A 140,536-nucleotide genomic window follows, 5' to 3' on the forward strand; every position below is an offset into this window, starting at 1 on the left:
AGAATAATTAACATTGTTAAAATGTCTCTACTACCCAAAGCAATCTACAGATTCAATACAATTCCTTTCAAAATTTCAATGACATTTTTCACAGAAATAGAACAAACCATCCTAAAATGTGTAAGGAATCACAAAAGGCCCCAAATAGCCAAATCTTGATCATCTTGAGAAAGAGGAACAAAGCTAGAAATATGACACTTTCTGATTTCACACTATTACAAAGCCATAGTAATCAAAGCACTATAGTATTGGCATACAGATACATACATCAATGGAACAGAATTGAGTGCCCAGAAATAAATCCTTGTATGTACTGTCAATTAATTTACAACAAAGGCACCAAGAATATGCAATGAGAAAGGACAGTCTCTTCAATGAACTGTGCTGGGAAAACTGCACTTCCACATGCAAATAAATAAAACTGTTCACTATCTAACACCATACACAAAAATTAACTCAGAATGGATTAAACGCTTGAATGTAAGACCTGAAGACTTAAAACTCCTAGAAGAAAATATAGGAGGTAAGCTCCTTTACAATGATTTTTTGGATTTCATGCCAAGAGAAAAGGCAACAAAAGTAAAAATAAACAAGTGGGACCACATCAAACTAAAAAGCTTCTGCACATCAGAGGAAGCCATTAACAAAATGAGGAAACCTACTAAATGGAAGAAAATACTTGCATATTATATATTCAATAAGTAATTAACACACAAAATACAAAAAACAAAAAAACTCATACAACTTAACCTAATTTAAAAATGGGCACAGGAGCTGGACAGACATTTTTCCAAGAAGAACTACAAAGGGCCACCAATCATCAGAGAAATACAAGTTCAAACTACAGTGAGATATCACCTCACACCTGTTAGAATGGCTACTATCAAAAAGACAAGAAATAACAAGTGTTGGCCAAAATGTGGAGAAAAAGGAACACTTTTGCACTGCTGATGGGAATGCGAATTGGTGTAGCCACTATGAAAAACAATATGGAGGTTCCTCAAAAATTAAAATAGGACTACCCTATGATCCATCGGTTTGTTTACTGGGTATTTATCCAAAGGAAACAAAATCACTCTTGTAAGATCTATGCCTTCTTCCTATATCATGTTCATTGCAGCATTACTTATATTTCCCAGGACATGGAAGCAATATGAGTATGTAAGTGTCCATCAATAGACGGACGAATAGATACAGAAAATGTGAGATATATGTGTATGTGTGCATCCATATATATGAACACAACATACTCAGTCACAAAAAAGAAGGAAATCTTGCCATTCGCAACAATGTGGATGGACCTTGAGGGCATTATGCTAAGTGAAATAAGTCAGACAGAGAAAGACGGACAATGAATGGTCTCACTTTTATGTGGAATCTTCAAAAAACAAAACAAGACGAACTCATAGAAAGAACAGATTGGTGGTTGCCAGAGGCAGGGAGTCGGAGGTGGAAAAATGGGTGAAGGTGGTCAAAAGGTGCAAATTTCCAGTTACAAAATAAGTAAGTCCTTGGCATGTGATGTACAGCATAGTGACTATAGTTAATAATACTGTATTGTATATTTGAAAGTTGTTACGAAAGTAGATCTTAAAAAGTTTGCATAACAAGAGAAAAGAAGTTTGGGACTTCCCATGGCTAAGACTCCACACTCCCAATTCAGGGGGTCTGGGTTCAATCTCTGGCTGGGAAACTAGATTCCACATGCCACAACTAAAGTTTTGCATGCCACAACTAAAGATCCCACATGCTGTCATGCAGATCAGAGATCCTGCATGCCGCAACTAAGACCTGAAATGAAGAACAAAGATCCTACACGCGGCAACTAAGACCCAGCACAGCTGAATATATGAGTGTTAGTCAATCAGTCATGTCAAACTCTTTGTGACCCCACAAACTGTAATTCTCCAGGCTTCTCTGTCGATGGGATTCTCCAAGAAAGAATACTGGAATGGACTGCCATTCCCTTCTCCAAAGGATCTTCCTGACCCAGGGATTAAACCTGGGTCTCCTGCATTACAAGCAGATTCTTTAATATTTGAGCTACAGGGAAGTCCACAGCTGAATATATATATATATATATATGCATGCATGCCCAGTTGCTCAGTCGTGTCCAACTCTTTATAATCCCATGGACTTTAGCCCACCAGGCTCTTCTCTCCATGGGATTATTCAGGCAAGAATACTGGAGTGGGTTGCCATTTCCTCCTCCAGGGAATCTTCTCAACCCAGGGATCAAACTTTCATCTCTTAAGTCTCCTGCATTGGCAGTATATATACATACTACCAAAAAAAAGAAATTTGTAATTATTGTGTTGAAGGATGTTAACTAGGCTTATTGTGGTGATCATTTCATGATATATACAAATGTTAAATCATTATGTTGTATACCTAAAACTAATATAATGTTATATGTCAATTAGTTCTTGGTTAAAAAAAAAAAAAACTCCTGAGTATCCCCAGGCAACTGATAGATACAAACCATCCCTAGAGAAAATCACTTTTACAAGAAAACTCAGTTTCCACAGCTAAAATTTCAGTAATTATGAGGTCATAATAAAAATATCATTTAATATCAAGGAAATAAGTCTCCATGCTGCTGTTGCTGCTAAGTCACTTTAGTCGTGTCCAACTCTGTGCGACCCCATAGACAGCAGCCCACCAGGATCCTCTGTCCCTGGGATTCTCCAAGCGAGAATACTGGAGTGGGTTGCCATTTCCTTCTCCAATCCATGCATGCATGCTCAGTCGCTTCAGTCGTGTTCAACTCTGTGCAACCCTATGGACAGCAGCCCACCATGCTCCTCTGTCCACAGGATTCTCTAGGCAAGAATACTGGAGTGGGTTGCCATTTCCTTCTCCAAAGTCTCCATGAGACAGACCCAGAAAAAAAGACAGCAGAATCAGATCCACAAAATCTTGAAAAATTGGAACTCTTTTTAGACAGAATATAAAAGCATTTATATAATATGTTTAAAGCATAAAAGTTTTAAATGAGGTTTTTGTTGTTATTGTGTAGTTGCTAGGTCATGTCTGACTCTTTTTGCAATCCCATGATTATAGCCCACCAGACTCCTCTGTCCATGAGGTTTCCCAGGCAAGAATACTGGAATGAGTAAACATTTCCTTCTCCAGGGAATCTTCCCAACCCAGGGATTGAACCCGTGTCTTGTACATTTTAAGAGCTTACTCTTGTAAGATCTATGCCCTCTTCCCAAAACATATTCATTGCAGCATTACTAATTTCCAAGGACGTGGAAGCAAGTAAGGACGTAAGTGTCCATCAATGGATGGATGAATGGATACCAAAATATGAGATATATGTTCATGTGTGTATACATATATATGAACACAACATACTCAGACATAAAAAAGAAGGAAATATTGCTATCTGCAACAATGTGGATGGAACTTGAGGGCATTATGCTAAGTGAAAAGAGAAAGAAAAATGATGAATGGTCTCAGTTACATCTCTTGCATTGGCAGGCAGCTTCTTAACCACTGAGCCTCCAGGGAAGCCATATATGAGGTTTAGAAACTTTAAAAACACAATAACTGAAATTTAAAACTCCATGTTGAGCTTAACAGTGATGAGATACAGATGAAGAGAAAATTAGAGAATGGAAAATAAATCTGAAGATAGTATGTAGAATGAGGTATAAAGAACAAGAGAGAGAAAATTTAAAAGAAAGATTAAGAGAAATGGTAAAAGAGTTCAGCTCAGTTCAGCCGCTCAGTCGTGTCCGACTCTCTGCGACCCCATGAATTGCAGCACACCAGGCCTCCCTGTCCATCACCAACTCCCGGAGTCTACCCAAACCCATGTCCATCAAGTCGGTGATGCCATCCAACCATCTCATCTTCTGTCGTCCCCTTCTCCTCCCGCCCCTAATCCTACCCAGCATTAGGGTCTTTTCCAATGAGTCAACCCTTTGCATGAGGTGGCCAAAGTATTGGAGTTTCACCTTCAACATCAGACCTTCCAATGAACACCCAGGATTGATCTCTTTTAGGATGGATTGATTGGATCTCCTTGCAGTCCGAGGGACTCTCAAGAGTCTTCTCCAACACCACAGTTTAAAAGCATCAATTCTGCGGCGCTCAGCTTTCTTCACCGTCCAACTCTCACATCCATACATGACCACTGGAAAAACCATAGCCTTGACTAGACGGACTTTTGTTGGCAAAGTAATGTCACTCCTTTTAAATATGCTATCTAGGTTCGTCATAACCTTCCTTCCAAGGAGTAAGCGTCTTTTAATTTCATGGCTGCAATCACCATCAGCAATGATTCTGGAGCCCAAAAAAATAAAGTCTGACACTGGTTCCACTGTTTCCCCATCTATTTCCCATGAAGTGATGGGACCAGATGCCATGATCTTAGTTTTCTGAACGTTGAGCTTTAAGCCAACTTTTTCACTCTCCTCCTTCACCTTCATCAAGAGGCTCTTTAGTTCTTCACTCTCTGCCATAAGGGTGGTGTCATCCGCATATCTGAGGTTATTGATATTTCTCCCGGCAATCTTGATTCCAGCTTGTGTTTCTTCCAGCTCAGCGTTTCTCATGATGTACTCTGCATATAAGTTAAATAAGCAGGGTGACAATATACAGCCTTGACGTACTCCTTGTCCTATTTGGAACCAGTCTGTTGTTCCATGTCCAGTTCTAACTGTTGCTTCCTGACCTGCATACAGGTTTCTCAAGAGACAGGTCAGATGGTCTGGTATTCCCATCTCTTTCAGAATTTTCCACAGTTTATTGTGATCCACACAGTCAAAGGCTTTGGCATAGTCAATAAAGCAGAAATAGATGTTTTTCTGGAACTCTCTTGCTTTTTCGATGATCCAGCGGATATTGGCAATTTGATCTCTGGTTCCTCTGCCTTTTCTAAAACCATTTTGAACATCTGAAAGTTCACGGTTCACGTATTGCTGAAGCCTGGCTTGGAGAATTTTGAGCATTACTTTACTAGCATGTGAGATGAGTGCAATTGTGCGGTAGTTTGAGCATTCTTTGGCATTGCCTTTCTTTGGGATTGGAATGAAAACTGACCTTTTCCAGTCCTGTGGCCACTGCTGAGTTTTCCAAATTTGCTGGCATATCGAGTGCAGCACTTTCACAGCATCACCTTTGAGGATTTGAAATAGCTCAACTGGAATTCCATCACCTCCACTAGCTTTGTTCGTAGTGATGCTTTCTAAGGCCCACTTGACTTCACATTTCAGGATGTCTGGCTCTAGGTGAGTGATCACACCATCGTGATTATCTGGGTCATGAAGATCTTTTTTGTACAGTTCTTCTGTGTATTCTTGCCACCTCTTCTTAATATCTTCTGCTTCTGTTAAGTCCATACCATTTCTGTCCTTTATCGAGCCTATCTTTGCATGAAATGTTCCTTTGGTATCTCTAATTTTCTTGTAGAGATCTCTAGTCTTTCCCAATCTGTTGTTTTCCTCTATTTGTTTGCACTGATCTCTGAGGAAGGCTTTCTTATCTCTCCTTGCTATTCTTTGGAACTCTGCATTGAGATGGGAATATCTTTCTTTTTCTCCTTTGCTTTTCGCTTGTCTTCTCTTCCCAGCTATCTGTAAGTCCTCCTCAGACAGCCATTTTGCTTTTTTGCATTTCTTTTCCATGGGGATTTTCTTGATCCCTGCCTCCTGTACAATGTCACGAACCTCTGTCCATAGTTCATCAGGCACTCTGTCTATCAGGTCTAGTCCCTTAAATCTATTTGTTACTTCCACTGTATACTCATAAGGGATTTGATCTAGGTCATACCTGAATGGTCTAGTGGTTTTTCCTACTTTCTTCAATTTAAGTCTGAATTTGGCAATAAGCAGTTCATGATCTGGTAAAAGAGTAAGAAGGATTAATAAATGAATATTGTAATTCCAAAAGAAGAAACAGATACATAGTTTCAGAGACAGTATTTAAAGTAACAATAGCTGAGAGTTTTATAAAACTTATAAAAGATAAAAATCGTTAGATTCAAGTATCCCAAAGAATCCTAAGCACGATAAAAAAAAGACAATTCAAATTGCAAAATACCATAGACCCAGGGTCAGCAAACTTTTTCTGAAAAGGGTCAGTTAGGTAAAAGCTTAGGTTTTGCAGACCAAACTCTTGGCATTACCTCTACTCAATTCTGCTGTTGAAGAACAAAAGCAGCTACAGTATGGAAAAGAGTGAGCCAGGCTGTAGTCCAACAAAACCTTATTTACAAAAATCATTGGTGCATCAGATTTGGTATGCAGGCTGTTTGTTGATTCCTGGCATGGACGAAACACCTTAAAAGCAATTAGAGAGAAAAGACAAACTGTCTACAGAGGAATGACAAATAGATTTGCATCTGACTTCTTAATAGCAAAATGGAGACAGTGGAATAATGTGCTAAGAAAAGAACCACCAACCCAAAATTACATCAGTCAAAATAACTTTCACAGATGGAAGAGGTAAAAAAGTTATTTCTTATAAATAAAAATTGTAAATTAAGCACAAACAGACCCTTAGTTTTTAGAAATAAATTCTGATGAATATATTTCAAACACCAGGAAATATATCCCAGGTGGGAGGTCTAATTAAAAAAGAAGAAGAAAGAAAATAGGGACTTGCCTGACAGTCTAGTGGTTAAAAGACTCCATGCTTGTACTACAGAGAACATGGGTTCAATCCCTGGTCAGGGAACTAAGATCCTGCATATCATGTGGTACAGTCAAGACAAACAAATGAAAATTCAAAAACCAAAGGAAAAAAAAAAAAGAAAAGAAATGATGAGAAACAAATTTGAAAAAAATTAAATTATGAGCATATGTGATGAGATTTGTTTTATGGTTCAGCATATTATCTATTTTAGAGAAATTTCTTTGGGTAATTGAAAAGAACGTATATTCTGCTCTTTTTAGGTGTAGTAGGCTATAATCACAATTATACCAAATCTTGGCAGTTGTATTATCTATTGCTGTATGACAAATTACCCCAAAATAATAAAGTTTCTGAGAGTCGGGAATCTGGGAGTGGCTTAGGTAAGTAGTTCTGACTCAGAGTCTCTCGTAGGGTTGCAGCCAATCTGTCCGCCAGAGTTGCTGAAAATTTGGTTGGAGCTGGAGCATTCAGTGCCAAGCTCTGTTATGAGGCTATCGGCAGAAGGCCTCGAGGCCTCAGTTCCCTGCCATGCTGTCCTCTCTCTAGGGCTGATCACACACTGGCTTCCCCCACTGCGTGAGTTGACCTAGAGAGAGCATGTGAGCCACAAGATAGAAGTCACTGTCTTTTAAAACCTAACCTTACATGTGACATACCACCACTTCTGCCACTATGATATAGGCCACAGATCAGCACTGAGTGATGTGGAGAGGATGACACAGAGGTATAAATACCAGATCCCACAATTGCATTATTCAAATTTCTGTATCCATACTGCCATGTTGCTGACTGGTTCTATCAGTTACTGAGAGAGGAATGCTGACATTTCCAACTGAAATTGTGAATATGACTCTCCTTTCAGTTCTGTCATTTTTTGTTTATGCATTTTGGAGTTGTGTTTTTAGATGCATACACATTTAGAGCTATTACATCTTCTTAGGGCATGGATTCTTTTGTCATAAGAAGACTTGCCTTAACCCTGGTGAGATTCTGGGCTTAAGAATTGGTTTTGTCTGATAGTAATAACCATTCCATCTTTCTCTTGTTTACTGTTCTCATCAACTGACTTTTACCTTACATACGATTTGCTATTTAATAAAAGTGGGGTCACCCATGTTCCTTGGCTTGTGATCCTCCTCCTCCGTTTTTAAAGCCAGGAACGGAGGGCAGAGTCTTTCTCGTGCTGCCATTTCTCTGTGGCCAGGAAAACCTCTCCACTTCCAAGGACTTGTGTGATTACATTGGACTCACCTGCATAATCCAGGATCAATCTCCCCATCGCAAGGCCCTTAACCTTGAGTACTTTCATCTCCTCAAGGTGCTTTTGTGTGACTGACACTCTTGCATTTGATCTGTCTGAGGTACTAGCAAACCATTGCACAGCTGCTCCCTTTGTTTACCTTCGTTAGGAACTCAACAGCCTCAGCTCTAGGTAGGCCTTTAAAAAGTTAAAATTTTGCAGATTGTTTAGATCTTTCTCATCAGGTAGCTGCAATGTGATCTTGCAGCTTTCTGCATCATAAGTAGCAGTGAAAATTCTACTTAATAGCTAACAAAATATTTAACTAGATATTTAATAAAAACATTTTTAGAGAAACAAGGGAAAGGGGAGAAATGATATTGATTGTGAGATGAGCCAGGTAAATGCTAATCATATAACTGAGAAGTTGGTTACAAGACATCTAAATGAGTAAGGAAAAAAAGATTAGATTTTTCTGCAGTAGATTTTTCTACTTTTGATTTTTAAAATTTAAGGCTAATATACAAATATGTAATTCCTGGTTAAACCATTCCAATGCCCTCTCAAAGACTGGCATATTTGATACCATCTGGTAAGCAAGATAAATGGTCTCTGGAGTACCCTTAGCTTAGTGGATCTTCATTATCAGAATTAGCACCATATGATCATAGATTAACATACATATCCTTCCACCCACATTCAAAGCTGGGGGACAACATGACTCCAGCATTTACAATAAAGGACAATATGTGCTGGCAGCTGGCAAAATCTATCCTAAGTCTAGAAACCAAAGAATGTATCTTCCCCAAATCCTGATTCTTGCCCCTAAAAGCAGATAAATATAACTTTCTAACCTAGAAAGGGCAGATATGTCAGTCACAGAAATAGAGCAGCACCCGAAATGTATCTCCTTGCCCCAAGCAAAGCGAACATAATTTGATTTGTGGATTTATCAAGACTGGGAACAGTGCTTTCTATACATATAGGATGAATATGTGTGTGGGCAAAACTAGTCATTTTTATGGCATCTTTTCCTGTTATTTTTTGACATATTTAATGGAAATTACTAAGACTTATCTAAAAGATTTAAATTATTACATGACTTCAAGTCATTTCTACATAATGGAGACTTTTTTCTTTCAGAACTTCTGAGGCACTGTTGGGTCAAGACAGGGAACAAAGAAACAGCATAGAAAAACTAAAGAGAGTTTAATCTCTTCCAAGCACACTTCTCTCCTACAAGTCACAAACGGGGGCCCAGCTGTCTCTCATTGGTGTGGAAATATTTCCTGGGCATTTATGCTCCTGGGGAAACTATGTAGCAAGGTTCTCTGAGGGATAAGCCTCTGAGCGGTGTGTGTTTACAAATAGAGGTCAGCCAAGGGTGGGTGTATTTGAGGTCACTTATGTCTGTGGACAGTAATATTGGGTGAGCCAAAAAGTTCGTTCAAGTTTTCCCTAACATCTTACAGAAAAATCCAAATGAACATTTTGATCAACCCCAAAATTTGGAGAATGTCTTTGATTCCACAGTTGTACCTGTTTAAGTCGCTTTGCACAGGGAGTCCCAAAGGAGCAGGGGTGGGGGCGGGGGAGCAAGAAGATACAAAAAAGAACATAGCATCATTGTATCCCTGTGCTACCACTTAGGGTCAGCCTACTGCTGCCAGAGTACTTGGCTTAGCTGTTTGACCCTGTGACTGTCATGTGTCGTCTAGGGCTGTGAAAGAATGTGGCCATGTGGATGAGTAAAAGCAGAGCACCAGAGCTGCCTGTTCCATGCTGGGCAAGATCCAGACATGTCTGAAGTTTATTCTAACTCAACTTAGCAAGACTTACATCGTATTCCCACTGGATCAATGCAGAGGCCAGCTTAGTGAGGCTAAGTAACTTATGCAAGGTTGCATAGCTAATAAGTGGCCAAACCAGAATTCAATCCTGTTAAAGCCCTACCTTCCTTCAAGGCACTGGCTGCCTCCGTCCTGAAGTACATTTCCACTTGCACTCCAGGAAGTAGCTCTGCCTGGCAGGAGGGACAGCAGCCTATAATCCTGGATCAGCCTCACTGAGCTGGCCAAGCTTTGCCAGGGCTATTTTTGGGGGGTTCTCTAACTGTGGTCTTCATCTGTCCTGTTCGAGACACTCTGTCAGCCAATGATTCAATGATTCTTCAGAAGATGTGAAGTGCCAGTTTGTCCAAACCCCCAGGTAGGAAGTGAAGTTTGAAGGCTTTGCCCAAGGTAACCCTGCTCTTAGTGAGAGCTCTGCCTGGGACTGAGACGCCTGGGCCCTCGGCGCAGCTCCTTCTGTGTACCTGTGGCCCATCTGAAGAGAGTCAGAGGCTTGTTTTGGCCTGACTCCCAAGGGATGTCAGATGTTCATCCAAGATTGAGTTAGAAAACAATGTCCCTTCCATCTGAGGACATTGCGTGGTCCCTGCTTGGAAGTTCTCTGCGGTGGCAGAGCTGCTTGGATGCTGGTGGGGAGCCAGGGCTGCTGACCCAGGACTGTACCTCCCTGGGCTGTGGGAATTTTGTGTGTCAGTGGCACCCAGCTCCACAGCATGGACCAAACTCTGAGGGTGACCAGGGAAGTACCTCTCTGCTTATCTGAATCCCACCCCTCCCTCAAGGCCAAGGTCAAATTTTATCCCCTCCTCATGTCCTCATGTGCTAGCTAGGCTAGTGCCTAGCTCAGAGTGAGTCCTTCACCTGTAAAGTGTACATCCTCTCGTGGTACCTACCATCCATTTGGCAATACACCAGGCTCTTTCGTGGTTGTGGGCTCTCTATCACCTGCAACCATTACATGGTCACAGCACCCCTTCTGGGTCTGGGTCAGTGTTACATATTTGGGGCCCACGGTTTCTCACAAAGTACTCCCACAGAGAGGACCTTGCTCACTAGCTCCTCACCACTTCTCTTGGGCATCTAATCCAGTATAGTAAGTCCCCTAAATACAAGCCTTCACCTTGCAAACTTTCCGTCAACGTCAGGCATGAGTGAAGTTGCAGCTTGCCCTCCTTCTCCTATTGCTGATGACCCTTCAGCTCTTCTATGTCCCACCTCATCTCCCTCCTCCAGTAAGTAACTCTTCCTGCCTGTTCACTCAATGCCAGCACCTGTATGACAGCTGTTCTATTGCACTACTGTGTTTTTCAAGGTACTGTACTGTAAGGTTTAAAGTGTTGGGGTTTTTTTGCTTTGTGTTTATGTTTTATGTATTACTTGTGTGAAAAGTATTGCAAACCTATTACAGTACAGTACTATATAACTAATTGTTTAGCTGGGTCCCTGGCCTAATTTGTTGGACTTACAAATTGGACTTATGAATGCACTCTCAGGACAGAACTTGTTCATATGTAGGGACTTACTGTATATCAGCTCCCAAACATCAGGCATAAGAGGAGGGGCAAACAGTGTAATGACACTTTGGCATGGCTCCTTCAGCCTGAGGAGCCTGTTATATCTCAGAGTCAGTGGCTTGGCGAGATTTTGGCAGCATGGGGAGGGTGCAGTGAGGATGATTCTGGCTCTGCCTCTCTGGCTGCACAACTTTGGGGCAAGGCCTCCTTTCCATGTCCTCATGTGCTGAATGTTGATACCCAGACACCTAACAGGCCTTCTGAAGCAGGTCACTCATGATTGTGACCTGCACAGAGCAAGTTAGCTGCTGGCACTTGTCATCATTTGCTATTGCATGGTCATGGGTGTGATTACTTGATTAAGAACTGTCTTATCCACTAACAGACACACTTGGTGAAGCCAAAAGCTCTATCTTGCTGTCTCCGCACTTTAGTGGCTCACAGCACACTCTCTAGCACACGGCACGTAACTGGTAAGTAGTTGGTGAGTGTGTGATTGTCTGAGTCAGAGAAGAGCACTCAGTACCTGTTGGATCACAAAAGAGCAAGGTGTGTGGAAGGGCTGCTGACATCGATTCTTGACCCAGGTGCTGGTGACATCCATCGGCAATACATTCAAGTTTCAAAATGCAGATTTCATTCTTGTTCAGATGTGGCCAGTCCAACAGATCAGGAGATAACTACTATTATAAAGACAGTTCATTAGTCACAGTTCCCAAGAGGAAGGGGTGCACTGTGCCACAGGGGGAAGGGTAGGTAAAGGGAGGTACCAGGGCATCAAGAGGGAGGGAGAATCATGGGCAGGAGCCTGGACTGTGGCTTCCATGGAAAGGAACCAATGAGGCAGGGTCAGCAGGCCCAGGACAGGCTGACTTGAATAATTTCAGGGCTCCAGCAAGTAAGGTCTTGTCTGGTACCTGGCCCTGGGTGATCAGGGCAGGGGACAGTGGCCCCGAGTAAGACTCTCATAGGGGAGGTGGTTAGGATGTGGGCTCTGGATTGGTTGGTTTGTATATGAAAGGAGTTTATTGTCTTTGGGAATCAGCCAACCTCAGGAGGGGCAGGCCCTCCAGAGCCATGAAGATCTCAAGATGTTGAAACATCAGAAATACAGAAAATAAAAAGATGTGATGAATACAACATGTAATCTGGTCACCCCCTTGTATGTATATTATACATCAATAAAAAGTGCACAACTACAATTAAGTAGTTGTTTATAAAGCCATTCCGACATCCTCCATTTCTCAGGATGCTACACAGGCACACAGGGACAGCAGGGCTCAATTTCTAGTGGGGAGAGAAAGGTTCCCTCGGGAGGGCTGGTGGCTGAGGCCAAAGCAGATCCTGGAGGGGTCTTCTCACTCCTTATTGTGTGGAGGGGACCCCTTTGATGCCCCTTCTTCAGCTCTGTTCTCCATGCCCAGCCCCTCTACCCCCACATCTCCCTGCCCCTGCCATCTTTCTGAGCTTCCCATTTTGAGGGGCTCCATCTGGGGCTGTGTACATAGTTGGAATATAAAAGCAAAGCTGTGTTTCTCTGGAGGATGCTCATCCCATCCAAGACCAAAGACCACCCACCTCTGGTCTGAAAAGGTCTGAGCCACAGGGGCCCTCTTTCACTTGGGTGGGTTCCATGTGTGGCTTATCATGGTGGAGTCTGGCAAGGGTGCTGCAGCATCATGTTGGGCCACACGGCCAAAGTTCTGGCTGTGCTGCCTGAACTTAGGATGAGTTTACTAACCCTGCCCTGTCCCAGCCTCCTCATCTATAAATGCAAATTATTATATTAAAATTAATAAGGCCCCAGGTGATGCTAGTGGTAAAGAATCTCCCTGCTAATGCAGGAGAACTGGGTTCAATCCCTGGGTGGGGAAGATCCCCTGGAGAAGGAAACGGCTACCCATGCCAGTATCCTTGCCTGGAGAATTCCATGGGTAGAGGAGCCTGGTGGGCTACAGTCCATGGGACTGCAAAGAGTCAGACATGACTGAGTGACTGAACACCCTTTATAGGATTACTGTGAGTCTCAAAGGAGTTACTATACCTAAAACATGTCCAGAACATAGAAAGTGTAATGGAAGTGCTTGTTAAGTTTGTAGAGCAATTTATTGTACTGTCTAGTAATTAGGCATAAATGACCATTAGTTCAAAAAATGGTTATAATCACCATTAATTTTACAGACTGACATGGTTCTTAGATGCTCTGTCTTGTCCAACTCTTTGCAACCCCATAGACTATAGTCCGCCAGGCTCCTCTGTCCATGGAATTCTCCAGGCAAGAAATACTAGAGTAGGTAGCCATTTCCTTCTCCAGGGGATCTTCCCAACCTAGGGATCGAACCCAGTTCTGCCTGCATTGCAGGCAGATTCTTTACCATCTGAGCCACTAGTTTTTCTTTCTTCTTTTTAAATTTATTTATTTATTTTCAATTGAAGGACAATTGCTTTACAGTATTGCATTGGTTTCTACCAAACAGCAACATGAATCAGCCATAGGTTTACCCATGTCCCCTCCCACCTGAACACCCCACCATCTTCCCTCCCCATCCCACCCCACTAGGCTGTTACCTTCTCAAGCCTCAAACATTCATTTTCAGACCCTTACTGAGTAGCCCCTCAGTGCCAGGATCTGAACTACTCTCTGGACATTTCTAACCCAATGTGTCAATAAGAGACAGCGGTAGTCATTTGTTGAAAATTTACTAAGCATCAGATCATGCATTAAATGCTTGGCACAGGTGAGCTGGCATAACCCTGCCACATGATCACAGGATGCCTTTAGTCCCATTTTACACACAAGGGACTTGGGGCTGGCAGGGCATCGCACTTGCCCACATCAACATTGATGTGGTCTGACCGACGCTGACGCAGGCACACACAGCGTGGTGAATTTTACCCAGATGGGGAGACAAAACCTTCAAGGTTTCCAGGAAACGTGACTCCTGACCTGAGATTTGAAGAAGGCACTGGTGTTATTCCAGTCAGCGAGGATAAAAGCGGTCTGGGCAGAGGAAAATTGTGGGCACAAAGTGAAGTCCTGGGCAGCTGCACACCTGGATGACCCCAATGTACCTGTGAAACCTGAGGGATGTTGCTGAGAGGAGCCAGGGGGCAGGCCATTCTCTAGAAGTTACCAGAAGAGTCCAGAATTCATTCTCAGGAGCCAAATTCTGTATACCTTGGTCATTTTAAATGGCCAGAATTCCAACCACAAACATGAGACAATTTCCCAACACCTGCCTTCCAGGTGACATAGGCCAAATCTTGAAATAAAGGCTGCCTTTGGTTTAATGGAAAAATACCAAGTGCTCTGTCTCCATAGGACCAGATGTTCTTTGAATCTGAATGCCTCTCCCAACTTCACTGCTCAAGGGACAGGTTCAGCTGGGGATGCAGGGGGACCACAGGTGGCAAGGTGGCCCTGACCCAGCAGGAGAGTCCTGCTGCAGATTAATTCCGGCCTCACAGCCTGTGGGGCCACACCCGTCAGCTGCAGCTGGTTAGCCAGGATGGCATCTTCCCAGTGTGATCAGCAAAGGGAAGGATGAGCTGGGGTCTGTGCCAGTTGGGTGAGGTGGTTCCCATTGCCTCTTCCTCCAGCTCTGATCTCACCATCCACCCGGAGCCAACATAGGCCTGCCTCCCACAAGCCCTGCCCCCAGCAGAAAAGGGCCCCAGATGAGCTCTCAGCTCTGGCTGCCCAGTATTACCCAGAAACTTCTGATTCAGAGAGTCTGGGTAGGCCATGCCCCTCAGATTCGCAGAGCTCCACTGCAGTCGGAAGTGCAGTCTGGACTCTCCTCCATCTGCCCTGCCTCAATCTCTGACAGGACACACAGGAGGAAGCCAGCCCCTCTCAGCCCCTGCGAGCCAAATGCAGTTCTCACATGTCTCAGGATGACACACCTGGTAAGAAGCACAGCAAGGAGTGTAACCACATTTGCAAACTGGTCTAGACATACTCCCTCTAGCCTAATCCCACATCCTTGGAAGAGATATTTGAGGACAAGTATTTACCCATCAATTCCTCAACTATGGCCTAAGTAAAGAACAGTAATTGGCCTATATTAGCTGTCTTTTTCTGGTCCAGTGACTGTAACAAGGGAGACATGATCACACACTGGAGGTAGCTACAGGAGGCCAACATCATTACAGTGTGGATTTGAGGGACAAAAGAGAGAGAGAAAAAAAAGAGAGACAAGAGGTGTCCGCTATGGTGAGTGGGAAGCATCAGAATATAAACAATCACACTGTACCAACCACACATCGTTGGTAAGCACAGAGGACCATGCAGAGGGGCCCCAACGCCTACACAGTGGGACAGACAGCGGCACACCATTTTGAGTACTCCTTTAAAGCAGCTGCACACAAGCTTGGGCTATATACATTTGTATGTTTGTTCATTCATTGGTTCATTTGTTTGTTTTCTAAAGCCAAAACCAAGTAAGACAGTCCTAGCAAGGCAGTGATTGGAAACTCAGGACCTGAGGGTGGTCCAAGGGAACCAGAAAGATTCACAGTTCAAGTTCACACAGCCAACTTGCAGATTGAGTGCTGAGGCCAACTCTATCCAATTTCAAAGCCCATGCTCTTTCCTCTGCTCATCACTATAGCTCTTTAGTTAGAAAAATATTTTGCCAGTCTAAGCAAGTATGAAAAAAAGCTCATAAAGCTATTCATTGGTTTGTTTGCTGACATGATGGCTTGGTTTTATAAGGTTTCTGAGAGGCATACAAAAATATATAATTTTCAAAAATTACTTATTAAGCATTTACATGCAGCAGGCATATGCTAGAGCTTTTACCTACACCATTACATTTTATCTACAATAACCCTTTGGTAGGCAGTATTATTATCTCCATTTTTTTTGGATGAAAAAAATGGGATTTAAAGAGACTTTAATTTGCACAATGTGATACAGTTAGTATGCTGTAAAGCTAGAATTCAAGTCAGGTCCAAGGCCTTATGCTCTTAACTGTTAGATTAAATAGCTGAAAAGTCAAGGTAAAGGAAAAACATAAGTAAGAAATTGCAGGGACCTAATTAAAATTAAAAGATTTTGCACAACAAAGGAAACTATAAGCAAGGTGAAAAGACAGCCTTCAGAATTGGAGAAAATAATAGCAAACGAAGCAACAGACAAACAATTAATCTCAAAAAATACAAGCTACTCCTGCAGCTCAATTCCAGAAAAATAAACGACTCAATCAAAAAATGGGCCAAAGAACTAAACAGACATTTCTCCAAAGAAGACATACAGATGGCTAACAAACACATGAAAAGATGCTCAACATCACTCATTATTGCTGCTGCTGCTGCTGCTGCTGCTAAGTCGCTTCAGTCGTGTCTGACTCTGTGCGACCCCACAGACGGCAGCCCACCAGGCTCCGCCATCCCTGGGATTCTCCAGGCAAGAATACTGGAGTGGGTTGCCATTTCCTTCTCCAGTGCATGAAAGGGAAAAGTGAAAGTGAAGTCACTCAGTCATTATTAGACAAATGCAAATCAAAACCACAATGAGGTACCATTTCACACCAGTCAGAATGGCTGCTATCCAAAAGTCTACAAGCAATAAATGCTGGAGAGGGTGTGGAGAAAAGGGAACCCTCTTACACTGTTGGTGGGAATGCAAACTAGTACAGCCACTATGGAGAACAGTGTGGAGATTCCTTAAAAAACTGGGAATAGAACTGCCATATGACCCAGCAATCCCACTGCTGGGCATACACACTGAGGAAACCAGAATTGAAAGAGACACGTGTACGCCAATGTTCATCGCAGCACTGTTTACAATAGCCAGGACTTGGAAGCAATCTAGATGTCCATCAGCAGACGAATGGATAAGGAAGCTGTGGAACATATACACAATGGAATATTACTCAGCCATTAAAAAGAATGCATTTGAATCAGTTCTATTGAGATGGATGAAACTGGAGCCCATTATACAGAGTGAAGTAAGCCAGAAAGAAAAACACCAATACAGTATACTAATGCATATATATGGAATTTGAAAGATGGTAATGATAACCCTATATGTGAGACAGAATAAGAGACACAGATGCATAGAACAGTCTTATGGACTCTGAGGGAGAAGGTGAGGGTGGGAGTTCTGAGAGAATAGCACTGAAACATGTATATCATCATATGTGAAACAGAACACCATTCCAGGTTCGATGCATGAGACAAATGCTCAGGGCTGGGGCAATGGGATGACCCAGAGAGATGGGATGGGGAGGGAGGCAGGAGGGGTGTTCAGGATGGGGAACACATGTAAACCCATGGCTGATTCATGTCAATGTATGGCAAAAATCACAACAATATTGTAAAGTAATTAGCCCCCAACTAAAATAAATAAATTTATTAAAAAAAAAAAAAAAGAAACTAAAAACAAAAGCAACAACAAAAACCCAAACTTGTATTTTTATAAATGGGGAAAAGAAAATTAAAAAAAAAAAAGAAGAAATTGCAGCCTGATTATACCCTAGAATTGCATTCCATATCATCCTGATTGGAAGTCAGGAATGAGCCAAAAATACTAGATTCCCAGCAGACAAAGCAAAAACGAATACTGATTATGAGTCACAATATCCTTAAGATGAAAACAAATTTAGGACAGCCCAACTTTTCTGATATTGTGAATTTTACCCACGAGTCTTCACAAAGAGAATAATTCAGTATGATGTCATGGATAATGTCCTGACCACACCTTTACAATAAATACAATGATGAGCTTTATACAGCTTACACTTGCAATTCACACACTTCATCACAGTTAGGATAAAACAAAAGAATGTGTGAGTTTGAGAAGTTCTGTGTAAGGCCAAACCATTGCAATCCAATTCACAGCTCTCTGAGGAACTGATCTGAGCCAGGGTATGTGTGTATGTGTGTGTGTGTTCAGCCTGCACTTCATTCAAGGGATCCTCTGTACATATTTGATTGGGAATTATACAGGGAGCCCTCGTTGTGATTTCTGTTAAAATTAAGGCACTAAGGAGGGTGAACCCAGGTGGATGATTGCCCTGTCTACATGGAATAATCTGGTTTTGATCACTGTTATTCGCTGGTGGCTCAGCGGTAAAGAATCTGCCTGCAGTGTAGGAGTCTCAGGAAGATTGCCTGAAGAAAGAAATGGCAACTCACTCAAGTATTCTTGCCTGGGAAATCCCATGGACAGAGGAGCCTGGCGGGTTACAGTCCATGAGGTCTCAAAAGAGTCAGAAACGACTTAGCAACTAAACAATAACAATTTTATAAATATTGTTTCTAAATGTCAATAAGCAATGTAAAGTCATTCACAGGAGACCAAATTTAAGACAGCAGTCACTGCCTGCTACTTCAGTAAAAGGCCCCCTGGGAGTCCACTTCTTGAATGTTTGTCAGAATGTCTTCTGATCCCTCGTCCATCATTTTCCATTGAGAATATAGAAAAGTTCTCGAAGAATGAAAGTATTTCAAGAGGGGAGCTGCTATTGCATGTGTAGCTTCAAGCCTCAAATATCTCAGAGTAAATCACTTTCCTTTTTTGCCTTCACCCCTACCTAAATGGGGCTTCCCCAGTAGCTCAGTGGTAAAGAGTCCACCTGCAATGCAGGAGGCCTGGGTTTAGTCCCTGGGTCAGGAAGATCCCACGAAGAAGGGAATGGCAGCCCACTCCAGTATTTTTGCCTGGAGAATCCCATGGACAGAGGAACCTGGCCGGCTATAGTTCATGGGGTCGCAAAGAGTCAGACACAACTGAAGTGACTAAGCAAGCAAGCAAAATTCTCTGAATTTTGAATTAATATGAAATTTTTTAAATTCTATGAAATTCTATGAATTGTTCTTTTAAGAACAATATATGAAATACAAATCATATGCCAATGCTACTTTGTGTTCTCTCAATTGTTTTGAAAATAAAGTAGTGATTCTTACTGTTTAATTCTAAATAGAAAAGTAGTTTAGGACTTCCCTGGTAGTCCAGTGGTTGAGAATCTGCCTGCCAGTGCAGGGTCACGGGCTCAATCCCTGGTCCAGGAAGATCTCACATACTGCAGGGCAACTAAGCCTGTATGCCACAGCTGCTGAGCCTGAGCTCTACAGTCCATGCATGACAACTAGAGAAAGCCCATGCAGAGCAACAAAGACCCAGTAAAACCAAAAATAATAAATAAAAAAAAAGAAAAGAATAGCATTTTAACAATCTAATAAACAATGGCCAGTGTGAGCAGTTGAATTATAGATGGAAGCAAATGAGGCAGCTCCCTTTAAAGTATAGCTTTGATTATGCAATAAAGAATTGTTTGAAAGATTTTCCTCTCTTCTTTATAAAGGAAATAAAGTGCCTTATAAATGAAGTTTTTATTAAGAATTGAAAGAAAGCAATGAGAACAAAAGGAACTTGGAATGAGGTGGAATTGGTGAGGAAGACTTATTAGTAGACAGTACATCAAAATATATGAAAATGTCAAATAAAATATGACTTGGAATGTCAGCTAGGTAGTATTCAGCATACAGCTTAAAACTGGAAACAAAATATTCTGATGTTTCTGTTTAAGTCAGGAATGAAACGAAAAACTAGTAGGCCTATTACCATGAAGTGAAGAATTCACAATTTGGCTCATCAAAAAGAATTCCTGGATTTCAACGTAAAAGAAAACTATTAAATTCATTTTAAAATCATCTGTGATAGTTTTTGCTCAAGAAATGGTTTTCATAATACAGACTGAATTTAATAGTGGCTAAGATCCAAGGCCTCTGCAGAAAATGAATAATGGCATGTATATTTAATGAGAAAAAATAGGATAATGATTAGTGAAAATGGGCTGATGTCTTTATGACACCAATTATAGAAACTAGAAAAAATTCACTGAAGAAAAATGTGGAACTTATAAACATCTTTACTGCTGTGACATACAGTTATATATTGATGTTTAAATTAGGATGCAGATTTTAGGTGAATTCATCCATTTTTTAGTTTTAGTTTTAACTAGAATGAAAATAAGTTGGTTAAATACTTTCTTTTTCTTTTTTTTTTATAAATTTATTTATTTTAGTTGGGGGCTAATTACTTTACAATATTGTAATAGTTTTTGCCATACATTGACATGAATCAGCCATGGGTTTACATGTGTTCCCCTTCCTGGATCCCCCACCCACCTCCCTCCCCATCCCATCCCTCTGGGTCATCCCATTGCCCCGGCCCTGAGCCCTTGTCTCATGCATCGAACATGGAATGGTGTTCTGTTTCACATATGAAAATAAGTTGGTTAAATACTTTCTTTTTCTTTTGGCCTCACTCACATATGCCCTTGTGGTCACAACCAAATGGTATGATTCTCCCAGTTGCATCACTGATAAGACTTGTCTGTCTGATTTTCTCTTATACCCCCAGCACCTAGAACAGTGCACACAATTGTTGCTTAAGAAGCATTTGTTAAAAGAAAAAATCCTTTTGAATGAGTGAATGAATGTCATTTAGTTCAGTTCAGTTCAGTTGCTCAGTCATGTCCGACTCTTTGCAACCCTATGAAACACAGCACGCCAGGCCTCCCTGTCCATCACCAGCTCCCGGAGTCCACCCAAACCCATATCCACTGAGTCGATGATGCCATTCAACCATCTCATCCTCTGCTGTCTCTTTCTCCTCCTTCCCTCAATCTTTCCCAGCATCAGGGTCTTTTCAAATGGGTCAGCTCTTCCCATCAGGTGGCCAACGTATTGGAGTTTCAGCTTCAACATCAGTCCTTCCAATGAACACCCAGGACTGATCTCCTTTAGGATGGACTGGTTGGATCTCCTTGCAGTCCAACGGACTCTCAAGAGTCTTCTCCAACACCACAGTTCAAAAGCATCAATTCTTTGGTGCTCAGCTTTCTTTATAGTCCAACTCTCACATCCATACATGATCACTGGAAAAACCATAGCCCTGATTAGACGGACCTTTGTTGGCAAAGTAATGTCTCTGCTTTTTAAAATGCTGTCTAGGTTGGTCATAACTTTCCTTCCAAGGAGTAAGTATCTTTTAATTTCATGGCTGCAAGCACCATATGCAGTGATTTTGGAGCCCCCAAAAATAAAGTCAGCCACTGTTTCCACTGTTTGCCCATCTATCTGCCATGAAATGATGGCACCAGATGCCATGATCTTAGTTTTCGGAATATTGAGTTTTAAGACAACTTGTTCACTCTCCTCTTTCACTTTCATCAAGAGGCTCTTTAGTTCTTCTTCACTTTCTCCCATAAGGGTGGTGTCATCTGCATATGTGAGTTTATTGATATTTCTCCCAGCAACCTTGATTCCAGCTTGTGCTTCATCCAGCCCAGCTTTTCTCATGATGTACACTGCATATAAGTTAAATAAGCAGGGTGACAATATACAGCCTTGATGTACTCCTTTTCCTATTTGGAACCAGTCTGTTGTTCCATGTCCAGTTCTAACTGTTGCTTCCTGACCTGCATACAGGTTTCTCAAGAGGCAGGTCAGGTGCTCATCTCTTTAAGAATTTTCCACAGTTTATTGTGATCCACACAGTCAAAGGCTTTGGCATAGTCAATAAAGCAGAAATAGACGTTTTTCTGGAACTCTCTTGCGTTTTTGATGATCCAGCAGATGTTGGCAATTTGATCTCTGGTTTCTCTGCCTTTTCTAAAACCAGCTGAACATCTGGAAGTTCATGGTTCACGTATTGCTGAAGCCTGGCTTGGAGAATGTTGAGCATTACTTTACTAGCGTGTGAGATGAGTGCAATTGTGCAGTAGTTTGAGCATTCTTTGGCATTGCCTTTCTTTGGGATTGGAGTGAAAACTGACCTTTTCCAGGCCTGTGGTCACTGTTGAGTTTTCCATATTTGCTGACATATTGAGTGCAGCACTTTCACAGCATCATCTTTCAGGATTTGAAATAGTTCAACTGGAATTCCATCACCTCCACTAGCTTTGTTCATAGTGGTGTTTTCTAAGGCCCACTTGACTTCACATGCAAGGATGTCTGGCTCTAGGTGCATGGTCACACCATCGTGATTATCTGGGTCATGAAGATCTTTTTTGTACAGTTCTTCTGTGTTTTCTTGCCACCTCTTCTTAGTATCTTCTGCTTCTGTTCGGTCCATACCATTTCTGTCCTTTATTGAGCCCATCTTTGCATGAAATGTTCCCTTGGTATCTCTAATTTTCTTGAAGAGATCTCTAGTCTTTCCCATTCTATTGTTTTCCTCTATTTCTTTGCATTGATCACTGAGGAAGGCTTTCTTCTCTCTCCTTGCTATTCTTTGGAACTCTGCATTGAGATGGGTATATCTTTCCTTTTCTCCTTTGCTTTTCGCTTCCCGTCTTTTCACAGCTATTTGTAAGGCCTCCTCAGACAGTCATTTAGACACAGAAGTAAATACCTCAAAAACTTGGAAACAAATTGACTCTCTGAAAATGACATTAATAAGCTATACAGTGGTAAAGAATGTGCCTACCAATGCAGGAGATGTGGGTTTGATCCCTGGGTCAGGAAGATGAAGGAAATGGCAACCCACTCCAGTATTCTTGCCTGGGAAATCCCATAGAGAGAGAAGCCTGGCAGGTTACGGTCCATGGGGTCAAAAATAGTTGGACATGACTTAGCAACTAAACAAAAACAACAAAATATAATCAAGACATGGGTTATAGTACTAGGGAGTTATGACATAACATGATGGCAGCCAAGAAAATAAAAGACTAATTTTTTATATGTTGCTGGAAAAAATTAAGTAACAGAATGGGATCTGGTAAATAGTGGCGGGGTCAATGATTAAGAATTTTTTTTCCGTCTGGCTACCTTAATAGTAAGAAAATAAGCTCCATGAGGGCAGAGACATTTTTTTGGTTTGGATGGATGGATGGATGAAGGGATATATGGGTGGGTGGGTTGATGGATGGGTGGATGAAGGAATGGAGGGATCGACAGATTATTCATTTATCCATGTAGTAAAGAATTGTACGGGTTTCCCTAGGGGCTCAGACAGTAAAGAATCTTCCTGCAATGCAGGAGACCTGGGTTCGATCCCTCAGTTGGGAGTTGGCAAGATCCCCTGGAGAAGGGAATGGCTACCCACTCCAGTATTCTTGCCTGGAGAATTCCATGGACAGAGGAGCATGGCGGGCCACAGTCCATGACATCACAAAGAGTCAGACACACTTGAGCGACTAACACTTTGACTTTTCAAAGAATTGTCCACACTAATCCAAATAGTAAGAGACTCACTGCATCTCAAGCCCCCATACCTGTATGGGGAATCTGTTCCCCATACCTGCATCTCCACCAGCTTCAGGGGCTTCAGAGGAGAGGTGCACATCCTGGAAGGCTGAGCATGGCTGTGTCTTGCTGCCAGGGAAAGGCAGGCATGAGAACATGAGATGAACTGTGATCCCCACCCTCCGGGTCTGCAAGAACAGACAGATGCTCACGGCATAACCCCGCTCTTCTGCCTGGTCACCTGCCAACACCCAGGTATTTCTCTTGTCTACTTGGCTGCACTCCAGGTAACAGGAAGAAGACCCCAATCTACTTTCTCCTGGAGAATGACCAGGCAGATGCACACACAACTTCAGTTCATGAGTCAGTAGCCACATGGCCACACCAGGTAGGCTGGGAAGCACAGTCTTTATGCTCTGTGGCCACATCCCTGGTGAATCTCTTCCTCTGCAAAGGGAAGATGGACACAGAAGGACAGCGTCAGTCCTTTACTGGTGTGGTGGGGCTATTTGTAGGCTATTTTGCAGGGGAGGGTAATCTGGCACCAGTAAAATTAAAATGTTGATGTTTGTAAATGAGTTGTTGCAGTTTACAAATTATATCTCTCCTTGATTGTCTTTCATTTCAACAGGACTCTGAGTGAAGATCAAGGCAGAGAGCTGTGGTTGGCACACCTGTGTAAACGAGCAAGGCTTTGGTGGCCCATGGACTCCATCAGACAAGCATGTGACAGCAGGGATGGGGAGGGGGAGAAAGTCACAGACCATATTTTAATGCTGGGAGTTGGGGGTAGTGCAGCAGCCTGGGCTAGACAGCCAGGTGAGAGCCCAGGATCAAGCTGGCACTGTCAGCATTTGAAGCTCAGAGGGATGATGTAAAGACCCATGTGAAGGACCTTGCAGATCCCTTTACACAAACATCAACCACAAAGAATGAGAACAAGCTTCCCAAGGACTCTGAAACTGGGTAGGGCTTGGTACATTCGGTAAGAATCACCATCAACTGATCTGTCCCCTGTAAACCTCTTCCAAGTTTGGGTATCATAATATTGTGAGTTAACTCAGAAACTAGCTGACACTGGGCTCATTGATACAGTGAAGGTTCCCAAACTAGCATGAATGTATGTCACCAGATCACAGGGGCCCCTGGGTGAGGGGTCCGATCCACTGCAAGCCCTGCCCATATGGGTGGCCTGCTTGTACCACCTCAGCATTTCTATCACTGGCATGATTCATGGCAACAGAATTAGCCTAATGCCAAGCATGTGACCTCATGGCTTAAATGTGTGTGTTTATACCAGGATGACTGCCTACCAACTAGAAGATGCGACAGAATGGGCACACCTATCCATACAGCCATCCATGTGGGACAAAGGTGTGACTCTGGTCACCAAGAATCACAGAAATTCTCAGGGCAAATAAGCACAGAAAATCCCCAAATACCTTTTCCCAGCACTAAAAAATTAGACTATTCCAATATTTCTGATTTAACATGGCTGATTTGAGATTCACATCTCAGGAAAGGTTTTGTGACAGATCTCTTGCCAACAGTTACAATGGAAATAAAATAACAAAACTTTACAAAAATATCCAAATCAGAAATACACTGTAAATGTAATCAAAGGTACATAGTCCCCTGCCTATCAATTTGCTTAAGTGATCTTTTCATTTTCAGTGAAAATTATAGACATAGCTATCAACAAATGTGTAATTTGGATAGAGGAAAGCCCAGAGCTAGTGTAAAATTAACCAGTGTAACATCTCCATCAGTTGGTGTTTAGCTATTTCTAAAATGAAATAGAGCAGAAACAGTTTTTCAAAGCTCCCTGAAAGTGACTGGATTCAAAGAAGTAGCAAATAAAAAGGAAACACGTGCAAAACCCCCAGCATCCAGCTACCTCAGAGGATGTTCTGATTCCGGTAGATTGTGTCCACTTTAGGACCCAAATGTCTTTCTATCTACATATTAAAATATTTTGCATTGCCTGGAGTAAAGGCTATCAGTTCAAGTCTATGATCTAAGGGCAAGGACCACAAAGATAGTAATGGCTAAGAAGAACAAGGCTTTTCTTAAATTTTGCATTTTCTTCTTCTGGTTCTGTTATTAAAATCTAATTTCTGATACTTCCAAGAGCAACTTCAGTGTCCAAAAAGAAAACCCACCAAACCCCAACTTCATGCAAGGGGATCCCTCAACATAAACATCCTTTCCCTGTGCCTCTCTGGCCCAGGGATGGGATGCATCTTGTCTGGTCAACTCTAGGTGACCAAACCTCAATATATTAAAATGTCAGCATCCCAGTTTCCAGTGGAAAAATTCAAAAGAGCCACAACTAATAACAAGCTGCTCTTAAGCTCCCTATGTTATCCTCATCAAATACAGAGCATGCCCTTCACTACCCAGTTCCTGTTTATCTTTAATAATCACGTTTTCTAATAATGTTTCTTGTGACCTTCTGTTTGGTTATAGGAGCACAGAGCTGTTTGGTTGCTTTTGTCATGGGACCTAATCCAGGTTCAAGGATTGCTTGTTTTATCTCAGTAATTTCTTAATCTAGAATATCCTCTCACACTTTTTCTTTTTTCAGGACATTGACTTTCTGATGAGTTTTCTAGAATGTCCCAAATTCTTGTTCTGTCAGACTGTTTTCTTGCAGTGTCACTTAAGTTGTTCCTCTAATCTTCAACTTTCTGAAAGTTAGATCTAGAACAGTGCTGACCAGTAGAAGTATGATGTGTATCATACATGATTCTAAATTTGCCTTTGGGGGGCGGTCCTAAGATGGCAGAGGAATAGGACAGGGAGACCACTTTCTCCCCCACAAATTCATTGAAAGATCATTTGAACGCTGAGCAAATTCCACAAAACAACTTCTGAACGCTGGCAGAGAACATCAGGCACCCAAAAAGGCAGCCCATTGTCTTCGAAAGGAGGTAGGACAAAAGATAAAAAGAGAGACAAAAGAGTTAAGAAGGGAGACCCACTCTGGGGAGTGAGTCTTTAAAGAGGAGAAGTTTCCAAACACCAGGAAACCCTCTCGCTGGTGGGTCTGTGGGGAGTTTTGGAATCTCAGAGGGCAACATAACTGGGAGGGAAAAATTAACAAATAAATAAATAAATACACCCCACAGATTATGTGCCTAACAGCAACTCCCAGCAGAGAGGTAGCCCAGACACTCGTGTCCACCACCAGCGAGCAGGGGCTGAACAGGGAGGAGCGGGTTGCATTGCTTATGGTAGGGACTGGGCCTGAATGCCCTGAGGGCAATCTGAGGGAGCTAACGTGAGATAGCAAACAAAACTGTGGGATAGACAGAGAGAGAGAGAGAGAGAAGAGAGAGAGAGAGAGAGAACTATTCCACGAAAAGCCCTAACCTAAGGCACTGCCGGCCTGCTCACAGAACAAAGGACTGAACAAATACCAGAGGAGAGCTAGCAGGCTGCGGACCAGCCCATCCCCAGCCGGAGGCAGGGAGGCAGGCAGGTGACAGTCAGAGCCGGAAAGGGGCAAACTCGGCCCCAGAGACGGCATCCTCTACCAAACTGCAAGCAGGCTCCCAGTTGCTACCCAAGTCTTCTTGGGATACTGGACGGTTGACATACACTGGGAGGGTCGCAGCCAGAGATCAGCTCCCCAGAAGAGACACACACACTTGCTGCCACCCAGGAAAATGAGCGGCTGGGACCGGGGAGGTGATAAGATGCACCTACCACCTGGGGAGATTGCGCTTGCCAAGCACCTGGTTGCCTGAGCTGCTCAGACCTGGGAAAGGCACAAAATACAGGCCCAACTGAGTCTGCACCTTTGGAGAGTACCTGAGAACCTGAACCTGAGTGGCTTAGACCTGGGAAGTGTAGGCAACCCAGAGCCCACTTTAGACAGTTCCCCTGCAGAGCAACCTGGAGCCTGAGCAGTGTAGACCATGAAAGCACACACGCCATGAGCAGGGGCAAACCCAGTGTGGCTGAGAAACTGCGACCACTCCCCACACATGCCAGTGTTGTTTCTTTGCTGTGTTCCTCCCTCCCCACAGCAGGACTGAACAAGTGAGCCTAAATAAGTGACCACCTACGCCCCCTTGTGTCACGGCAGAAATTAGACACTGAAGAGACCAGCAAACGGAAGAAGCTAAAATTAACAGAGGGAACTGCTTTGAAAGTGACACGTGCAACAGATTAAAACCCTGTAGTTAGCACCGACTACACTGGAAGGTGCATATAGATCTTGAAAAGTATAAGCTGGAACAAGGAACTATCTGAAACTGAACTGACCCCACATTGCCCACAACAACTCCAGAGAAATTCCTAGATATATTATTACTATTATCATTAAAAATTTTATTTTTTAATTTTTAAGTCTGCTATTACTCCTTTAATTTTCATTTTTATAACCTATGATTATCTTGCAAAAAAATCCTATTTTTAAAGCAAACTTCATATATATTTTTTATAATTTTTGTGATTTTTTTTAATTGTATTTTTGAGAGTCACATCTCTACTCTAGATTTTTAATCTTTGCTTTTTGGTATTTGTTATCAATTTTGTACCTTTAAGAATCCAATCTTCAATACCCATTTTTACTTAGGAGGGTGATTACTGGCTTGATTACTCTCTCCTGCTTTTGACTCTCCTTTTTCTCCCCCAGGTCACCTCTATCTCCTCCCTCCCCCTTCTCTTCTCTACCTAACCGTGTGAATCTCTGTGTGTGTTCCAGGCTGTGGAGAACACTTAGGAAACATAGTACTGCCTAGATCTGTCTATCTCCTTTTGATCCCCACTTTTCTCCTCCTGGCCACCACTATCTCCTTCCTCCCTCCTCTCTTTTCTGTGTAACTCCATGAACATCTCTGAGGGATCCAGACTGTGGAGAGCACATAGGGAATTGATTACTGGCTAGATTGCTCTCTCCCCTTTTGATTACCCCTCTTCTCCTCCTGGTCACCTCTATCTCCCTCCTCCCTCTTCTCCATGTAACTCTGGGAACCTCCGGGGGTCCCTCACTGTGGAGAATCTTTTCACCATTAACCTAGAAGTTTTATCATCAGTGCTGTATGGATGGCTACTGTAAAAATAAGACTGAAAGCCAGAGGCAGAAGGCTTAAGCCCAAAACCGGAGAACATCAGAGAACTCCTGACACCAGGGAACATTAACCAACAAGAGCTCATCCAAAAGCATCCATACCTACACTGAAACCAAGCACCACCCAAGGGCCAACAAGTGCCAGAGTAAGACATACCATGAAAATTCTCCAGCAACACAGGAACATAGCCCTGAGCTTCAATATACAGGCTGCCCAAAGTTACACCAAACACATAGACATCTCAAAACTCACTACTGGACACTTCATTGCACTCTGGAGAGAGACATCCAGCTCCACCCACCAGAACACCTAACCAGGAAACCTTGACAAGCCACTCGTCAAACCCCACCCACAGGGAGGAACCTCCACAATAAAGAAGAACCACAAACTGCCAGAATACAGAAAGGCCACCCCAAACACAGCAATCTAAACAAGATGAAAAGGCAGAGAAATACTCAGCAGGTAAAGGAACATGATAAATGCCCACCAAATCAAACAAAAGAGGACGAGATAGGGACTCAACCTGAAAAGAATTCAGAATAATGATAGCGAAAATGATTCAAAATCTTGAAAACAAAATGGAGTTACAGATAAATAGCCTGGAGACAAGGATTTAGAAAATTTAAGAAAGGATTAACAAGGACCTATAAGAAATAAAAAAGAGTCAATCAATAATGAATAATGCAATAAATGAGACCCAAAACACCCTGGAGGGAACCAACAGTAGAATAACAGAGGCAGAAGATAGGATAAGCAAGGTAGAAGATAGAATGGCAGAAATAAATGAAGCAGACAGGAAAAAAGAATTAAAAGAAATGAGAACAACCTCAGGGACCTCTGGGACAATGTTAAATGCCCCAACATTCGAATCATAGGAATCCCAGAAGAAGAAGATAAAAAGAAAGGCCATAGAAAATACTTGAGGAGATAATAGTTGAAAACTTCCCTAAAATGGGGAAGGAAATAGTCAGCCAAGTCCAAGAAGCCCAGAGAGTCCCAAACAGGATAAACCCTAGGTGAAACACCCCAAGACACATATTAATCAAATTAACAAAGATCAAACATAAAGAACAAATATTAAAAGCAGCAAGGGAAAAACAACAAATAACACACAAGGGGAGTCCCATAAGGATAACAGCTGATCTTTCAATAGCAACTCTCAGGCCAGAAGGGAATGGCAGGACATATTTAAAGCGATGAAAGGGGAAAACTTACAACCCAGATTACTGTACCCAGCAAGGATCTCATTCAAATATGAAGGTGAAATCAAAAGCTTAACAGACCAGCAAAAGCTGAGAGAATTCAGCACCACCAAACCAGCTCTTCAACAAATGCTAAAGGACCTTCTCTAGATAGGAAACACAGAAAGGGTGTATAAACTTCAACCCAAAACAACAAAGTAAATGGCAACAGGATCATACTTATCAATAATTACCTTAAATGTAAATAGGTTGCATACCCCAACCAAAAGACAAAGACTGGATGAATGGATACAAAAACAAGACCCCTATATATGCTGTCTACAAGAGACCCACCTCGAAACAAGGGACACATACAGACTGAGGGTGAACGGCTGGAAAAAGATATTTCACGCAAATGGAGACCAAAAGAAAGCAGGAGTTGTAATACTCATATCAGATAAAATAGACTTTGAAATAAAGGCTGTGAAAAGAGTCAAAGAAGGACACCATATAGTGATCAAAGGATCAACCCAAGAAAAAGATATAACAATTATAAACATATATGCACCCAACATAGGAGCACCACAATATGTAAGGCAAATATTAACAAGTATGAAAGAGGAAATTAACAATAACACAATAGTAGTGGGAGACTTTAATACCCCACTCACACCTATGGATAGATCAACTAAACAGAAAATTAACAAGGAAACACAAACTTTAAATGATACAATGGACCAGTTAGACCTAATTGGTATCCACAGGACATTGCACCCCCAAACAATGAATTTCACCTTTTTCTCAAGTGCACACAGAACCTTCTCCAAGATAGATCACACCCTGGGCCATAAATCTAGCCTTGGTAAATTCAAAAAAACTTAAATCATTCCAAGCATATTTTCTGACCACAATGCAGTAAGATTAGATGTCAATTACAGGAAAAAAACTGTTAAAAATTCCAACATATGGAGGCTGAACAACACGCTTCTGAATAACCAACAAATCACAGAAGAAATCAAAAAAAGAAATCAAAATATGCATAGAAACAAATGAAAATGAAAATACAACAACCCAAAACTTATGGGACACTGTAAAAGTAGTGCTAAAGGGAAGGTTCATAGCAATACAGGCTTACCTCAAGAAACAAGAAAAAAAGTCAAATAAATAACCTAACTCTACAACAAAAGCAACTAGAAAAGGAAGAAATGAAGAACCCCAGGGTTAGTAGGAGGAGAGAAATCTTAAAAATTAGGGCAGAAATAAATGCAAAAGAAACAAAAGAGACCATGGCAAAAATCAACAAAGCTAAAAGCTGGTTCTTTGAGAAAATAAATAAAATTGACAATTCATTAGCCAGACTCATCAAGAAACAAAGGGAGAAGAATCAAATCACCAAACTTAGAAATGAAAATGGAGACATCACAACAGACAACACAGAAATACAAAGGATCATAAGAGACTACTATCAGCAACCATATGCCAATAAAATGGACAACTTGGAAGAAATGGACAAATTCTTAGAAAAGTATAACTTTCCAAAACTGAACCAGGAGGAAATAGATAATCTTCACAGACCCATCACAAGCATGGAAATCGAAACTGTAATCAGAAATCTTCCAGCAAACAAAACCTGAGGAACTGACGGCTTCACCGCTGAATTCTACCAAAAATTTAGAGAAGAGCTAACACCTATCCTACTCAAACTCTTCCAGAAAATTGCAGAGGAAGGTAAACTTCCAAACTCATTCTATGAGGCCAACATCACCCTAATGCCAAAACCAGAGAAAGATGCCACAAAAAAAAGAAAGTGACAGGCCAATATCACTGATGAACATAGATGCAAAAATCCTTAACAAAATTCTGGCAAACAGAATCCAATAACATATTAAAAAGATCATACATCATGACCAAGTGGGCTTTACCCCAGGAATGCAAGGATTCTTCAATATTCGCAAATCAATCAGTGTAATACACCACATTAACAAATTGAAAGATAAAAACCATATGATTATCTCAATAGATGCAGAGAAAGCCTTTGACAAAATTCAACATCCATTTATGATAAAAACCCTCCATAAAGTAGGAATAGAAGGAACATATCTCAACATAATAAAGGCTATATATGACAAACCCACAGCAAACATTATTCTCAATGGTAAAAAATTGAAAGCATTTCCCCTAAAGTCAGGAACAAGACAACGGTGCCCACTCTCATCACTACTATTCAACATAGTTCTGGAAGTTTTGGCCACAGCAATCAGAGCAGAAAAAGAAATAAAAGGAATCCAGATTGGAAAAGAAGAAGTAAAACTCTCACTGTTTGCAGATGACATGATCCTCTACATAGAAAACCCTAAAGACTCCACCAGAAAATTACTAGAGCTAATCAATGAATATAGTAAAGTTGCAGGATATAAAATCAACACACAGAAATCCCTTGCATTCCAATACACTAACAATGAGAAAACAGAAAGAGAAATTAAGGAACAATTCCATTCACCATTGAAACGAAAAGAATAAAATACTTAGGACTATATCTACCTATATATAGAAAACTATAAAACACTGATGAAAGAAATCAAAGAGGACACAAATAGATGGAGAAATATACCATGTTCATGGGCTGGAAGAATCAATATAGTGAAAATGAGTATACTACCCAAAGCAATCTATAGATTCAATGCAATCCCTATCAAGCTACCAACAGTATTTTTCACAGAGCTAGATCAAATACTTTCACAATTTGTATGGAAATACAAAAAAACCTCGAATAGCCAAAGCAATCTTGAGAAAGAAGAATGGAACTGGAGGAATCAACCTGCCTGACTTCAGGCTCTACTACAAAGCCACAGTCATCAAGACAGTATGGTACTGGCACAAAGACAGAAACATAGATCAATGGAACAAAATAGAAAGCCCAGATATAAACCCACACACCTAAGGACACGTTTTCTTTGACAAAGGAGGCAAGAATATACAATGGAGAAAAGACAATCTCTTTAACAAGTGGTGCTGGGAAAACTGGTCAACCACTTGTAAAAGAATGAAACTAGAACATTTTCTAACACCATACACAAAAATAAACTCAAAATGGATTAAAGATCTAAATGTAACACCAGAAACTATAAAACTCCTAGAGGAAAACATAGGCAAATCACTCTCTGACACAAATCACAGCAGGATCCTCTATGACCAATCTCCCAGAGTAATGGAAATAAAAGCAAAAATAAACAAATGGGACTTAATTAAACTTAAAAGCTTTTGCACAACGAAGGAAACTATAAGCAAGGTGAAAAAACAGCCTTCAGAATGGGAGAAAATAATAGCAAATGAAGCAACTGACAAACAATGTATCTCAAAAATATACAAGCAGCTCGATTCCAGAAAAATAAACGACCCAATCAAAAAATTGGCCAAAGAACTAAACAGACATTTCTCCAAAGAAGACATACAGATGGCTAACAAACACATGAAAAGATGCTCAACATCACTCATTATCAGAGAAATGCAAATCAAAACCACAATGAGGTACCACCTCATGCCGGTCAGAATGGCTGCTATCCTAAAATCTACAAACAATAAATGCTGGAGAGGGTGTGGAGAAAAGGAACCCTCTTCCACTGTTGGTGGGAATGCAAAGTAGTACAGCCACTATAAAGAACAGTGTGGAGATTCCTTAAAAAACTGGAACTAGAATTGCCATATGGCCCAGAAATCCCACTGCTGGGCATACACACTGAGGAAACCAGAATTGAAAGAGACACTTGTACCCCAATGTTCATCGCAGCACTGTTAATAATAGCCAGGACATGGAAGCAACCTAGATGTTCATCAGCAGACAAAGGGATAAGAAAGCTGTGGTACATATACACAATGGAATATTACTCGGCCATTAAAAAAAACATATTTGAATCAGTTCTAATGAGGTGGATGAAACTGGAGCCTGTTATACAGAGTGAAGTAAGTCAGAAAGAAAAACACCAATACAGTATATTAATGCATATAAATGGAATTTAGATAGATGGTAACAATAACCCTATATGCGAGACAGCAAAAGAGACACAGATGTATAGAACAGTGTTTTGGGCTCTGTGGGAGAAGATGAGGGTGGGATGATCTGATAGAATAGCACTGAAACATGTATGTTATCATATGTGAAACAGATCACCAGTCCAGGTTTGATGCATGAGACAGGGTGCTCAGGGCTGGTGCACTGGGATGACCTAGAGGAATGGGATGGGGAGGGAGGTGGGTGGGGGGTTCAGGATGAGGAACACATGGCTGACTCATGTCAATGTATGGCAACAACCACTACAATATTGTAAAGTTATTAAAATAAATTAAAATTAAAAAATAATAAAAAAAAACAAATAAATGTGCCTGTTCCCCCACTAAAACATTTTTAAAAACAGGGGAAGTTAATGTTAATAACATACTGAAGTCCCATAACTAAATTTTTTTCATAAGTAAACATCATTTCAACACTTAGTATTTTTTAGATTAATAATGAAATATTTTATATTATTTTTTCATACAAAATCTTCAAAACGTGAAACGCTTTTTATTTTTTTAAGTAATTTATTTATTTTAATTGGAGGCTAATTACTTTACAATATTGTAGTGGTTTTTGCCATACATTGAATGAATCAGCCATGGGTGTACATTACATGTGTTTTTTTACACTTAAAGCACATCTCAAGCACATATGACTGGCTGGTGGCTACCATATTAAATAGTACAGGTCTGGAGACTTGATTGGATTCTGGCAGCAATATTTCTCAGGAGATAATGTGTAAGCAGATCACTACTTAGTGGTGATATGTTAACATGACCAGATCTCTCTTTTACCAAAGACTTTTTTACCAGATCTCTTTACCAAAGATTCCTTCCTCCCTCCTTGTACTCAGCAAGTAGTCCTTGGGATGATACTTCTCACCATTCTTGGGACAATGGGAAAAATTTTAATATAGACTGACATTAAATGATTTTATAGAATTATTTTAACTTTTATTAGGTGTGATAAGGGGATTGTGGCTATGTAGAAGAATGTCCTTATTATTAGGAGTAGGATAAAGTTTTTAGGAGTAAAACATCATGATGTTGGCAACTTCCTTTTCCACTATATTAGCAAAAGTTTTATATATGCAGAAAAAGATAAATTTGACACATTTACAGAGAGATAAAGCAAATATGTCTAAATATTTACATTTTTCAATCCAGGTGCAGAGCATATGAGTGCTTATGTACAATACTTTGATCTTTCTATAATTCTGAAATTTTTTACAAGAAAAATTTGAGGGCAAGTTTTTTGAAATAATGATAATAGTATTTATTCTCTTCTGGGGACTATGCTAAAATGTACTAAAAGTCCATTATCACATTTACTCTCTGAAACAACTAGACAAGGTAGGGGCTATTATTATCCCACTTTTCCTGACAGGAGAACCAGGGAACAGAGAAGTTAGGTGATTTGCACAAACTCACTCAGTTTAATAAATGACAAGAAAGATTCTAATTTGAACTCTGTGTTCTGAACTAGAAAAATGTATTGTCTCCTCAGCATTCACAACAAAGAATCGACATTCAGAAAAGGCATTTTCCTAGGTATTTTTTCTGAGGACCCAGCAGTAGTGGGATATGAACTTAGAAAAACTCAAACCTTGATTCAGGTTTGACTGCAGCCTGATGTTGACAGCAGCCAAGGGCAGACCTGCTCACAGCACCAGAGCTGCCTTGTCCCCTGACATCAACAGGGCTTTGCATTTGCTTGGTCTATTGTCTCCAAGAACTATGATGATCTTCTCCATCATAGAGCCAACACAAGTTAATTCAAATACTACTGGTTCTAAAGCTAAATTGGATTTCAGCTCATTTCTCTTTCATCGGTAATAGAATAGTGACAATATTGAGAACAGTTATTGCTTACTGAACACTTGCTGGGTGCCAGTCACTCTCACATACTACCTAACTCAATCCTCCAACCACTCTGTGAGCTTTGTTCTGGGAGGAAAATGAGGCACCAAAGCCACAGGCAGTAAGCAAAGCCTTGGAGCATAGTTTCAGAACATGTTTTTCACCACTGCAGGGCAGGGTGGGAGGTACCGTCCCCAGAGAGCTTGTTACATGGGAACAGGGTAAAGGCAGGGGTGGCTGTGAGTACCCTGGCAATGGCCACGGCATCATATTACTCTCTGAGGAGACAGGGCATTGGCAGGGGAGAATACCCACACCTGTTGAACTCCTTCCACAGCTGATAGTGGGTGTAGTCCTTTAATCCCCATTATCCTGCTTAAGATGCAGGACCTGTCTGGGGTAAATAACTATTATCTCCATGTCACAGAGGAGAAAATGAAACTTGGGAAATTAAGTCACTTCCCCAGAATCTGACCACTAAGAAATGGTTCTTGCTACACAAAATTAACAAGTATTTGCTGAATGAAAGCACAAATATATATTTTCATAATTTAAAAATAAAAACACAGAAGCTGTCAGATTCCATAAGCTAGATGTATTGACAACCCTACCACGGGCACACTGGAAAGGTATGGTGGATGGAGGGAAAGAACCCAGGGCCAAATTCTCACATCTAAACAGTCACAGGAAACCCAAGGCAACACCAGCTGACTCTGAGAAGCAGGTTCTAGAACCAAACTTGGAGCAGTTGGTGCACATCCATGAGCACTGAGTGCATAGTCTACTCACGAGGAGGTGTCTGAGCTGTACTCGGGGTGCCCGAGCTGGAGCACAAGGCACAGGTGGTATGGGTGACCCCATTGGTCACTCGGGAAAAGCAGGTGAGCAGGATCCCCTCAGAGCTGAGAGAAAAAGGCTTTTAGCTTTGGGTGGGCACAGGTCCCTGGACACAAAGCTCAGCAAACAGAACTCAGGTCAGGAAATTTGGGGCAGTGCACCAACTGTACACCTGTACAGGTAGCCCTGAAGGTAGGCAGATAGTTGGAAAATCTCCTTCAGAGCCTCTGGACCCCAGTCACTACCTGTCTCCTGGTCCAGCTCCGTGTGGACAATGACCTCCTGCTGACACAAGCTGGCCTCACTGAGTATCCTACCCCTGAGCTTCTCTGGACAGAGGCCTCCCCCCCACCATCTCCCACCTGAAGCCTAACAAAGCAGGTACAGCCCAAGGGACAGGAGCAGAACACAACTTCCTTTCTAATCTCTCTCTCTGCTTCACGGTCCTGCCCTCGCTCCTGCTCCCTGGATCATATTCCAGAAATAAAGTAAGATCACACATGCCCTCTGTCCCACACTCTGCTTTCTAGTGAGCCCAGGCTAAGAGAGAATCAACAGAAGCCCCCTTCCCCAGAAAAATGCACATGCACACAAACTGAGGCGTGGCATCTCCGTGGGTTCATGGCTCCCCTGTAGGCCAGGTTAAGACCTTCCATCTTAGGGAGGGAGGTAGTAGTTTCAGTGTCTAAGTAGACACATACTTTGCTTCTCTTATTCATGTAGACACCTCAGGATTTCTGACACCGGGAAAGCTCAAGAGTTGATCATGGGGAGGGGAGCTCAACAAAGCACAGAGAAGCCTCAAAACAGCACAAGAAGCAGAAAGCAGATGGGAGTGAGGCAGCTATCAGAGGCTCCCGAAGAGCTGGAGGGAGGTTTGAAATGAATCTGAGATAGGAAAATGTGTTCCTGTCCCACTGCTCAGCCCTTGACCAATCTCAGCTCACATGGTCTTTTCCCAAAATGCCCTTTGTATCAGCAAGAAGCATCAACATTGTTCAATAAGATGAAAATTTCATTACAAAACTTTTCATGGTCCAAAAGCCCACCAACGGGAAGAGCTACTTGCCCAGACCACAGCTCCTCCAGCCATCCCACATGACCAGACACCTAAACCACTTCACCCCTCCCCCAACACCCTGCATCCACGCCCTACCACCCAGGATTTGGATGTGTTTTGTTATTAGATGTGGCTCTTTTGGAGATTTCCACTGGAAATTGGGATGCTGACATTTTAAGATATTGAGGTTTGGTCACCTAGAGTTGACCAGAGACATTGAGAGACCTGAAGGTTCTCGTCTCCTCTAAGGAGGGAAGAAGCAGCCCCATGGCCAGGCGCCCGCCTCTAGGAGGATGTGCTTGGAAGGAGCTGGAGGAAATCATCAGCAATCGCTGGACACACAGCTAATGGACATGCACGCTAATCATTTCGAGAGCCTGTCAACTGACAACCAGCAGCGACATCCAAAAGCTACCCAGAGAACCTCTAAGGGGCAAGTAAGCATTCAGATCTGCCCAGTGCACCTACTTTGTGCAAAGTTGCTACAGACAGACAGACAAGCTGGCTGCTTTTAACCCACTTCAGCTCCTCTAGATACTTTCTCCGCTTTTCACATTCCCATTGCAAAGGGAGCCACCAGCCCCTGCATTTCCAGCCCTGCAAGGTGATGAGCCAGCAGCAGGACATGTGGCCAGGAGCCTCTTTGGAATTCAAATTCAGCACTCCTGTCTTTTGCCTGGTCTCAAATCTAAATAACAGCAAAAAGTAGGCACCTGGCAAACAGGTTCAGAAAACCTCAACCTCTGCAGCTGAAAGCACCCTCCTGACATGTGGCAAATTAGGGATGATGGATCTGGAAATTGTAACAATTAAGAAGGTAAAAAATACAATGCTGACATCACATTTCCAGATGTGACTAAAATGTAAGCTGTGGGTGGGCTTAAGTGGAAGGAGGCTGCAGTAAAGCTTCCCTGTCGTAAATAGCAACCTCAGAGGTTCAGGCCATACAGCATCAGCCCACTCGCTCATTCTCTCAAATATTTATTCTACAAAGACACTTTCATTGACATTTGTGGAAGCAGGAAGGGGGAGAGCAGGATTTTAAACTGCTCTGCTAAAAGCCCAGAATATCCAAGGGGCTTTCATTAGCAAACATGAACCAAGCACCTACTATGTGCTGGCGCTGTCCCTGGTGCTGAAACAGCAGCAAACAGCACAGTTCCTGTTCAAGTGGAGTTCAACTTCTACTGGGAGAGGGGACACCAGGCAGAATTAGCAAGTAAAATACATATAAATTGGGAGTAATAAACACTGAGGGAAAAGGGATAATGCAGCAAAGGGAACAGGACATTCAAAGTGGGGAGTCTGGAGCTCTAGTTTGGGTTTCTAGAGAAGGCTTGCCAGAGAAAGAGACTTTCGAGTAAAGCTCTGAAAGAAAAGGAGACCCTAGTGGTCCAACAAGGGCAGCAGGAGGAGAAGGAGGCAGAGCCAGGAAAACTATGGGGGAGAGGAAGCTTAGAGGAGGAAGAGGGAGGGGAGGAAAGAACTGGAAAGGAAGGGCAGAGCCTAGGAAGGCAAAGGAGGCTGAGCCAAAAGAAGCAGGGAATTAGGAAGGGAAGAGAGGGCAAAGCAAGGTGTGCCAGGCACCCAGGCACTTCACTGTGGTAGCCCTATTTTCATCTGTTAAAATTACTGATGATTTTGCATTTGAAAATCATTCACTGTTAAAAGGAAGGGAGGAACAGTTTGAAAACACCTTTCAGTCGTGTGGTATGAAAGCCTTTGGAATAAGATGGTGCTGGGTTCAATTCCCAGGTCGGTCATTTGTGGCCTTAGTGTCCTGGAGCTCTGACTTACATCTGACCCTCCCTTTCTGCCCACCCAGTCGAGGAGGCTTGGAGAAAGAGCACCTGACGTAGAGTTTGCAACTTATCAGAGCTCAGAGGAGTGTTTCCCTGATCCTTCTCTACCACAGTCAGGCTGGGCTTGAGAGATGCACAGACTGGGACCTGCCTTCAAGGAACCATAGCCAGGAAGTGAAGTGACGGAGCATACACGGGACATGGTAAAAGGCAGCATCAGGCTGCTGCTGAGCTAGAGATCTAACCACAGAAGCCTGTTTTCAACTACAGGGACTAGGGGGAGGCAATGAATTAGGGAGGGCACTGGGGTGGAGGGAACGAGGTGCAGGTTTAATAAGTAGGGTGTGCTGGAGGACCACAGGGAGACACCTTGGTGAAGGTCCATCCTTGACAGCTAGAAGGCTGTCGATGGACTGTAGTCAGATCACAGAGAACCTCTGGTGCCAGGATATGACAGTGACTTTTAGAAAAAAAGGGGTTCTTAAAGGTTTTTAAGGTTTGAACCATTTAGACACAATGTATGGGATGGATGACCAGAGGAGCATGAAATAGAGGGAAGACGGGGCTGGCGTGTAGTGACGGATGCTGGTGGTGGGTGCTCGGGGCCCATTAGGGTTAGATAACAGTCCAGGCAGCCAATCGGCCGCCCCGTCCTCTACGGTCATCAACTCCAGAGAAAAGGCAATTCAAGGAGTAGAAACTGGAAATTTTGAAAGGGACTTTGCTCAGAGGAAATTGGTGATAGAGCAGGGATGGAAAGGAAGCAGCTGAGACTGGGAGTGACCCCTGGGGACATGGGGTCTGAGGGAGAGTGAGCACCTGGGACCCTGGAGTTGAAGGAGGTAGAAAAGCCAAAGGTACCTGGAGATGAGGAAGAGAGAGGGCCAACCCAAGAGCCCCAAAGCTGGGTGGTTCAAACTGGCCCCAGGATTTTCTCAAGAGCAGCTTCAGCAGGAAGGATGTCAAGGTAAATAGGAACCACAAGCATAGACTACTCTTTATATCTGGTTGGTGATCAAGAAAAGAGGCTGGGGTGATTTGGGTGATTATACAGGATCAATAATCAAGTTTATTAAATTAAGGATATTCTGGGTACATTGGTAAACAGAAAGGAAAATGGTGAGAAGAGAGACAGAAGATGTGGTGAGAAGATTGGGAAAAGGCTTGTTTGACTCATTTGTATGTGTGTGTGCTCGGTCATTCAGTCATGTCCAACTTGCTGCAACCCTATGGACTGTAGCCCGCCAGGCTCCTCTGTCCATGGGATTTTTCAGGCAGGAATACCAGAGCAGGTTGCCATTTCCTCCCCCAGGGCACATTTCTGACTCAGGGATCAAATCCATGTTTCCTGCACTGCAGGTCAATTCTTTACCACTGACTCATTGGAGAAGCCCGTTTGACTAATTTAATCTGTGATAAAAGCTCAGAATACAGAAGATAGAGAAGATACCAGTCAGAGAAGATACCAGCCAGAGACCCAGGACACTGCATGCTGTGGGCACCCACATCTGAACACTCAAGGGCAGTCACCCCAGTCCTGATAGTGGCCTCAGTGGCCAGTTTAGTGTGGCCACGTCCTACACACTGACTGGCATGTTTGCCCTCGTGCTTGCTCTAGGGTTCATCACCACTGTGGCATCCACCAGGCATTCTCTGCTGGGAACTTCATGGTTCTTCTATTTTCCTGAATATGTTTCTCATCCCAAAGCCCGTGGAGCCTGGCCCCGCTGCCTGAAGCACATCCGGTGCCCATCCCGATGAGTCGCACCCTTGGCGCTCCTTTGTAACAAGAACCCTTTCCCGCTCATCTCAGCTGCATTCAGGATGAACGTTTTTCAAACCTCTTTCTCTCATCCATGACATCAACCAGCCACAACCTCATACAAAATCATTACCACAGTCCAGTCATCATTAATTCAGACCACTGCAAAGCTGTGCTGCCTCAGATGCACATCTCCCTCTGAGGAAGACAGACATTTTTGTCCAAACAGGTGGGCCCAGATGAGGATTGAGAATAGGATTTTGTGGAGAATCACTGTGGTTGTTACTTCCTCTTGCCACAGTTTGCTGCCCCCTGGAGTGGGAGTGGGCATAGGACAACCAGAGAACAACAAAGGAGAGGATGTTTGTGAGAGTACGGTGGGCACGTGGGTGGAAGGACGACAGGCAGGCCGAGACAGGGCAGTGTGGAGGGGAGGTGACACCGAGGACAAGCCCCTTGGCATGTGGAGGCCTCTGAGGGAGGGCTAACTGTTGGTGCATGGTGGCCGAGTGGGAACAGACGTGGTGACCGCAGGAAGTGGGGCCAGGGGCTGGGGAGGATCCTCAGCTACAAAGAACAGTGGCAGGAGACAGGGGGGACTGGACACAGAGCCACATCACCAGCAAGTGGGAGGGCTTGGAGGGAGCGGGAGTGGACAGGGGGGCAGAGTCCATAACAACCCAGTCAACCAGGGTACTCCAGCCCAGGGCCCAGGATGACACAAGTGACCCCCGTCAGAGAGACAATTTCCCACACAGGGTGAGGAGGAGGGAGGCTGAAACCCTCAGAGAGGAAAGTGAAATGAGAAAGAGAAACAAGAGTGTTAGAAACACACAGGAGGGAACAAAGACTCAAAAGTGATCTAGCCCTGGCCTCTACAGTAGACATAAACCTCAAAGCATAAAGCTGATTAGACAGAAAAGGCAGGGTTACAGCTGAATTATTTTGAAGATAACATGAGAAACCAGGCAAATGAAACTTTCAACCCAAATCCCTCCCAGGAAAGCATGAGCCTTTCTTGACCTGATGCTGGGAGGCTGTGGAGGAAGAAGACAGGTCATGAAGGCCCAGCTGCTTTGGTCCATGGGGTATGGTACAGCCAGGGCTTTGCTCCCCAGGACAGCCAGAGCAGCCCCACAAAATCACATCCCAGGCAGAGCCCCCATGTTAATCCCTCTCTCTACCCAACTTCCAACACCTCTGTCTCACCCTTCAGGTGCCTGTCCTTGGTCAAACCAGTGTGACAGGTGACGTCTCTGCAGCCTCCTGAAAGGCCCCTGTTGGCTCCTCGTCATTCAGGTAGGTCTCAACTCAGACATCACCTGCCCAGGGCAGCCTTGCCCTCACCCAGTGCCTGCACTCATGCCCCCTGCAATGATCCTGCTTACCTGGTGGTGGGCTCAGTCAGCATCCCCAGAAGGCAGCCAGCTCCACAAAGAGCAGCACCACCTGGCACAGATGCACTGATGCCCACTTGTTGGGGCCACCTCTCTCCCCACGAGGTCTAATCTGTTGCTGTTTAGTCGCTGAGTCATGTCCAACTCTTCTGCAACCCCATGTACTGTAGCCCACCAGGTTCCTCTGTCCATGGGATTTCCCAGGCAAGAATACTAGAGTAGGTTGCTATTTCCTACTCCAGGAGAGCTTACTGACCCAGAGATCAAACCTGAGTCTCCTGCATTGGCAGGCAGATTCTTTACCACTGGGCCACCAGTGAGGCCCAGAAGTCTAGTCTAATAAAGTAAAAATGAGCACAGCTGAGCCTCCATGATTATCACTAAGAATGCGGTTTCCTCTTCCCTGTTATAACCAACACAGAGTGGAAAATTTTTCCTCCTCCAAGGAAGATTTAGAGTTCAAGCAGAGACTGACTGCTGAAATGACTGAGGAAATGATGGGGTGGGGAGGGGGGGGTCATTCGCTGCAGGGACACCTGGATCCACAGCCCCCCCATCCACTCTCCCAGGCAGCAGGCACCTCTGAGCCTGGAGTGTGGCACTACAGTGCCACCACCAGGACGCCCATGGAACTGCTCCAGGCCTGCGCCCTCAGATGGTCCCAAAGCAGGGGATTCCTGAACTTCTGGCAGAGAAAAAACAGGCGCAAACCTGTGAGGGCCTTGAAGACCAGTGACTCTCCTGCCGGGGTATGTGACCAGGAGGCTAAGCCAAAACTATGGTTTTAATTCCAGCTCTGTTTATAATCTGTGTCCTTGAAAGTTCCCCCACTGGCTCTAGCACACTATCTCCAGGTGTGAAGAGATGTAACATCATCAACCCCTCAGAGGATGATGCAGAGAATCAGACACATGGACAGATTCCGCCAACACAGAGCATGAAGTAAAAATTGTGAGAGCCCTGGACCCACCTCCACTAAAGCACTACACAGGCTCAGTCACCCAACACAAGAAATACAATCAAATCTGAGGCCTGAAAATGGGGTATTTCCATTAGGCAGCCAAAAAATCCATTTTATATTGTCTGCTACAATTATAGGTGCTTGAAAAATTATCACTAAAAAAAAAAAAAAAGCCTTTTGCTTAGTGATGATCCTTCAAATAATTCAAGTTTATATTTTGCCTGACTAAAAAAGGGGTATCAAGAGAATTCCAACATAAATTCCAAAAAGATAATGTGTAAGAAAAAAAGCAAATATCCCAGTTGAGAAACAGGCTAATATTACATAAGAAACATAATTGCATAATTTATTTAAGAAATAAAATGGTAGATATAAAAGATGAAAAATCTCTTAGTAATTAGAGAAAACAAAACAACATTTAACCATCAAAGAGGCATTAAAACAAAGAAAATCAATAATAATTAAAGTTGATTCACTGGAGGGAAAATAAATTTGTACACTTTCTGGAGGGCAATCTGCCAATATTTATATAAATCCTTAAAAACCAACAGGATTTTCTGACAAACAATACAACTTATGGGAACTTATCTTATAGAAATAATTAAAGACAGAAGTAAAGAGTTGGCTGCAAGCATCATCTGTAAAAGAAAACTTGGAAATAATCTGACATGTATCATGGGGGATTTATTAAATAAAACAGCTGCATCTGCTGAGCAGATTACTATGTAGCCAATACAAAGTGTGTCTAGTATCTGTATAGTCCTCAAGATGTTACTAAAATATTACCCAGGAAAAAAGCCAGGTAACTACAACAAAAAAATACATTTATGATCCAATTCGGCAACTACACATTTACTTAAACACACATCTACATATATATATATATATATATACGCGTGGATGGAAAGATGATTGTGGCTGTCTGGGCAGCTAAGACAGGGGATATTTCTACATTTTTTCCTTTATTTTTATTTTCTGAGGTTGCTACAATGGAATATATTGCTTAGGCAATATGAGAAAAACAAGAGTATTTAATATTAAATTTTAAAAAAGAAGAAAATAAAATTCCAAAATAAACTTCTGTGTGCGGAAGCAGGAAGGACATGGAACCCCAGGCCTAGAATCTTCTCACCAAGCGTCCACCTGCACAACAGGGGCCACTGTCCCCGCCTGGAGCAGCCACCCGGCTGACACCAACCACGTCTCAATGCTCCAATGTGCCCAGCTCCGTCCACAGGTGCAAGAGGAGCGCGCCTCCTTGGAAGGAGGGCAGAAAAGCAGTGTTTCAATAACATGCCCCATGTTTCTTGAAGAACATAAAAGGCAAAGAGATTTAAATTGGGCTTCATTATATAACCATGTACCTGAAGTGAAAAAAACAAGTTCTACATAATTCCTAGGAACTTCCCAGGTAGCACAGTGATTAAGAATCCGCCTGCCAATGAGAGAGACACAGGAGACGTGGGTTCGATCTCTGGGCTGGGAAGAGCCCCTGGAGTGGGAAATGACAACCCACTTCAGTATTCTTGCCTGGAAAAATCCATGGACAGAGAAGCCTGGAGGGCTACAGTCCATAGGGTTGCAAAGAGTTTGACATGACTGAGCAACTGAGCATATAGTTCCTAGCAGGGAGAGGGGACCTTAAACCACCGGACTGAGACAAAGAACCACATTCAGAACAGCCAAAAGGGAGATCTGGCAATTTCTATTCAATTTATCAGGACCTATTTTCAGGATGCTATTGTAATGTTTACTGCATTTAAAAAAATACGTTAAAAAATATTTGGTGTGAAAAAATAACTGTAAAAGGCAATACATATTATATAAACCCCAAAGGATTTTGCACATATTTCAATGCTGTGAATTCAAGCATCTGAAGTCCTACATCCTCTAGCTCTCCCAGGCCTGGGGCCACGGTGGCATGTCCTAGTGCAGCTTAGACAGCATATCTTTTCTCTCCCTCGTGCTTGGCCTTATGGTACTTCACATAGTCACTGTGCAGCTCCTTGAAGACGTCTCTCACCCCCAGTTGCAGTGAGGCCCGCAGGAACTGGATGTCGGACTCAATGCACAGGTCCAGGATGAGGTAGATACCCTCTTGCAGGAGGACTTTCACCGCCGGATACAAAGTGACCTGGGATGAGGGGATACACTTGTCTGTGAGAGTGAACAGGCAGATGCCAGGCCCTAGAATACCTGATAAGGGAGTCCAACTTTGGCCGCCAATTTGAGAAAAGCTGCTCCTTTTAAAATGTCATTTTGCATGTAACTTAATTGAATATTCATATCTTAAAAGTTTATATTTGGAGGAAATAGAGGTCAACTCAAGCCAACAAAAACCTGGACTAAAACATCATGAAATCAGAGGTAGCACTGCTATTCAGTAAATGATGTTTCTGTGCTTACCAAGGGTATTTAAAAACTGGAAGCTTTAGATGTAAAAATCGTATAGTAAGAGTCACCTTATGGGTCACATTCTTCCATGTGGCCAATCTTACTGGAAGCTATCCTACCTGTGGGATGAGGGCAGCAAAGTCACCACTTTCCCCAGAGCAGGGCAGGTGGGCAGCATTCTCCAAGCAGATCCCTGATAGATCTCGTCACAGGACCCAATGTCAGATGTGATTTCTAATTACCATTTAATAGGTATTTTTAGTTCTTTCAACAATAACACAATGGACCCGAAATGCCTAAATGCCCCAGAATAATTTAATCGGTCCCTGTGTCCAACAAGGCAATCCTTCCAAAGAATCTGGGTTAACCAAAATCTGGGCCACAGCAGGAGAAGTGGGCAGTCCAGCTCTGGTGTGACTACATCTGCTACTGGCACAAACTTTCAGATCAGAGATTCAGACTGGTATCTGGACAAAAACGCCAAGACAGCAGGCACTGCTCACCCTGCCGGGGCCTCCCGGGCTTCAGCTGGACCTGGGCTGCACAGAGTCTGCACACCGCAGCAGGTGCAACCAGAAGCAGCAAGAAGGTTCGGGCCAACAAGCCTGGGGTGTGGCCGGTTCTTTATTAGTGTCCTGATGACCTAGCAGTCCATGCCTCTCTGCAAACATGCAGCTTCTAGTGAGGATACAGTTTATTTACTAGAAGAAGTATGATTCACCAAGGTAACCTCTGGGAAGGCATAGTCCTAAAGAGGCAATTTGTTTCTACTGCTAATGATGCTATTCTTCACAGTTATGGTTATTTTCACATGATAGCTCAAAAAGCATTTGACAGATGATCACCTTAATTAAATTTTACTATTTTATAGATGATAAGAACATTCAAGGACAGCAGGAGGAATGACTGGTCTGTGATTCCATACTAAGGTATTAGGGAAGGAAAGAAAAAATGAAACAGACAAACTAAAAACAGAAGTCCTTAACCTCACCAGCTGGGGTAAGAACTTGCTCACTCATTCACTAAATCATCACTCACTAAACAAATAATCCCCCTTCCAAAGGCAAGTAGAGGCACAGTAATTTCCCCAGGGGCAGAACAGATATCTGAACTGAGTGTTGGAGTTCAGATATCGCAATCCTTTTACCTGGCATCTCCTGGTGAAGGCAAAGCCCAGAGCACGGGATGGGGTGGGGTGGGGTGGGGGAACAGGAAGGCAGTAGGATCAGGACAGCACAGGCACTATACGTCTTTACATTAGACAACTTATTTAGAAAACAAGGCGGGGAAAGTCAGTTTTTACAACACTAGCCAATGAATGTAAACACTTCTAGGTAACTTTTAAAAGGACCCTAGGCCAGGTGAGTAGTGCAAACTATTTACCCAAAGCTATCAATAAAGAGGGAAAATTGTAAATCTGATCCATGGGTAAAAGAGAAGATAAAAGTGACCATAATTTCCCTGACACATACCCAGGGTAACACAACACTGCATGGAAGGAACAAGGTCTTTAGCAGTGGCTGCCTCTCCCTGACCGAGACTGTCTCACTGTCATCAGCCCTGATCACTGATACACCTTCCCCCATGGCACCTGCCTCCAAAGCGAGGGGAAAGCGAGCTAACAAACTTGAGGGGAAGGCAAGCTACCCCTGCCATCCAGCCTGTAATTAAAACTCAACACATCTTCCTGGTCTCGACAGATTTACGGTTCTCTCAGTAGAAGTTGCTAATACACATGGAATACTTCCTTCATTACCAATTTTAAAAACAAATAAAAGGTAAAACATAGACTGTCCTGCCAATGGATTCTGGGACACAACAGCCTGAGATAATTCCCCAAGCCTTTGGCCTTCAAGATTAAAAATCAAAAAATAACTGATAAGCATAAATTAGACATGTATAATGAGGCTGGGATGCGAAAGACTTTTCATACAGTAAATCTCAGGATGATAATCAGTGACTTCACACTTCAAATTACAGACTCCCCTCTTGTCCTTAGGTAAGTGATACTGTGGTGTGTCATCCTGTTCTTCACCTTGTGTTCCAACAAAAGCGCACACATTAATGACTGCTTGGGAAATATCAAGAGTCTATAAAAATGCTAAATAATTGCAAGGAAACCAAACTCCAAGCCCACATCTCATTCAAAGGATGACTTCAAGGGGCTCTTGCATGCGGCTCTGGCTCCCACACACCTGCCTCCCACCCACCCTACCACCTGCCCACATGATGGGCATCTCCACTGACTGAGGGAGCAGGGTCGGGGCTGAGGAAATGCCCTGAAACAGGGTCAGGACAGAAGCCAAGACCATGCCAGGCTTTCTGAGGAATCCCATTCAGATGACCCTCCTTTGAGGAAATGCTGACTCCTCTAATGTAACACTTTACCAGAGGCTCACCACCGTTCTTACAAGATTTACGACAGGATATTCTATCGAGAGCAAGATATACTACACAAGTAGAGAGATATACCCCTGAACACACTGTACTTTAAGCCTCTGACTTTCCATTTAAACAAATCAGACATGAAGTCTTATAATGAACTTACTACATAGGTCACAGGGGGTCTTGTGGAATTACAAAAATAGCACACTGACACTCCAAAGTGAGATTACTGTTGAAGAATGAATGAATTATCCAGAAGCCTAAAGTCAGATGAACTGGGACTACAGCCTTTAATCTGACTGAACAAGTCTACCAGGATCTTCCCCAGGTCACCTATTTGAGTGAGAGCAGCTGAGTCACATGCACAACAAACCCTTGAGCCCCCTGCTGCTGAGGGACCCTAGGACCCCTCTTTCTGTCTCCTGCTCTAGGACTTGGGTAATATTTCATCTCCCTCATGACCCAAGAGACCAAGTAAACTAGGCCTAGGGTTTGTGCTAAAGCAAGAAAAGACTTAACGGTGGCTGCAGGAGCCCACAGTCCCCGCGCTACCAGCCTCTGCATCTCTGTATGGCCCTCTCAGTGACCCTGCAGGGCTGCTGCACTCGCAGGACAGCTGCCACCAGGGAGGACCACCAGGCCCCACGGGTCACACTGCCAGAGGAGCCTGAGATCGTGGGCTGTGAACAGAAGTGCCTGGGGAGGCAGGCGGCTCAGCTTACCTTCTGTGCCTCCATCACATACTGGGCCACCATAAAGGGAGAAAACACCCGGAACTCCTCGGCCCGCGCTGTCATGTGGCTGTACATCCTTTCCACTAGGCGGGCACACTCCAGCACCACTGGCAGGTCCTCTGCACTTCCTATGGAAGCAAAGTATTTCCAAACCGATTAATTCAGAAACCGTGCATTTTAACTCTTCTAATTTTACACTTTCAACATAGCCCAAATTATTCAAACCTTCTGTTTTTTTTTTTCTAGACTCTTTAATAAATTTGAAGACAGAATTAGGGGGAGACAATGCATCCAAATATTTATCTATATTACAAAGAGAAGAACACTTAGAATACTCAAGAGTCCATGATTGTTTATTTAAGAGATGAACTAGAATAACCAAGATTTTAGGATCAATCTAGGATTGCTATTGTATTTAAAAAGGAGATGGATATCTAAAAGAAAAATTTAAATGGGAAGAAAAAAAACTATCTTAAAAAAAGGCTTTTGATATTAAATGATTCTAAAGATAAGATGGCCTAATTGTGTCTTTGCCTCGTTAAGTTTCAAAAGTTGTCTAGGATTTTTCTTTCATAGTCGGATATATATACATATATATATATATATATATATGACTCAACTAACATTACTAGATCTACCCAGTTTCCCAGATTTATTTCAGACTCCTAGTTCTTCCCACCCTAGAGTGCCAAGATCTCCCAGGCCTTAACAAACTCCTCCTTGGAATTCTAACAGTCTGAAATGTACCACAACCCAGGATACACATGCCCCCCCAACGTCTGTCACAGTAGGGTGGGCCAGGCACCCTGGCACAGTAGAGCAACCTCCCTGGTTTTCCCTCAGCATAGTAATACACTGTTTTTATTAAATTCTAGAAAATGCAAACAAGCCTGCAAGGACAAAAAGCACATTCGTTGCTGCCAGGGGCTGGGGCTGGACCCCAAGAGGGCTCTTCTGGGGATGAAACAAATGCTGTTTTAACTGTCGTGGTGCTTTCCTGCATGAATTTATCCATCAAAACTCACTGAAGTATACTTCAAATGGATGCAGTTTCTCACACATATATTATGCAACAATGAGCTTGATTTTTGGAATGCACAATGCTTTTTTTAGACATTGAATATACATACAAATATCTTACACATATGCAGTTTTTATAGGAGAATGCTATTTTATGAAAGTACATAAACTGTTAACATCACTCCACTGAACATTTCAATAAGTAATACTTATGAGCGAGTCTCTTTAGTTTCTAATCTATACCACATCTTCTCTCTTGAAACTCTGAAGACACATGCAGTTCACACAGGAATTCCTGGCACCTGTTATTTCAGTCCAAGTTCAACATGTGGTCATTAAAGAGTATAACCACCCACAAAAATAAATAAATAAATAACCAGCTAAGATCCTCTGCAATTAAGCCATGAACACATCAGAGAGCCCAGTCTGGCCTGACGGGAGGTGACTGGGCCATAACAGCAACAATCAAGGCAGAACTCAGAGCCCAAGATCAAATTTAAGGGCATGCTGATGACCACATGCTGCACACACCCAATCCACCCTGACTGCCAGGCCAGGACCAGGTCTTCTGCCGCAGTGGATGGCATAGCCAGAACCAGGCTCTTGCTCATGAGTTCAGAAGTGATCTCAGTGGCCTGGGGTCACGCCCACGGCCAGCACAGGGGCAGGAACCTGTTTCCAAATTCTGTTGCCAGACAGATTCACAAAGTCACATGAGAATGCGAAATACCTAACTGTGCTACTAGCTGACCCCAAAATTAGGCAGAATAATTTGGGAATTACAGTCAGTATTAACTCTACCTTTTCTCTTTCTGCAAAAGGTAATTGGTTAAGTAGCTTAAATCTCCAAGTCTAAACCCATTAACCTGATTCACAAGTGGGGATTACCACCATCTACTTGGGTGATTACCACCCATATATTTCTAGTCCAGAACTACTGCCTTGGGGTTTCCCCCCTGATGCCCTCCAAGCTGAGCTCTCAGGCCCTCCTTTGTAGTCCCAAGCACCCAGCACACCCACCTTTGTGCCAGGCACATCACACAGTATGTTCATGCTACACAAATTTGAAACAGCACAGTATAGAGAACCTCACTTTATATGCAAATTTCTAAATAATGAGAATCTCCTACTAATTAGAAGTTTAGCAAGAATCAACCAACTTCAAGGCTGGAAAACCAGCTGTACACATAATTTATGCAACTGCCATATGGCAGTTTGCTTCACTGTTAAACAAACACAACCTTGCTGAGATACAGCAGGAATGGTGAGCTGCAGAGACTCCACCCTTTTATAAGATGAGTGATGAGTTGGCTCGATCACTGCCTGCTCCCCTTTAATCTCCCCAGTGACCTACGAGCTCCAGAAATAGTTCTTGAATCCACACACTTTTTTGCCTCCAGAAAATAACTATTTCAATTAGGGGAAGTCAAATGCATTCACTGCGGTAGATACGGTAAAAACTGTGACAGTTTTTTTTTTTTAATGTGACATTTTAAAAAACTGTTCTGAGTATTCCTTTAATGATCTGAATATATATCTTATTTAAACTTCACTGGGTTGTTTAAGTTGGGTGGTTTTTTACCTTCGGTAACATGTGTGACCAGAGACACCTGTAAAATAAACACATTTGAAATTGTACATAATACCGTTTCTCTGAATTACCTTTGTCTTTCTGCCGTCCTTCATGTATAACTGAACACACCAATCTATGAAAACAGTTCAGGAAAGAAGGGATGGTTTTCAGCATTACCTGCAATAAGAGGCAAAAGAATATAAAAATATGTAGGCAACTGTTTATTTCAAGTTCTACTTCAAAGGAAATTGTATTTATTTCTTTCTTAACTTTACCTATCAGGATACTCAAAACAGTTACGGCAACTCCTTCTAGCCAGGACTTTCTAGGGAAATGCTCACTCTACTTACTTAACTGCTTTACATCCTGTTTTCATGGTTGGAGTAGGGCTCCCACACTGCATAACTTTAGGAATCTAATGAAGCCATCCTGGTTTAGAATTTGCTGAATCTGTCCTTTACTCTAAGTTGTTTCTGGTGCATTCTTGATATGGGTAGAAATAAATAACAAAAAGTACAGTAGCCAATGTATTCAAGTATAATAGCCACTAGAGAAAAAGATTTCATAAAGCAAACCCATTTAAAATGAGAAACAAAATTTCTCATTTTTTAGCAATGAAAAGGTCTGGGTGGGACTTTATCTTGAAAAATGATATCTAAGTTATAAACAGGATTCTTTTATACTCAACCGTTCTGAGATCTCAAGATTGCCAGGAGAAATATCAATAACCTCAGATACGCAGGTGACACCACCCTTATTGCAGAAAGCGAAGAACTAGAGAGCCTCTTGATGAAAGTGAAAAGAGGAGTGTGAAAAAGCTGGCTTAAAACTCAACATTCAGAAAACAAAGATCATGGCATTCGGTCCCATTACTTCATGGCAAATAGATGGGGAAACAATGGAAACAGTGACAGACTTTATTTTGGGGGGCTCCCAAATCACTGCAGATGGTGACTGCAGCCATGAAATTAAAAGATGCTTACTCCTTGGAAGAAAAGCTATGACCAACCTAGAGAGCATATTAAAAAGCAGCAACATTACTTTGCTGACAAACGTCTGTCTAGTCAAAGCTATGGTTTTTCCAGTAGTCATGTATGAATGTGAGAGTTGGATTATAAAGAAAGCTGAGTGCCGAAGAACCGATGCTTTTGAACTGTGGTGTTCAAGAAGACTCTTGAGAGTCCCTTGGACTGCAAGAAGATCCAACCAGTCCATCCTAAAGGAAATCAGTCCTGAATATTCATTGGAAGGACTGATGAGGAAGCTGAAACTCCAATTCTTTGGCCACCTGATGTGAAAAATTGACTCATTGGAAAAGACCCTGATGCTGGGAAAGATTGAGGGCAGGAGGAGAAGGGGACAACAGAGGATGAGATGGTTGGATGGCATCACTGATTCAATGGACATGAGTTTGAGTAAGCTCTGGGAGTTGGTGATGGACAGGGAAGCCTGGTGTGCTGCAGTCCATGAGGTCACAAAGAGTCAGACACAACTGAGCAACTGAACTGAACTGATCCTGAGATCATAATCAAAGAAGGACACTGTCAAATAAAGCAGCCACAGCCACACATGGTTACTAAAATTTAAATTAAGTTAAAATTCAATTTCTAGTCATACAATTTCTAGCCCACATTTCACATGCTCAAGACATGGCCAACGGTTCCTGTGGGAGACGCAGGTACAAACAGCCCCAGCCCAGGAGAAGTCCTATTGGGCAGCACTGCTCTAAGGCTTAGGGTGAGCAAGGAGTGAGTCAAGTGCTAGGACTCTTTCCTTTGGTACAGTTTATTCAAGCAAGGTCTGGAGAGCATAATATATCATTCTTTATGTCAAATCATCAACTTCAGCAACATGTTCAGAAAGAGGTCATTTTGCCAAGTATATCAGTGTGTCACCGTGTTTCCTGAGGCCCTTGCTTCATCCTAAACATCACAGTGATGAAAACTACACAAATCCAAGGTCAGATCATCTGAGTTCACACCCTGCTTAACATGCAGTCCTAGACAGAACACTGAATCTTTCTGTGCCTATTTCTTCATTTGCAAAATGAGGATAATAACCGGTTGTCATGAAGGTTAAATAAGGTAAAAGATATCAAAAGCTCAGAATGGCACCAGCTGCTGTACTGCTGGGTACCCTGGCTGGGCTCACTTTGTGTTGTTCCCTTCAGATTTACCCGAGCAGATTCTACCCTGGGGTTTGCATCAACCCTTTGTATCACCTACTATGCACATAACCCAACGCATGGGCCCTGCTCCCCTCAATGTTCCCCACAGGCTGTCACAGGTCCCAGCCTTCTTTATTGCAATACCATGTTGTTATCCTTGTCAATTCTCTCCTATCATTAAACGGTCTAATTCTGCTCAATGGTTATTCATCATTGGTTTTGCAGGAGATGCACACAGCTTTCCAATGTTACTTTCAAAAACTGCATGAAATCCCACAGCTTTTGCAAGATCTGCAGTTTACAGTCACACAGTAATCTAAGAATCAGCAGGGATCTAACAAACAAAGATGCTGACAAGATGGGCAGGGCCAAAGGCGATTGTTAAGTGGGGAGGACATTGGATGGAGTGCTTAGTTTACCAGAAAATAAATTTTTCAAAAACTACACTATTGACAGGTCTCCAAACTTAGAGCATTAAAACATTTAAAAATATTTGAATGTGCCTATGTATATGTGTATCTGTCCTATTTAGAAGTTCCCATGCATCACGTAGAGCAGTGGCACAGCAAAATGAACGTTGGTCAAGGAAATCTAGTCTTCTAGCTAAAATTCAGACTCAGCGGGGTGACACTGATCAAATCATTCAGCACCTGTGAGCATCAGTTTCTCTACCAATGAAATGGAATTGTCGCTGACTACAGAGTTGCTGTAGGGGTGAAACGAGACACACAGTACATGTTCAGTAAATGTTAGCTGAACTGAAATCTTTTCTATGAAGCATTTGTTCCTAGTCTCATTTTATTTAAAAAGCGGCATACTATAAAACTGGAACTCAGGATGCCTCACTCACTATATCCAACTGAACTGTAAACCCGAGATGAGATCTAAGCCAATGAGTGACATTTAAATATATGATCCCCGTGTCTCACCAGTTAAGAATCTGCCTGCAATGCAGGAGATGCAGGTTCAATCCCTGGGTTGGGAAGATCCCCTGGAGAAGGAAATGGCAATCTACTCTAGTATTCTTGTCTGGGAAATCTCATGGACAGAAAAGCCTGGTGGGCCACAGTCCAAGGGGTCTCAAAGAGTCAGACACATCTTAGTGACTAAACAACAACTTCAAAAACAGAATAATTTCTAATGGGCTTCCAGAAAGACCTACTACACAGATATGTTTCAAGTGTCAGATTCAACACAGCCTGATGTGAAGGTCACGCACTTGTGTGCATGAGAAACCACTTGAGCCTTAGAAACCACTGGAACCAAAAAGTTTGTCTTGCAAATCCTTATGCTCCTCCTGCTGCTGTTCTTCTGAAGGTTGCATTTCCCTGCCCACCTGCACCCTGCCCTCCTCACCTTCGGGTGACACTGCAGGATTGAAAAGAGCACGTTGTGTGCCTTCGAGAAGATACACTCATACTCAAGGGGCTTCAGGTGGTCCAAGGGCACGGTCAGTAGGACGCTGAAGGCCAGGCTGACGTGGTGCGGGTTGCTGATGGTCCCTTCTCCCTGCCTCAGCAGCACGGCCAGGATGTCCAAAACAGGTCCCACCAGAGCCAGGGCCGAGGGCTGCTCCTGACAAGCCTCTCGGGCCTGCAGCTACAGGGCAAGGAACAAGGGACAGAAAATGAAGACAATTCTCCAAGGAAATAGCCCCAAGCCCGAAGTGACAGAGGTAAGAAAGGCCAGACTCCAGCACTGACCAGGTCCCACCCTGATCCCCCTCCACAGCCCCGACCCCCTTCCTCCTGATGCTCCCCCTACCCACACCTAAGACAAATGGGCTTTGCCCACTAATGCAGATTCCCAGTAAAACAACAAAGCAACAAAACAAAAGATCAGAGAGAAGGCTTAGACCCTATGCCCTGAGAATGTGCTAATCCAGGGCAATGCTCACGTAGCACAAGTTAGACTCAGAGCTGATAATGACATAAGCACAAGCTGTAAGCACAGTGCTTACAGCTGACTTCAGGACGCAGCCCCAGAAACACGCTCTGCATAATAAAACCAGAGCATGACAGAAGCAGAAGAAGCAACTGAAAGGCAGGGACAGGGGTATGCACAACCCAGAGGTACTTACTGTCAGAGCCGTGACCATCTGCGGGCACACGCGCCAGAATAAACTGGCCTTCTCTTCACTGCATGGACAGTTCAGGAGTAACTTAACCAATGTCGCAGCTGACAACACAGCCTAGGGGACAAGGGAGAACACTAGCAGTGGAAGGAGCTAGCTCTGGAAGGAGGCTCATCTCAGGAAGCAGGCCAGTCACAGTGCTGTGACAAAGCAGAGCCCATTATAGTCCTATGCTGGGGTGGGAAGGAGACTTAGCTCGGGTCAAGTCCTGAGAGTGACGCCCATTACACCACCTGAGGGAATAAATGAACTAGATGGGCAGAATTGTGGCAAAGGAAGAGCCTTCTCTGTAGTATCTCACTAAACCAAACAGATAAACATGCCAGGACAGTGAAACAGAAGAGGCTGCAGAGATCTTAATCAGACACCCAGTTCATCAAGGTGGTGTCAAAAGAGGAGGCCACTGTACCTTACCCATGAGATCCATCTGTGCTTAGGGATAAAAAGCAGGGCCAGAAGGAAACATGGACAAAGTGTGACAATTAGACCAGGTGCCATGATGACAGGTGATGGTTTTAAACCATGAGAAGGGAAGGAAAGTAACTATGACGCATGTGGGTGTCTCACACCATGAACTCGAGCCTCATGGAGGCCCTTCCTCCTCTCCTAATGTTGTAGCCTCCACCACCATGAAATCCTAGCTTCTGCGCTTTGCTCTTGCTCCTTCTGACCAGACATCCCCACTCTCTCTGCTGAAATCCACTCCCCTCTCCACCTCCTTGCAGGCTGTCTCCCCATCAAGGGTCTGCTCACTGCCCACCCCCTGCCATCCATCTCCCCACTCACTCACCCATTCTACCTCTTCCTGTTTCCACAGCAACACCCCCAGTTCCATTCAAATCCACTTTATCTCTGAACTCGGCTCAGTCTCACCTCCACGACGTTCCTCTGAGTAGCTGATAGGTATCTTTCTTTCTCTTTAATAAATAAATACTGCATGCAAGATCTGTTTCTTGACCAGGGATCAAACCTGAGCTCCCTGTAGTGAAGCATGGGGTCTTAACCACTGAACTGTCAGTTCATGGGTTGTATTTGCTGGTTTGCTGAAGGGAAGCCCAGAGGCCTTCTTAAAGCTAGGCCTTCGGTGCTGCAGACACACAGTGAGAACTCCCAGAAAGGCAAGCATGTGCTGTGGGGGGTGGGGCTCACATGCAGGAGAAGCAAGCTTCCCCTGTCGCCCCCAATCTGCCCCCCACCAGCTCTCCTCCCACTCACATTAAAAGCCAGCTCTGGGCGCCAATTCTAACCAGGAGTCAAGAAAGCCCTCATGAAGCAGAGAAAGCCTGGGACCCAGTGAGCCCCTAGCTTTCCTCCTCCTGTGCAAGCAACAGCCTCCAGCCGATCTGGTGCGCAGGCTGGTTAGGGGGCCAAACTCGAGCACTTTGGCTCTGCACAGAGGCTCCCCAGACACACAGACCTAGTGTGAAGTCAAGGCTTCATCAGCAATGACTGAGTAGGCTGGGGGCAGAGGGCCCAAGGGCAGCTTGCTACCCTGAGCAATTCTCAAATGGGAGCCGGCTATGTGATCAAACCAAGTAACATTTTCAAAAGTATGATGTGAGTGATCTCAAACAATGGAGAGCAGAACTTAACTTCTTATGTGTCAATATTATGAGTGTGTGCATGCTACACTTGCTAAGTCTCTTTAGTTGTGTCTGACTCTATGCAACCCTGTGAACTGTAGCTTGCCAGACTCCTCTGTCCATGGGATTCTCCAGGCAAGAATACTGGAGTGGGTTGCCATTTCCTTCTTCAGGGGATTTTCCCAACCCAGGGATCAAACCCACATCTCTTACATCGTCTCCTCCACTGGCAGGCAGGTTCTTTACCACTAGCACTACCTGGAAAGCCCAATAGTACTCCATATGATAAGAACACAGTTGTAATTTGAAAGAGTTCCCCTTTGGAAAATATGGCCTCTGTGCATTGAGGACCTGGGCTCCCGAGTCCACAGCTCCCTCCCAAACTCCCTCGGTGCCTATAGTCTCTGTCAGATTGATACCGCACATTTGTTTTGTTTCAGCACTGACACAGGCATTTTTAACTTTTCCCATTGAAGCCAAAGGAGCAACCCACCTGCAGATCTGCTTTCCACAGGTTACTGATGTCCAGTCCCTGGAGGATACACTGCAGCCACCTGCGGAAGTCCTCTGTCGTCCCAGCCTCTAACATTTGGGTGACCAAGGCTCCCAAGTGAGGCTCAATCTCCTCAACTATCTGAACTGGAATCGCAGGATCTGTGAGGGAAACAAGACTGCTAAGATATGACAGACATGGGGCAGGTTAAATAAACCATTTCAATAAGGTGAAATGGTGTGCAGTCACTAAAGGCCAGCATCTCGGAGACATGGAGAGAGTCATGGTACAAGTGAAAAAGCAGGGCACACTCACAGCCTGACACCACCCTCTCACACCCAGCCCCTGTGCCCTGCCCACAGCACCTGTGCACCCAGTGTAGGGAGTCCGAGAGGATGATGATGATGATGTTTAGCAGGGCTTATCTCTGGACCGTGGGAGACAGGTGACTGACAATTGCTTTATACTTTTTTCTACTTTTCTTATATTCTTTTATAAAATCAGTAGGGGCTCAGGGGTGGGGTGGTACTTTTACATAGATGGGGAGGTTGAAGGGATGGAAAGAACCCCAAGCTCATGGAGACTGCCTGCTGCAGTCACCCAGGTGATCCTATTTAATGCAGGACAGTCTTATGAAGTAAACCCAGGGTCCAGTCCACAGGTTTCATCATAGAGCCCACAGTTAGCGAGCTCTTGGACCTTTACGATCCGATCCCAGCACAACTGTTCCAGCCAGCAGATGAGCCCACCCTGAGCAAGTCCCTCCTGTGCCCCAATCTTTGTTTCCTACAGGCAGCACTGGGGGTGGGTGGACAGGCCCAAAGCTCTGAGAGAGAACATCCAGGTCCAAGTGTCCCAGAGCTGCAGGATCCTGGAGGTGCAACCTCCCTGAGCCTCAACTCTCTCATCTGTGAAATGGGTGGGACAGCACCAACTCCCAGAGTTGGTCAAACACTGGACGGCTGAATGTCAGCACCATGACCTCACTGCCCTCCCCTCACTCATCTCCCCCGAGAGGCCTTGCCTGCCAGAGTCCACTGTGCTGGTCACTTCAAAGCCTTTCCTCACCCTGTGACTCAGGTAATTTGTGTGAATGTCTGTTTACTAAATTAGGTCAAAACCAACACCTCATTCATATCCAGAGGAGGACACAGTTACATATATATAGGAAGCATTTTTAAAAGTGATGGTTTTTTATAACTGAATCGAGGTAGTCAATTCTGTCAGACAGCATTTCTTACAAATGCTCATTTTTCTGAGCTGAGACCTACTTGAATCACCCCCAAGGACCAAGGTGGTCACCTTAACCCTCCCTCTCCCAGCCCAAAGCCCCGGGCCACCCTCCCTCAGCCTTTCCTCCATACCTCTCACCTCCCTGGTCCCTTCTAGAGGTGAGTCTAGCAGCTCAGGTGTGTGAGGCCTGCCCCCAAGGCAACATGGCAATACTCAGGCCTGTGATTTGGGGGTGCAGTGGGGTATGAGACTTCAACCCCCGACCCAGCTCTGTCTCTGGGGTAAAAGGCACCACAAGTCCAGGGACACATAGTTAGGACTCAGAGGCTGCCTCTAATCACAGGGGTCTCAGGGATAAAGGAGGACACTCCATTCTGTTTAACAAAGGGGAAGGGAGCCAGAGCTTTAGACCATCAGGGGCTATTTCTTAGGACACTGGTTTTAAATGCTCTAACAGAATATGTTGAATGAGTTAACAGAAGACTGAATTTTATCCATTAAGAACGTGACACCATTCCCTAAGAGAGTCCCTGACAGAGTGAAACAGAACACAGAACACGTGACCAAGGCCCACCAGTCAGTCCACACCCAGAGCAGATCAGGAAGGGAGGCAGCAGCCCTCCGCCCTGGCCGTGGCCCAAGAGGCCTCTCTCCCTACAAAGCCAAGAACATCTGGGTGTGTGAGCAAACCACAGCCCCAGCTCGCCACCACAGCCTCCCCACCAGGAAATAGAGAGGTCAGTGTTCACTGTGAGGGCTGGGCTAGGGGGCGGGCTCCCTGCCCCACCTCAGAGGATCCTAACTAGCCTCCACCTCAATAACAAGCAAATAAGAAGAAAACAGGCCCACAGCAACTGGGAACAGTGCTACCTTGATGAGATCAAGTTGGGGATGCACTCTGGTCTGCTAACCTCTGACCTAGAGGACAGCAGGGAGTGAATTCTGCATGAAGACACTGGCTGGGTTTTTGGTCCTGATTAGCTGGCCTGCAACGGTGACATCCAGCTAAAACACTGCAATGACCTCATGGGCCGAGCTGCTGTCCAATCAGTACCCACGGCCCTACAATGGCCAGTGCCACTGAGACCTGGGGGATGACATCCACCCTCAAGGAATTTCATGGGGTTCCCTATAAATTAAGTCACTTGCAATTTTAAAAAGTTGGCAGGTTTAATCTTTCTTAAATCCACTGGTGGTGCTGAAGATCTCATACTGGAGGGCCTACAAATAAGGATGAAGCTATCTACGTTGACTTCTGGGGCCAGGACAGAAAGACTCAATCAGAGAAGAGTGATTCAAAACTATAAACCAGAACAACCTCCAAAATAACTGAAGAACTAAAGTGTGAAACAGTATATCTAGAAGGCTATTTGTGTAAAAAGCAGGGAAAGAACTGTGAGTAACTGCTCACGTGCACAAAGAAGGGAGACGCTGGAAATGAACATGAGGGAGGGCTTCCACCAGCTCCCGGTGCAGTACCCTCTGAAATGCACACCTGTTTCAAAAAAGGGGGTGGGCAGAAACTCACCTGGCTATCACTCAATGACCTTTCACCAAAAGCTCTACAGTACGAAAGTAGCTCAAGAGAAAATGTCTCACCTGCAAGGACTTTTCTCACAGAATGAAACACGGAGGTACACACAGAATCCTGAGGATGTAGTTCTGGGACCAAAAAGAACAGAGTTAAAAACTGCACAGCTGCCTGGAAAGATGGGGGATCTCCCACTAGGGCTGGCAACTCTAACAGGATCTGAGCATAGACGGTCTGGTAGAGGGCGCTGTAAGCGGACAGCGCTTTGTCTGTCCCTTTGTAAACATCTGTCCGACTGTGCCTGGAGCACAGGGCCATATCGGCCTCCAAGAGCGAGCCCACGGACGAGATGACAGCAGGCGGGAGGCGGCCCTGGGCCCCAGGGGCCATGCAGTGCTGGAGCAGGGCCCCCGCTTGCAGCATCACCTCCTTCAACAGCTTGGGCAGCACTTCTGGGGCCTCGTCCTGCTGCTTCTGCTCCTTGACTAAAGACCCCAGTACTTGGCACACCTTGGTTAAGGACACCAGCAAAAGCTGCTGGCCCAGAGGAGTCTGATTTTCTGACCATTTGCCTGAAGTCACTTCATTGTGCAGTTGGTGCCCTGAGAGGAAGGCAAGGATTTTCCCAAAATTGAGCCCCAGGCTGAGCTTTCTCTGGATGAGCATCTGCAGGAGCTGTTCTAAGAATGTTCCCACCACCTGGAGGAATTCCAGCCAAGAGGGGTCATCCACACTCACAAGAAACCTCCTACTTGCTCTGAACAAGGAGGTCAGTGTGATCTCAAAGATATCGCTAACATACATGACCCTGAGCACAGCCTGGGCACTCTTGCCTCTCTGCAGGCAACCAAGAAGCTGGTAGCACATCCTCAAAAACCTGAGGGTCAGGGAGGAGGAGCAAGAGCTGCCCAGCGTGGTGACGGCCACAGACAGTAACAGGAGAAAACAATGCACATGATAGGGTACCAGGAGGTTGTCCAGCTGTAGAGCAGAAAGAACCCCCAAAAGCTGCAGGATGCTCTCCAACTGCTCCCCCTCCAGCTGAATGGGGGAGTCACCCCTGAGCAACGAGAGTACGTTTTGGGCAATTTCTCCTCTTGGCTCTACACCTTCAGATCCAACTTTGGCAAATCTGCTTTCCCAGTGAGCCATGACCATGTAATCCTCTTCAAAGAGCCAGGGCAGCTGCTGGCAGAGAAGAGCTGGGTCCCCCTGGGCAGCGGCACACAGCATGCTGCCGCAGCGCGTGGCCAAGCCCAGAAAGAATGCAGAGTGGAGGGACTGCATTTCGGGGAAGAGAGGGCTGTGGAGGACAGCCTGGGAGATCCTTTCGAGTGTGATATCTGGTTCCTCCTCCGCTGAACCTTCCTGGGCTTTGCTCACTGGCAAAGTTCTCAGCAGGATGTTGGCCAGGTATTGTAGGTCATCTGGACCAAGATACGATGTTAAAATCATGAGATTGGACATGACCAAGTGCCAGTGGGCGATGGGGTAGGTGAGCGCACTCACTGTCCCAACTTGGCCGTCCCAGGAGGCCGACGTTCCCCGGGTCACACTCGCTCTCCCAGAGCCCAGGATGTAGGCGGCATCATGCCTCAGAGAGCAGAGGGCTTCTTCAGACTGGAAATTGGCTTGCAGTAAGGTGTTCTTCATTCTCTGCAGGTGGAGCTGCTCCAAGCAGTACCGACCGAGGGAGTCAGACTGAACCGTGAACTCCTCTATCTCCTCCCAATGCTTGGCCTCCACGCCGGGGAGCAGTGGAAGGAAGCCCGAGGGCTCTGGCGTGGCGCCCGTCAGGGACCCGGGCTGAGAGCGGTATGTGCTGCAGCTCAAGCCCAGCATGGTGTCCACCTGGGCCCAGGTGTGGGCGAGCAGAAGTGCAGAGTCACCGACCTTCTGCTGCCAGAGCTCAGGCGTTGAGGGCCAGGGCTTGCGGAGGAGGTCCAGCAGGGGCTTCACGAGGCCCTGCAACATTCCGTCCATGGCACGCCGCATGCGCCTGACGACGGGCAGAGGTGAGCCATCATCCAGGCTCCGTGCATGGACCATGACACAGTACAGCAGCGAGCTCAGCGACAGGGACTTCAGGGCCATGTCCTCATCAGCCCGCAAATCAGGCAAGACCAGAGACTGGAACTTCTCCTGCACAAGGGCCCACATGTCCAGGACTTGGCTCAGGGGAAGCTCCAGGAGGCACTCTTGGAGCACCGCGGCGGGGCCGGCAGCCAGCACTGGTGGCCTCAGCACCTCAGCTGCTGGGCGACAGAGCACCCCCAGCACCTCCTCGAACAGCCGGGGCACCTGCCGGAGCTTGGCATACGTCTGGAAGAGCGTGTGGATCAGAGCCTCCTGGGCTTTCTGGGTCCGTAACTCTGTGACTTCTGCATCGATCCACGCTGAAGCCAACAGGTCATCCAGGTCTGGCTCCAGGACCAAATGATTCAGGGAGAGTAAAACCTTGAGGCAGCGGAACCAGGCCGGCATGAGGGCCTGTGGATGGTTTAGTAGTAGCTCAGCCAGACGACGGTAAAAGTGGAACTGAGCCTCACCATGCCGGATTCGGTCAGCAGCGATGTTGTAGATAGTGTTACTGGCCACTGAGTTTAGAAGCTGTTCCACAACCAGGAGTTCTGTGGTCCAATCGGACACGGACAGGGCTTGCCTCTGCTCCTCCAGGTGGGAAATTCTTAAGCAGCCAAAAAGTCGAGGGAGCACCTTGAAGCAGAGCAGCTGGTTCCCCTCCTTGAGGTAAGACTCTACAAAGAGTTTGTACAGCAAGGCCACAGAGTTGGCCACAACTGAAGCCTGAAGGGATGGGTCACAGTAGCCGGCATCCACCAGCCTGGCAATCATAGTGCCCAGGGGAGCTAGGAGATTCTTCATGGCCCCCATCTTTGGGTCGCCTTGCTGCTGTTCCAAGAGCTCCTCTTTGTACGAAGGGAGCAGCTCAGGCTGAAAAGCTCCACCTCGAAGCACGGCCTCAATCTGATTCCTAATGTCCCGGCCTAGCGCTGGCCGCAGCTGGCCCTGGCCAGCCTGAGTCCACATGCCCCCTGAGAGAAAGTGTCTCAAGACCAGGCAGGGCTGGAGCAGGTGCCCAGTCACCTCCCCAAAGGCGCGTCTCGGGTTGACCTGCCGCTGCTGAAGTGAGAGGTAGTGGCCGAGGCTCAGGTGAATGACTTCAAACAACTGGGGTATTATGGCTCCTGGCTGCCTACAGGCCAACCAGCAGAGCTGGCTCAGCAGGTCAACTATCAGCTCCTGCCTGGCCGTGTAGATGACAGCAAGGGCAGGTGTTGAGAGGATACCCTGGCAGCAGCTCAGCACAACACAGATGTTCCTCTGGGATCCCGAAAGAGAGAACTCGGCTATTCTTTCATTGATGATCTGAGTATTAAGAAAGAAAGGAAACTCGTCACTGACCCTAAACCTACAGACACTCTAAAAACACAACACAATGAGCAAACGCACTCCTTGCCCTGATCATAATGAGAAAGAAATGCCCAGATAAGCACATCTAAATGAACTTGACTTTTCCTTAGCACATCAAAGGAAGGCAGAGGACCTGCCTTAATTCCTACACACATCCATCTCCTACCAATATAAATTAAGAAAAGGGCTCCAAGCCTTTGTATATCTGCTGTCCCTTTCTAAATAGCAGAGTTTTATAAGGCTTAAAGTCCAAAGATTTCATGTTTTCTTAGAACCTAAGCCTATAATTCAACTTAGATGCTACAGGTAGATAGGACACTGGCCTTTGGTTATGATCCTGTGGTCCAAAACACATTTTTATAATCAGTAATACTGTTTGTATCTAAAAAAAGCCAAAGCAAAAGGCATTCTTAAAAGAAGAAAGCAAACGTTGCCAGTTACTACTTATGATAATAGCAAACCCAGTTTATAGCTTCCAAAATTCTGAAATTCACAAAAACCAGAAATCATGAGGGCCAGGCAGATTCCAAAATTCACTTATGGGTTACGTGACTTGCTTCCAGCCTCACAGCATCTGAGAATCAAATTTATCCCAGGTGCTAGGTTATGAGTAGCCCAATGACACAGGTGTGTTTATCTCCATCCATATAACTGCGGGCTCCGGAAAAGCTGAACCAAAAATATTTTGTGCTTAAATGCTAGCACTCTACTACAGTAATCTCCAAATATTTCTGATTATACAACTTTTTCCACTTTTATACCTGATAAGGTTATAAATTACACACATGCACCATAGTACGAGTATTTTATACAATTATACAGCATACATAAAAATTAAAGGGACTTTTTAAAAATCGTATAAAGATGTAAGATTTTCTTCTCACATCCCCAAATGACCATTCAGAATAATCCAGTTTGGTGACCACTGACCTATTATTTTAAAGTGACGCAATTCAGAGCATAATTTCTAAGAACCACTAAAGCCTGTGAACCATCAGGCAGCAACCATTTAATTCCTCTGTTCCCAACCTCTACTGCTTTTCTCCTGCCCACTGAGTCAAAAACCTTTGAGGAAAGTCTCATCTAGATTTTGACCTTTGATCTCCCTCCAGTCCAACAAAAAGGTGGGGGGAAAGTCATAAAGTAGCATCATTTGCTGGATACCTTTTCTAATTAAAAAGGTAATTAACCAGCTTATGCTGCTAAGTCACTTCAGTCGTGTCCGACTCTGTGCAACCCCATAGACGGCAGCCCACCAGGCTCCCCCGTCCCTGGGATTCTCCAGGCAAGAACACTGGAGTGGGTTGCCATTTCCTTCTCCAATGCGTAAAAGTGAAAAGTGAAAGTGAAGCCACTCAGTTGTGTCTGACCCTTAGCAACCCCATGGATCCCCTACCAGGCTCCTCCATCCATGGGGATTTTCCAGGCAAGAGTACTCGAGTGGGTTGCCATTGCCTTCTCCAACCAGCTTATAAAAAAGTTCTAATCTTTTATTAAATATTAAATAATATAAAGTGCTTAGTTCAGTCAGTAATGAGAGCCATGGCAGATGAGGCCTGCCCAACGCTCACCTCCTGCTGTGCAGCCCGGTTCCTAACTTCCAGGGGTTAGGGACACCTGGTATAGAGTATCTGATATGCACTCAATAAATATCAATCATTATTATAACTTTAAACGTACTATTTTTTCTTCTCCTCTACTGTTGTGCTGTGTGTGTGCTCAGTTGTGTCCGACTCTTTTCAACCCCATAGACTGTACCCCACCAGGCTCCTCCATCCATGAAATTTTCCAGCAAGAATACTGGAGCGTGTTGCCATTTCCTACTCCAGGAGATCTTCTAGACACAAGGATCGAACCTGCATCTCATGCATCTCCTGCATTGGCAGGTGGATTCTTTACCACTAGTACCACCTGGGACGCCATCTCCCCTTCTACCTTGATATTTTCTGCATCTTGATATAATTAACCATAAGACAATTAAGCTTCTGGCATTAACAGGAAATCAACAGAGATACATGTAACACATACAAGATAACACAGGAAACCGTTAATTACCTTGATGAGAGAAATCTGAAGGTTAACTGTCTTTCCATTCCTGAGGAGGTTCTGAAGTTTTCTGCTATGTAGAATGTTATCTACATAGATCCAAAGCCTTTCAACAATGTCTTCCTTCAGTTCAAGTTTTTTCTTATAAAATGCAACCAATGACTGCCTTGCCCAATCAAGCAATACCTGAATTTGGAAAAAAATATACTTAAAAATAAATGAATTTCTTTATCAAGAAAAATACTGGACATTTATAGGGACATCTCATGAATAACCAAATACAACTGCCAGGGGGAAGAACTTTCTTTAAACTTATCTTTGGTAATATTATGCTTTGGTACCTTAAAATATGTATTATTAAACAATCAATTAAAAAAAACTAACTTTGGGGACTTCCCTGGTGGTCCAGTGGCTAAGACTCCATGCTCCCAATGCAGGGGGCATGGGTTCAATCCCTCGTCAGGGAACAGGATCCCACATGCCACAACTAAAAGATCTTGAATACCACAACAAAGATCCTGTGTGCCCCAACTAAGACCCAGCACAGCCAAATAAATAAATTAAATTAAATAAAAAAGAAAAAAAACTAATTTTGCTTTCACCTGGGGCCAATAAAAAGTTTCAAGTGAAACAGTTTCTTCTAACTAATCACTTCCAAATTTTAAAAGTTAAAAGCACAACAATTGCTCAGGATAGCCACAAAAAGAATGACACACAAAAGCAAAGATGCAGAGTCAGGAGACCAGAATGTGTCCTGGCTTCTTGAGTTACCTGTAGATCTCTAAACCTACTTACTGCATTCAGAAGACAGACTGTTCCATGAATGATTCACAAATGCTGTATTAGAAGGAGGGCTGAACATAAATAGTTTTCATTATTGTGACATGATTCCTTATTCATAACACAAGGAAGGGTGGTGAGGCCTCAGCTCAAGACACCAGGACTGTCAATAACAGCATGAATAGTACAAATACTAAAAGGAAAAAACTCTCCCAAGAAGGATAGTGGAAACCTTGATCAAATTGCCTGCCAAAGCTGTCAGGTGACACTTAGGCAGCCAAAACAATTCTTATGTACAGCCAGATTTAGAAACTACTAGTTCTGCTGGGGAGAAGGCAATGACAACCCACCCCAGTACTCTTGCCTGGAAAATCCCATGGACGGAGAACCTGGTAGGCTTCAGTCCATGGGGTCGAGAAAAGTCAGACACGACTGAGCAACTTCACTTTCACTTTTCACTTTCATGTATTGGAGAAGGAAATGGCAACCCACTCCAGTGTTCTTGCCTGGACAATCCCAGGGATGGTGGAGCCTGGTGGGCTGCCATCTATGGGGTCCCACAGAGTCAGACACAACTGAAGCAACTTAGCAGCAGCAGCAGCAGCAGTTTAGGTCATAAAAATGTAACTTTCGCATTAAACTTACTTGTTCTTTATTTGGAAGAACACACTGGTGGGAAATCCAAGCAAAGTGAGCTAGTTTTAGTTTATCTTCCCAGGATGTTGTCTTGCTTTTAAGTTTCACAGAAATGCCAGAATAAACAGCTGCCATTTCGGCACTTTAACTACAATTTAAAGCAATGGAAAAAAAATACATTATATAAAGGTCAAATTTAATAGGCACCAAAAATGAACATTATGTACCTTATTGTCTACATAACTCATACTCCTTTAAAAAAAATTATTCAATGAATTAAAACACCATTGGGCAGAAGTCAATATATAAGATGCTTGAGTCCATGAGTTTTCTAGAAGACATTCACATGAAAGCAGACAGAAGATAGATTACACACACATGTGCAAGCATTCCTGCTGTGATCAAACATCACATCCTCAGAGATCAGTGTGCAGGAATTCACTGAAACAAAACCCAAAGTGTTCCAATTACTTGTGAATTACTCAAATTACTTTATTTTCACACATAGATTGAAAAGATTGTTTCTGCAAAAACGTTCTAATACATACATATTGTAGACTATGTATTAGGATCCACTCCATTAAACCGTTTAAAAAGATAAGCAGTATTTGGAAATGGTAATATTTCTCCAAGTTCAAAAGAAATAAAGTATAAACCCAGTCCCAATAGAGAGACTGTTATTTCAGCTGCAACAGTAACTTCATTAATTTACCAAAATGCGCTGCTTCTAAAGACTCTACAAAATACAGTTATACAATTAATGCTGGAAAAATACAATACAAAAAAATTATGAATAAAGGAGGAATACAAACATACCAACCACTTATAATCCTATAAAGCTGAGGTAAATGTAGCTTTGAGTTTCCTAAAAGTCATAGTAAAACCGGAAAACACATTAGGTTAAATCATTTTCATTATATAAAAGTAAACAAGTCAGTTCCTCAAAGGAGAAAGTTTTTCATGATACTTAATACTAAAATAAAGAGATCCCAGGTGGCTCAGTGGGTAAAGATTATGCCTGCAATGTAGAAGACACAGAGATGCAAGTCCATCTCCGGGTCCAGAAGATCTCCTGGAGGAGGGCATGGCAACACACTTCAGTGTTCTTGCCTGGAGAACCCGGTGGACAGAGGAACCTGGTGGGCTACAGTCCATAGAGTCGCAAAGAGTCGGACGCGACTGAAGCCACAGACCACAGCACTGCAAATAGCAACAAAACAGGACCAATGAAATACGGAGAAAAAAATAACAGCCTCACGATTCTAATTTAAATACTCTCAAACGTAAAGAATTTGCTCTCATGAGAGCTGGATCACTAGATGTTTTAAATCTAAGGGATCCGAAATTCTACAGACCTACCTTCAGAACTAATTCTCAATAGGCATCTTTACAAGGGAATAAGGAATGAAAGTACCCTTCTTCTGTTACAAAGACCAGAACAGTCAAAAGATGTCAGTCTGCCCGTGTGTCAAAACATCCAACATACATCCAACAGTTACTAACTTAACTGTTAAATTCAATGTTAGACAGCCATCAAGACCATCACGACAGCTACAAAGTACTTAAAAAGTGTCTTAAGAACTGGCTACAAAGACGCCCCAGACAACTCTCCTAGACCTGCCAACCTTGGGCTCCCGGTGACCGCAACGATCTCTGCGAGAGGGCGTGGAAAGCCGGGTTGAGGACCACAAACCCGCGAGGACCGCAAAGCCGCGTCCGTTCTTGAGCGTTCACACGCCAGAACCCTGAGGAACTCAAGGAAGCTAACAGCCAGGAGCCAGGCGAGAGGCCGCCGAAGGAGCGAGGTAGCGGGGAGGACCGTGGGGAGCTCACCTGGAGGGACGTGGTCACCTGGTAGGAGCCGCGATCTGGGCGGAAGGCCGGCCAGGAGGGGACTCAGCTGCAGGCCACCCCAGGTGAGGAACTCACGCAGGCCCCGCCGTGAGGGGCAGCGGACTGGTCGGAGGGCAGTCCCCGAGTCGGGAGCTCTCCCCGCGGTCAGTCCCGGATGGGGACCTTGCGGGGACTGACAGCGACAACGGGACCGACTCCGGAGCTACCACGTGAGGGCCTCGCTTCTTCCACCCAAAGCCTGCCGCGCGAGGCTAGACGGGGCGGCGCTGAGAGGGGCGGAAGGAGCGCGGGGGCGGGGCGGCGCGCGCGCCAGGCATAGCCAGCCGAGAGCCGAGGCGCCGCGCCCATTGGCGGAGACAGTTGCGCGTCGAGGCCCGAGCGGCCCGGCCCAGCCCGCGGCGGCTCCGCGTTAGTCAGTTATGGGGCGGCCGCCCAGAGCCGCCGCGGGGGCGCCGGGGCTCGGGGCTCGGGGGTCCGGCTGAGCCGGCCGCGGAGAGCGAGCCTGCCGCGAAGGCGACGGAGGCGGACGCGGGGTGACCCCGGCGTCAGCGGCGGCGGGGGAAGCGGGAGCCGCCTGGGATGTTCAGTGAGTGCGGGCGGCGGGCGGCGGGCGGCGGGCACGGGTGGCGGCGCGGCCTAGGCAGTGGGGGCGGGGCGGGCAGGCGGGGCTGCGTGGCTGCGGGCGGCGGCCCCGCCCGGAGGCCCGGAGCGCGGGCCCGCTCTCTAGGGCGTTTAAGCTAGAGAAGTGTCTCCGGCCCAAAGTCGGGATGAAACTTGGCACATGGTGGCGGGGAGGACGCTGACGAGCGCGGCGGTGCCCACCTGCAAGGGCGCCCTCGAGGCGGCCGCACCCCTGACAGCCGGCTGCCGGGTGTGCGCCGCGGAGCCGGGAGGCCGAGGAGCGCCTGGGCGAGGCGTGGGCGGGGAGCCGAAGGTGAGGGAGCCGGTGTCCCAGGCTCGGCGGAAGTGCGGCCGTGCAGACTGCGGCGAGGGCGCCCTGGCCCGGCCCCCGCGGCGGCAGGCTGAGCTCTGACCCCTGACCTTGCAGGTGGAGGTCTCGGAGCTGGAAGCCGGCTTGCCGGACCCCGGGCTGCGCCGGGGGTGGCGCGCGGGTGCTGTCTGCTCCTAGGTGAGCCAGCTTTGCGGGGGGGAAGGGGACTACGGTGGCCGACCTCGGTCTGGGTCCCAGCCCTGCTTGAGGGTGGAAGTCAGAAGAGGAGTTCGGGCCATGTCCTTACACTCAGGGAAGCTTCTTGTAGTGGATGAGCTTGGTGACCACATCGGCCTTCTCTGGAAACCACGTAACTATCTGTAATCTCTACGAGAATTCGTTTCTTCTTCTGGGGTATAGACTGATACCTTGAAAGTGAACTTTTTAAAGTATACCCAAAAAAGAAATAACATATATGAAAATGCCTGACAAATAGGATATGTTCTGTTAATACTAGTTACCGGCTATTACAATTACTTTTTGGTAGAGTACTTTGTAGGTTCCTTGTGGGCGTAAATTTTTTGTATTAAATGTGAAGCATGCTAACTTTTGATTTTTATGAATTATAAATATTTCCTGCCTTAAGAATCCGTATTAAACTGGAAAACCAAAAAGTGGGCTTACCTTGAGCATTTTTTTGTTTTTGGACATCAACAGTAAATCAGATTAGTGTATTGGAGGGTGATTTTGATGCTTCTGCCTCTAAATGTGTGAAGTTTATACTTGGTTCTGTCACCGGGAAATTAGGTAAAGGCCTCCTTTAACTATGCAGTCAACCAGTTTTTTCGTTTTACTTTTGCAAACAGACATCCTTCATAATACCTATGAAGGACATCTGTGGAGAAAGGATTTTTGTTTGTTTGTTTTATGATTCAGCTGGAAGGAAGCCCCAAGGGTGCTGTTAAACAGCATTGCCCAGGACAGTGCTAGAAGCCCTTCCAACCTCTCTGTGACAGGCAGCTTCTCAGATAGTAACTATTCTGATCATGCCTCCAACAAGCGTTTGGAAAGTTTTCACTGTTCTGTTCCCCAAGAGAACCCTTGGAGCAGCAAGACACTGTAAAGGGTAAGAGCTCAGGCCAAGCAGCTAGGTGACCCAAGCTCCCCTCCTGGCACTGTGAACCCTATGGCACCTGTCTGACTTCTTTGAGCCTCAACTTTCTCATCTGAATAATGTTCCCTACCCTATGGGTCAGTAAGTGCTAGGTATTAGTGTATTAGTGGTGTAGGAAACAAATAGTTTGGTGATTCCCAGGATAGAAGTTTGTTCCTGGGTTTGGTGGGCAGAGGGAATCAGTCTTGAGGAAGAGATGGCCAGGCTGGGTTGTGAAGCATGAGTGAGACTTAGGTAAACCAGGTAGGAGTGCCAGTTGGGGGAGAGGGAAAGGGGAGGGGTTCCTTCAGTTAAAGAAGGAGCCTTTGACCAAAGCCCCTAAGGCTAGACAGGTGGTACCCACCTGTTTTGTAAACAAAGACAGATCAGAGTAACCTTGAGATGACAAGGTGGAAATTGGATTTTTTTTTTTTATCTTCTCCACTGGTGGAGGAAAGAGAAAGTTTTTAAGCTGAGCACAGATGGCATCAGATTAGCTTTATGGGAAGATTATACCTGTAGTAGGTGGAGAAGGCAATGGCAACCCACTCCAGTACTCTTGCCTGGAAAATCCCATGGACGGAGGAGCCTGATAGGCTGCAGTCCATGGGGTCACTAAGAGTCGGACACGACTGAGTGACTTCACATACCTGTAGTAATGTGGAATTGAAAATAGGGAAGGCCCAGCCACTTGTCCTGGTAGCTTTGTGTCTGCCTTTGACTCTGAAAGGAAAAGGACTGCTTACCAGAGGCAGGCATTTTAATCCAAATCTGGAAGCTTAGAGAGCACTTTGAGAAGGCATGAAGAAACCTGGAGGCCATTCCAGGCAACTTTTTCTCTTGAAAAGATCTTCAGGGATATATTGTATATGCCTAACTACAAGGCATCCAGAATCACTGCTGATGGTGACTGCAGCCATGAAATTAAAAGACGCTTACTCCTTGGAAGGAGTCTTGCAACCTAGATAGCATATTTAAAAGCAGAGACATTACTTTGCCAACAAAAGCCCGTCTAGTCAAGGCTATGGTTTTTCCAGTGGTCATGTATGGATGTGAGAGTTGGATGGTGAAGAAAGCTGAGCGCCGAAGAATTGATGCTTTTGAACTGTGGTGTTGGAGAAGACTCTTGAGAGTCCCTTGGACTGCAAGGAGATCCAATCAATCCATCCTAAAAGAGATCAATCCTGGGTGTTCATTGGAAGGTCTGATGTTGAAGCTGAAACTCCAATACTTTGGGCACCTCATGCGAAGGGTTGACTCATTGGAAAAGACCCTAATGCTGGGTAGGATTGGGGGCGGGAGGAGAAGGGGACGACAGAGGATGAGATGGTTTGATGGCATCACTGACTCGATGGACATGGGTTTGGGTGGACTCCTGGAGTTGGTGATGGACAGGGAGGCCTGGCATGCTGCAATTCATGGGGTCGCAAAGAGTTGGACACGACTGAGCGACTGAACTGAACTGAACTACAAGGCAGGATTTCCCTGCCACCTCCCCCCTGAAGTTCAGTTCAGTTCAGTTAAGTCGCTCAGTTGTGTCTGACTCTTTGCAACCCCATGAACCACAGCACGCCAGGCCTCCTTGTCCATCACCAACTCCCGGAGTCCACCCAAACCCATGTCCATCGAGTCAGTGATGCCATCCGACCATCTCATCCTCTGTCGTCCCCTTCTCCTCCTTCCCTCAATCTTTCCCAGCATCAGGGTCTTTTCAGATGAGTCAGTTCTTCACATCAGGTGGCCAAAGTATTGGAGTTTCAGCTTCAGCATCAGTCCTTCCAATGAATACTCAGGACTGATTTCCCTTAGGATGGACTGGTTGGATCTCCTTGCAGTCCAACGGACTCTCAAGAGTCTTCTCCAACACCACAGTTCAAAAGCATCAATTCTTCAGCTCTCAGCTTTCTTTGACACAGCTGAAGCGACTTAGCATGCATGCATGCGTTGGAGAAGGAAATGGCAACCCACTCCAGTATTTTTGCCTGGAAAATCCCAGGGACGGAGGAACCTGGTGGGCTGCCGTCTGGGGTTGCACAGAGTCGGACATGACTGAAGCGACTTAGCAGCAGCTGCAGCAGCTTTCTTTAGAGTCGAACTCTCACATCCATACATAACCACTGGAAAAACCATAGCCTTGACTAGATGGACCTTTGATGACAAAGTATCCCTGAAAGTATCCCTCTTAAAAGAAAGTGTTACAACATGCCTAAGTGTCTCCTGTTACAAACACTAATTACGCTTTCCAACAACAAGATGCCGTTTGGGAAATGTACTGGACTGAAACAATCTCAGTCAATGCTAGTTTGGGATTATTTATACAATTAGTATAATATCATAAGTGATAAGTAAAAAAAAGTATGCCCACCTGAATGGGTATTGATGGCTTTGTTGAGATTTCCAGTGATGTGCGGGTTCAAGAGGTGCTCTGTCATAGGTGATTTGATAGATACGAAGGTGATGTGTTCTAGAAAATGGAATTGATGATTCAGAGTGGCTAAAGTGACCACAGAGGCATAGATGTTGAAGATGTAAGTGGATGCTTGCGGGCATGCTGAGTCGCTTCAGTGGTGTCTGCCTCTTTGCTGGCCAGTGGCTTCTGACCCTATGGACTGTAGCCCACCAGGCTCCTCTGTCAGTGGTATTCTCCAGGCAAGAACACTGGAGTGGATTGCCATGCCCTCCTCCAAGGGATCTTCCTGACCCAGGAATGGAACCTTTTTTTAAGTTAACCAAATATTTTTCTTTATTAATTTTTTATTGCAAGGGTAAAGTTGTCTTAGGTTTGAGCTTGCTTTTATTTGAATAAAGTACAAGAAAGTAACTGCTGCTCTGTTTGCTGAAACAAATTCTCTTTTCCCTTCTCATTTTTTTTTAAACTTGAAGATGGTTTAAAGAATGTTGTATATTGGCAAGCTTTAGAAAATGCTGTAGAAAATTCCCATTCATAAATCTTTGTTTAGCAATCAGATAAGTTATCTTTCTGGTAAGATGTATTTAAATGTATCTGTATTTTAGTAACTTTACAGGGTTTGATAATAAGGAAAAGGTAGTACCATTTTTACAAGCAAAATACTAAATGGACATTTGGCAATTCAGTAATCAGAAGTATTTTGCAAAACTTTGTGAATTGACATTTTTAAGTTATGATACTGTTGCTTTATTTTCACAAAATAATACCATGCTCTGGGACTGTGTTGTTCATGTGTGCATTGGCCACGTGTGGTTGCTTTAATTAAAACTAAAACTTCAATTCTTCAGTTACATTAGTCACATTTTAATTGCTAAATAGCCCTTTGTGGCTGGTGGCTACCACACTGAACAGTGCAGATGTACATTTCCATCATTGCAGGAAGTCCTATGGGCAGTACTGTTGTTTTAGTTGTTAAGTCATGTCCCAGTCTTCTGTGACCCCATGGACTATAGCCCTCCAGGCTTCTCTGTCCATGGGATTTCCCAGGCAGGAATACTGGAGTGGTTGTCATTTCTTTCTCCAAGGGATCTTCCCGACCCAGGAATTGAACCCGCATCTCCTGCACTGGCAGACGGGAAGCCCATGGGCAGTAAGTACTACTCTAGAGTAAAAAAGTGATCTTTCCATTGAGACACTCACGAGGGTTTAATGTCACTAAAGCATCTCCAAAACTTCATTTGAATCCTGTTTCAGAGAGAATGATAAACATAGGAAACCATATCCCCCTTATTCTGAGAGCACAATGTCCTATTTCTTCTGTCTGCAGACGTTGTAAATGGAATACATGTGGAAAGTTTTCTTTATAAAATCAGACATGGTAGATATAGGTAGCCATTCTATAGCTTGTGCCATACTCTTCCACGTTAACAAGGTTTTGTATAGAAATAAGTTTTCTAAGCCCTAAAACAGTGTTGAAGTAGGAATTAAATATTTGTGGCTCTCTTGGTTCATAAAAATCCGGAGAAATCACGTGCCCAAAGTAAACCGTTGAGAATTCCAAGCAGGAGCTAGACAAAGCTCACTTTATTTTTAATGTGAATTTCCAAGATAACAGCCCTGTTCTAGGGAACTGTTCATCTGGGGCAACTAAGAAACAGGGATGGCAGGAGAGGGCTTTAGCATGGGGTAGCATAATCAGATTTGTCTTTTTCTCTGAGCACCTTCAAAAGGGTGTTTGAGGTAGGCCTAGAGGTGGGAGGATATTGGCATAGTCCAGGTGAGAATGATTTGTGCTGTCAAAAAGCAGCAGTGAGGATGTAGTAGCACAGTGGCTCCAAGACAGAATCCTATCTGGAATAGAAGGAGATGATGGCCTTTTAGAAGTGAGGTTGGGGGAGACAAGAGAAGAGGACCACCACTTTTTGCTTGTTTAGTTGGTTTTGTTTGTGGTTTTTGTTGTTGTTGTCTCTGTTGGTGGTTGGTGGCACCATTAAGCTGCCTAGGAAAACTAGAAGGAGGAAGTATGGAAGGAAGAGAATTTGACCACATTGCATTTTGGCAGCATCCAGGTAGAGAAATCTTTCGGTCTTGAGCTCAGAAAGGTGATCTGACTAGAGACAGCATAGAGTCTTGTGTCACTGGTGCTATGATGCAGGGAATGTGAAGGGTGGACGAGGGGAACCAGAAGACACGCTTGCAGGGGAGGTGGCGTGTTCAGCAGCCTGGAAGCCATGTAAGATAGTAGGGGAAAATGACTTAGATTTGACAAGAGTTGAGGAATCTCAAGTCTTAGTAAACAGCTTGCTGATGTTGGCTGGCTGGTTAAGGAGACTACTGCAGGTTTGGAGTGGATGGGGTAGGAAGCTACAGGAAAAGAAATTAATTGCCAAGAAAAGACTTCTGGGACTTTATGGAGGTCTCAGCTGATGTTAGAGAAGATCCATTTCTAGTGTCATCTGGCTGCCAGACTGTATGATTTCTGCTCCACCCTATTCCCTCCCAGATTCTACATTTCTTCCTGAGCCCCCAGCTGTGAGCCTTATTCTTGTGGCATTTATTTCTTAGGACACCATGGGAAAGAGCACAGCTTTTAGTTCAAGCGTATTCTGCAAGTTTTAAAATTATATCATGTATGACTGAAACCAAGAATAGTCTGGTTCATTTATTTTTAAGCTATGATTTATATTTCCACAAAACATTTAATCATGATGATTAATTGCAAAAACTTGGGTTTTTAGATGCTACTTAGAATGATCTTTCAATGGATATGCAAGCATGTAGAATGCTGCAGTGAAAGAGAAGAGAACTGATACGTGAGTCCCTAGTAGGCACTTTACATCTCACTTTAAAAGTATAAAATGATTTTTATCAGTTTTTAAGCATAATTACAACTGGAAAACATACACTTAAAAAACACAGAAACATCTAGCTGCTGTCCATATACTCAGTTAGGGAATTGATTTAAGGATAGTGGTGGTGAGTTTGCCTGGATTTGTTTTGAACTCATTTATCCTCAAAGCTGTCACCTTGTATCTGAGGGGTGAGGGGAGACACACTATTCACATAGTGCTCTATTGGCATCTCATGGAATTGGGTAGTCCTTAGCCCATGAAGTGCTGGGCTGGGGCTATCTCTTTAAGCACCCCTCCAACCACACACATTTGAACATAAGTGGTTGGGGTTAGTCTGCAGGGGAGAGTGTTAAGAGAGCAGCTGTGTTTCTTCCTTCCTGGTGGTACTTTGAGGCAGGAAGGTGATCCTGTCCTGATCTTCTGTAGCAACTTTGTTGAAGTAGATACATATTAGGTCAGAATCCTCATTTTAGAAAGGTATGTATGTATGTATTTTTAAATTTAAAGTTAAAATACTTTATGTCAATTGAAAATTAAGCGAAAACCTGAAATTTTTTGACAAAGATGTAATTAGATTGAAAATCAATTTAAATTTAAAAGATTTTATAAATATGGGAAAAGATAAAGAGGTAAGAGAATTGCAGTGTTAATCTCATGCCTGAGTCTCTCAAAAAGACAGGTCCATTTTAAAGAGGGTTTGTTTTGTTTTTTCTTTTCTTCATGTGTCCATTTATGGGTATTGGTACTGTGGAGATCAGGCTTCTCAGGTGGCTCAATGGTAAAGAATTCACCTGCCAAGCAAGAGACGTGGGTTCAATCCCTGGGTAGGGAAGATCCTTTGGAGAAGGAAATGGCAACCCTCTCCAGTATTCTTGCCTGGGAAATCCCACAGACAGAGGAGCCTGGTGGGCTACAGTCCATGGAGTCGCAAAAGAGTCAGAAACGATTTAGCTACTGAAAAACAACATGGCATCTAGGGAAATCAGTCAAGGGAGAGGGACTGATTGCTCTGCAGAACTCTTTTCATTTATTATTTATTTCATTTAAAATATATGTGCCCTGGAATCTAGTCCAGGGAAGTTGGTTGGCTCATGTCGCTGATATTTCAGTTGAGCGCAGCTGTAAAAGAGACTTAATGCCTGCGTTCCTCCCCTTGAGATCCATGGCCTTGCAGATGATTCACTGCCTACCCTCAGGAAAGGTCCTCATAAGTGGTGGTTTGGAGCCAGAAACTACTGTTTGGGGCAGCTAATTTGGGCAAATTCGTTAGAATCTATATTTACAAACAAGTTTCTAGTAATCCCCAATACGGTCAGTTGTGTTTTTTTTTTAACTATTGTTCTAGCTGCTTTCTCTTTGCTGTCTCTTTTCTCCTTCTCTTTAAACATACATATACACTGTCCCACCTTGGGTTCACTTGTCATTTCCGGGTCTGTTCTGTCAGTTTTCCCACGTCTTTCCTGTGTACATTTTTTTCCTGTCAGACAGGTAACCTCTTAAATCCTATCTTATTTGAAACACTAAGGGACATACATTGATACAAGTTTGCATTCCTACGGCAATAAGAGATGGTTAGTAGGAAATGTGGAAAAGTTTTAGTTTCAGCTAAAATACGAGGAATTGGGTTGCTTTGGAAGAGTTTGGAGATTAAGAATTCTTGAAGTTAGATATATGTTTCATTGTATCACTGACTCAACCATATCAGACCCACTGCCTCTCCTTTTTAACAAATATTTGATACTGTCTCTGCGATCCAGAAATGAAATGCATAGATAATATAATCATTCTATACACTTGGTTTAAAATAACATTTATGATGTTGTAACGTTTTATATTTGTATATAAATATATGTATTTTTGTATATGCATATCTCCAGCCTTTACTGTTTGTTCTGTTGTATGACTTTTATGCAATTGAAAAGTCCATCTTCAGATTATCTTTTAAAAAAATCTTCAGATTATGTTTTGAAAGAGTTAACATGAGTCAGTTTGCAAGGATTATTTGTCAGTGATTTTGGAACAGCTTGTTTGGTGCAGTATCTGGATAAAATAGTTATTTGGTTATTCACTGAAAGAAATTTCAATGGATAAAAATTATATATGGATAAATTTTTTTAATATTTAAAGAATAACAGATTTTTCAAATGCAAAGAATTTTAAATCTTAAAACAAATGGAGGAAATCACAAAAGAGAAGTCCAGTGCCTATAACTGAAACTGAAAACTTAAACATATCCAAATAAATCATCAAAAACACATCTTCCACATGCAGACAAAAAAATTAGAAGCCCTTGATTTAGAGAAAGTTACCCTGATGGGGACAATCACATGTGTACGGATAATGTTTGCATTCCAAAATGGACACCATTTTTTGATTCTGAAGAAGAAAATATTTTTTACATCACCGGAGTGAACCTATAAAATTCATCCAGCTGTCATTGTTCATCTGGACTGCAGTATTCTTTACTCCAGGCAGAGGAGTGTTTGAGGCCGATAGCAACATCAGGGGTTCCTGATATTCTGTGTGTGTGTGTGTGTGTGTGTGTGTGTGTGTATGTACATACACATATATTTGGCTGGGCCAGGTCTTAGTTATGGCATGTGGGATCGTTCCCTGAAGTGAAAGTGTTAGTCACTTAGTCGTGTCCAACTCTTTGCGACCCCATGAACTGTAACCCACCAGGCTCCTCTGTCCATGAGATTCTCCAGGCAAGATTACTGGAGTGGGTTGCCATTCCCTTCTCTAGGGAATCTTCCCAACCCTGGGATCAAACCCGGGTCTCCTGCATTGCAGGCAGATTCTTTACCATCTGAGCCACCAGGGAAGCCCCTAGTTCCCTGACCAGGGGTTAAACCTGGGCCCCCTGCATTGGGAGCGCATAGTCTTAACCACTGGACCACTAGGGAAGTCCAAGGAGTTTCTGTCATTCTTGATCATAAATTTAGCAGTCAAGGAAAATAGTCCTTTTGAAGGGGAACTTTCAAACTAGCTTGAATTACCACCTTAAATTAGTTTGACTATTACCCCTGCATTTCCTCCCATATAAGAATTCATGAGAGGATGTCCCTGGTGGTCCACTGGTGGTCCTTGGTGGTCCATTGAGAGTCCACATACCAATGCAGGGAATGTGGGTTCAATCCCTAGTCCAAGAAGTATCCACGTGTCATGGGGCACCTAAGCCCAAGAGCCACAACTACTGAAGCCCATGCGCCCTAGAGCTGGTGCTCTGCAACAAGAGAGGTCACCACAGTGGGAACCTGTGCAGCTCAAAGAGCGAGTAACCCCTGCTTGTCACAACTGAGAAAGCTCACACAAGACAGCAGAGACCCAGCACAGGCAAGAATAAAATTAAAAGAACTCATGAGGAATTTTCTAATACGTATACATATCCTCTTATTATTTTGATGCTTATCTGTAGCTGGTGTTACAGATCAAGAGTGAAAGAGGTAAACAACATGACTGAAATGTAAACATACTGATCTAAATGGAGTTTGGGGGGGAAATCTGTGGGGCTTCTATTTTTTTTTAACTATTTTGTATTGGGGTATAGCCGATTAACAATGTTGTGATAGTTTCAGGGGAACAGCAAAGGGACTCAAGCGAACAGACGTGTGTATACATGTAACCATTCTCCCTGTGGGGCTTTATTATTAGGTTGGTACAAAAATGATTACAGTTTTGGACCGTGAATTTTAAATCATTATAACTAGATTCAGACACATCTTTATTAATCAAAATAGGAGCTGTTACAATCAGCACATGTTTGCCAACGAGAAATAAGTTTATTCCTGTAGCATAAAAATGCATGCTTTGGGATTTGACAAACTCTTGGAAAGCATTTTCTGCCTTCTGCTGGTTGTGGAAACATTTTCCCTGCAAAAAGTTGTCAAGATGCTTGAAGAAGTGGTAGTCGGTTGACAAGAGGTCAGGTGAATGTGGTGGATGAGGCAAAACTTCGTAGCCCAATTCAGTCAACTTTTGAAGCATTGGTTGTGTGATATGTAGTCAGGCGTTGCTGTAGAGAAGAATTGGGCCCTTTCTGTTGACCAATGTTGGCTGCAGGCATTGCATTTTTCAGTGTATCTCTTTGATTTCCTGAGCATACTTCCCAGGTATAACAGTTTCACTGGGATTCAGAAAGCTGTAGTGGATCAGGCAGGCAGCAGACCACTAAACGATAACTGTGACCTTTTTTTGGTGCAGGTTTGGCTTTTGGAAGTGCTTTGGAGCTGCTTCTCAGTTCAGTCACTGAACTGGTCATCATTGGTTGTTACATAAAATCCACTTTTTGTGGCACATCAAAATCTGATTGAGAAATGGTATATTGTTGTTGTGTATAATAAGAGAAGACAATACTTCAAAATGATGATTTTTTTTTTGGTCAGTTCCTGAGGCACCCACTTATCAAGTTTTTTACCTTTCCAATTTGCTTCAAATGCCAAATGACTGTAGAATGGTCAACATTGAGTTCTTCAGCAGCTTCCTGTGTAGTCCTAAGAGGATCAGCTTCGATGACTGCTCTCAGTTGGTCGTTGTCCACTTCTGATGGCCAGCCACTACTCTCTTCATCTTCAAGGCTCCTGTCTCCTTTGCAAAACTTCTTGAACCACTACATTAGCTAATTGATCATTAGCAGTTCCTAGGCCAAATGCATTGTTGATGGCGCGAGTTGTCTCCACTGCTTTATGACCCATTTTGAACTCAAGTAAGAAAATCATTCAGATTTGCATTTTGTTGAACCTCATTTCCATAGTCTAAAATAAATATAAAATAAACAGCAAGTAATAAATCATTACCAAAAAAAGTAAGATGAGAAATGTCGTTAAAATGTTATATAACATAACCACATTTATTTAAAAATGTATTCCAGTATCAAACAGCAAATTTAACAACACAAAAGCTACAATTACATTTGTACCAACCTAATATCTAGGCTATTCTCATTTTCCATGATTGAAGTTGGCCAGGTGGTCATTGGGACAGTAGATAAGGTGGGGGAGGGTGAGGTTGGTCATGAAGGCTCTCAAGTCAGCCAGGTGGCCCCTACCCGTGCATGACATCCAGCTGTCCATGTGGCTCCCCTGCAGGTCATGAAACGGGTCCGCACCGAGCAGATCCAGATGGCCGTGTCCTGCTACCTCAAACGCCGGCAGTATGGGGATGCGGACGGCCCACTGAAGCAAGGCCTGCGGCTGTCACAGAGCACCGAGGAGATGGCTGTCAGCCTCGCAGGTACCTTGCCCCTCTCCCAGAGGCAGCAGCTGGCCCAAGTGCCTCTTTGAAAACCCGTTGTCACACGCCCTCCCTTGGAACCCCAGGGCCTTTGAGCTGTGCCTGATGCTGTGTGCGACTCTCTTCTTCCCTCTTGCGTGGGCCCCTCCCATCTCACCCTGGCCTCAGTCATGGAAGGCCAGGATCTCCAGGTGGGTGAGTCCTTTGGGAAGTGGTTGGAAGTGTTGGCATCATACGCATATTCCTGAAACTTACAATGTGTTTTTGCTTTTGTTTGAAATTGTTTTGAAATTGGATTTGGATTTTTTAGAAAAAATTTTGAGAAATTTTTCCTGCAATACTTTTAGATTGGTTATAAGCATCTTTAAAGGGCCAAGGGTGAAGCTTGAGATTACAGTGCCTTCTCTAGCTCAGCCCTGGCTCCTCATAAGAAGCCTAGCAGGCATCTGTCTCCTTGTCTTCCATGTCAGACTCACTCACTGTCCCTCACCTATGGACTCAACTGGGTTCCCCTGACAAGGACGGGGCCAGGTGATGGACTTGGAATAGATTCATGAATGCCTTACTGTTTCTAGTAAGATGGCCAGTGTACAGGACATGAGTAATTCCTTCTAAGCTTGGCATCACAATCTTTGGTAAGCTCCTGCTGCCTTGTGTTCATTGGAACCTGTGCTGTTGCTGATAGACAGTAGTATTAAATTTGTGTTCTCAGTTGTCTTGATTTAGATATGATGGCATATCAGGAGAGGGCCTTGTTATTTCTAGAAAACTGCTAGGAAAAGTGAGAAGCGTGAAATGTGATTATCATAAAATTTTATCCTGAATAATTTAATTGAGTAATCTGAATAATTATGTCTGCATTTAGCAGACAGTCTTGGAAGGCCTGCCGGTGGCCAGGTGCTGAGAAGTTCTAGAGAGAGCTGAGACTTGATCCTGGCTTCTGAGGTGCTTCACATTACAGTCGGGAAATGAGGCAGGTAAATCAGCACTCATGGGAGAGTGACATAGTGAGTCCTGTGAGGGGGATGCTCAGCCTCCGTGCAAACAAAGAACATACTCTTTACAGGTAGATCAGCAGGTCAAGAGGGCTTCCCAGAAGGTCTAGTGGTTTCCAGCATATAGTCAGGGGTCAGTAAATCATAGAAAGAATGAGCCAAGTTTCCAGAGAACCATTAGGAGCTTATCAGGGGGGAGAGTTGAAGGGGAGCATCCAAGTTATCAAATGTGGATTTTTGGAAGATAACTCTGGTGTCTGTGTTAACCAAGGAAGGGCCAGATGAGAACCAGGGGAGCTACTCAGAAGGCTACGGTGTGATCCAGTCTGAAGTGAGGACAGCCTGAGCTGAAAGGCAGTCATCAGAAGAGTGAGGGCAGGACGCAGTGAGGCCTCGTGACTGAGGACTCGAGACTGGCTTCCTTGTGGAGGGCAGCAGGAGAAGGAGGCTCTTCCTGCCTCTGCAGCCTTCCATCAAGTCTCTTGAGTTTAGGAGGGGACACTGATTCTTCTCACCCATCTCCCCATCTCTCTGTGTTGTATGTCATGGCTCTACAGCCCTGCTGCATTAATTACATCCATGCTTAATTACATGTGTGTTAGTGTTTCATCCAGATTGCTGCTAAAGATGGCTCCTCAGTCCCCAGCCACCTTTTTCCAGTCCTGAGGTTCCCACCCCCAGCAAAAAGGGTAGGAGAACTTTGCCTTTCTTTTTAGAAAGCATGAACTCACAGAATGGTGATGAAGTGTATGTTTACATCCTGAGTATTGAGATTCCAGCCTTCTTCCTCCTCCCATTGCTGAGAACTTTGGCAGCCGAGCACCTACTGACCAGAAAAGTGATTAACTACCGCTCGTCCCTGGTGAATCTGCCCTGCCCAACAGAAGAGACCTAAAGACATCACCAGGAAGATGCCATCCGGGTCCTCTTGCATGATAAGCCCACACCCAGAATTCTTAATAGCTCTGTGATGGTGACTTTCAGAAAACTAGGGACTGTTGGTTCAGACCTTGAAAGAAACTGATCTACTTCACATGAAAAATGGAAGTGAAAAGAAATGATGAGAAGCATCTTGGAGAAAGCAAACAGCAGAAAGAAGAAAAACCTCAGAAATACCATCACGGGTAGTCTTGAAACAATGCTATTTTCAGAGAAAAAAGAACATTCAGTATTTGTGTTGTTGTTGTTCAGTTGCTCAGTCATGTCCAACTCATTGTGACCTCACGAACTGCAGCACGCCAGGCTTCTCTGTCCATCACCAACTCCCGGAGCTTGCTCAAACTCATGTCTGTCATCCCCTTCTGCCTTCAGTCTTTCCCAGCATCAGGGTTCTTTTTTAATGAGTCAGCTTTTCGCATCGGGTGGCCAAAGTATTGGAGCTTCAAGTTTCAGCATCAGTCCTTCCAGTGAATATTCAGTTTGATTTCCTTTAGGATTGACTGTTTGATCTCCTTGCAGTCCAAGGGACTCTCAAGAGTCTTCTCCAACACCACAGTTCAAAACCACATATTTATGTATGTACATGTATTTACAAGACAAATCTAATGAAAAATCATTAGAAGAGTTGAAAGTTGAGAAAGCCTCCCAGAGAGTAGAGCAGAAAGACAAAAAATGGAATCTGGGAGAGGTTAAAGGATCAGTTCAGAAGGCCTACCTAGAAATTGTAAGAGTCCCAGAAAGAGAACACAAGAGAGAGTCAACAAAATGATTCAAGAAAATTTCTCAGAATTGCAAGATGTGAATTTCTAGATTGAAAGGGCCCCCTGAATGCCCAGCACCAAGGTTGAAGGTAGACCCATCCAAGGGCACATGATGGTGCAGTACCAGGTCCTGGGCTCAGATGCATCCAGAGGAGTCTCTCATGAGTCTCTGCACCTCTCCTCTCATCTGACTTGTGTAACCTGTGCTTTGTACCTTAAGTTCCTGTGCTGTCACATCACTGGGTGTCAGGAAGGGGAGGTAGATGTGTCAGTCATACTTAACCAGAAGCTCCAACGTACTGTGAAAATGTATTGAGATGTTCAGTGCCACTGATGCCCCTCAACACCAGCTTCCACCCATCCTGCCACATTTTAGGCTAATGATTATCTTTTTGTCCGCATCTTGTGTGTCTCTTCCTCTGTAGTCCAATCAGAATCTGGTTGTGCCAACATAGTGTCAGCAGCCCCTTGCCAGGCAGAGCCCCAGCAATATGAAGTACAGTTTGGACGGCTGCGGAATTTTCTCACCGGTAAGTACTCAGCACCTTTTCATGTTAAAAAGGGGTGATGCACATTTCCCTCAGAACCTGCTGTGTTCCAGCTATGGTTTTAGGTACCAGGGATCCAAAGGTAGTTGAACACAAGTCTTGTATTCAAACTTATAGTTTGTTGGAACTCCTGAGAGAGTTAAATCCGGAGGTTAAAGGGCTCTGAGCATGCTACTCACTAGTCCGTGGCCTTCAGCACAGTGCCTGTGACATGTGCTGAGTAAGTGGAGGCTCAGTCAGCCATGTAAGGATGCCTCCTTACATGCAGCGGATGTGAAATGGACATTGCTATCACTGCCAGTAAGATAGTACATCTCAAAATGGCCTTTTTCCCTTGTTTCCAAAAGTGCAAGAAAGGAATAATACTCATGAATCAGCAACACAAAAAATTAAAAGTTGTAATTTAGACCAGTTTGTGGGTGGTGTAATAACTGTGGAAATACAGAACCAGTAGATATGAATTATAATGAGGTTTCATAATTCAGTGTTTGACTTTGTCACTTTTAAAAATGAAGTCTTGTAGCCTGTCTGGCGCCTTTAGTTCCTCATATGTAGAGTGAAAAAGGCTATTCAAAGGCAAAATTAAGTGATTTTTGACTAGTCCTAAGACAACTGATTATAATTTTAACGTTGGAGAGATGATTGTAATAAAAGTGACTACGTTAATTCTGGTTCTTAATCAAAGTCTTTTGTTGAGTACTTTCCTTACACAAAACACCTTGAGGTGCAAGAAATACAAAACTTTCTCTGTCCTCAACAGATGGAGAGTAATTATCCACATATTGGTTAGTAGAAAATTATAGTTCAAATACTTTGAAGTTGTTTTATTTTTCTTTCCTTATTTGAACAATCCTTGAGTTAATAATTTTAGTAAGCAATCAGTATATAAACCAAAAATAATATACCTGATTACACACTGAGAATTCTAATTTTACTTCACCCTCATAGTGGCTAGTGTTTGAAAGCAAAGAATCCACATTTCCTGCATTCTGTAGTTGGGCAAAATGACCAGAATGTTACAGGAGTTAAAGGTTACAAAATAAAACCCTAGAGAGGGTTATCTTATCAGTTTCACAGATGTTGAGTGATGGGATTCATAAGTAGAAAATAGTCTTAAATTGTTACAGAAATTAAAAAATTGTAAAGATTAACAGTTTAATAAAAAAAAGTCTATTATGTTTAAACTGGAAAGAAAGAAACTCCAGTACGATCGTTACATCATATGAATGTTAAATATCTCAGAAGAGTGATCAGTTGCTTTCTGTGTCAGCTAAAGATAAAAAAGAAAAATTGGATTTATAAAAAGAATTTCAGAGGTAAGCAAGAACTTGGAGATGAGATATTTTTAACTATTGGCATTGGTTTTTGAGGCTTTAAGCAATTTTTAAATTTTTTTAAATCTGTTTTTAGAAAATAATTTCACTTGGTTTTTAAAATACAGCTATGATTTCCCCTTAATAGATTTCTCTCATCAATCTAGTGATGAGGAAGTTGGTTTAGAAAGAAATGCCTGGCCTCATTTAGCCCTTCTCTTGCATCCATTCAGACTGTATGTACATGAGGCATTGATTGTACTGGAGCTAGGGGTAACAGTAGACTGTGTTGGTGGGGGGCCTGCCCTCTGATGAAGGAGCCAGACAACTTGGGAAGCTCCAAATCTGTCGCTGTGATAGTCTCTATTAGCCTTTTCCTACGTAATTTCTCATCTTGTTTCAAAACTGAGAAAATTGCCTGTTGTCTATAATTTAATTCTTCAGTCCTTGGTCACAGGTTATTTTGAGAGGGAGAATATAAATGGTTTTTCCTTACAGAATGCTTTTTCCTGGAACATTTTTCTCTACCATCAGGTCTCTGAAGAGCAGTCAGCCAAATCAAATGAATAATTATCTCCTGGGCCCCAAGATGGAAGTATAACATATAGTCATTAATCTGAATTGGAGGTTAATCCTAAGTAAGAGGGCCAAAAGTCACAGTTTTTGCATGAAATGTGACAGTAGGGAAAGTGTTTTCATGGACCAGTATGGAACCAATTGCCGCGTATTGAGTCCGCATTTGAAGTGAAGGGAGAGAGAGGTTGGGGTGTAGCAATTAGAGGCGGCCTTCTTGAGGAGAGTAGGCTTTACATTATCACTTGGATTTCAGACATCTGTGGAAGAGAAGTAGAAGAATTTGGGCTCTGTGCAGAGGCATGAACAGAGGGGCAGAGGTGGTGATTATGTTTTCAGGAACCTTGAAGGAGCCCTTTGTTGAAAATGGGCTTTCAGATTGGAGATAAAGACGGAATGGAGGCAGGATTTGACCACAGGCTTAGAAGTGTGACCTTCATCCTGTGTGATGGAGACAAGCCTGGGTGTGACTATGGATATGGGAGCAGTGGACAAGAGTGTTTGTTAAGGAGCGATGGAGGCCAGCCCAAGTCCACTGAAGCCCTGAGGAGGGAGACAGGGCTGTGGAAGTGGAAAGCAGAGTTTTGAGTTCATAGTTTCGTTGTCAAGGTGGGATATCCAGGAGTAAAGGAGGGAGAGCTGAGAATGACTCGGGCTAGGAATGGGGGGTGGGGGGAGGTATACTGAGCAGAAACAAGTCAGGTTTTACTTTTTACATGGTTAGGATGATGGCATCCTGCTGCACAGCATGTAAGGTACAGAACTCATTATCAGCTTTGGAAAAATACTAATTAAAGGCTAGGAGATGAAAAATCCTAAAGGAAATAATGGAGAAAGTGAGTACTAAGGCTGTAGCACCTGCAACATAATTTCTTCTCTGGAAGCTATGGGGTGAGAGGTTCTGTGAGCTCACCTGTTGAGGGCCTTTTCTCCAGGACACTCAGTAGGAAGAGCATAGACTGGAGTCAATCACTCTGGATCTGAACCTGGGGATACCTGGGGCTCTTAGATACAGTTTGGGTGTAAGTGCCTGGCTCATAGAAGGCACACACGCAGTGTTAGTGCCTTAAAGTGAGGTGAGCCTTTGAAGAGCAAGGGAAGTACCGCATCCCTATTTCTAGATGGCAAGTGTTTTTTGTTTTTTTTTTTTATCCTGAGCTTAGTAAATTAAAATACCTCTCATTTTCAAAAATAAGCCTGAAACTTAAGATTGTAAGGAGTTGAAAACAGCCCTTCACCCCAATAGAATATATTGGATATCTAAATGATAAAATTGAATCTTTTTGTTAGTATTTTGAGACTGAAATTTTCCAGAGGTCTTCTAAAGAATTAGAGTATTCAAAGAAATACCAAAATCTGTATTAGTCAGGGTTCTCCAGAGAAACAGGACCAACAGAATGGAATATGTATATAAAGAAAGAGATTTGTCTTAAGGAGTTGGCTCACATGATTGCAGAGACTGACAAGTCCAAAATCTTCAGGGCAGGCCTGCAGACTGGGACCCAGGAGAGCCACAGCTCATGTCCAAAAGCAGTCTTCTGGCAGAATTCCTTCTTCTCCTCATTGTGCTCCTGAGACCTTCAGCGATTGGATGAATCCCACCCACATATGGAGGGGAACCCACTCTGCTTAGTCTACTGATTTAAATGTTCATCTCATCTAAAAAATTTCCTTCACAGAAACATCTAGAATGTTTGACCCAATATCTAAGCAATCTGTCCTAGCCTCATTGACACATAAAATTAACCATCACAAGTCCACCCGCTATGAACCTGGCAACCATACCCATCTTCTTAAAACATAATTAATCTCCAAATAAAGATGATTCACAAGGTCATAATTCTGCCTAACGCTCGGTACAGCTATATTTGGCCACTGGATGCGAATAGCCGACTAATTGGAAAAGACCCTGATGCTGGGAAAGATTGAAGGCAATGGGAGAAGGGGGCGGCAGAGGATGAGATGATTAGATTGCATTGTTGACTCAGTGAACATGAATTTGAGCCAACTCTAGGAGATAGTGAAGGACAGGGAAGTCTGGCAGTCCATGGCAGTCACATAGAGTCAGACACGACTTAGCAACTGAACAACAACAACCAAAAATTCGCTAATCACTTTCTCAGAAGAAGAAACAAAGTCCACAGGTAATGTTTACTCTTCTTGAAACTCTGTGATTTGAAGACTATGATGTAGGGACTTCCCTGGTAGTCCAGTGGTCAGGACTCTGTGCTTCCACTGCAGGGGGCATGGGCTCAGTCCCTGGTCAGGCAACTGAGATCCTGCATGCCATGTGGCACAGCCAAAAAGAGGAGTAAATACTATGATATGCAAACTCAGTGTAACTTATGTTCTGTGGTAAGGGGATAAGAAAGAAAACAAAGGTACTTGCTTACATACGATACACCAACATGTTCATAATAAAATAAGGAGGAGTACTCATGATGATAGTACAGTTCTGGGGTCTGAAACTGGTCACGTGGTTATAGCTGGTCTTTAACTCCCTTCTTCTACTCCCTGTTCAGTATTGCTTTTACCTTTAGTTAGCACCTCAGCTGGTCCTGGTTCTTTACATGGTTCAGTTTAGTTCAATCGCTCAGTCGTGTCCAACCCTTTGCGACCACATGAACCGCAGCACGCCAGGCCTCCCTGTCCATCACCAAATCCTGGAGTCCACCCAAACCCATGCCCATCCTGTCGATGCCATCCAACCATCTCATCCTCTGTCGTCCCCTTCTCCTCCCACCCTCAATCTTTCCCAGCATCAGGGTCTTTTCAGATGAGTCAGCTCTTTGCATCAGGTGGCCAAAGTATTGGAGTTTCATCTTCAACATCAGTCCTTCCAGTGAACACCCAGGATTGATCTCCTTTAGGATGGACTGGTTGGATCTCCTTGCAGTCCAACAGACTCTCAAGAGTCTTCTCCAACACCACAGTTCAAAAGCATCAATTCTTCGGTGCTCAGCTTTCTTCACCGTCCAACTCTCACATCCATACATGACCACTGGAAAAACCATAGCTTTGACTATAAGGACCTTTGTTGGCAAAGTAATGTCTCTGCTTTTTAATATGCTGTCTAGGTTGGTCATAACTTGCCTTCCAAAGAGTAAGCGTATTTTAATTTCATTGCTCCAATCACCATCTGCAGTGATCTTGGAGCCCAGAAAAATAAAGTCAGCCACTGTTTCCACTGTTTCCCCATCTATTTGCCATGAAGTGATGGGACCAGATGCCATGATCTTAGTTTTCTGAATGTTGATCTTTAAGCCAACTTTTTCACTCTCCTCTCTCACTTTCATCAAGAGGCTCTTTAGTTCTTCTTCACTTTCTGCCATAAGGGTAGTGTCATCTGCACATCTGAGGTTATTGATATTTCTCCCGGCAATCTTGATTCCAGCTTGTGCTTCATCCAGCCCAGCGTTTCTCATGATGTACTCTGCATATAAGTTAAATAAGCAGGGTGACAATATACAGCCTTGACGTACTCCATTTCCTGTTTGGAACCAATCTGTTGTTCCATGTCCTGTTCTAACTGTTGCTTCCTGACCTGCATACAGGTTTCTCAAGAGGCAGTTCAGGTGGTCTGGTATTCCCATCTCTTTCAGAATTTTCCACAGTTTATTGTGATCCACACAGTTAAAGGCTTTGGCATAGTCAATAAAGCAGAAATAGATGTTTTTCTGGAACTCTCTTGCTTTTTCAATGATCCATCGGATGTTGGCAATTTGATCTCTGGTTCCTCTGCCTTTTCTAATCCAGCTTGAACATCTGGAAGTTCACGGTTCACATACATATTGCTGAAGCCTGGCTTGGAGAATTTTGAGCATTACTTTACTAGCGTGTGAGATGAGTGCAATTGTGTGGTAGTTTGAGCATTCTTTGGCATCGCCTTTCTTAGGGATTGGAATGAAAACTGACCTTTTCAGTCCTGTGGCCACTGATGAGTTTTTCATATTTGCTGGCATATTGAGTGCAGCACTTTCACAGCATCATCTTTCAGGATTTGAAATAGCTCAACTGGAATTCCATCACCTCCACTAGCTTTGTTGGTAGTGATGCTTCCTAAGGCCCACTTGACTTCACATGCCAGGATGTCTGGCTCTAGGTGAGTGATCACACCATCGTGATTGGGTCGTGAAGATCTTTTTTGTATAGTTCTTCTGTGTATTCTTGCCACCTCTTCTTAATATCTTCTGCTTCTGTTAGGTCCCTACCATTTCTGTCCTTCATTGAGCCCATCTTCGCATGAAATGTTCCCTTGGTATCTCTAATTTTTTTGAAGAGATCTCTAGTCTTTCCCATTCTATTGTTTTCCTCTATTTCTTTGCATTGATCGCTGAGGAAGTCTTTCTTATCTCTCCTTGCTATTCTTTGGAACTCTGCATTCAAATGGGTATATCTTTCCTTTTCTCCTTTGCTTTTCGCTTCCCATCTTTTCATAGCTATTTGTAAGACCTCTTCAGACAGCCATTTTGCTTTTTTGCATTTCTTTTTCTTGGGGATGGTCTTGATCCCTGTCTCCTGTACAATGTCACAAACCTCCATCCATAGTTCATCAGGCACTCTGTCTATCAGATCTAGTCCTTTAAATCTATTTCTCACTTCCACTGTATAGTCATAAGGGATTTGATTTAGGTCATACCTGAATGGTCTAGTTGTTTTCCCCACTTTCTTCAGTTTCATTCTGAATTTGGCAGTAAGGTGTTCATGATCTGAGCCACAGGCAGCTCCCTATCTTGTTTTTGCTGACTGTATAGAGCTTCTCCATCTTTGGCTGCAAAGAATATAATCAGTCTGATTGCAGTGTTGACCATCTGGTGATGTCCATATGTAGAGTCTTTTGTGTTGTTGGAAGAGTGTGTTTGCTATGACCAGTGCGTTCTCTTGGCAGAACTTTACATGGTGGGGTGACACAAACCTCCGTTCCTGAAGGGTCTGGGCCACTACCTGTCCTGCCTTGCTTGGATTGCTGCATTTTTTTATTCACCTTCACCTCAGGGATTGTAGTACTAAGATGCCATAAGTGACCTCCTGTGTTGCAGACACTCTCCTTCCCTCCCTGTGGAGCAGCAGTCCAGCCTCCCCTTGGCAGTCAGGCTCAGTCACCCAGCCAGCACCAGAGCACCCTGAGCCTGTTGGCTCAGAGGCAGGAGCCTAAAGCATCTGGGCAGCAGCCCTAATTCAGTGTGGGATCACTGTAATTGAAATTCATCTTCTAAGAATGCGTTTGAGTGGGGACATGTTTATTCTTAAATGCACACATTCTGCAGTTAATTCACCCGTGGTAAGATGAAATAGAGCATTAAGCAGAGGTGTAGCGTGCTGGAATCATCTCCCTTCTGATTTATATTAATTTACTTAGATACATACAGACATTACACTAGATATGAAACTTTTATGCTTCCTTTATTTTGTTTGAACCTAAAGAAATAAAGTACAAGCAAAATCACAAAAAATAAAGTTCAGATTAGCCAGTGAATGTAACAGATGGATTTTGCCATAAATAACTCACTGCTCCACATGGACCGAGGGCTGGTGTTCCTCAGCTTCCCTGGGGTGCTGGTGCACAGGATATCCCTCCTTGCTGACCACTTGCCTCTGTCCACATATCCGTGGAACCTTTGCTCTGTCACAGCTCTCTGCCTTCCCTCACTTAGGTATCACACACACACACACACACACACACCTCTGTGCTATTCTCATTAGGCTGTGACAAAACTGTACACTTATTTGAGCATTCTTTGTCATGTGGTTTCATGGTGTTTAAGTCTCACATTGGTAAATTATTTAGTTTTAATGACATGAAATCATTCCTCTACTAAATTATCACTGCAAAGAGAAGTTATCTTTTTTAATCAACAAAATCAAAATGAGAACACTGACAGGTGTGAGACACTTAGGGATGAACAATGTCATCTTAGCATTGGGACATGCCAACCAGGGGGCTGTACATGTAAGTGAACCCACTAAGCTAAGAACTTTGATGTTACTGCAGGAGATGAGAGCACTAAAACTGTATGCCAGTACTTGCTAAAGGCCATCCAGATAATTCTGAATTTACCTGTGTTTACTTTTTAAATTATCAAATTAAAGTTTCTGTGAAGAACTCAAGTCTCCCCAGAATCCACGTAAGGTCTCTCCAAGATCTGAGATCCCAATTTGAGCAACGCCAATACGTTGGGGAAAGTACTAACCCAAAGGCCTGTATACAAGCTCCTTTGAATGTGTGTGAGAAGAGGCACACTGTTTAGCTTCTGGGCATCAAATTCCAGGTTTGCTGGCCTGTGGGTCTATGATCTTCCTTCCTTGGTCCAAAGGCTTCGGCCTTAAGTTTCCAGAATTTTGTGTTGGACTTATATTTCAATCCATAGCCTCAGAAAGTAGGGTCCTGGCCAGAAGGAGACTGTGTGCTCCACAGGAGACCATGCTGGTTGTAAAGGCTTCACTTCTTTTTCCTTACAGATTCTGACTCCCAGCACAGCCAAGAAGTGATGCCTCTCCTCTACCCTCTCTTTGTCTACCTCCATCTCAACCTGATCCAGAACAGTCCGAAGAGCACAGTGGAAAGCTTTTACAGCCGCTTCCATGGAATGTTTCTGCAGAACGCCAGCCAGAAGGATGTCATCGAACAGCTCCAGACCACTCAGACCATCCAGGACATCCTGTCTAACTTCCGGTTGCGAGCCTTCCTGGACAACAAGTATGTGGTTCGTCTGCAGGAAGACAGCTACAACTACCTTCTCCGCTACCTCCAGAGTGACAACAACACCGCACTGTGCAGGGTCCTCGCCTGGCACATCCATCTGGACGTGCAGCCTGCCAAGAGGACGGACTACCAGCTCTATACCAGCTGTGGCTCCTCCCGCGGCGAGGGTGGCGGCCTGGAGCCCACCGACGTGCCAGCGCCCATCCTGCAGAATGAGGCCGCGCTGGAGCTCCTGCAGGAGAGCATCAAGCGCGTCAAGGACGGCCCCCCCTCCCTCACCACCATCTGCTTCTACGCCTTCTACAACACAGAGCAGCTGCTGAACACTGCAGAGGTCTCCCCAGACAGCAAGCTGCTCGCAGCAGGCTTTGACAACTCCTGTATAAAACTGTGGAGTCTGCGTTCCAAGAAGTTAAAATCCGAACCCCATCAAGTAGATGTGTCCCGCATCCACTTGGCTTGTGATATCCTAGAGGAGGAGGTAGGCATATCGGTTTTTCTTCCCTACACCTGCCTTACTAATGTGTTTCGAGTATTCTTACCAAACATGACAGATCTTATAGCAAATGGACTTGATTATATTCCTCATCATATAACTAACGCCAGATTAATGCCTGGTAACCTGTAACCAGTGAATTCCTGCTAATGGCCAACCTTGGCCAACAGGAAAATGTTGTAAATGTGAGCTGAACATGATTAACGAACGGTCAGTATGTATTACTACCTGAAATGTGGATATCATTGCTGAGCCTAAAGACCTTTAGCTATGTGTGTGAGTGTGCATGTGTGCATATATAAGCAGTCAGAAGTAGGATTACTGGGTCAGAAGGTATATTGCCGTTTCCCAAGAGTAAACTAGGACACTGTTTCTCTTTCCCCTCCTCCCACCCTCCCTTGGCCTTTGACAGCAGTGTAGTCCTCTGACTTCACCCAGGGTGCCCTGTTTTCGTCCAGCAGTCAGTGTAATGATCTTGTTTGCTTTGATTGGGGGTGGTCACTGGAAAGGACAGGCCTAGTGGCCTGAATTTCAGGTCACTGAGAAGCACTGGCTCAGAAAAATTGAGGGCAAAGGGAAATAGACATGGAACTTCACAGAGTTTGCCTTGCCTGAGAGTGGTGCCTCGGAATTTGCAGGGAGAATACCTTTGTCATATCACCATTGGAATTCAGGTAGCTCAGACTCAACTACTTTGGATGGAAAATTCTTTGCACTAGGTTGAAAGGTTAAGGGTTTTAAAAAAAAGTCACTCAAGTTAATTTCCAGTTGCTGATAAGGATGTTAAGAATATTGGATGTACAAAGTCAGCCTTTTTTACCTATTCCTGTTTTCTGAGTCATTTTCCAGTTAGCATGGCCTTGAGTCTTTGCTTCTTGAAGTTGAGAGAGGAAAATTAGAGGAGTTTGTTATGATGAATAAAGAATCTAAATTCTGATGCACGAACTTTGATTTCTAGAATCTGTAGTGCCCTCCAGCATATTTTTCATTGCACACATATTTGAATTATCAAGTTTCTCTTCATTGGGGACAGTTCTAGCTTCTTGGGGGCTCTTCATATGCAGTGAGGGATACTGACCTCATCTCTCAATTTTCTATTTAGAAAAATTATTCCTGCTGACCGTATAGTTTTGATGATATGATACTGGTTTGGGGATTAGTCTAGGCATTAAAAAATAATATAAAGGAAGAGAGCAAAGGTAGAAAGATAGGTACAAAGATGGAAAGAACATTCAGTTCAGTTCAGTCGCTCAGTCATGTCCAACTCTTTGCGACCCCATGAATTGCAGCACGCCAGGCCTCCCTGTCCATCACCAACTCCTGGAGTCTACCCAAACCCATGTGCATCGAGTCGGTGATGCCATCCAACCATCTCATCCTCTGTCGTCCCCTTCTCCTCCTGCCCCCAATCCTACCCAGCATTAGGATCTTTTCCAATGAGTCAGCTCTGCGCATGAGGTGGCCCAAGTATTGGAGTTTCAGCTTCAACATCAGTCCTTCCAATGAACACCCAAGATTGATCTCCTTTAGGATGAATTGATTGGATCTCCTTGCAGTCCAAGGGACTCTCAAGAGTCTTCTCCAACACCACAGTTCAAAAGCATCAATTCTGCAGCGCTCAGCTTTCTTCACCGTCCAACTCTCACATCCATACATGACCACTGGAAAAACCACAGCCTTGACTAGACGGACTTTTGTAGGCAAAGTAATGTCTCTGCTTGTAAATATGCTATCTAGGTTGGCCATAACCTTCCTTCCAAGGAGTAAGCGTCTTTTAATTTCATGGCTGCAGTCACCATGAGCAGTGATTTTGGAGCCCAAAAAAATAAAGTCTGACACTGTTTCCACTGTTTCCCCATCCATTTCCCATGAAGTGATGGGACCAGATGCCATGATCTTAGTTTTCCGAACGTTGAGCTTTAAGCCAACTTTTTCACTCTCCTCTTTCACTTTCATCAAGAGGCTCTTTAGTTCTTCTTCACTTTCTGAAATAAGGGTGGTGTCATCCGCATATCTGAGGTTATTGATATTTCTCCCGGCAATCTTGATTCCAGCTTGTGTTTCTTCCAGCCCAGCGTTTCTCATGATGTACTCTGCATATAAGTTAAATAAGCAGGGTGACAATATACAGCCTTGATGTACTCCTTTTCCTATTTGGAACCAGTCTGTTGTTGCATGTCCAGTTCTAACTGTTGCTTCCTGACCTGCATACAGGTTTCTCAAGAGACAGGTCAGATGGTCTGGTATTCCCATCTCTTTCAGAATTTTCCACAGTTTATTGTGATCCACACAGTCAAAGGCTTTGGCATAGTCAATAAAGCAGAAATAGATGTTTTTCTGGAACTCTCTTGCTTTTTCGATGATCCATCGGATATTGGCAATTTGATCTCTGGTTCCTCTGCCTTTTCTAAAACCATTTTGAACATCTGGAAGTTCACAGTTCACGTATTGCTGAAGCCTGGCTTGGAGAATTTTGAGTATTACTTTACTAGCATGTGAGATGAGTGCAATTGTGCGGTAGTTTGAGCATTCTTTGGCATTGCCTTTCTTTGGGATTGGAATGAAAACTGACCTTTTCCAGTCCTGTGGCCACTGCTGAGTGTTCCAAATTTGCTGGCATATCGAGTGCAACACTTTCACAGCATCACCTTTGAGGATTTGAAATAGCTCAACTGGAATTCCATCACCTCCACTAGCTTTGTTCGTAGTGATGCTTTCTAAGGCCCACTTGACTTCACATTCCAGGATGTCTGGCTCTAGGTGAGTGATCACACCATCATGATTATCTGGGTCGTGAAGATCTTTTTTGTGTAGTTCTTCTGTGTATTCTTGCCACCTCTTCTTAATATCTTCTGCTTCTGTTAGGTCCATACCATTTCTGTTCTTTATCGAGCCTATCTTTGCATGAAATGTTCCCTTGGTATCTCTAATTTTTTTGAAGAGATCTCTAGTCTTTCCCAATCTGTTGTTTTCCTCTATTTCTTTGCACTGATCGCTGAGGAAGGCTTTCTTATCTTTCCTTGCTATTCTTTGGAACTCTGCATTCAGATGGGAATATCTTTCCTTTTCTCCTTTGCTTTTCGCTTCTCTTCTCTTCCCAGCTATCTCTGTAAGGCCTCCTGAGACAGCCATTTTGCTTTTTTGCATTTCTTTTCCATGGGGATGGTCTTGATCCCTGTCTGCTGTACAATTCACGAACCTCTGTCCATAGTTCATCAGGCACTCTGTCTATCAGATCTAGTCCCTTAAATCTATTTGTCACTTCTGCTGTATACTCATAAGGGATTTGATCTAGGTCATACCTGAATGGACTAGTGGTTTTCCCTACTTTCTTCAATTTAAGTCTGAATGGACTAGTGGTTTTCCCTACTTTCTTCAATTTAAGTCTGAATTTGGCAATAAGGAGTTCATGATCTGAGCCACAGTCCGCTCCTGGTCTTGTTTTTGCTGACTGTATAGAGCTTCTCCATCTTTGGCTGCAAAGTATATAATCAGTCTGATTTCGGTGTTGACCATCTGGTGATGTCCACGTGTAGAGTCTTCTCTTGTGTTGTTGGAAGAGGGTGTTTGCTGTTACCAGTGCATTCTCTTGGCAAAACTCTATTAGCCTTTGCCCTGCTTCATTCTGTACTCCAAGGCCAAATTTGCCTGTTACGCCATGTGTTTCTTGACTTCCTACTTTTGCATTCCAGTCCCCTATAATGAAAGGACATCTATTTTGGGTGTTAGTTCTAGAAAGTCTTGTAGGTCTTCATAGAACCGTTCAACTTCAGCTTCTTTGGCATTACTTGTCGGTGCATAGACTTGGATTACTGTGATATTGAATGGTTTGCCTTGGAAATGTACAGAGATCATTCTATCGTTTTTGAGATTGCATCCAAGTACTGCCTTTCGGACTCTTTTGTTGACCATGATGGCTACTCCATTTCTTCTAAGGGATTCTTGCCCACAGTAGTAGATATAATGGTCATCTGAGTTAGATTCACCCATTCCAGTCCATCTTAGTTCGCTGATTCCTAGAATATCGACGTTCACTCTTGCCATCTCCTATTTGACCACTTCCAATTTGCCTTGATTCATGGACCTAACATTCCAGGTTCCTATGCGATATTGCTCTTTACAGCATCGGACTTTGCATCTATCACCAGTCACCTCCACAGCTGGATATCATTTTTGCTTTGGCTCCATCCCGTCATGCTTTCTGGAGTTATTTCTCCACTGCTCTCCATTAGCATATTGGGCACCTACTGACCTGGGGAGTTCATCTTTCAGTGTCCTATCTTTTTGCCTTTTCATACTGTTCATGGGGTTCTCAAGGCAAGAATACTGAACTGGTTTGCCATGCCCTCCTCCAGTGGACCACATTCTGTCAGACCTCTCCACCATGACCCATCCTTCTTGGGTGGCCCCACACGGCATGGCTTAGTTTCACTGAGATAGACAAGGCTGTGGTCCGTGTGATCAGATTAGCTGCTGCTGCTGCTGCTGCTGCTGCTGCTGCTAAATCGCTTCAGTCGTGTCCGACTCTGTGCGACCCCATAGACAGCAGCCCACCAGGCTCCACCGTCCCTGGGATTCTCCAGGCAAGAATACTGGAGTGGGTTGCCATTTCCTTCTCCAGATCAGATTAGCTAGTTTTCTGTAATTTTAGTTTCAGTGTGTCTGCCCTCTGATGCCCTCTTGCAACACTTACCGTCTTACTTGGTTTTCTCTTACCTTGGACATGGGGTATTTCTTCATGGCTGCTCCAGCAAAGTGTAGCCGTTGCTCCTTACCTTGGACAAGGGCTATCTACTCACAATGGCCCCTCCTGACCTTAAATGTGGAGTAACTCCTCTCGGCCCTCCTATGCCCACGCAGCCCCTGCTCCTTGGGCCTTGGCCCCCGGCCCCGGCCCGGCCTAGCCCCTGTCGGCGTCGGCCGCCACCCCCGGCCCCCTGGCCCGGCCCAACCCCTGTTGGCCGCCGCCCCCGGCTCCCGGCCCCGCCTAGCTCCTGTCGGCCGCCGCCCCCGGCCCCCGGGCGGGCCTAGGTCCTCTCCGCCAGGCTTCTGCGCGGAGCCGTCGCAGCCGCCTCACTTCTGCACGGAAATAACATTAGATTAAAATAAAAATTTTTAAGATTCCTCCCTGGCTACCACTGAATTTTATAATATGTGAGTTTTATATCATTTTGTAAAAAATCAAGAGCAATAACCAAAACCTTCTGTGTAAGCATAAAATTACCCACAATTCAACTGGATTTACAGCACTGCCCTCAGCTTCTGCCATTTCCACTGGAAGATAATCTTGATTAGCCTTGGGAATCTGTTTGCTGGCCCAGCACTGCTGCTCGTATTACCCCGGTGCCAGCAGCCTCCTCCTGGTGGAGACACGCAGAGTGGAGAGAGGGTCTGCCCTCCCACTTTGTGCCGTACGGGATGACGGAGAGAGCTTGTCGATTGGCAGCTGCACGTTTTTAATATTTGTGCAGCATGATAAAACCACAAGTACCAGAAAGGAGGACTTGCCCTCCTTTCCAGTTATGTGGATAGGACACCAGCCTCCCTGCAACCTCAGCCCAGCAGTGCAGCTCCTATGTTCAGTTCATTTAACGTCTGGTCGTTCTTCCCCAACCTGGTCATCTTTAAGTTTGAAAAGTTAAGTCAGTGTTGTCAATAATACTCAGTTCTGTAGTTTGTGTACCAGACTGTCATAGATCTATGCTAACCAATAGGAATATAATGTGAGCCATATGTATAATTTAAGTTTTTCTAGGCATCACATTAAAAAGGTAAGAAGAAGTAGTCGGTATTAATTTTACTAATGTATTTTCGATTCATTGTAGCCAAAATATCATTTCTGCATGTAAGCAGTATTTTCAAAATTTTAATGAAATCTGTTACAGTCTGCATTTTTGTCCTAAGCCTTAGAAACCGTGGTATATTTACACATACAGCACATGTCCATTTACACTGGCCAGCAGCCACCTTTTCTCTCCTTGATTATGCTTCTATCTGCTCACACAGTAGCAGTGTCTCACCTGCTTCCAGGTCTTGCCCACTCCCAAGCCCAGCCATATTTAATTTCTTTCAGCTCCATTGGTAGCTGATTGGAGAACAACCCAAGGCTTGTTCAGATCCCAAAGCACCCTGACCTAGGACTGACTGTGCTGTAACTAGGGCACTGGGGACACACTAGTCCATAAGCAGGCTCGGGGGCTCCTTGGTCTAAGGCAGGGTCAGCAGACTGTAGTATTCAAAGAGCTGTTTATACTTCTTTTTCTTACTCTTCTAAAATTTCTATTTTAAGCATCTCTTATAACATATATAATACAGTTCATTATTACATCAACGTACTTTACAAATTAAAAATTCCTATTTGGGATGCATCTGGGGTAGCATTTACCATGGTGTGGGGTGGGGGCGGTTAGACAGTTGTAGAACATTTTGGGAGTTGTCTTGTTAGCATGGGAGGGATGGGAGGGGTCTGTGTGGTCAGGCATGGGTGACCCATTGCTTGTTCAGGGTTTCAGCTCAACTGCACTGAGGCCATTATGGGGCTGGCTGAGCCACAGAAGAAAATGTGGCCAAACTATTTTAAGCTGTGGTCCTGGCAGGGAGTTGATAGGGATAGCCTGCAGGACTGTTCTAGTTTCCCTATTTCTTGGTTTATAGAGTCAACAGGCACTTTTCCACAGGCTCAGGACAATCATGGGGCCCCTGAGAAGTCCACCTGCCTCCCAGTGCGTCCTCCTCTCTCTGCCCCTGAGCACTCAGAGGCAAGACCCACTGCCATGACTTCCTGCTCCAAACGAAGACATCTTAAGCCTCAAAGATAAACTCTCTGGTATAGAGCAGTGAGTCATTCCTGAAATTTTAAAGTGTTATTGTAACCTCTTTGGAAAGGAAAATTACTAATATTCTTGGTAATGCTCAGTAGAACCTTAAGCTCCCAAATGCTTATGTATTTTCAATGTTGATTATCTGGAATAGCCATTTTGAATATCCATGAACATCAATGTTTATTTTCTCCTAACTTTTCTCAAAAATGTATACGTTGGAGGCATTCAGTCTATTTTTCATTTAATAGTTTTCAAATAGAAATTAAAAGGATGGCCTTTTTCTCTACAAAGGCTCACAAAGGTATTTATTTCTAAGCCAGCAAGGCCCACTTGGTTTAAGAAGCTTCATCTTAACTCCTTATTCTTCCAGTGTATAACTGAAACTCATTTGACTTTAGGAATTCCAGGATTGAAATAGTTGCAGTTGTAAGGAGCTTGTCTGCGAGCGAATGAAATGAAAGTAGATTTGAACCCAGAGAATATTCTTGGGCATGTGGCAGGGGGCCTCCCCCCCTCCCCTGCCCCTTTTACCAGGACTTGTCTTTCTTATCCCCACACATAGGGGTTTATTTCCAGGAATCACAAGAGTCACTTGATTCTGAGAGGAATTCTGAATCCTTGCCTCCATTTTTACTTTGGGAAAATATTTGAGCCGATCCAGAAAATCACGTTTTCAAAACTGTTCTTTCTTTTTGGGTACCAGCCGTTCATGTCTGGTTACAGGGCGTGGGTGTAAGTTACTGATGACTGCACTTTCCTGGCCCACGGTTATTTCTGTGATATGTCCAGGTTTTATTTTTGGCTAAACTCCCACAGCGGTTCTGTATACATCTTGACGTGAAACCACATCTGCCTCCATCATTGACCCCAGCTGTGGGGGTGATTTTTCTTAATGGACTAGAAACAGGGAGCACTGTGGCCTACAAAGCAGCCAAGACTGACAGGTGAAGACATGCCCGTAGAATAAGAGAGTCTAAGAACATAAAATCAAAAATAAATTTTTTCGAGTGATTGACTTTTGAAGTCCGTCCTCAGCATAAGAGTAAGGTCCACAGTCATTACCCTGCAGTAGTAGCCTCACTATAGTGTTAGCTGCAAGATTTAATTTAAAGGAAGCAAATTTGTAAGTTGTAGGAGACTTTTTATTCAGTTATGCAGTTACAAGGTGCTATCCTGGGGTCACCTTGAAGGACAGTCATTTACTGGGTAGATGCTGTTTCCCAAGCAGGTCTTTCTGTTTCTGGACATTTTGTTTTCCATGGCAGACCGCTAAACACTCTTCTCTTGTGTGTGTCCCCACTGTCCCCAGGATGACGAGGACGACAATGCAGGCATGGAGATGAAGGTCCTGCGGGGACACTGCGGGCCAGTGTACAGCACCAGGTTCCTTGCGGACAGCTCGGGGCTGCTCTCCTGCTCTGAAGACATGTCCATCAGGTACTGGGACCTGAGCAGCTTCACCAACACTGTGCTGTACCAGGGCCACGCCTACCCCGTGTGGGACCTAGACATCAGCCCACACAGCCTGTACTTCGCCAGCGGGTCCCATGACCGCACGGCCCGGCTGTGGTCGTTTGATCGGACGTACCCGCTGCGAATCTATGCCGGGCACCTGGCAGATGTGGACTGCGTCAAGTTCCACCCCAATTCAAACTACTTAGCCACCGGCTCGACTGACAAGACAGTGCGGCTGTGGAGCGCTCAGCAGGGGAACTCGGTGAGGCTCTTCACGGGCCACCGCGGCCCTGTGCTCTCTCTGGCTTTTTCCCCCAACGGTAAGTACCTGGCATCAGCGGGCGAGGACCAGCGGCTGAAGCTGTGGGACTTGGCGTCCGGGACCCTCTACAAAGAACTACGGGGCCACACGGACAACATCACCAGCCTCACCTTTAGCCCAGATAGCAGCCTGATTGCGTCAGCGTCCATGGACAACTCTGTGCGTGTGTGGGACATCAGAAGCGCGCACTGTAGCACACCTGCCGACGGCTCGTCCAGCGAGCTCGTGGGCATCTACACCGGACAGATGAGCAACGTGCTGAGCGTGCAGTTCATGGCCTGCAACCTCCTGCTGGTGACTGGAATCACACAAGAAAATCAGGAACATTGATTTGGATCTTTGATGTGACAGACTGGGGCGTGCAAAGGGCTCCAGGCGGCAAGGCTTAGGACAGACAGATGGAATCCCTGACTGACTGTGAAAGACTCCCTGTGTCCCCCCTTGCCCTGCAGATGTCCCGAAGCCACCACTCTCCACTCAGCCCCCAGGTGTGGAAGGACAGGGGCAGGAAGGGTGGTGATGGGGAACAAACGTGAGATCAGGAATCACAGAGATCCCACTGTGTCCTCGTGTGGCCCCTTCCTATCTCTGGCGCCAAGGTGCCCTTGCCTCACTGGGGCTGCACTTGACCTGAGGATATTTGCCAGGCACCGTCCCCAGGAGCAGTGCTGCAGGGTCACTGGGTGGAAGGGACTCTATCCAGGTAGGAATGCGGGGGTGAGAATTAGGAAAGGGGGCAGGGTCATCCTGGCAAATGTCTTTCCTTTTCTGTGATTACAGAGAACCAGGATTTTTTATTATTGTTATTATAATTATAACTGAGAAGAGGAAACCTAGCACTGGCAGAGGGGGCCTTCTCTGCTCTCATCTTTCAGGTTTTACTCCTGGCACTGGCTGTGACACTTGGAATTTTGAGGTTCAGGGAATTCAGAGAACTTGGTCGCACAGTGTATTGGGAGAAAGGGAAAATTTCTGGGTGACAGTTGGATCACTCCAACTGACATGTTTTTAGAAGTGGGTGGGCGGATTTGACTGAGAAAGTCTTGGGCTCTTGCAGCAATGGTGGGAAAGAAAGATTCTTTTTGTGGCTGCACTTCTGTTAACAATTCTCTCCCCTGAAAGGATGGATTGTGGTAAAGAAATGAAAATGATTAGAAGTGAAAAGTAAAAAGAAAGAATTTTTAAAAAATATTGAATTTCCAAATGATTCCAAGGTGTGGCTTTTCCAGCGTCTTTTCCTCCTGAGATCATCCCTCCCACCTGCTTTGCAATAGCAGTTTAATGAACAGTCTGTGAAACAAATCTTAAGTACGAACATACTCATCGAAGAAAACTATGCTCTGAGGATGAAGTGACTTCTAATTTGTGGGAAAAGGATTAAATATTTCTGTTTTCTGAAAAGAGTTATTTTGTATTTTGTTTTCTATTAAAATGTGTTTAGTTTCAAAAAAAAGTGTTGGCATCTCTTTTAAGCTGAGGACAGGCGGGTGTGTGGGCTATTTTGGAAGGCATAGCTCACCTCTCTTCGGAGTGACAGCCAGTTGTGCAGACTGGACTCCCCAGCTGCCCTCCTGTCTCCCCTTGTATTCTGTTCAGCTGGCTTCAAATTGTGTTTCTTCTTGGCATTCACAGGGATTATTGAAAGCATTTAACACTTTTCTACACATCCAAGCTTGCCAGTTGCTGACCAGAGATGACATATATTTTTCTGTCTATAGTTATGTGGTGAGATCCTACTTCAGTTTACTTTAAAGACCCATGATAAAATCCCTAAGGGGCATTACAAGTGATGTCATTTAATTAACTCAAACCATTTATTGAACCATTTCAGGTAAAGGACTTATTTAAAGATGTAAATGATGTGTGAATTTTTTTAATGTACTTTTAAAACATAGTTTTCTGACAAGGACACTAGAATTCTATGCCCAGAAAGTTTTTTTTAACTTGAGCCTAAAATACTAATTAACAGGAAATGTTTCTTATTCATAAAAACTCATGTATTTGAGACATTGTAAGAAATCTTTGGCAACTTAGCCAGACAGCATCACCTTCCACATGGTCTACTGGTAAAGCCTGGAATTCAAATGTGTTCTTATCTGTAATAAATGAGCTCTTAGATTGTGTGGTATATTGCTAGAAACCATGAATTCCTAAATTGGGCTGAATCATTCTCAGAAGTGAAAATATCACTGATTTTAGGTTTCATGTTTGTTTTTTAATGCAGAGTTTCTTTGATTAAATACAAAAATGCCTTAGTTTGGTCAGCCTTCATGCTACAGATCACATACACTGATTTCATTTCAGGCTCTTAAGGATCAGCATCTTTGGCCCTTTTCTTTTCTGGATTAATTTTAATGCAGAGTAATTTAACTTTATAGAATGCCCCTCACCACTTTCCCAGAATCTGAGAAATATTGTAAGGGTCTTTATGTGTCCTTATGTCCACAAGGTGCCTAAGAACATGGTTACACTCAACTCTTCAGGTTCCTTTCTTGTATTGTTTTATCTTCAGAGCAATCCTGTGAGGCAGACAGGACTAGAGATATTACCATTTTGTAGATGAAATACTAAGATACCTGGAGAACTGTTTTATCTATCTATACCCAACGTGGAATAGTCACGTCTCAGGTGTGTTATAGAGAGGGTCTATATTCCAAATCTTCAAGTTCTAAATAAAGGATATAGCCCTGAAGATAGAAAAACTTAAAAACTCTGAAAAGGAAATATAAATAAATTATTTAAAAGGCATGTATATAGTGCCTTCTATCTGCCAGAAACTCCAATCACTTTATGAAAATTAATTTATTTCCATAAAATCCCAGTGAGTTAAGTGCCGTTTTTATCCCCATTTTACAGATGAAGACTGAGGCACTGAAGGGTTAAGTCACGTGCAAGGGTCATCAGCTACAGCTAATAACTGATGAGGTCAGAATCTGAATTAGGCAGTCTGGCTCAGGGTCCATGCTTTATGCAGTTGCCTCCCTTCATCCTCACAGAACCACGTAAAGAGTGGCTTGAGGTCTGTAGTAACAATGTTCCTGGCAATAGTTATAAGACTCATGCTCCTCTCTGCCAAGTCAACAATAAGCAGGATCAAGAACTGGCAGTAAGAAAAAACTTAATATATAGATGAAAGACACCTGAGAATATTATTTAAAAACACAGTGATAAATCTCTGCACAGTGTGTAAGGTGGGGGGGGGGAAACAGCTGAAATTTCTTAGAAAATCTCTGTAATTTAGCAATAGACTGGCCAAAAGAGCAAAAATTAGGATAAAGAAAGTAATGAAAGACATGAAACAGGAAACAATTTAAAATAATTTTCGAGATCCAGCTTCTAAGGATATCCATGATTCCTAGGTTTTCATTTGTTTTATGCCTGTATTTAAAATGTCTTGGTTGTATTAAAAAAAAAAAACTGTTGCATATGTAGGCTTCTGATTTTGCTATTGCCCAGATTGGTATTAAGTATATGAATTAAAAGATTAGTCTGTACTTCAACTTGTCTTTCAGTTGCATGTTTTAGAAAAGTGTTCATTGTATCTATGCCTAACTGACACCAAGACTCCATATTATTGTCACCTGCATAGCAGCCAGATGATTCAAACTGCTTTGTGGGGAACAAAATCTTCACTGTGGAGCTTGAAGAATGCAGACATTACTTGTCAGTTTCACCCACTGAAGGACACTTTGGATCAGTCAGTTCAGTCACTCAATCGTGTCCGACTCTCTGTGACCCCATGAACTGCAGCACGCCAGGCCTCCCTGTCCATCACCGACTCCCGGAGTCTAGCCAAACTCATGTCCATTGAGTTGGTGATGCCATACAACCATCGAATCCTCTGTCATCCCCTTCTCTCGCTTTTAATCTTTCCCAGCATCAGGGTCTTTTCAAATGAGTCAGCTCTTTGCATCAGGTGGCCAAAGTATTGGAGTTTCAGCTTCAACATCAGTCCTTCCAATGAACACCCAGGACTGATCTCCTTTAGGATGGACTGGTTGGATCTCCTTGCAGTCCAACAGACTCTCAAGAGTCTTCTCCAACACCACAGTTCAAAAGCATCGATTCTTCCGTGCTCAGCTTTCTTTATAGTCCAACTCTCACATCCATACATGGCTACTGGAAAAACCATAGCATTGACTATAAGGACCTTTGTTGGCAAAATAATGTCTCTGCTTTTTAATATGCTGTCTAGGTTGGTCATAACTTTTCCTTCGAAGGAGTAAGTGTCATTTAATTTCATGGCTGCAATCACCATCAGCAGTGATTTTGTAGCCCCAAAAAATAAGTCAGCCACTGTTTCCACTGTTTCCCCATCTATTTGCCATGAAGTGATGGGACCGGATACCATGATCTTAGTTTTCTGAATGTTGTGCTTAAAGCCAACTTCTTCATTCTCCTCTTTCACTTTCATCAAGAGGCTCTTTAGTTTTCTTCACTTTCTGCCATAAGAGTGGTGTCATCTGCATATCTGAGGTTATTGATATTTCTCCTGGCAATCTTGATTCCAGCTTGTGTTTCTTCCAGCCCAGCGTTTCTCATGATGTACTCTGCATATAAGTTAAACAAGCAGGATGACAATATACAGGCTTGACGTACTCCTTTTCCTATTTGGAACCAGTCTGTTGTTTCATGTCCAGTTCTAACTGTTGCTTCCTGACCTGCATACAGGTTTCTCAAGAGGCTGGTCAAGTGGTCTGGTATTCCCATCTCTTTCAGAATTTTCCACAGTTTATTGTGATCCCACAGTCAATGGCTTTGGCATAGTCAATAAAGCAGAAATAGATGTTTTTCTGGAACTCTCTTGCTTTTTCGATACTTGGATACTCCCCTGTGATTGACTGAAATTCAAAAAAAATTACATTAATATGTGTCTGTTATGATCAAATGTTGTTAGTGGGTGGAAATAAAACAGATACAGTCCCTGGCTTGAGTTTAGAGAGGGGGGCAAGTATTAATCAAGTGATAACCAGAAACGTTATTTCAATCTGTAGTGCATGCTCTACCACACTATGGATGCTATGGAAGAGTATACCCAGGGATCTGAAGAAGTAGTTAGCTCAAACCTGGAGGGTGGGTGGGAGTTAGCCAGGTGGGAGTTCAGGAGGGAACCCGGTACACCAAGGAGTCCAGCAGGTCCGAGGCAGTGTAACGAGCCCACACATAACCGGCACAGCTTTGGGCACCATCAGGAGTTTGGCTTTCATCCCTGGTGTGGTGGGAGCCAGTGCAGGATATAGAAGAGTTTCCGTCTTAATATCACTGGCAACAGGAGGCATACAGGTATCACGTTTACAACTAGAATTCAGTGTCAAGATAACTAGGCATCATTTACTGAACCCAAAATGTCAGGCACTGCGGGGCACCGCTGAGAGATGGAAGCCATCTGCCCTACCAAGTGGCCCCTGGGGCAATGAACTGAGAGTGGCCTCCAACCAAGAGCCAGTGAGGACCTAATTCTGCCAACAGCCACACGGGTAAGCTTGGGTGTAGACTCTGCCTGGCCAAACCTTCAAATAAGACTGCTCCTGGCTGACCTAGAGGCAGAGGCATTGTGTAAGTGTATAGATTCCCAGCCCACACTGGAGTTTGGGATGATCTCTTGTGTAGCAGTAGATAACCAGCCCATCTGTCCCACGCCACAGTCCATACTCTTAACTGGTACAGTACAGATAATGAAAGAATTCCTGATTTAAAAAATGATCACTGGCAGGCATGAGGAACACAGAGCAGAGGGCCCAAGGAAGTTCACTGCAGTCATGCAGGGGAGAGAGGCAGACGGCCAGGGCCAGAGTGGCCACAGAAGACGTGGAGAGAAGAGGATAAATGCACTGAGTACTTTAGAGGTGGACTTGGCTGGACTTTGTCCTGGATGGGATGGAGGAAAGAAGAAAGGGTACGTGGCTGACACCTGTGTTTCTGGTGGCTGGTGTTGCCACCCACTGTGGTGAAAATACTAGAGGAAGAAGAGTTTCAAGGAAGAGATAGAGTTTGCACCTCTTAAGTTTGAGGTGCTTATGAGAGAACCAAGTGAAGATGTCAGACTGGCCTTTAGAGAGGGACAGATGACTGGTGCTCAGGAGAGGTGGAGCCTGACAGGCTAATTCAGAGGTTGTCTTCATTATAGTGCTTTCTGCCACTCGGAACAGAAACAGGACTCCAAGTGGCTTTTACAATAAGGAATCTTATTGGTTCATATAACAAAGTGTAGAGGTCAGGTATCTCATGTGCATCTCACTAAGGATTCTGCTCTGTCTGTAATTCCACTGCTCTTCTTGGCTGGCTTCATCACAGGCTGGCTTTCCTCAAGGTTGTGAGAGGGCTACTGAGAGCCAGGCAGCCCCTCATCCATGTGCATGAATGAGGGCATGTGACCATGGGCATGTGACCTTACGTTATTATAGAACTGACATCAAACCTCCAATTTGAATTAGGCCTGCTAATCACTGAGACAGGCCCTGACAAAGGCAAGAATCCTTTGTAGTTGGAAACTTTGGAAATAGATGTGGAGGCCAAGGATAATCAGGAGGCAATCAGGGCTTAAAACTATGCCTTGAAGTTCTCTGACATTTTACAGCCAACAAAGGAAGAAAAACAGGCATGGGCTTCTCCTCCAGAAACCTGGAGGAGAAAATGCTTCAAAATCAGAGTGATCAGCTTCCTACCAAGAACTCAAATGAGATAAGGATTCGACAATATGCATTAGATTTCAGGGGTGGAGGTGACTGACAATCGGAGCACTAAAAGTTATGATTGAATAATGAGTTAGAAAGAGCATTGAAACTGCTCAAAAAGTAAAAAGGTAATGGAAAGCAAATATGAACACTGTGAAGGTGACACAAACAAAAGGGAAGAAGGACAGAATTGGGCCACAGTGCCGAGACAAGGCCATCCACAGGGGAAAAATTAAAATTAGACCCCTGCCTCACTACACATGAAAATCAATTTGAGGTAAATGAAAACCTAAATGTGAAAGGCAGAAATACAAAGCATTTAAAAGAATACGGGAAAGAAGAAAAGGATTGATTCAATTCAAAAATATCCATTCATCAAAAGAACCACAAAAAGAAATAATGGACAGGGTATGAGTGGGAGCAGGTACCTGTAACGTGGGAGGGACAGAGACAAAAAATCTGGCACTGTGCTTCGCAGTAGAGTCAGCTGTGGGGCTGGGAATGTGCTCTGCTTCTGTCCTGTGGGACGTTCTGTGAGGCTGGGAATGTTCTGTTCTCTACTGTCCAGTAAGGTAGCTAGTAGCACATTTCAGCATTTGAAATGGTGATAGTATAACTGAGGATGTGATTTTTTTTTAATTTAATGAATTTCACTAACCTCTTGAGACTATCTGGCTAACATATTAGTCTGCATAATTCTAAATTATGAAGAAATCGTGTAAACCAGTGAGAAAAAAAGCCTACAGTCGACGGGGAAGAAAAGCAAAAGTCTTAAAGGGAAACACTTCAGAAAAGAAAAGGGAAACACTTCAGAAAGAAACTCAATTGGCCGATAAACAAATTTAAAATTATTCATCCTTGTATTACTCAGGAAAATGCAAATTTAAAAGTGAGATTCTATTATAGACACATCAGACTAACAAAACCATAAAAGCTTGACAGTGCTAACTGTTGGTGTTTTGGGACCCTCCAAACACAGGTTGGGAATGGATACTCCTGATGTCTTTCAGACACGGTCTGGAATTACACAGCGAAGCTGGAGAAAGGCGGACTCTACCGTCACCTATCATCCCACCGATGTCTGGGCTACAGGCTTACACTGCCCAGGAGTGGACCCTACAACATCCACACAATAGTGTTCTCCATTCCCCAAAGCTGAAAACAAACTAAGTGCTGCTGAGGAGAAAAGAAACATTCATTACTGGGCAGTCACATGGTGATAAATTGCAACAAGAAAAACTGACAGAGGTACAAGCAATGAAATGGATGTCCCTCACGGTGCTGAGTGAAGAGAAAGAAAATTTCACAGAATGTATCCATTTACACAGAGTTCAACTCTCACAGAATGAACCATATTATTTTCTAATATGTGTTCAAAGACAAACTGTGAGAGGGCTGGAGTCCAGATCAGAAGGGACCACTAGTGTGCCAGGGATGACTTAGGTGACCCCTGTGGACACTTGACAACTGTCCCTTATATGTTATGTGGTGCAGGTAAGCTTTATTTCCATTATGTTTAAAACATTTCCAAAAGAGTAAAAAGTTGAGGTGAGAGTGGAGGGTGGAGCTAGTGCAGGAGATGTCTTAAAAGGGGCAGAAACAGACACGTGGAAGCAGACAGAATTCATTTGCTTGCTTTTTTGTTTTTGTTGATTTTAATGAAAGTTCCCAAAGCAAGGCTTTTAAACTTTTAGACTTCAACCTACAGGAAAAAAATATATTTTATACTGTGACATAGAACGCATAGGTACAGGGTTTCATTGAACCTAAGACTCCATTGATTACAAGAGGCATTTTTAAACTCTCATCAAATGATGAACAATGCTTTATTATTGTTTGTAAGTTTTATTTTATGTTTATTTGATGCTTTTGAACTGTGGTATTGGAGAAGACTCTTGAGAGTCCCTTGGACTGCAAGGAGATCCAACCAGTCAATCCTAAAGGAAATCAGTCCTGAATATTCACTGGAAGGACTGATGCTGAAGCTGAAACTCCAATACTTTGGCCACGTGATATGAAGAACTGACTCACTGGAAAAGACCCTGATGCTGGGAAAGATTGAAGGCAGGAGGAGAAGGGGACAACAGAGGATGAGATGGTTGGATGATATTACTGACTTGAAGGACATGAGTTTGAGCAGGCTCTGGGAGTTGGTGATGGACAGGGAAGCCTGGTGGGCTGCAGTCTATGGGGTCACAAAGAGTTGGACTTGACTGAGCAACTGAACTGAATTGAACTGATGTTTATTTGAAGCACTTTCAGACTTACACGGTCTTATAAGTGAAATACATTGGTATGGGTTTTCCTAAAGCTTCCTCACCCTGAGTCCAACTTTCTGAGTCAATCATCAGTGTCTAAGTTTGCCCCTCTTTGACCTCAAATATACCTTTGATGGAACATTTTAGAAGAGGGCAGACTCTTGTCCCCAGGATTTCATTCCAGGCCATCAATACCCATCTGGCAAGGCTTGATGTTGGCACCTTCTTTATCTTGGTGTCAATAGCTTTCACAAAGCAAACAGGCTTCTTATTCCTCCTAAATCGTCCTTAAATATTTTGCTGACAGAACAAATGAATGACTGCAGCATTGAGGGCCTGGCACCTGGACTAACAAACCATTTCACATGTCACAACTGACACCCAGCCAAGGGCAGGTAAGGTGCCATCCAGTTGTGAGGCCCATCCTCTCCTGATTCCAGAAATGTTCAAAAATGTGTTTTGTAAATTTCATTGTGACTCAAAAGAGTACAGTACATAGAAAACCATTTCCATGTGTGATGTGCTGTGACATACTACCTTTAATACTGGTCACAACACATGCATTAAGTTCATGGCCCACAAGGGGCTTCCCTGGTGGCCCACTGGCTGCGACTTCATGCTCCAGTGCAGGGGGACAAGTTTGAGCCCTAGCTGGGGAACTAAGACCTCACAAGCCATGCAGCAACCCCACCAAAGACGTTCACAACCCCTGAGTGAGGCCATCACAGGCAGATGGGTCATCTGCCTCCTGAATGCTGGCAAGAGAAGCCCAGAGTGGACAGAGGTGAGCAAGAGGCACATTGCTGGCAGAGAGAAGCTTGGCAGCAGGAGTCAAGGAAAAGAAAGGGCAAGGGAGGCAGGTTGTAGATTAAAGAATGAGCTTCAAGACTCACATATGTTTAATCACTGGGATTATCTCTGTATTAGTTTTTGTTCACATCATTCAGCTTTGATGACCTATATGCTTCCCGGAGCAAGTGACTTTTAGCCCCTCTGAACTTGAGACTATTTTATCAAAATATGAAGGAAAAAACAAGAGAACTAGAGAGTTGCCCTGATGCTGGCATCTTGTCTGGGACAGCCCCAGTGACCCTGCTGCCCTCAGCCTGGACTTGAGCCCCCTGTAACCCCTCCATGCTGCTTCCCTCTGGGTTCCATGGGAAGCAGTACCCTTCTGAGACCTCTGAGGTGCCTTGGCAGCCACAGCGCATCCCTGCCTGGCCTCACACCACTCTGCTCTGCTCTGAGCTATATTGGGATGACCAGGAGGCAAGCCAGGCAGTACCTGCCTCTCCTCTCCCTTGCTTTTGGACTTATTCTCACAGGATCTTCTGATGACATAGTTCTTAGAGTCAGAGGTTGTAGGCATGCTCAGTCATGTCCGATTCTTTGCAACCCCATGGACTGTAGCCTACCAGGCTCCTCTGCCCGTGGGGATTCTCCAGGCAAGAATACTGGAGTGGGTTGCTGTGCCCTCCTCCAGGGTATCTTCTCTACCCAGGGATTGAACCTGAGTTTCCTGTGTCTCCTGCGTTGGCAGGTGAATTCTTTACCACTGTGCAATTAGCTCACTCCTTTTTGAAGGTCCTGGAGAGCTTCCCTCACTCCCCCTATCCTTTCATCTTCTTGGTGAAATGCAAAGAGTGAACCCTTTGAGGAGGTGAAAGGTGGTTCTTCTCTGTGGAGTCCCACAGTGAAGCAGCAGGACTGGTCCTTAGGTTGTAATCAATGTTAAGCCAAAGCAAAGCTACGGTAAATAACAAGAGACTCTTTGGGGCAATGTTCTGGTAACTGAGACATCTGGAGGTGGGAGGGGAGAGGGGAGTAGATAAAACAGATGGGAGCAGGGCCATAATAAAAGGTACCACTTATAGACTCTACTCTGTGTGCCAAGCGTCAGGCTAGATACCAGAGACTCTGTGATAAACCAGATGAGCTGGCACAGAACTGACTGGCACCTCCGTCTTCCAGTTGCCAGAGAGGCCATGGTCTTAACAGGCACTCAGATATTACTGAACTTAAATGTTTGCTTACAGGTGGAATGTCAGCAGCTTAAAATCTATCTGCTTCTTAGCCTATGAAATTCCTGTGAGCAGTGATACTGTAGACCTGACCTCTTATCAAAAACAAATACCTAAAATGCCTCCAGCAGGTCAGCAAGGGTGATGCAGCACAGGGCACTGTCTACTGATGTGGAATCCTGCAAGTTCAAAGAGAAGAATGTTAAGTGTGTCCAGGAATTTTAAGATAATGTAAAAAAAAATGTATTACACTTAAAGCTACATCAACTTGTTTCAATATTTGTGGGTGGTGCCCACTTCTAGAAGAGGTTATCAAGACTGTGTGATGTAGGGTAACTATTTCACGCTTCAAGATTTGCTTAACTGGTACCTCCATTTTTCAGTTAACAGAGAGGTCAGATTTGTGACTAGGTACTCAGATACCTGAAATGTCAGCATGTAGGTTGAACACTAACAACATTTGCTAAGCCTTCCCAGTAACTTGTTTTGTGGGGGTTTTTGGTACCCAGTCATTTAAGCAGTTCCAGAGAACTTGAATGCCCTAGATTTAGCCTATTAAGTGAAAACAAATTTCTTGTTAAAGTCAGTTGATTTAAAACAATGCTCAAAATCAAGTTTGATGACAAATTTCAACACTTTGTCTAAAACTTAACTCATTTTTTCTCATGTTATATGTTCTCTGACCCATACAAAAGCAGAAAATTGGCAAACTATTTTTCTTAATCATTCATTTAATGCTTTAAGACCACAGAGATGTAGGTCATGTGTTTCTACCATTTTATGTGCCTGACCCAACCCATGAGAAGGCAGCCAACCCTTCTAGGCATATACAACATGCAGTGCTGCTGTCAAGCTGGTCCAGCTGGAGAAGCAAGCAGTGGCCAGTGTGCTGGAGCTGTGATAAGACACAAAGATAATCCCCACAAAGATTCAGAAGCTCGCCCATCAGGTCAGGGGTGAGCTGGGACACACGTGCTAAGTAAAAGACCAATTGCAGCTCCTGGCATGCCTCCCCACAGAGAGAGAAGCCTCTCTGAATTCTGATGACACATTCCACCCTCAGGGCAACCCCTCCAGTCCATACACCCCATGACACAAAGGTGCCCCAGTGCATGGGGCATGGAACAGGAAGAAACTCTTCACCAGGCCCAGGCTGCAGGCAAAACAGTTCTGCTTGGGCCACATGATCCAACAGTCCTGAAGCTAGTGGAGATGAGGCTGTGAGGCACTGATGGCCAGCTCAAGGGAGAGGCATGATGCAAGCCCAGCTCTGGAACAAGGTTGTCCTAACTGCTACTTGAAAAATAGGTCCTGATTATGTGACTCAGACGGTAAAGAATCTGCCTGCAATGCAGGAAACTTGGGTTTAATTCCTGGGTCAGGAAGATTCCCTGCAGAAGAGAATGGCTACCCGCTCCAGTATTCTTGCCTGGAGAAGTCCATGGACAGAGAAGCCTGGAGGGTCTACAGTCCATGGGGTCACAAAGAATGGGAACTACTGAGTGACTAACACTTTCCACTTTTCATGCTACAGGCTTTGGAAGGGATCAAGGGCCATGCATCAGCACTGCCCAACATGTCCTAGGTTGTGTCAGACTCACCAGTTCATAGGATTGGGGGAACCCAGAGACAGCCTATCACAAGATGGTGAATCCAGTTTGAGCCCAGGCAAGACCAGAGGGCACATGTGAGCCTTGTGAGCAGTAGCCAAACCCTTGGCCTACCACAGCTACAGTGGTACCCCTCCCTCAACCGACATGAACACTACATGAGGGGGGCTCCCATACAAACAGTTGAAGCAGGAAGAAAGAGCCCAAACTTGATTTATGAGGGGGTGGCTCAATGAGAAATTCAGCTCAGAAAATGGATTGCATCTTCATTGTAGCCACACTCAGGAGTGATCCTGAAAGACAGCAGAAAGGGGAAATGTCCTAAAGGGCAATGTACCTGGTTATGTGCACTGAGCAAAAGAAAGGCAGCCCAGAATGAAAATATATATAGGCTCATGGGCAGTGGTGAATGACCTGGCTGGCTATTTCAGTGCCATGGAAGACCAAGGACAAGGAGGTTGGAGATGGAGGACCCTTACATGGATGGCCAACGAGGCCTGGGCTCACGGTGGGAAGAACTGGGAAGTGCATGTCATGCTCAGCAGAAAGCATCCACTGCAGAAGAGGCACCAATCAGCTACATCGACGACCAACTCAGTCTATGGATGTCAGCCAATCTTCATCATCAGCCACTCCAGCACTGGAAAGACGGACACAAATACGGAATGACCATCATGCCAGAGATGGACAGCTGACATGCAGCCCATCATGTGGACTCACTGGCCAAGCCTGATCAGGCTACCACTGTCTATGAATGTCCAGCCTACCACCTCCCTGAGCCCCCATGGTGGCACTATTTTTTGATAGAACCAACCACCTACTTAGTGGCAAGTTTACATCACCTTGTAAAGGTTCACAGTTTGTCCTACAGGAATAAGCCCTATTCCAAATAGGAGTGCCCTTCCTTCCAAGAGAACTACAGCCAGCCCCAAACTTGGGGGCTGTGAAGTGCCTGACACACCTGGCGCTCACTCTAGAGACCCACTTCAGCGTCCCACATGTCCCAGCACAGGCAGGACCCAGGCAATGAGGGGAGGCCCTGCCCCCAGCACAACAGAGGAGCCCATCTGGAAACGACATTCTGCCAGAATGAGACGCCATCTTCCAGGTCTCATGTTCTGGGTCTGAGGCCTCTATGCAGCTGTGTCTCCGCTAGAGAGGATCCAAGGATCCAAGAACCAAGGCGCTGATGGGAGGGGCCTGCTCACCATCATTCTCCAGAGCCCACTGCCATCCCTACCCTTCTGCACTCTGGAGAGTCGGGGGTCCCAAAGGGAGCCCACCCTTGCCACAAAACAGTGTACAGAACGAAGTGGATAAGGCTGCTATCTGGGTGCTTGGTACCTGTGTCCAGAGACCCAGAGGTAAGAGGACAAGCCCCCATGTTGGCAGGAGTAATTGGCTGTGAGCATCAGGAAGAAGCAGAGCTGCTGCCTGACCACAAGAGCAGTGGTCACTCAAGTGGTCAACCTGTGATGACCTGTGGACTCTCCCTTCCCCGTCGTGCCCACAAATGCTGGAATGAAACAACCCCCAGCTGGGAAGAAGATTGTACCCTCAGAAATGAGGGCTGGGGTCACACCAGCAAGCCAGCCACCAGGACTAGCAGAAATGACAGGTGAGGGCAGGGGGAATTAGAACAGCCAGTGGAGAAGGAGCCAGTGTGTGCTGGTTGTGGCCCCAAATCCACGAGCAGTGACTTGCTACCCTCCATGGGTCAGGAGCCCCTTGGGGATGAACACACCCAAGTGCCCTGGAGCAGCTGCTCTCCAACCACAGGTAGTGTGAAGCCCTATGGCATCGGAGCCAGGGCTGCCAGGAGCTGTGTTCTTGAACCTCTCTCCAAGAAAGAACTCATTGGCAGTGACTCTGTAGCCACAGTGTCTGGGGGCTCCATCCAGCCTTCAATCTGCCACCATGCTCTTCCAGGAGCTCCCAGTCAAGAACTGGGGATGACCTTGTTTGCCGCAAGTTGGACTCCTTGAAGGGACAGCATCGACTCCAGCATTCCTGCTGAGCTGACCAAGCCTTTGTCAGATGGACATCCTATGCAAAGTCTCGCCCTCCCTGCCTGCTTCCTTCCTCCGTTCCTTCCACTTGTGTCAGGCCCCCACTATGACCTGCGAGCTTTTCCTGCTCAGTTTTGCTTCTGCTTCTGCTCCTGTGTTTTTCCTAAGCTCTGCCTCCCTCCCCGCCTTCCATGAACATATGGCCATGAATTGGGTGGCTGCCCACAACAGCAGTCCATAGCGCCTCAGTTCTCGAGCTGGAAGTCCAAACTCGAGGTGTCAGAGGTATCAGTGCTGAGGGAGGAATGGGCCCCGGCCTTTCTCCTATCTTCCAGGGCTCGGGGTCCAGAAATCCTTGGTGTTCTTAGCTTGGGTCACCCTAATCTCTGCCCCAAGCCTGAACACAGTGCTCTGTCCTGTGTGGTGGTTTCTTTTCTCTTGAGGGCACCAGTCATATTGGACTAAAGGCCACCCTCCCAGTTTACATCTTAACTATATCTGTGAATATCCTCTTTCAAAAGAGTCACGTTCACAGGTGCTGGGGGTTAGGGTTTCAACATATCTTTTTTTTTTGGCAGCCGGACCATGATTCAACTTACACACCGCTAATAACTCACTTGCATTCAGTGTCTGCTTCCAGAGGCCCCAGCTGACACAAAAGATAAAAAGGTGGGTGACATGTCAATTCAGTTTACACAAAGAATTACTCAGTCATCTAGCAGGATGTACCATGTTTGACTTTGCTATTTATCATTTCATTGAAGCCCCGATACTGTGAAGCAGCAATGTATAGATTTCTATCAGTTGAAAAGGTCAGCCCAGAGGTTACCTTCCTGTAGGACATTAACCCATTAGCCAGTTCATTCAATATTCCCTGGACTGACTATGCAAATCTCTACTTGTCAAATTCCCTTCTGAACCAAGCTTGTCATCTTACTGGTTCCCCACTAATGTCAAGTTGAATACAATCTCTGATAGGTGTTCCTTCTGTATTTATTTGAGAGTTACATTGTAAGCCTGTTGACATTGTACTTTACCATCTCCTTAGACCTCTCTGTGACTGTGAATTCACCTCCTGGCACTTGCATCCCTCCTCCCAGGAGCCCTGGGCATCCCACACTGAAAGAACAAATTTTTGTGGGTCAACCTTGCAGAAAAACCACGAGCCCATAAAGTTGACACTAGAAATGCTTAAAGGTCAAAGGTGACAAATTTCCATTGTGTTTCCTCAACTGATAAATCTAGGAAGTTGGTGAATAATAGGAAATTGTAGAAGGCCACTAACAGAGTTGCTCAAATTCAGATTTTGCATGCAAGAATAATGCATTGTCTACAGTTTGAAAGGGCTTTGGTACCTAATTCAAACCTCACTATGAGTGATATTACACACATTTTTACACATGAGAAAACTGAGTCTCAAAGGAATGTAAGCAATCTCAAGCTATCACCTGGCATGGCTGGGAGTCAAGTCTACAATTTCAGTCCCTACACCAGCCTTCTTCACACCTCAACTGCTGGAGAGGGTACTCTTCCTAAAAGTTACATCACGTGTGTTTTACTCATGTTGCCAATACATGTGAATCTAATAATTTTGCATACAAAAAAAGTAATGGGACATCTACCAGGAATTTCTAAAGTAAATATCACCATTATTTCTCTATATCTTAGCATAATATAAATTATTGAAAGTGAAAGAAAGTTAAAGTCGCTCAGTTGTGTCCGACTCTTTGCAACCCCACGGACCATACAGTCCATGGAATTCTCCAGGCCAGAGTACTGGAGTGGGTAGCCTTTCCCTTCTCCAGGGGACCTTCCCAACTCAGGGATTCTAAAGTAAATCCAACTCTAAAGTAAATCATATTTATTCTTTTTCTTTTTTTATTGAAATATATTTGATTTACAATGTCTTGTTAGGATACAGCACAGTGACTCAGTAATATATGTGTGTGTATGTATATATATATATATATATGTATATATATTCTTTTTGAGATTCTTTTCTGTTATATTAATAGACTATTATAAAATATTGAGTATAGCTCCTTGTGCTATACAGTAGGGCCTTGTTGATTATTTTATGTATATATTAATGTGTATGTTTGGAGAAGGAAATGGCAACCCACTCCAGTATTCTTGCCTGGAGAATCCCATGGACAGAGGAGCCTGGTAGGCTACAATCCATGGGGTCGCAAAGAGTCGGACACGACTGAGCAACTTCACTTTCACTTTCACTTAATGTGTATGTTAATCTCAGCCTGCTAATTTATCCCTCTTCTCATCTCTTCCCCACTTTGGTAACCATAAATGACTTTTCTATGTCTGTGAGTCTATTTCTGTTTTGAAAATCATTTTTCTGGATTCCACATATAAGTGATATCATATGATATTTGTCTTTCTCTAACTTACTTCATTTAGTATGATAACCTCTATGTCTATTCATGTTGCTGCAAATGGTATTATTTCTCTTTTATGGCTAAGTAATATTCCGTTGTATATTTATACCATATCTTTTTTGTCTATTTATCTGTCAGTGGACTTTTAGTTTGCTTCCATGCCTTGGCTATTGTAAATAGTGCAGCTCTGAATGTTGGGGTTTGTGTTTCCTTTTGAATTATAGTTTTCTCTAGATATATGCCCAGGAGTGGGGTTGTAGGATCATATAGTAACTCTAGTTTTAGTTTTTTTAAGGAACATCTGTACTATTCTGTATAGTGGCTGCAATTTACATTCCTACCAACAGTGTAGGAGGGTTCCTTTTTATTTATACTCTCTCCAGCATTTATTGTTTTTAGACTTTTTGATTATAGCCATTCTGAAGGGAGTGAAGCGATACCTCATTATAGTTTTGATCTGCATTTCTCTAATAATTAGCAACGTTGAACATTTTTTCATATGCCTGTTGATCATCGATATGTCTTCTTTGGAGTAATGCCTACTTAGATCTCTCCATTTTTTGATTGGGTTGGGTTTTTTTATATAAAAAAGTTGCATGAGTCTGTTGGTATATTTTAGAAACTAATCCCTTGTCAGCTGTATCATTTGAAAATATTTTCTCCCATTTTTGTTTTTATTTTCATTACTCTAGGAGATGAATCAGAAAAGATACCATTGCAATTTATGTGGACAAGTATTCTGCCTATGTTTTCCTCTAGGAGTCTCATAGTATACAGTCTTACATTTGACTCGTTTCTTTAATACAAAGGTAACATCTTCCCCTACCACCTTTCATTCTGTGAGTGTGTGGTATGGCAGTTATTGAGCCTGGAAAGCGTGCCCTGATGTTGGAGATGTGGAAGACCAGTGCTTGATCCAACCTACATGCTCAAGTGGGGTGTGTGCACAAGATGAGCAAAACTGTGCTGAGTTAGCCTCCACTCCCAGCGTTGCCAGGATGGGAGACATAAACGCGTCCTGTGCACTAGATGTGGGTCATGCCAGAGAGTGCCCTCATGTGGTCGTCGTGTGCCCTACAGATACTCTGCAAGGCCAGAGGGGACCCAAGGCTCAATTCCTAAGGGCTGAGGAAGGAGGACCAAGTGAGTACATCCAATAGTGATGCATCAGCCTGGATCACGGGAACGAGGATCCCCAATAGACTCTCCTGGGATCCCGTGGTACCACCTGTAAGAGGCAACAGACTCATTAGTCACTGAAACATCTACCCTGCCCAGAGAGTAGAAGGCAGCCTGAAGACTGTGCCAGTTCATAGAGGGGCTTTCCTACTCCATCTGCCTCTCCACATGCTTCTCCACCCCCCACATCCTTTTCCAACACTGGAGGGGGGACCAAGAAACTGGATAGGATGCGGGTGCAGGAAGACTGGGAGAGAAGAAGAGGCTGACTGCAAGATAGGGAAAAAGGGAGAAAGCCTTGTCCTGATCCACAGGGACCTGCCCTGATCCACAGTGGGGAAGGTAAGGAGATTTGGTGCTTAGTTAGAACTTACTGTTACCTCTGAATAGCAGGAAATCCTTGTGCCTGCCTGCCTTTTCTTCTAAGAACAAGGGAAGTTTACCTCTGCTCAATAAACTTTATAAGGGCTGTGGGAGGCGAAAATAAAATTGAATTTCAAGTATGTTACAAACACTGCTTGTTTCACATACCCAGTAGGAAGAAAACCTGTTTAGCTTTGGCTTAAGGTGCTTACTAAGAAAAGTAATCCAAAATTTGGAAAGAGGCAAAGGGGATTACTAGGTGCTCTTTCTGTGTTCAGCTCAAAGTTTCAACAAGCTTGCTAGAAAAATCTTCTTAGTATTGATCAGGCTGTTTTACAATTCTAAAAGAGATTAATGTGAAGAAAACTGATAACACAGCAAATGATATTTGTCTTAAGAGTAGAGACAACACCCAAAACCATCATTTATTGCTCTGTGGGAAATTAACCATGCTTGTAGTAATGGAGCAATCACATTCTACATAAAAAAAAAAAAAAAGTCTTTCCTGATTAACATATGGACTCTTGTTCCTCAAATGCTCCTTGAAGCTTTACCACCCTGCTGGTCCCCTCATTAATGACTTAATCAATCCCTGACACACTGTGATTTTATATTTGTATGAAATAGTCATGCTTTGTAACTTTTTGAAAATTAAACTTTACAACTGTTTACAAAACTTACTTAGCTGTCAAACCCTATAAGCTTTTTTCCTAATCTCATTAAGCCCACTGATGTCCCTGGGAACCATATTTCAAGGAATGTACTTTGGAAATAGCTGCCAAGGCAGTCTATTAGGAGAACAAAGGAAGTGCACGGCTTGTAAAAAGGCATGATGATCCTTGAGAGTCTCTTGGACTGCAAGGAGATCAAACCAGTCAATCCTAAAGGAAATCAGTCCTGAATATTCATTGGAAGGACTGATGCTGAAGCTGAAGCTCCAGTATACTTTGGCCACCTGATGCAAAGGGCTGACTCATTGGAAAAGACCTTGATGCTGGGAAAGATTAAGGGCAGGAGGAGAAAGAGGTAGCAGAGGATGGGATGGTTAGATAGCATCACTGATAATGTACATGAATTTGAGCAAACTCTGGGAGACATTGGAGGACAGAGGAGCCATGGGGTCACAAAGAGTCGGACATGACTTAGCAACTCAACAATGAACAATGATGATCCTTATTGATTATGCAAAAGGAAGATTTCAGGCAGTCCAAAAAGACTGAAAATCAAGACAGTACCCTAATTCACACACTCCTTTCATCCCCCAATCAAACCTGAGAGTAGGGTGAGGTGCTACTGTTTGGGACGATGGAACTAAAACATCTTCATGTCAAACATTTTGTTAGGTATTTGAATTTTGGCATAGATACATGTAGGAACATATGAGATTGCTTTTTAATTAAAAGAAGGTTCTTATTTTATTGATGGCTACTTGGAGAAGACCAATAATCACAAAACTATATATTGGAATTACACGTAACTGCACCACTCAGAACTGAGCAATGTCCACCTGTTTAACCAACTGATTTCATTTGCAGAATGAGGATCAAACCTAAGATGCTATTAATGTCATCTCCTTACTTCATTTAACAATTTGTCATAAATATTTTCCCTTGTCATCAAATATTGTTCTGCATGATTTTTAATGGCCTCAAAGTTGTCCATTCTAGGGAGGTACCAAAATTTATTTGACAAACTATGGATCATTGAATTGTGGACTGTTCAGGTTGCTGCAAATTCCTAACAATTTCTTTAGGCTGCATTCCTAGAAGTGGAATGTTAAAATGAAGTGTATTTGTCAAAATTTTTTTAACATGTTGCCAAATAGTCTTCCAAAAAGATTGTACAATTAAGAATTACACCAATAGGTTTATGAATGTGCTGTCTTTTTATTCTCCACAAAATGGGGTATTGTACTTTTAAATATTTTGGTTTATTATACTGGATAATATAACTGGTTATTTAACAGACTGATATTTCATGGCTTTAATTAGCATTTGATTACTAGTAAGGTCAATACTTCTCCATATATTTTGGCCATGTTTTCCTACCTGTGTGTTTATTTTTCCACATGAACTTTACTATAAAACTGATTAGATCCTAGAAAAACTATTGGTATTTTTATTGAGGTTGTGTTAAATTAATAAATTAACTTACAAAGAACTAATGTGTTTATGATACTGGGATGTTCTATCCAAGAACACTGGATGTATTTCCATTTGTTTAAAATTCATTTTTGAATCTTTTAGAAGTGTTTCAAAGTATCCTCAAATTTATATTTATTTTTAATCTTCATTCTTAAAACACATTTGCTATATTAAGTTGTCTAATTGTGTATCTGAAGGCTTTTATTTTTGTATGCTGTTACTGTATTTTGTTATCTTAACGAAACCTTTTGTTGACTCAGTTTTATAATAGATTCTGGGGTTTTTTAGGGATACTACTATATTGTCTGCAATAGAGATAGTTTTACTTCTTCTTTTTTAACCAATTCTCCTGCTTCTAGTTGATTTCCTTTTCTAATTAGCATTGGTTAATACCTCTAGCACAATGTTAAATAGTCATGTAGATAATGGACATACTTTCCTTTACTTGACCTAATAGAAATGCCTCTAGTATTTTCCCTTTAAGTGAGATGGCAGTTTAGAGCAAAGATATATGATATTATATATCCATCAATTTCTATTTTTAGGATTTTTTTAAAAATCAGGAATAAGAGTTGAACTTTGTCAATGATTTTTCACAGTCTAGGGATATAATATTATTTTTCTCCTTAAATCTGTTAGTATGCTAAACAGTTGACCCTTTAACAACATGTTTTGAACTCCATGGGTCCACTTACACTCAAATTTTTTTCAGTAGTAAATACTATGAAAGTGAAAGTGTTAGTCGCTCAGTAGTGTCCAACTCTTTGCAACCTCATAGACTGTAGTCTTCCAGGCTCCTCTGTCCATGGAATTCTACAGGCAAGAATACTGGAATGGGTAGCCAATCCCTTCTCCAGGGGATCTTCCTGACCCAGGATTGAACCCAGGTCTCCTGCACTGCAGGCAGAATCTTTCCCATCTGAGCCACCAGTGTAGTACTACACAATCCATGATTGGATTCCTCCATATGCTCAAATGGGAACTGGGGATATGCAGGAACCTCAGACATAGAGAAACTATATATATTAAGGGTCAACTATAAATTATTGTTGGATTTACAACTGACAGAGGATCAGTGCCCCAAACTCATGTGTTATTCGAGGGTCAACTATATTAATCAGTTTCCTAATATTGTACCAACCTTGCATTTCAGGATTAAATTGTATTTCGACATGATGCATTGTTTTTTTCTTGGCCACACTTTGAGGCATGTGACCAACCAGGGAACAAACTTCTACCTCCCTGCAGTGGGAGGATGAAGTTTTAACCACTAGACCATCAGAGAAGTCCTGATGCTTTGTTTTCTTAATGTGGTGTTTGATTCTATCCACTAATACGCTGTTTAGTATCTGTCAAGGACTGAACTGTGTCCACTTAAATGTTGAGTCAAAGCAAACACTCTCTTCCAACAACACAAGAGAAGATTCTACACATGGACATCACCAGATGGTCAACACCAAAATCAGATTGATTATATTCTTTGCAGCCAAAGATGGAGAAGCTCTATACAGTCAGCAAAAACAAGACCGGGAGCAGACTGTGGCTCAGATCATGAACTCCTTATTGCCAATTTCAGACTGAAATTGAAGAAAATGGAGAAAACCACTAGACCATTCAGGTATGACCTAAATCAAATCCCTTATGACTATACAGTGGAAGTGAGAAACAGATTTAAAGGACTAGATCTGATAGACAGAGTGCCTGATGAACTATGGATAGAGGATCATGACATTGTACAGGAGACAGGGATCAAGACCATCCCCAAGAAAAAGAAATGCAAAAAAGCAAAATGCCTGTCTGAGGAGGCCTTACAAATAGCTGTGAAAAGAAGAGAAGTGAAAAGAAAAGGTGAAAAGGAAAGATATACCCATCTGAATGCAGAGTTCCAAAGAACAGCAAGGAGAGAGAAGAAAGCCTTCCTCAGCGATCAATGCAAAGAAATAGAGGAAAACAACAGAATGGGAAAGACTAGAGATCTCTTCAAGAAAATTACAGATACCAAGGGAACATTTCAGGCAAAGATGGGCTCAATAAAGGACAGAAATGGTATGGATCTAATAGAAGCAGAAGATATTAAGAAGAGGTGGCAAGAATATAAAGAAGAACTGTACAAAAAAGATCTTCACGACACAGATAATCACGATGGTGTGATCACTCACCTAGAGCCAGATATCCTGGCATTGAAGTCAAGTGGGCCTTAGGAAGCATCACTACAAACAAAGCTAGTGGAGGTGATGGAATTCCAGTTGAGCTATTTCAAATCCTAAAAGATGCTGCTGTGAAAGTGCTGTGCTCAATATGTCAGCAAATTTGGAAAACTCAGCAGTGGGCACAGGACAGGAAAAGGTCAGTTTTCATTCCAATCCCAAAGAAAGGCAATGCCAAAGAATGCTCAAACTACTACACAATTGCACTCAACTCACACGCTAGTAAAGTAATGCTCAAAATTCTCCAAGCCAGGCTCCAGCAATACGTGAACTGTGAACTTCCAGATGTTCAAGCTGGTTTTAGAAAAGGCAGAGGAACAAGAGATCAAATTGCCAACATCTGCTGGATCATCAAAAAGGCAAGAGAGTTCCAGAAAAACATCTATTTCTGCTTTACTGACTATGCCAAAGCCTTTGACTGTGTGGATCACAATAAACTGTGGGAAATTCTGAAAGAGATGGGCATACCAGACCACCTGACCTGCCTCTTGGGAAACCTGTATGCAGGTCAGGAAGCAACAGTTAGAACTGGACGTGGAAAAACAGACTGGTTCCAAATAGGAGGAGTATGTCAAGCCTGTATATTGTCACCCTGCTTGTTTAACTTATATGCAGAGTACATCATGAGAAACGCCGGGCTGGATGAAGCACAAGCTGGAATCAAGATTGCCGGGAGAAATATCAGTAACCTCAGATATGCAGGTGACACCACCCTTATGGCATAAAGTGAAGAAACATTAAAGAGCCTCTTGATGAAAGTGAAAGAGGAGAGTGAAAAAGTTGGCTTAAAGCTCAACGTTCAGAAAACTAAGATCATGGCATCGGGTCCCATCACTTCATGGCAAATAGATGGGGAAACAGTGGAAACAGTGGCAGACTTTATGTTTGGGGGCTCCAAAATTACTGCAGATGGTGATTGCAGCCATGAAATTAAAAGACGCTTACTCCTTCAAAGGAAAGTTATGACCAACCTAGACAGCATATTAAAAAGCAGAGACATTACTTTGTCAACAAAGGTCTGTCTAGTCAAGGCTATGGTTTTTCCAGTAGTCACGTATGGATGTGAGAGTTGGACTATAAAGAAAGCTGAGCACGGAAGAATTGATGCTTTTGAACTGTGGTGTTGGAGAAGACTCTTGAGAGTCTGTTGGACTGCAAGGAGATCCAATCAGTCCATCCTAAAGGAGATCAGTCCTGGGTGTTCATTGGAAGGACTGATGTTGAAGCTGAAACTCCAGTACTTTGGCCACCTGATGCAAAGAACTGACTCATTGGAAAAGACTCTGATGCTGGGAAAGATTGAGGGCAGGAGGAGAAGGGGACAAGAGAGGATGAGATGGTTGGATGGCATCACTGACTCAACGGACATTTGTTTGGCTAAACTCTGGGAGTTAGTGATGGACAGAGAGACCTGGCATGCTGCAATTCATGGGGTCGCAAAGAGTCGGACAACGACTGAATGACTGAACTGAACTGAAAATGTTGAGACCTAAGCCACAGTACCTCAGAATGTTTGGAAACAGAGTCTTTAAAGAGGTGACAAGTTAAAATGAGGTCTTTACTGCTAAGTTACTTCAGTCGTGTCCGACTCTGTGGACCCCATAGACGGCAGCCTACCAGGCTCCTCTGTCCATGGGATTTTCCAGGCAAGAGTACTGGAGTGGGTTGCCATTTTCTTCTCCAATGCATGAAAGTGAAAAGTGAAAGTAAAGTCGCTCAGTCATGTCCAACTCTTCGTGACCCCATGGACTGCAGCCTACCAGGCTCCTCTGTCCATGGGATTTTCCAGGCAAGAGTACTGGAGTGGGTTGCCATTGCCTTCTCCAACGAGGTCTTTAGGGTGGGTCCTAATCCAATGTGTCTGGTTTCAGTACAAGAACAGGAGATTTGGACCCAGACAGGCATACATACAGAAGAAAGGCAAGGCGGAGTATGGACTAAAAGAGAAGGTGGCCGTCTGCAAGGCAAGGAAGAGGCCTCAGAAGAAATCAAACTTGCTGTCTTCCAAGACTGTGAGAAAATAAATTTCTGTTGTTTAAGCCACCAAGTCTGTAGTATTTTGTTCAGGAAGCCCTAGCAAATAATAAAGTATTTTAGCCTTGATAATCATAAGTGACATCAATCTGTAATTATTTTTGTTACTACAGTAAGCAGAAACCAGTATAAATGCTATACTGGCTTTATAAAAGATTTCCCCAACATCTCTTTGTAGAAGTTAATCCTCTGATAGACTCTTCAAAAGGAGCTCATAAACTCCATATTTCCCAAGCTTTTGCATATGCAAAACAATTTTTCTATAGTTTTAAGACTTGAAGGACAACATAGTGGGTTGAATGGTATCCCACAAAAAGGGATCTTCAAGTACTAACCTCTGATACCCATAGATCAACTTATTTGGAAAATGGGTTTTTGCAAATATGCATGTGTGCATACTAAGTCGCTTCAGTCATGTCTGACTCTTTGAGACTCTATGGACTGTAACCCACCAGGCTCCTCTGTCCATGGGATTCTCCACACAAGAATACTGGAATGGGTTGCCATGCCCTCCTTCAAGGGATCTTCCCAACCCAGGGATTGAACCCATGATCTTATGTTTACTGCATTGGCAGGTGGGTTCTTTACCACTAGCGCCACCTGGGAAGCCCTTTTGAAATAAAGAAATATCTGCAGTCTTGGGATGAGAGTATCCTGGGTTTAGGATGAACCTGAAATGCAATGACTGATGTCCTTCTAGAAAAAAGAGGGTGAGATTTTTAAACACAGAGGCACAGAGGGAAAGACTATGTGAAGCCAGAGACAGAGATTGGAGTCATGCAGCTACAAGCCAAGAATGTGGAGAGCTGCTGGCACCTGCTGGAAAGGACGCTGGAACAGATTGTCCCTCAGGGGCACCAGAAGAACCCAATGCTGTCATAACCTCGATTTCAGATTTCTGCCCTCCAGTCCTCTGAGAGAATAAATGTCCAGTGTTTTAAGCCATCAAGTTTGGTAATTGACTATGACAGTCGTAGGCAACTAACGCAGACTAAAATCTTCAGTTCAAACTCTTTTTTCAGTGCTGTTCCATGATTGCCTGCCTTGTATGTTACTTGGGAGAAGTCTGAAGTCCGACGGCTGTCTAATTCCCCTGCCCTTGCAAGTTGTTTAACCCTTTTGCCTGGAGGCTCTGAGAATTTTTTCTTTAAGGTATAATTTACTATACTGGGTCTCAGAATTGACCATACTGTGTCAATTTTCTCAAATAGTTGTGGGTTCTTCCTTTCTTATCAAGAATGATGGAGATTAGTATTTTATTTGTTTCTTTATTTTTGGCTGCATCATGGCTGCAGGATCTCAGTTACCCAACTAGGGACAGAACATGAGCCACAATAGTGAAGGCCTGGAAATCTAACCATGAGGCCACCAGGGAACTTCCATGTGGATTCTTTGTATAGTAGATTCAAGTTATATTTATTTTTGGAATTTTTCTTGGATTATAGGTTGAAATATTAGTTCTGGTCTATCATTTTGATTTGCTTATCCAATTATAGAAATTTTGGACCTTTATTACCTACCTTCCATTTCAGCCATTTATTCTCCGGCCCTTTATGCTTCTTTTTCTCATTTTTATTCTTTGAGGTTTTTCTGACTTTTAATACTTCTTATCAGATTTTTTAAACTTTAAACTATTCCCCCTTGGGCTTGGGCACTTTGGCATTTTTTCTTTAACTTGAGATGAGCTTTTCTTCCTTTTCTTTCTTGAGTTCAATCAACTCATTTCCTACTTTTTGTGTATTTTGTTCTTAGTTCATTAATTTCTTATTCAAGATGTTCTTCATATCCTAAACGCTTATTTGGAGATAATTCATTTGCTTTTGTGTGTTGTATTATAATTTTCTTATGCTTTGTGCTCATTTATGGGGAAGGAATTCCATCACCTCCACTAGCTTTGTTCGTAGTGATGCTTTCTAAGGCCCACTTAACTTCACATTGATGCTGTGAAAGTGCTGCACTCAATATGCCAGCAAATTTGGACAACTCAGCAGTGGCCACAGGACTGGAAAAGGTCAGTTTTCGTTTCAATCCCAAAGAAAGGCAATGCCAAAAAATGCTCAAACTACCGCACAATTGCACTCATCTCACATGCTAGTAAAGTAATGCTCAAAATTCTCCAAGCCAGGCTTCAGCAATACGTGAACTGTGAACTTCCAGATGTTCAAGCTGGTTTTAGAAAAGGCAGAGGAACCAGAGATCAAATTGCCAATATCCGCTGGATCATCGAAAAAGCAAGAGAGTTCCAGAAAAACATCTATTTCTGCTTTATTGACTATGCCAAAGCCTTTGACTGTGTGGATCACAATAAACTGTGGAAAATTCTGAAAGAGATGGGAATACCAGACCATCTGATCTGTCTCTTGAGAAACCTGTATGCAGGTCAGGAAGCAACAGTTAGAACTGGACATGGAACAACAGACTGGTTCCAAATAGGAAATGGAGTACATCAAGGCTGTATCTTGTCACCCTGCTTATTTAACTTATATGCAGAGTACATCATGAGAAACGCTGGGCTGGAAGAAACACAACCTGGAATCAAGATTGCCGGGAGAAATATCAATAACCTCAGATATGCGGGTGACACCACCCTTATGGCAGAGAGTGAAGAAGAACTAAAGAGCCTCTTGATGAAGGTGAAGGAGGAGAGTGAAAAAGTTGGCTTAAAGCTCAACGTTCAGAAAACCAAGATCATGGCATGTGGTCCCATCACTCCATGGGAAATAGATGGGGAAACAGTGGAAACAGTGTCAGACTTTATTTTTTTGGGCTCCAGAATCACTGCTGATGGTGACTGCAGCCATGAAATTAAAAGACGCTTACTCCTTGGAAGGAAGGTTATGACCAACCTAGATAGCATGTTTAAAAACAGAGACATTACTTTGCCAACAAAAGTCCGTCTAGTCAAGGCTATGGTTTTTCCAGTGGTCATGTATGGATGTGAGAGTTGGACAGTGAAGAAAGCTGAGCGCTGCAGAATTGATGCTTTTGAACTGTGGTGTTGGAGAAGACTCTTGATAGTCCCTTGGACTGCAAGGAGATCCAATCAATCCATCCTAAAAGAGATCAATCCTGGGTGTTCATTGGAAGGACTGATGTTGAAGCTGAAACTCCAATACTTTGGCCACCTCATGCGAAGGGTTGACTCATTGGAAAAGACCCTAATGCTGGGTAGGATTGGGGGCGGGAGGAGAAGGGGACGACAGAGGATGAGATGGTTGGATGGCATCACCGACTCGATGAACATGGGTTTGGGTAGACTCCGGGAGTTGGTGATGGACAGAGAGGCCTGGCGTGCTGCAATTCATGGGGTCGCAGAGAGTCGGACACGACTGAGCGACTGAACTGATGGGGAAGGAGGGCTTCCCTGGTGGCTCAGAGAGTAAAGAATCTGCCAGCAATGCGGGAGACCAGGGTTCGATCTCTGGGTCCGATCCCTGGGTCCGGAAGATCCCCTGGAGAAGGGAATGGCAACCCACTCCAGTATTCTTGCCTAGAGAGTTCCATGGACAGAAGAGCCTGCTGGGCTCTCATGGGGTCGCAGAATCAGACACGACTGAGCAACTAACACTTTCACTTTCAATTTTTATCAGCTGAAATGCTTTTATTTTCCTTATCTGTTTCCTACTTACAATAATTTTGTGTTGATGAAAATTCTCCATTCCATGATTGGTGGTATAGCTCAGGACTACCCTCTCTTCTCAGTGTAATAAAGTTCAATTTCTTTAATGAATGACTTTCTTTTGGAAAGGAAGAGAAAAAAATTGTATGACCTTTGATTTCATTCTTATAATGCCAAATTTCCTCCTCTTTCTTTTTTTTCTCTGTACCACCAAATCTTCAAAGAATACTTTTTCCTTTCCTTTTAAACTTTCTTCCCCTCTTCTCCTTTTCCTTTTTGAGACAATTACCTTGGTCCAGCTCACTTTTAGTTTCTTGTCTTGTAGTCAGTGTTTGATCCACTAGAACACTGTCTCTTTTTTAAAAACCTTAGTTTCATCCTTAAGTTCTCCTTTCTCTTCTGATCTTAGATTGACTTTTTTTTAAAAAAGACAGTTGGTGATCAAAATTTTTTTCCACTTATTTACTTTAATTTTTGGTTGTTCTGGATCACTGGTGCAATGCATGGGTTTAGTTGCCCTGTGGCATGTGTGGTCTTAGTTCCCCAACCAGGGATTGAACCCCAGTTCCCTGCACTGGAAGGTGGACTCAACCACAGGATCTGGTACTTATCAAGAGACTAATTACATTATAATCATATCATCATTCAGTCTTTTTTTTAAATAAATTTATTTATTTTAGTTGGAGGCTAATTACTTTACAATATTGTAGTGGTTTTTGCCATACATTGACATGAATCAGCCATGGGTTTACATGTGTTCCCCATCCTGAACCCCCCTCCCACCTCCCTCCCCATCCTGTCCCTCTGGGTCATCCCATTGCCCCAGCCCTGAGCATTTGTCTCATGCATTGAACCTGGAATGGTGTTCTGTTTCACATATGATAATATACATTTTTCAATGCTATTCTCCCAGAACGTCCCACCCTCACCTTCATTCAGTCTTTACTTCAGGAAAATTTTTATTTCCTATTTCAATTGCATCTTCTTATTTCCTCCTCAGTAAAATTTTATTATCTTCACAATTATCTTGTCTGTTGCTTTTAATTTGACTCCTAGGTGTTTTATATATTTATTGCAACTCTTAATGCTATTTTTTGCAGTCTATTCTCTACCTTCATAAAGGAACACTATTGTTTTTGTCAATTTTGGATTCAACTACCTTGTAGAATTCTCTTACTATTTTTTCACTCGACTCCCTTAGTTTTTTAAGAAGACACAACTATCATTTGCATGTAATGATATTTTATCTCTTTCTTGCTGATAATGACACCTCATTGATTGTTGTCTCTTCCAATGGCTGGGACCTCCAGCACATGTGTAACAGTAGCAGGAATGACCAGCATCTTCATCTTACTTCTGTTTTAGATAAGAAGTGTCTCTAGTAGTTCACTACTAAGTACAACTGAAGCTGATGGCTTGATATGTTGTTGTTGTTGTTTAGTCGCTAAGTCATGTCCAACTCTTTGAGACCCTGTGAACTGCAGCACACCAGGCTTCCCTGTCCTTTACTCTCTCCCTGAGTTTGCTCAAACTCATGTCCACTGAGTCAGTGATGTCATCCAACCATCTCATCCTCTGTTGTCCCCTTCACCTTTTGCCCTTAATCCTTCCCAGCATCAGGGTCTTTTCCAATGAGTTGGCTCTTTGCATCAGGTTGCCAGAGTATTGGAGCTTCAGCTTCAGCATCAATCCTTCCAATGAATTTTCAGGACTGATTTCCTTTAGGATTGACTGGTTTGATCTCCTTGCAGTCCAAGGGACTCTCAAGAGTCTTCGTGAACACCACAGTTTGAAAGTATCAATTCTTCCATGCTTTACCTTCTTTACGGTCCAACTCTACATCCATCACTACTGGAAAAACCACAGCTTTGACTATACGGACCTTTGTTGGCAAAGTGATGTCTCTGATTTTTAATAAACTGTCTAGGTTGGTCACAGCTTTTCTTCTAAGCAGCAAGCATCTTTTAATTTCATGGCTGCAGTCACTGTCTGCAGTGATTTTGGAACCTAAGAAAATGAAATCTGACACTGTTTCCACTTTTTCCCCATCTATTTGCCATGAAGTGATAGGATAGGATGCCATGACCTTTGCTTTTTGAATGTTCAATAGATTCAACTGACTAGATCCGGTAGACAGAATGCCTGAAGAACTATAGACAGAGGTTTGTAACATTGTACAAGAGGTGGTGACCAAAACCATCCCCAAGAAAAACAAATGCAAGAAGACAAAGTGGTTGTCTGAGGAGGCCTTACAAATAGCTAAGAAAAGAAGAGAAGCAAAAGGCAAAGGAGAAAGAGAAAGATATACCCAACTGAATGCAGAGTTCCAGAGAATAGCAAGGAGAGATAAGAAAGCCTTCTTAAGTGAATAATGCAAAGAAATAGAGGAAAACAATAGAATGGGAAAGACTAGAGATCTCTTTAAGAAAATTGGAGATACCAAGAGAAAGATAGACGTGATAAAAGACAAAAATGGCAAGAACCTAACAGAAGCAGAAGAGATTAAGAAGAGGTGGCAAGAATACACAGAAGAACTGTACAAAAAAGCTCTAATAATCCAGATAACCACAATGGTATGATCACTCACCTAGAGCCAGACATCCTTGGAGTGTGAAGTAAAGCAGGCCTTAGGAAGCATTACTACAAAGCTAGTGGAGGTAACAGAATTCCAGCTGAGTTATTTCAAATCCTAAAAGATGATGCTATTAAAGTACTGCACTCATGCCAGCAAATCTGGAAAACTCAGCAGTGGCCACAGGACTGGAAAAGGTCAGTTTTCATTCCAATCCCAAAGAAAGGCAATGCCAAAGAATGTCCAGATTACCATACAATTGTACTCATTTCACATGCTAACAAGATTATGCTCAAAATCCTTTAAGCTAGGCTTCAGCAGTACATGAACCGAGAACTTCGAGATGTACAGGCTGGATTTAGAAAAGGTAGAGGAACCAGAGATCAAATTGCCAACATACGCTGGTTTGATATAGTATTTTTTAAATCAGGTGTGCATTGTACAAAGTAGCAGTTCTATTTTTATTGTGTTAGTTTAATAATAATAATAATATTTTCTTAAGTCTTTTAACATTCTACTGGATTTGATTTGCTGTTAAGAAATTTTCTATTTATATCCTGATATTTGTCCATGTTTTGATTGTGTGGATATATTTAATAGCAATTATGAATAAAGCTGCTATCTCAGGGCTAATGAATTCCATAAACTGAATTAAGAAACATATCTTTTTCTATGATTTGATACAATGAGAATTAATTACTCTTTAAAAATTTGGAAAAAACTTGCCACATTTTCTTTTCTTTTGTTCTTTTTTATTTGCCATGCTGCCCAGCTTTCAGAATCTGTTTCCCAACCAGGGATTAAACCTGGGCCACAGCAATAAAGCCCTGAATCCTAACCAGACCACCAGAAACTCCTCCACATTTTTCTTTTAGGTAATCTTTAGTATCTCAAAAAATTTCTTCTTCCTTTATCTCTACATAGATTATCTTTAATTGTTTTCTTTGATTTTTGAATAATGGTGAAAAATCCAAAAGTTACAGAGGGACACTTCCCCTTATATACCATTCACTTCTCCCCAGAGACAATCACTGTTTCTTGTGTATCCTTCCTAATACACTGTGAATGTGAGTATAAGTACCTGTCAGTGTATTTATATTTTTAATTTTTACACAAATATACCATACTACACATGCAGTTCTGCACCTTGCTGTTTTCATTGTATATCTTAGAGATGGGACCAAACTGGTCCATGTAGAGCTGTCTCTACATGGTCTTTCATTGCCTGAATGTATCTCAATTTAGTTCATTTAAATAATGTCCTGATGCTGGACTGAAATTTACAGCCTTGCTATTGTAAACAATACTGTAATAAATATTTTTGTACACATTTATTATTCTAAGTGACACACCTATTAGAATGGCTAAAATCCAAAACACTGACACCAAATGCTGACAAGGATGTGGAGCAACAGGAATTCTCATTCATTGTTGATAGGAATGCAAAATGTACAAACACTTTGGTAGGCAGTTTGATGGTTTCTTACAAAACTAAACATACTCTTATGATATGATCCAACAATTGTTCTCCTTTATGTTTACTCTAAGGAGTAGAAAACTATGTGCATACAAAAACTTGCCCACAGATGTCTCCAGCACCTTTATTTATCATTGCCAAAACTGGGAGGCAACCAAGGTATCTTTCACTAGGTGAGTACATAAATAAACTGTGGTACAACTAGGCAATGGAGTATTAGTCAATAATAAATAGAAATGAACTAGCAAGCCATGAAAAGACATGAATGAAACTTAAATGCATGTTATAAGTGAAAGAAGCTAATCTGAAAGGCTACATACTACATGATTTCAGCTGTACTGGATTCTGGAAAAGGCAAAATTATGAAGACAGTAAAAAGATCAGTGGTTGTTGGAAGCTAAAGAGAGGGAGGGATGAATAGGCAAAGAGTAGAGGATTTTTAGGGCAATGAAAATACTCTTCGTGATAGTATAACAGCAGATACATGTCACTATACATTTGTTAAACTCACAGGATGTACAACACCAAGAATGAACTCTAATGTAAACTATGGGCTTTGGATTACAATGATGTGTCAGTGCAGATTCATCCTTTGTAACAAATGTCCCATCTGGTGGGAATGTGGTGGTAGGGGAGGTTGCGAACGTATGTGGACAAAGGTGGTGTATGGGAAACGTCTGTACTTGCCACTCAATTTTGCTGTGAACCTAAAACTTCTCAAGAAAAAGAAAGTCCACTTTTAAAGTCATGGGGTGATATTTCAGGATTAAAGGACACATACATTTAAGTTTTAAATATATATAATGAGTTTTCCATAAATACTGCAACAGTTTACATCAGCATTGCCATCTATTTCTACTCACCCTCATCAATACAATGTAACTGAAATTTTTGATCTTTGCTAAATTGGTAATGGACTAGGGTAACTGCTTATCATTTTAATTTTCATGTTTATTATAAATCAGATAGAACATCTTTTTTTTCTTTTATTATGTCTGAGTCACTTGAATTTCCTTTGGGGGTGAAGTGTTCATTTCTTCTGTTCATTTTCTTTCCATATTTTTCAATTAGGTCTGCATCTAATTTTAGAGTTAGAAATCCACAAATTGGAATGGGAATAATGATATTGAGATCTTATATTTTGGATCGAAAAATATAGTCATTATATACCCCACAGTCAACTTTGCATATTTAAGCATGAGATGAAATTAGAACAGAATGAAAAAAGTCATAGGGTATGGGTACTTTTTCTATATATCTGGATACAACATCAGCCTCTAAACATAAGAAAAAATACTTTACCTAAATGTTACAAAGAGCATAGAATCAAGTGCACTGTCTAAAGTCCTCACCTTTCCTTACATCATGCAAGGTTCTTTGTGTAGCCTAAAATCTGGAGAGCTGCTGAACATACTTTCAGTAAAACAAAGTTAAGCATTGTAGCATATGTGATCTGCAAACTGATGGTTTAAAGTAGCCTGAGTAATTCAATTGGGTTTTGGGGAGGCCAAAAATGAGGAAGTTGACAAATAGGGAGCATCTACTGCAGTATTAAATGAGACACTGACTTTTGTATTACTTTCCTAGAGCTACCTTAATACAATAAAAACACACTGGATAGCTTAAAATGAATTTACTGTCTCACGGTTCTGGAGGCTAGAAGTCTGAAATAAAGGTTTTTGAAGAGCCATGCTCCCTCTGAAGTTTGTGGGAGAGTCCCTCCTTGCCTCTTGGCAGCTTCTAGTGACTTGCTGGCCATCTCTGGCATTCCCTGGCGTGACACCGTAGAGCTGCCATATCTGCTTTGTCATCACAGGGCATCTTTCTTGTGGGTCTCTGTCTTTGCAGGGCCATCTTCTTATAAGGATACACCACTCCTAATCCAGCATGACCTCATCTTAACTACATCTGCAATGACTCTATTTCCAAGTAAGGTCCCATTCTGAAGTCCGGGGGTTTAGGATTTTAATATACCTTTTATGAAGAGACACAATTTAACTCATAACAACCTTTCACTAGATTATTTTGGGAGAAGGTGAGAGAAGCTGAAAGTCAAAGATTTTGACACCTTCTATATCCATAGCATTCAGCCTACCTGAGCCATGTGGGCATCGCCTGTAAGCACACAATGTGGAGGAGTTACCAAAGGTTAGATTTCAGAGGAACTTACAAAGCACTTCTGCCCCCGGTGGATCCTACCCCTTTCCTCGTTTGTGATTCACTGAACTGCACGCTCCACCTTCAGTCATCACCCTGCCACCCTGTCCCTGACAGGATGAGCTGCAAGCTGAAGAAAAAAAGAAATGAACTAAGAAACGTGAAATGACCTCCCTGCAATCAGATTACAGATCAGACTGTAGGCCAGGGAGACTTCTGTCCACTTCCTGGGCTATTGTGCCTCGTGGGGAACCCCCTCCTGCTGTCCACCTTGTCGCCTTTTTAAAAAGACAAGAACTCACAGGTGAAGCTGTCCCTGAAGTAATCTCAACTTATCTCAAGTTTCAACCAAAAGACATCCTCTTTGAATTTGACACCTGTTGGCCACCTAACCTATTAAGAGTCTATTCATCAAAGGCCAGATTTTGCTACTCGGTTCAGTTACCCCTCCACCAAGAGTCTTCTGTCTCACTGTGGGTAGCATTTGAACTTTTGCTTGTTTTCTCAGAATTAATGTGCAGCCTTTCCTTGTTTTCCTGAGCAATTTTGTACTATTAATCCACTCACATCTAAGTGGTTTGTTTTCTTCTTTCCCAAACACATTTTAGAGCATTTCTTGCTCTTTTCAGTGGCCAAGGGATTTTATGCTAATTTCCAGAAAGGCAATGAAAAGTTGTCTTATTTTTAATTTTTTTTTTTGGTTGCACTAGGTCTTTGTTGCTCTGGTTGGGCTTTCTCTAGTTGTGGTTGTAGGCTTCTCATCACTCTGGCTTCTCTTGTTGTGGCCCATTGGCTCTAGAGTGCACAGGCTCAGTAGTTGCAGCACAAGGGCTCAGTAATTGTGGGACTGGTTGCTCTGAGGCTTGTCGATTCTTCCCAAACCAAGGATCAAACCCATGTCCCCAGCATTTGCAGGCAGATTCTTAACCATTGGACCACCAGGGAAGGCCTACCCTTATTTTAAAATGGGAAATGCATATATATATATATATATATATATATGATTGCCAATATAGTGGATTGGCCAAAACATCTGTTCAGGTTTCCTGTAATATCTTACTGAAAAACCCAAACTTTTTGGCCAAACCAATATATTGGATGTGTGTGTGTGTGTGTGTGTGTGTGTATTTAGAGTCGGCAAATCACTAGACCATTCAGGTATGACCTAAATCAAATACCTTATGATTATACAGTGGAAGTTAGAAACAGATTCAAAGGTTTAGATCTGATAGAGTGCATAAGAACTATGGACGGAGGTTCGTGACATTGTACAGGAGGCAGAAATCAAGACCATCCCCAAGAAAAAGAAATTCAAAAAGGGAAAATGGTTGTCTGAGGAAGCCTTACAAATAGCTGTGAAAAAAAGAGAAGCAAAAAGCAAAGGAGAAAAGGAAAGATATACTCATTTGAATGCAGAGTTCCAAAGAATAGCAAGGAGAGATAAGAAAGCCTTCCTCAGTGATCAATGCAAAGAAATAGGGGAAAACAATAGAATGGGAAATACTAGAGATCTCTTCAAGAAAATTAGAGATACCAAGGGAACATTTCATGCAAAGATGGGCTCAATAAAGGACAGAAATGGTATGGACCTAACAGAAGCAGAAGATATTAAGAAGAGGTGGCAGGAATACACAGAACTATATAAAAAAGATCTTCATAACCCAGATAACCACAAGGGTGTGATTACTTACCTAGAGTCATACATTCTGGAATGTGAAGTCAAGTGGGCCTTAGGAAGCATCACTACGAACAAAGCCAGTGGAGGTGATGGAATGCCAGTTGAGCTATTTCAAATCCTCAATGATGCTGTGAAAGTGCTGCACTCTATATGCCAGCAAATCTGAAAAATTCAGCAGTGGCCACAGGACTGGAAAAGGTCAGTTTTCATTCCAATGCCAAAGAATGCTCAAACTACTGCACAACTGCACTCATCTCACATGTTAGCAATGTTCAAAATTCTCCAAGTCAGGCTTCAACAGTACATGAACCGTGAACTTCCAGGTGTTCAGGCTGGATTAGAAAAGGCAGAGGAACCAGAGATCAAATTGCCAACATCTGCTGGATCATCAAAAAAGCAAGAGAGTTCCAGAAAAACATCCATTTCTGCTTTATTGACTATGCCAAAGCCTTTGACTGCATGGATTACAACAAACCGTGGAAAATTCTTAAACAGATGGGAATACCAGACCACCTGTCCTGCTGCCTGAGAAGTCTGTATGCAGGTCAAGAAGCAACAGTTAGAACTGGACATGGAACAACAGACTGGTTCCAAATAGGAAAAGGAGTAAGTCAAGGCTGTATATTGTCACCCTGCTTGTTTAACTTATATGTAGAGTACCTCATGAGAAATGCTGGGCTGGATGAAGCACAAGCTGGAATCAAGATTGCCGAAGAGAAATATCAGTAACCTCAGATATGCAGGTGACATCACCCTTATGGCAGAAAGTGAAGAAGAACTAAAGAGCCTCTTGATGAAAGTGAAAGAGGAGAGTGAAAAAGTTGGCTTAAAGCTCAACATTCAGAAAACTTAAGATCATGGCCATCGGGTCCCATCACTTCATGGCAATTAGATGTGGAAACAGTGGCTGACTTTATTTTTGGAGGCTCCAAAAAGACTGCAGATGGTGATTGCAGCCATGAAATTAAAAGATGCTTACTCCTTCGAAGGAAAGTTATGACCAACCTAGACAGCATATTAAAAAGCAGAGATATTACTTTGTCAACAAAGGTCCGTGTAGTCAAGGCTATGGTTTTTCCAGTAGTCATGTATGGATGTGAGAGTTGGACTATAAAGCTGAGCGCGGAAGAATTGATGCTTTTGAACTGTGGTGTTGGAGAAGACTCTTGAGAGTCCATTGGACTGCAAGGAGATCCAA

At 43.5% G+C, this 140,536-nt stretch overlaps 2 protein-coding genes and 1 long non-coding RNA gene across 11 annotated transcripts; 2 read left to right on the forward strand and 1 right to left on the reverse strand.

The window, feature by feature from the left end:
• The first annotated feature begins 23,430 nt into the window (after window positions 1–23,430).
• Window positions 23,431–25,076, forward strand: LOC145538351 (uncharacterized). 2 transcript variants are annotated; one of them, XR_014076787.1, is made up of 3 exons: window positions 23,431–23,838; window positions 24,082–24,435; window positions 24,751–25,076. It is a non-coding gene; the product is annotated as an uncharacterized LOC145538351 (long non-coding RNA). The 2 variants fall into 2 exon arrangements; XR_014076788.1 differs by having other exon boundaries at window positions 23,431–23,705.
• Window positions 25,077–45,133: 20,057 nt separating this feature from the next.
• On the reverse strand, window positions 45,134–70,084 carry URB2 (URB2 ribosome biogenesis homolog). Of its 3 annotated transcripts, XM_081570297.1 has the most exons (11): window positions 69,211–69,231; window positions 68,402–68,450; window positions 67,595–67,733; window positions 66,179–66,355; window positions 60,760–64,078; window positions 57,928–58,088; window positions 55,798–55,908; window positions 55,074–55,316; window positions 51,640–51,727; window positions 48,946–49,085; window positions 45,134–45,578 (listed from the first exon to the last, which is right to left on the reverse strand). In XM_081570297.1, exons 3-11 carry the CDS (start codon window positions 67,718–67,720, stop codon window positions 45,381–45,383), a joined length of 4,563 nt encoding a protein of 1,520 aa, XP_081426423.1. In that variant the 5' UTR covers window positions 67,721–67,733; window positions 68,402–68,450; window positions 69,211–69,231; the 3' UTR covers window positions 45,134–45,380. The 3 variants fall into 3 exon arrangements, with proteins under 3 accessions (XP_081426423.1, XP_081426420.1, XP_081426421.1); XM_081570294.1 differs by lacking the exons at window positions 68,402–68,450; window positions 69,211–69,231 and adding an exon at window positions 69,419–70,084; XM_081570295.1 differs by lacking the exon at window positions 68,402–68,450 and having other exon boundaries at window positions 69,211–69,342.
• Window positions 69,239–104,396, forward strand: TAF5L (TATA-box binding protein associated factor 5 like). Of its 6 annotated transcripts, XM_081570301.1 has the most exons (6): window positions 69,840–70,025; window positions 70,488–70,568; window positions 81,873–82,017; window positions 85,138–85,242; window positions 93,606–94,330; window positions 102,476–104,396. In XM_081570301.1, exons 3-6 carry the CDS (start codon window positions 81,876–81,878, stop codon window positions 103,271–103,273), a joined length of 1,770 nt encoding a protein of 589 aa, XP_081426427.1. In that variant the 5' UTR covers window positions 69,840–70,025; window positions 70,488–70,568; window positions 81,873–81,875; the 3' UTR covers window positions 103,274–104,396. The 6 variants fall into 6 exon arrangements, with proteins under 6 accessions (XP_081426426.1, XP_081426427.1, XP_081426425.1 ...); XM_081570300.1 differs by lacking the exons at window positions 69,840–70,025; window positions 70,488–70,568 and adding an exon at window positions 69,239–69,501; XM_081570299.1 differs by lacking the exon at window positions 70,488–70,568.
• The last annotated feature ends 36,140 nt before the right edge of the window (window positions 104,397–140,536 follow it).

This window comes from Giraffa tippelskirchi, chromosome 2 (genome assembly GCF_054371585.1).
Source record: "Giraffa tippelskirchi isolate mGirTip1 chromosome 2, T2T-mGirTip1v1.2.pri, whole genome shotgun sequence".
In the NCBI taxonomy this organism is placed as follows: Eukaryota; Metazoa; Chordata; class Mammalia; order Artiodactyla; family Giraffidae; genus Giraffa; species Giraffa tippelskirchi.

Coding starts and splice junctions, on each gene's coding strand:
- URB2 (XM_081570294.1), bottom strand. CDS start 67,720: ATGGCAGCTGTTTATTCTGGCATTTCTGTGAAACTTAAAAGCAAGACA. Junction 55,909..57,927: donor TGTGGAAAGCAGATCTGCAG/GTGGGTTGCTCC, acceptor CTTGTCCCCTAG/GCTGTGTTGTCAGCTGCGAC. Junction 51,728..55,073: donor TCCTGCAGTGTCACCCGAAG/GTGAGGAGGGCA, acceptor CTCTTATTGCAG/GTAATGCTGAAAACCATCCC.
- TAF5L (XM_081570298.1), top strand. CDS start 70,221: ATGGTGGCGGGGAGGACGCTGACGAGCGCGGCGGTGCCCACCTGCAAG. Junction 70,374..81,872: donor GCGTGGGCGGGGAGCCGAAG/GTGAGGGAGCCG, acceptor GCTCCCCTGCAG/GTCATGAAACGGGTCCGCAC. Junction 94,331..102,475: donor GTGATATCCTAGAGGAGGAG/GTAGGCATATCG, acceptor CACTGTCCCCAG/GATGACGAGGACGACAATGC.